The sequence below is a fragment of the Poecilia mexicana genome, unplaced genomic scaffold (genome assembly GCF_051168715.1).
Source record: "Poecilia mexicana isolate PSO_F unplaced genomic scaffold, ASM5116871v1 scaffold_11, whole genome shotgun sequence".
Classification (NCBI taxonomy): Eukaryota; Metazoa; Chordata; class Actinopteri; order Cyprinodontiformes; family Poeciliidae; genus Poecilia; species Poecilia mexicana.
This window is the reverse complement of record NW_028263380.1, coordinates 6,269,016-6,390,911: the sequence shown is the minus strand read 5'-3', so window position 1 is coordinate 6,390,911 and position 121,896 is coordinate 6,269,016. Positions and strand designations below refer to the sequence as shown.

At 40.0% G+C, this 121,896-nt stretch overlaps 3 protein-coding genes and 1 long non-coding RNA gene across 4 annotated transcripts; 2 read left to right on the top strand and 2 right to left on the bottom strand.

Moving 5' to 3' along the window:
* Window positions 1–202: 202 nt before the first annotated feature.
* nsun2 (NOP2/Sun RNA methyltransferase 2) lies at window positions 203–10,170 on the top strand. Its single transcript, XM_015011793.2, has 19 exons — window positions 203–452; window positions 940–1,097; window positions 1,190–1,294; window positions 1,826–1,931; window positions 2,035–2,106; window positions 2,217–2,301; window positions 2,398–2,590; window positions 3,880–3,954; window positions 4,080–4,210; window positions 4,310–4,383; window positions 4,486–4,616; window positions 5,504–5,600; window positions 5,742–5,926; window positions 6,638–6,730; window positions 6,812–6,947; window positions 7,924–8,004; window positions 9,048–9,186; window positions 9,430–9,469; window positions 9,573–10,170. Exons 1-19 carry the CDS (start codon window positions 387–389, stop codon window positions 9,856–9,858), a joined length of 2,253 nt encoding a protein of 750 aa, XP_014867279.2. The 5' UTR covers window positions 203–386; the 3' UTR covers window positions 9,859–10,170.
* Window positions 10,171–32,212: 22,042 nt separating this feature from the next.
* Window positions 32,213–48,615, bottom strand: ube2ql1 (ubiquitin conjugating enzyme E2 QL1). The gene is made up of 3 exons (XM_015011782.2): window positions 47,119–48,615; window positions 45,622–46,612; window positions 32,213–35,745 (listed from the first exon to the last, which is right to left on the bottom strand). The coding sequence occupies exons 2-3, from the start codon at window positions 46,345–46,347 to the stop codon at window positions 35,614–35,616; spliced, it is 858 nt and encodes a 285-aa protein (XP_014867268.1). The 5' UTR covers window positions 46,348–46,612; window positions 47,119–48,615; the 3' UTR covers window positions 32,213–35,613.
* A 1,562-nt stretch (window positions 48,616–50,177) lies between these two features.
* Window positions 50,178–53,005, top strand: med10 (mediator complex subunit 10). Its single transcript, XM_015011795.2, has 4 exons — window positions 50,178–50,437; window positions 50,526–50,609; window positions 50,955–51,057; window positions 52,298–53,005. The coding sequence occupies exons 1-4, from the start codon at window positions 50,316–50,318 to the stop codon at window positions 52,391–52,393; spliced, it is 405 nt and encodes a 134-aa protein (XP_014867281.1). The 5' UTR covers window positions 50,178–50,315; the 3' UTR covers window positions 52,394–53,005.
* Window positions 53,006–87,682: 34,677 nt separating this feature from the next.
* LOC106905269 (uncharacterized) lies at window positions 87,683–89,030 on the bottom strand. The gene is made up of 3 exons (XR_015764554.1): window positions 88,925–89,030; window positions 88,756–88,842; window positions 87,683–88,204 (listed from the first exon to the last, which is right to left on the bottom strand). It is a non-coding gene; the product is annotated as an uncharacterized LOC106905269 (long non-coding RNA).
* Between the last annotated feature and the right edge of the window lie 32,866 nt (window positions 89,031–121,896).

Sequence of the window (121,896 nt, the reverse complement as noted above, 5' to 3'; positions counted from 1 at the left end):
TATTATTATTATTATTATTATTATTATTATTTTATTATTATTATTATTATTATTATTTCATTATTATTAAGCTTCACCTAAAACTCGGGACACACCGGCTTACTTATAAATATAAACAAATTTTTTTAGGCATATAAACGGCCCCAGTGCCCTGGAGGGGTATCCTATTACTTCTGGCAAATATTATGGCTACCTCGAATGGGTCCTGATTCACGTGCGTCACACAGGCAACACGTTCCGGTGGTGATACCCAGCAGAGCAACACATCTCTTTCCAAAGGCTGCTGGTTGAAGATTTGTTTTGCCGAGTTTCAAGCCTCCTTTCCGTGCGCCCTGACTTCCACGTCGTTGCGTAGACTTTTCTCCAGAGTTCACTGCTGGTCCAGCATGGGGAAAAGAAGCCGACAGAGGCAGAAAAACCAGAATGCTAGCAGAGACGACAGAGACAACGCTGTAAGAGAGTCGCACTTCTGCTGTAGCAAATCCCGCTAATGTGTTTGGCTCAGTCAGGAACGATTTAACGGCGTTTAAAGTAAAACTACGCCGCTTCTATGAACAGTAGAGATGTTTGTGGCTTGGAGGGTTAGCTAAACTTGCTGCAAGCACTGAGCAGCAAAAGTGGAAAGTTTGCTTTATAGCTGCCATGTGTGTGGACAGTTTGTCACTCTGTAAACGTGGTTTCCTTCTTTAATTTAAGGCCTACAGTTAAAACTTCTTCTTTTTAATATCTACACGAGACATTGTAGACAATAATTTAGTCTTTAAAGACTTGCCAATCAGTTTAAAGGTTTAAAGTAGGCTTGAAAGACAAATCTGACACGTCAAACTTCATACATGTCATTGACATTTTTTAAGCAGTTGCATTTAAAAACCCTGCAGGGTTTCATGCACTATTCAGAGGTTTCCCCTCAGCTCTTAAACAGGCGTCCGTGTTTTCCAGGGCTGGGGAGCAGGCTATGCGGACATCATCAAGGAGAACAAGCTGTTTGAGGACTACTACAAGGAACAAGGCCTGATCCCAGAGGGAGAGTTTGACCAGTTCATGGAGGCCATGAGGGAGCCGCTGCCCGCAACCATCCGCATCACTGGATACAAGAGGTGAGCAGCATGGAGCTGAGGTCAACTTAAGGTCAACCTCCTGCAAAAGTAACAAAAATTATTTTCTTTTTCTTTTTCCTACCATGTTGCAGTCATGCTAAGGAGATCCTCCACTGTCTGAAGGAAAAGTACTTCAAAGATATTCAGGAGCTGGAAATCGACAGCCAGAAGATTGAAGCCCCACAGCCTCTCAGCTGGTAAGTCTTTAAAAGGAAAAAAAAAACTGTAAAAGCTGTGAATTAGATTTTACAGATTAAATTTGTATTTATTACAGATTTATTAAGTCTGTAAATCAGATTTTACACATTTAGCCTGTAAAATTTTTAATTAGCTTATGTTTAAATACAGGTTGGACCTGTATTTATTGCAGATTTAACCTGTAACACATACAGGGAAAATCTGTAAAATCTGCATGTTTTTACAGATTTGTTAAATCTGTACATCAGATTTTTGCATATTTAACTTGTAAAATCTGTAATTAACAGATTTTACAAGTTAAATCTGGATTAATTAATTAATTGATTGATTACAGGTAAAATTAGTATTTACCTGTGAAATCTATATTTATTATCTTTATCACCTGTATAGTCTGTTTTTATTACAGATTTTACAGATTTAACCTATAAAATCTGCAGTAAATAAAGATTTTACAGATTAAACCTGTTTTTTTTTTTTGTTTCTTTGTTTTACAGATTTAACCTGTGATAAACCTAAGCTCTTCTCTCCAGGTATCCAGATGAGCAGGCCTGGCACACCAACATGAGCAGGAAGCTCATTAGGAAGTCTCCCCTGCTGGAGAAGTTTCATCAGTTCCTGGTCAGCGAGACTGAATCTGTATGTTTTATTTTTTTTCCTTCCCCCTGTTAATTAAAAACATTTCATTAAAGTCTGCATCACTTGAACACCCCTCAGAACTTTGCTTAATGTTTCTTTGCAGGGTAACATCAGCAGACAGGAAGCTGTCAGCATGATCCCTCCTCTGCTCCTGAAAATCGAGTCCCACCACAAGGTAAACAAATATTCATTTCTGATATTGAATAGAGAGAAAAAGTTGTTTTCCTCCTGTTTTCATCCACGTTGAAGTTATTCAGCTGTATTTCTAAACACTTCCCTGTGCAGATCCTGGACATGTGCGCCGCTCCCGGTTCAAAGACGGCTCAGCTGATTGAGATGCTTCACTCCGATATGGACGTGCCGTTTCCAGGTGAACGCAGTTGTTAAAAAAAAAAATAATAATTTGAAAAATCTGTTCCCACCACATGTCCTAACTAGCGTTTGAACCTCCGTCTCGGCCGGTCAGAGGGCTTTGTGATTGCCAACGACGTGGACAACAAGCGCTGCTACCTGCTGGTGCACCAGGCCAAGCGCCTCAACAGTCCGTGCATTATGGTGGTGAACCACGACGCCTCCTGCATCCCCATGCTGCAGATCGACTCCGACGGCGGGAAGGACATCCTGTTCTACGATCGAGTCCTGTGCGACGTTCCCTGCAGGTCAGAGGACGCACCGGGCTGGAGTTTTAGGTGTTTTACGATAAGCTGTAAACTGTGGACAAGAGAGGGGGTTTTGTACAAACACGGGAGACACAACAAGATAAGAAAATAAGAGAAAAAAAAAAGGTTTGCTCACATTCAGCACCCACGTTTGCATCAGTGCTTTGTATCCTGACTTTACTTGAGCGATCTGCCGTAGCGTTGTGTTCAGCTTTGGGTTATTTGTTCTCTTAAAGCCAAGATTCCAAATGTGTTAAATCCAAAAAGTCACCATCTTGGAGAATAATTTGGTCATTCAATAACAACCTACTTATCCCTTTTCCTTCTAGCTAAAACAGGAAAAGGAACCCGTTTTCCTTTTCCTGGAAAACTTAATTCCCCCTCAGAGGATCTTTTGAGTTAAAGTAAGAGTGCTCACTCTTTTTCTTTTTTTGCATGTGTGTGTTACCGCGCACATCCATTCCACTTAATCCCACAAGAATGGTCCGTCATTTGGTAAAGAATTTAAAAAAAAAAAATCATGAATTGAGCTTCAGTTAACCATATAATTGCGCAAATTGGAATTACGGAAATAAATTTGCTAATTTTGAAAAATCTCATATTCACTAAAAGGTTGTCTTTGATTTATTTATTTTTTTTGGCTGTATTGCGATGGAAACGCCATTTACGCATCATGTGAGTCACACGGTCAGCAGCCAGATGTTGCTAGAAGAAGATGGTTTTTAATGACTTCTTTCTCGAAAAAACGTATTCATGTGTGATTTTTAATCGTGATGAAACGGCACCATCGTGAAATCATATTTTTTTTATTTCGGCGGAATATCGACGGCGTTCTGCGCACGTTTGTAATGCAAGTGTTTTTCGCTAGGTGTTGAGCTCAGAAAAGTGATTAAAAATGACTCATCTGTTCCAGAAAACAAAAGAAAGGCAGCGTCACAATGAAGTTTACTCTTCAGGAAAAATAAATAGATAATATTTGTGTTAATGGAGACGAGGCTCGTTCTCCATTCAGGTATTTCCAAAGTGATTTTTCTTTTTTTTCTTTTTCTTTTTTTTTTTTTTTTTTTTTAAGATATGTCAGATCCTTTAGCCAAAACCAAACTGCAGTAGTTTGCAGAGCTGTCTGAGTTTGGTCGGCTCCAGAGCGGAGCCAAGAGGGACGCTGCCAAACTCAACAGGGGCAGGAACGAAACCAGACACAAACTCATCAGTCTGCCGAAACCCGAACTGTCTGGAGGTTTTGGTTCCACAGGTCGATGTGTTGACGGGTTCTGCCCTGTGTTCCGCAGCGGAGACGGAACCATGAGGAAGAACATAGACGTGTGGAAGAAATGGACGACCAGCAACAGCCTGCACCTCCACGGGTGAGTCGGACGTTTCCTCAAGGAAGACGAAGCTGAAGTAGAAGAGGAAAGACCCGTTGGTGTGGCACTGATTTATAAAGTTGGCACCAGTGCGTTACCTGTGTGTGTGTGTGTGTGTGTTGTAGGCTGCAGCTGCGCATTGCGGTGCGTGGCGTTGAGCAGCTGGCTGTAGGGGGGAGGATGGTGTACTCCACCTGTTCGCTCAACCCCATAGAGGACGAAGCCGTCATAGCGGCACTGCTGGAGAAGAGTGAAGGTAACAGACACTTTTCACATGTTTAGAGAAGGTTTTGTAATTTTTATATCCCTAAAAAAACCAAAAGACAATCAAACCTGAAACTTCTCGTCACGGCAGGAGCGCTGGAGCTGGCGGACGCATCCGCCGACCTGCCAGGACTCAAGTGGATGCCCGGGGTTACTTCCTGGAAGGTACTGCGAAGTGTATCTGAATTATTATTATTATTTTTTTATTTATTTAAGACTTCAGCATTCAAAGTTAAGAACGAACTCTATCTTGTTTTTGTTCTGTAGCTGATGACCAAGGAGGGCCAGTGGTTCTCCGATTGGTCCGAGGTTCCGAGCAGCCGCCACACTCAGATCCGTCCCACCATGTTCCCACCCAAAGACCCGGAGAAGCTGGCCGGGTTGCACCTGGAGCGATGGTACCAGTTCACACGCTTACGTACGGTTCACTGGAACAAAACCAGAAGGAGTCTGCTCTGTGTTTTTTCAGCAGCCTGTTGCAAAGCGTTAGCCTTCTGCTACATGGTGCCGAACACTTTAAAATGCAATTTTATTTAAAAAAAACCGCTAAAACTTAAGATTCTTTAATTAGATGCCAAGTTTTCTCTGGCTGTAATTGAGCAAAGTTATTCCCCCCAAATGGTGGGTTGCCATGTTGAACATGAGGCTTACAAAAGGTGCAAAAAGATTGATTCAGTGATGGTTTCATAAAAACATGGACAATCATGGTGTGGTAATAAAATAGAGGTGGGCAATATGGAGTTAGTTACATTGTAACGACAATAAACATAAGAACTATTTATTACTGCCTTTTTGGGTAACGGCACACAGGAACTGCTTTTAGTGATATTTTCAAATTTATTGACTTTCTCACTGAACAAACAGTGGATAAAATTACAAAAACAAGGTCAGGCTGTCTGAGCAAAAAAAAAAACAAAAAAAACCCCTCCAAAGTGGTGTGAACATGTTTTATTCTCAAATATGGAGACAGCCTTATTCTAACAGTGTAACCTCTTGTTTCAGAATATCATGAAATCAATTTAATTTCAGGTTGGAAAACTTACCTAACTTGCTTGTTTTGTGTGTTTTTTTGTTGTTTTTTTTGTACGACTTTAATCCCTTTTAGCAAATGAAAGTAATTGTGTTGCTTGAAGACTTATCAGATTTAGACCATTAGAAGGAGCTGTTGCCTCACAATTTCAAAGCTTCTTTTGTCTGACCAGTTTAACGACGTCGTGGCTTTCTAACAGCAGGTGGCGCTCTAACAGTCACAGCTGAGATTGATGTTTCTGTGTTTTACTGTCAGCATGAGGATTCTGCCTCATCACCAGAACACCGGAGGCTTCTTTGTGGCCGTGCTGGTGAAGAAAGCCCCCATGCCGTGGAACAAAAGACACCCCAAGGTGCTTCAGACAAACATCCGTTGATCCTAAGCAAAACCCCACAAATACACATACACACACACGACAACTACATAACGCGCCCGCTAACCTCAGCCAGGTTTCCTTTCTGTTCATTTTTATTTTTTCTTGCCTCGCCTGCAGCTGAGGAAGAGCGCTCCGACCCAAACCGGAGGCTCGCTGGCAGCAGACGTCCCCCGTCTTCTCCCCGAAGGCTCGGCGGAGGAGACAGAGGACGGCGGCCCAGGAGGGAGAGGAGACGGGGAGACAGAAAACGCAGGAACTCCTCTGGCTCAGGAGGCTGCTGGTAAACAAGATGCTGTGTGTGGGTGAGTCCCGTTTAGCCAATAACCAAGAGAGAGGTGTCCACTCATAAAATGACAAACCCAAATCTAATTGAGATTTTTTTTTTTTTTTTTTTTTTTAATGAGCAATTACAAACTCTGTATGTATAATCATGGTGTCAAAATAAAGCTAAAACCCGGGAGGATATGTCAGAAGTGTAAGCATCACAGCAGCTGCTTTAGTTTTAGAGAAAATGGATGGAATGTAAAATTACTTCTTTTTTTGTGTCTTTTTGTCATTATACAGTATATAAATCTCTTAGAACTATTCTAAATATGACTACACACTTTTGGAAACCATAGATCCACACCATCTCTGCAAAGATTGATACAGCTAATGTAAAATGAATGTAAAAAAACAACAACAACAAAAAAAACCTTGGCATTTTGCCCTCGGCACAGATTCGCAACATCTACAAAACTGGGGATTTTCTTTTGTTTTTACTTACTAAACTAAAATGGCCTGCTTTTGATTTTTTTTCATTGCCCACATTTATGTTCATCCAGTTTTAAGACAACAATAAAAAATTGTTAAAATATATAAATTTTTTGGCTCTACCAGAGCTCCCTACAATGTCTTTTTGATTCTGGTCACTGATGTCTGTCCCGCAGCTTCTCCAGCTGTTGGTTGATTAACAAGCTTTATTAATTTTATATCTGAGGAACTATTAGAACGATCGCCTTTGTGTCTCTCAGACCTCCACCATGTAAAAAGCAGAAGCTGTTTGGCTATAAAGAAGACCCGTTTGTGTTCCTGACTGAAGACGACCCAGTCTTCACCTCCATACAGTGAGCGACTCTTTGGATTCTGGGTAGAAATGGTGTTAGCATGTCGGTAAAACATGCTAACCACCCTCTCGTCTTCCTCAGATCGTTCTACGATCTGTCTCCTGACTTTCCCAAGCTCAACGTTCTCACCAGGACCCACGAGGGCAAGAAGAGACACCTGTACATGGTGTCCAAAGAGCTGCGCAACGTTCTGCTCAACAACAGTGAGCGCATGAAGGTTTGTGTTTTCTCTTTCTCTCTCTCTGCTCCCTCTTCCAGCCATCTGTGTCTTTAGCTTTTTTTTTTTTTTGTCTGTATAAGTTGAGTTATATTATGATGAGGGAGACATTAAAAGCCTGATGCATAAGCAGCTCATTCTGGGAGAAAAAATATATCTGGTATTGATCCGCTCTGTTGTGCATTAAGCTGTTTTATCGCAGCGATGCGTCACTTTGGCCTTTTGCTCAGTGCGTGCGCGTGTGTGTGTGTGTGTCGTTGTGACTAAAGCAGCGCAAACAGATGGGACCCTCTTCTGTCCCAAATCCCTCTGGTTCTCTACCCTGTAACACCTGCTCAGGTTGGTGTGTGTTTTGCAGATGAATACAGATTCAGAGAGAGAGAGAACTCCTCACTATTCATATCATGACGTGACTTTTTTCCCCTGAACATCCTAAATACTTGTTAGAGCTCTGAGGTTGGTTTGTATGTAGCAGAAAAAAGGTTGTTTTTTCAATTAATCTGTGTCTTTGTCTTTCTGCTCATCTTTCATTTTCTCTTTCTTTTTGTTCATTTTTCCGATCCGTTCTTGTCTGTCTTCCTGTCTTCTTGATCCATTGAAATTGACATCTGCATAAATCCTGCTGTTAGTTTGCACGATCAGAGTATGTCCACCGTTATCAATGCTCTCATCGCCGCCACAACAACACACACCCATCTACTTGTGGTTCTGATCTCTTGTAGAACCCAACGTGACCAGTGAAGAGTTGTCCCACCTATCTGCCCTCTGTTAAAATCGGGTGGTGGAGGATTTTTGAGATGTATCATTTAAGATTGGAGTTCATTACAAAATAAAGATTTTTTTTTTTCTGGACTTTTCCCATAGTAGCTTAATGTAATGAAATAAACAACTTGTCTTATTATGTAATCCTTGTGTGCAACATGTCTGTGGTGGTTTCGTGTTGCCTCACTCGGCTCTGTTTTGCTTTTCTTCTCAGGTCATTAACACCGGGGTGAAGGTGTGGTCTCGCAACAGCGATGGAGAGGAGTTTGGCTGTGCCTTCAGGCTGGCTCAGGAGGTAAACACACACACACACACACACACACACACACACACACACACACACACACACACACACACACACACACACACACACAGAGTGCTTTTTATAGAGGCCAGTTGTTTGCAAGTTACAATTACCCTTGTCAAATTTCCACAGTGACCCACCAGAGTTTTCATGGAACTTTCAACTTTTTCCGGAGTGAAAATGATGCATTGATCTGGAAATAACAAGCTTTCCAGAAAACTGAACCCACATTCATTTATGTTTTGTCGAAACACAGTTTACAAGGCTTGTAAGGGTGCTTGAAATGTTGAAAAAGCTTCAACTTCACTGAGGTCTTTTTAAGGTTTGGAAAGTGCTTAATTTCTTTATCAAGTCCTGGAAACTGTACAGTTTTGCAATAAAGTACAACATATGCTTTGCACTGTGCTTCCCTACCAAGATGGCGCTATGTAAACTATGGATAACGGTAATAACTGATGTCATATAGTAGTGAACTGAAACACGCAATGTCTTAATGAAAAGTTAGAACTGCAGTTCTGGTTGTTTCAAAGAATTAACTTCCAATTTTTCCACATTTGAAGCATAAAAACCTATCATAGTGTTTTCTATTGATCTCTTACTCTGAATATTGAGCTAAATTCTCAGACTTCTCTTTTGATTTAGTGTTAAATACCGATTAGGTCATATATTGAGATATTTTAGCATTCATTTAGATTTGGAACTTGACCTTGAATGCCGTCTTGGAACCAAACGACTTTACCAAAATGTTCAAACCGTCTCATTCCTGTCGTTCGTCTTTAGATCCTGTGCTAAAATTTGAACAGCTGAATGAATTTCTTCACAACCTCTGCTTGTGAGACTGTTTTTTTTTGTTTTTTTTTCTCTTCAGTTTAAATGTGTGTGTGTGTGTGTGTGTGTGTGAGACTTTTCAAAACATGACATTTAGTTCCAAGTTTGAAAATGTACCTCAAAAAGTGCTTGAATTTTACTTTGGTGAAAAGTGTCTGAGCTCTGACTGACTTCACTATCCACCGTCTCATCTTTGACCTTCTCAGGGCATCTACACCCTTCAGCCTTACATTCGCTCCAGGATAATCAGAGTGAGCGTGGAGGACATCAAAGTGCTGCTGACGCAGGAGAACCCCTTCCTCAGCAAGCTGGAGGACGACGCGCACGCTCAGGCCAAGCAAATGGGTACGCCCTGCCAAGTTCACGCTGTACCTACTAGCTGCTCTTAAAGTACAACGTGTTCATCTTCCGTCCTCACAAAAAAAAAAAAACGCTGACGCGGCATAAGTTATTCATCTGCTCCTCGGGTTCTAATTAAAAGTAGCGAGCCTGGTTAGAACTCCTCATGCAGGTATAGAAATAGACTGAAATGATCCTCTATCGCTTTGTAGTCATTAATCATCGTTACGTAACCGTCTTTCTCCGCAGGAATGGGCAGCATAGTGTTGAAGTACATCCCAAACCCCAAGTAAGCCGCCTAAATCTTCGTCTTTGCAAAACGTATTTTCAAAGTGAAGTCGCGGTTTGTGGCGCTCATACCCCGTCCGACCCTGTCCTTTTCTGTTCGACAGCAACCCCTCTGAGCCTCAGTGTCCCATCCAGCTGTGCGGCTGGAGGGGAAAGACGTCCATCCGAGCCTTCGTCCCCCGCAACGAGCGCTTCCACTACCTGCGACTGCTGGGCGTGGAGGTGTTCAGAGACAAGCAGGGCCTGGGGCAGAAGAGCAGGGACGGAGCCAAGGAGGAGGCAGCGGCAGCGACGAAGGCGGAACAAGAGGGAGAGTTGGAGAACGGTGATGAAAACGGATCACTGGAACCAAAGATCGAGGGTGGGAACAAGGAGAGCAGCAGCAGCTGAAAGACACGAAGGCCGCCGTGACAGACTGATGACTGATTGGAGCTCTACGTGTCCAAAAGAGCATAATGTGCCTCTGGTCAACCACAAGACCAGCTTCATCTCAGTTATGAACTCCTTTGGGAGGTTTCATTTCAGCTCCCCTTCAGGAGTTATATTTTTAGTTCAATGATTTGTATTATTATTAATTTCTGTTCTTTTACCAAACATAATTCGCTGATAAAGTGGCTGTTTTTTTTCCTTCGTTCTGTTTTAGATACCCACAAACTAATGTAATCATAAGTTCAAAGTTGATTAAAAATGTTGATATGGTTATATTTATTTATTTTTCATTTGCACATTGAAAACTGGCATTTGCACAATCTCTAATCCTACCAGCCTAATAAAGGTGAATTTCCAGCTGTAGGCCATATGTTTAGTCTCTGGAAGAAACCGATCTAGTAACGCTGCCAACGCCATGGCTTTCAACCAGAAAAAGATTTAGGCCAAGACTGACCCTCAACGCAGAGGCATTGATGCATCATGACGTCTGCTCCAGTCTGTTGTGGTAAAGAAAGTCCCAAGCTCTAAATCTATGTTCTGACCCTCATGTCAGCAGGTGTCGCCTGTATCTGTCGTTCCAATGGCCCCAGTGTGTTGAGCCCATCATTCCAAGGTCTTCCCAGACTAGATAGGCTTCCAGTCTTTCCACATAGTGGGACGTCCATGTAAAACCTCCAAAGGGAGAGGCCCAGGAGGAGTCCTGATCAGATTTGTGACCTAACTTAACTGAATTGATTCGATGCAGAGAAACACCAACTCTTATTTAACCTTCCTCTAAAGAACGACAGTCCTTACCACATCTCTAAGGCTGAATCCAGCCACCCTCACTTCAGCAACTTGTGTCTGGGGTCTCATTCTTCTAGGTACGATACATAGGTCATAACCACAGAAATGTGCAAATTGAAATTATGAAAATAAATTTGCTTAATGGAAGCAAGAAAATTTACGAAAAACTATTTTTTTCCCCAAATAAACAATGTATTTTATTGAAAAACCATTTCCAGCCATATCGAAACACTTTTGTTCCACATCACACAAATTACATGATCAACAGTCGGATGTTACTGCTGGCGAAGAGGATGACCAGAAGTAGTTGGAGGATAATTGGGTTTTATTTTTTAATTTTTTGGAGGTGGGGGGACAACGAGGAACTTGCCTCAGTACGGCGCCCTCCAGGGGACATGGGGAATTTCTTTTCTTTTGTGTTCCTTCGCAAAACTTTTGAGAAATGCAGAGTAACACACAGTGACTTGGATATGTGACTTTAATCTGACTATTGGATTGTAAATAGTAGCGCTTTAGATTACTTGTTTCTGAAACAAGGGGTCAGATTAGAGTAACGAGTTACAAAGTAACATGTTGATGATCCCATTGCTTATGACATTTCTACTCAAGCTCTTTGTGAATCTGCCAGATTTCTGATATGTGTCCTCCCTAATGATGAACTCGTTCCTACGGCCTTAAAAACACATAAATAGTATAACAGAACATAATTGTTTAAAGGTTTTTACCTGCTGCTGTTGCATTGTGGGCACCATTTTCCTGGCACAGATTACATTGTGGGGACTCACTGCTCCCAAAGAAGCTGTTTTTGGGTTAGGGATAAGATTTAGGACCAAGGTGTGAACTGAGTTTAGGTTGGGGTTAGGCTGTAGAAATGAATGGAAGTGGATGGGAAGCCTCCGCAAAGAGGAGGCTTCCTCCTCGCTCTTTGTGACAGCGAGACAAACATAGGTTGTATGCAACCTATAGAGGTTCATTATAACTATTTTCACCAAAAAATGGAGGTCTTTTGTGGAACATGAGGACATTTTCCTGATCTTGACATTTTTCAAAGTATAATGTGCTCAAATAAGGATTATTTGTTCATTAACACTGTGGTATGCCTTTAAATTGTCTCCAGTTGCCATGGCTACCTGCCATTATCTTGCTATTTTAACTTTAGCTAGCATTCTGTCAAATATGCATTTAAACTGTCACTGGTTGCCAGAATTTTAGCTAGCTATTCACTAGCTAACATCCTGACAGCGTATTATTACTGTTTATCACAGTTTATAAACTGTAATAAAATACGTTATGCTACATCAGTGAATGGGATACGTCTTTATGACCCATATGTGTTACATGCAAGTGATAAGGACCAAAAAAACACGAACATTACTTGGAATGTTAAAGCAATTTTGAGAAAAATGTTTTTATTTTTATTTATTTTGTATGCATGTAATTTCACCCAAAATAATAATAAAATGTATTTATAGTTAGATTTTTAATTGATACAAATGTTCAGAGCCACCTAGTGGTATGATGACATAATGCATGCAACGGGTCCTTCAGGCGCTCTCTCGGCTTCCCCCACCAGAATTCTGATGGACGCTGGTGGAGGTAGGTGGAAGTGAGGCAGCTCTTCACTTCCATTTTTTTTATGTCATATTTTTCTACTTCAACACATCCATGAAATATTGTCAGAGCATATACCATCAGCTGATATAATTTGTAGTTTTCCCGTGGTTGGGCTGGAAAAATATGACTTGAGTGGGAGCTGCACCGGTTGGTGTTCATGGCTGACCAATAAATCATGATGCTAACTGTGCTTTCTTTTGTTTTTCTGTCTTGAACAGGCTCTTGCATGAGGCTGTCATTCGCACACTCAAAAAATAACTGTTCTTATGCCAGGCAGGTTCAGGGTATAAATGAATGTAGATGTATAGAATAGTGTTTTGTAGATGTTGTGACTGGCATGGTAGTTGACTGTTGCAGCTGCTACAGCAGTTGGCTGTTAACTTTTGTGCCAGACGTAACCCGATGTTGGCTAAGTGGAAGACAGCTGATGGATAGATGAACAATAGTCATCACAAGGCACTCTGCAATATACACATGTGAAGATGTCTCCAATTCTATACAGTTTGGACACTTCTAAAGTGTCCACGCTTTGGCCTGACCCCTCCTGTTTAATCGTCTCAAGGTTGTTCAATTTCCTTAGAGTGCAGATAAAGGGGAACAAATTTCAAGGAAAAATAAAAATTTTCAGCATCTCATATCTTTGCCACATCCTGTCAGCGGTTTCCACGGCATTGCTGGCTGGCTGGATGGATGGATGGATGGATGGATGGATGGCTGGCTGGCTGGATGGATGGATGGATGGATGGATGGATGGATGGATGGCAGTGTCTTGCTCTTGTTTATTAGCTCGTCCTACTGCCATGACAACAGCTGTCATGACAACCGGCCCCCTCAACCTCTGCGGTGATGGGAGAGAACACGGGAGGACAGAAAGACCACAGAGAGCATCCTGTACTCTTTCATGCTCTCTTTCTTTCTGCATTTATCTGCTTTTTGTGTGGTCGGTCTGGTGTTTGTTTTGTTGGTTGGATGTGTGAAAGTGTGGCTCTGGTGATTCAGGAGAGCAGCTGTCATGTCGAGTACCTTTGGCTTCGACAGATCTGTCTTGAGAAGCAGAGTTCTGAGAACAGAAGAGTCTTTACCCAGTGATAAACGTCAGAATTGAGCAGCAAGGTAACTGTGACCTTATGACCAATTCTTACAAAGAAATGCAAAATAAACTGCATATTTTGTCACACTACATCTACTTTACTGTTTTGCATGATTTACCTTAAACGATACCCAACTGTCTCAGTACTCCCAGGATACTGAACTTGACCTCATAACTTGGGATTGTTCTTGCTTGACAGTTTGAACAGTAGCATGTGAAAAGTTACAATTTTGGAACATTGTTATATAACCCAAGTCTTATATCTCCACAACTTTATTCCTGACCTGTTTGTTGTTTAAATCTGGAAGTGAATACTTTGAGGAACCTTACTGCAGTCAAAGCTGTGAGTCTTTTGGGGTATGTTTGAACGAGTTTTTGCAAAACAGCCTAAGCTCATTTAGATTAGTTTTCAAATCTTACCACAGATTCTCAATTGGACATAGGTCTTTACTTTGACTGGGCCATCCTAACACTCAAATATGCCGTCATCAGAACCGGGAGCTTTTAAAATGTGGTGGAGCTAAAACTGCATATGTTGCCCCAACACCACGAGTTGTTCAAAAGGCTCAGCTCGTTATGCTAACACAGAAATGCTAAAAAAAAAAAAAAAAAATTACAAAAAAGGACTTAGTGGTAAAATGAATAACCTGAATGTCAAGCATCTCGCCGCTTTCATTGAGGTTTGGGATATAAAACACAAACCGCTCCTCTCCGTTATTCAGCGCCAGCACCTTTATAACAGCGCCCCCGGTGGCTGGTTGAATCAACTTTATTGGCATGATGAAGTTGGCTAAATGCTGCAGTTTTATTTTATTTTATTTTTTCTTTGTGTCGTGTGGAAAGGCCCTGATCTAAACAGTTTTACTGCAGCGTTCCGTTGGGGGTATGTTTTAGGATCTTTCTCCTGCCGGAAGATGAAACTCCAACTCATGTCTTTTGTGGCCTCTAACATGCTTTCTTCAAGAATTACCCTGTACTTAGCTTTGTTCTTTCCAAAGAAAAAAAACCCCCAAAAACAATCCATCTTGCCACCGATACCATGTTCCAATGTGTTAAGGCTGATGTGCAGTGTTTGGTTTCCTGCCGCACTTTTGCATGTTGGCCAAAAGGTTTAATTTTGATCTCATCTGACAGGCCAGATGTTGAAAGGTAAAACATCTGCCACAGTCTCAGGTCTTCAGGGATCTTCCCATCAACCTTTACTAGCCTCTCTGTTCCTGCTGCAGCAAAGCGTCCCCCACAGCGTCATGCCTTTTAGGGTGATGAACGCTGATGGTTTCCCACCACACACAGCGTTTTGCATGCAAGCCAGGTCCTGTTTCACTCTTTATCAAACACCGATGTTTGTGGTTGCAACACACACGACAGCTGTGTTTCCATTGGCTGTATAATTCAGCAATTTGACATTTCGGGAATTAACTCGCTTAACGGGAACGTGCCAATTTCGAAAAACTCATTTTTTGGTAAAAAGTTTTGAATGAGGTGGGAGGGTTTTTTTTTTTTTTTGGCCGTATCAAAATTGGTTTATTTAGCAAAACTGCAACAGAAACACTTATCCCTCTTCACACGAGTCACATGATCAACAATGGGATGTTGTCACTGGCGCAAATCATGAAGAAGACGACAGGAAGTAGTTGGAGAATCACAGGGCAGCTTTTTTTTCTTCTTTCTTTTAGAACTTATTGCTTAGACAAACTTATACCTGTTTGATTTCAAACTGTGTTTCTTATTTAAGAGAAATGCTGCAGTTGCGAAATTTAGGTTTTTCAGCAATGCATAAAATGTAGTTGATTAAAATGAAAGGAAGTCAAAGTCCTCAGTTGGACAGGACAAGTATTTGTGTGTGTATATCTGAGTTATTACAGCTCGGCCAATCTTTGTGTGGTCCTTGTGTGAGTGTGTGTGTGTGTGTGCGTGTGTGTGCGTGTGTGTGTGTGTGTGTGTGTGTGTGTGTGTGTGTGAGAGTAATGACCTCTGCCTTTTCACCTCAGCCTTAAAAGGCATTAAACATTATCAATGGCCTCATCTAGCCAGGACTTTCTTTTTTTCCTCTTTGCCGTCGACTGAACCTCTCCACTTTCTCTACCGTTTTATCCTTTATTTTACCCTTTGAAGCTCCTCTCCTCCTTTCCTGTTTTTAATCTCTGTTCAGATAAATCAGTCTGCTCTGCTGTCTAATTATTTTTCTCCAGGAAAAGCTTTTTGAGAGCACTCCAGTACTGAAAAAAAAAAATGTTTTTTTTCCCCTCCCCAGCTTTTAATCTCAACTTAAGATGCGGCTTTTTTATTTTCTCCTCAATAGACGCGTTTTCATCGAAAAGATGCTGTCCTTCTCCTCGCCGCTTCTGTGGAGGCAGGCAGACGTACACTTCTTTTAATTGAAACAGCAGCTTCCTCGGAAAAACATTTGGTTTTCTTAGAATTGGAAAATAAAAAGGTCATTGTGATCTACTAGCTTTCTGCTTAAATGAGTGAACCTGCACCATTTCTTTTAAATATTTTTATATAAATTTGTGGTTGCGATGCAGTTTGGACCTTTTCCATGAGTAGAAGATTCCTAAATCTGAGTTAGTCGTCGGTCATTAGAAGGTGCGCTGGTACTTTCTCTCAATCTCTAAGGAAGATTTGCAGTGTTACTTTTCTTAATTGTAATCTGTTTTAGTCAGATATTGTGTGATAAATGGATAGCTTGGAATGATAAAAATATGTGTGTGTGATTGGATTGAAATGTATTATTGCGATAAGCGATAATATTGTTTTGAGACCATTTCTTGTAATATAACGATAATGGCTTAATAAATCAAGAACATACTCTGAGATCAATTAAATTCTAATGAACATTTAACACTGGAACTGGACGACATTTTAAATATCCAAAACAAAAAAAGACAAAATGACAGAAGCAACAAATAAAATCAATTATGAAGTCTTTGTAAACAAAATTATATTTTTAAAAAAGAGTCAGCTGAGACCAAAGCACCAGACCGAAAACTTTTATCATCCAGTTTTTAGTAGAAAGAGAGAAAAGAGAATAACGATAAATCATGTAAATTAAAATCATTGAGCTCGTTTGAATTTATGATGCTATTAATTGATTTATTGCGACAGGCCTTTGGACGCCTTAATGACAAAGTAAGAACTCCAATTTGTCAAGAGCACCACTCAACACCTTTCATTGCTTTTTACTCTCAGGTCAATTAGCTACGGTTCCTTCACATGATTAACTTGACGTATTTCACATGTTTTCATGTCATTTCCAGTAGTGTTTTCTATCGACCACCAGGTTTCTTATTCTGAATCTTTAGCTAAATTGTCAGACTTCTCTTCTGATTTATTGTTAAATAGTGATTAGGTCACATAGTGAGACGCGTTGGCATTCATTTCAGTATGGAAATGGACCTGGAAAGCTATTTGAAAATCTAATAACTTGACCCAAATGTTCACAGAGCTACTCATTGTTGTCTTCGTACGCCAGATCTTGTGCAAAAGAGTTTGGAAAAACAGATGCATTTCTTCACAGCCCTGTCTTGTCAGATCTTTTTAAATCCATTTTTAACATCTTTTTAAATGTGAAAACTGATTTCAGTACAGTAAATATTAATCAGATAATGCTGGATAAGTTTTTAAACGAATGAAAGAAATCTCAATTTCAAATATATAAGTGGTTGACATGGCAAACAAACATAATATAAAACCATCCTATTAACTGATGGAAGGAGACAAATATTAAATCTCCATTATTCAGATCAAATATATATGTAAAGTGTGAATATATAAGATCTAATTGTCGAGGTGTCAATTAACTTGCGTCTAATTACCGGAGGGAAAACCTTCTGGCAGGATTTGTCCTGAGTCATTATTTATTTATGAGGCAGTCGATCTAATTCCTGTCAGAAGCAGATCAAAGTAGTTTTTGAGATAAGTGCACATCAAAAAAAAAAAAAAAAAGTGGTTTCAAGGCATCTGACAGCCATCCACTTCAAGGACCGGTTTCCACGGCTACGTCGAAGCTTCACATGTACAGACGGAGGCGTGCCACGCGTTTACCTTCTAAAGACAACATCGGCGCTCCGTGAAGATGATGTGGCTTGTTGACGTTTTCACAGAGTTTTACTTGAAGGACAACAACATGGACAGCAGGACGTTCAGACTGAGTAGATTTTGTCCACACAACCCGTGGAAGATGACCGACACCATCGTCTTCTTCAAACAGTGTAACATCAAAATGTAGAAGGAAATATGGGATTTTACTCCATATCTCCATGGCAATGGCACTTAAAGTACCACATTGTAGCTCTTTTATCTTTGTTTTTCCTTACCTTCTTCTTTCTTCCATCTTCATCATCATCACCCCCCCTCCACTCTCCACTCCGGTTTGATGCTCTTGCATAGTTTATCCCCTGTAGCACTCGGCCTTGTGGAGACGCATATATATCTGGGATTATATAATCAGGCGCTTACGCAACGCTAAAAGAGACTGCAGGAGGCAAATTGACATACACACACTTGGAGAGATACAGAGTGCAGTGGCGGCGGTGGCGGTGTTGTGTGTATGTTGGGAGAGAGTGTGTGTGTGTGTGTGTGTGCGTGTGTGTGTGTGTTTATCTGGTGTTTCATGTTTGGATTAAACCAAATCCCACTCCGTTCTCTCTACACACAACTGTTGGCCCTTTTAAAATCCTCTGGTAAATCTCTGGTTATGGGCTTTGCCTCTGTTGTGCGAAGCCAGAGTGTGTGTGTGCGTGTGTGTGTGTGTGTGTGTGTGTGTGTGTGTGTGTGTGTGTGTGTAACCGTGTGTGTGTGTGTGCACGTGTCCAGTTCTTACATGTCAGACCTTTAGCTTCGTTCGGGTTGAGGTTGCTTGGTGTAGAACAACCTTTGTGTCCTTATTGTCTGCCAGTCCGATGCCAGTTGTTTTTGTTTGTTTGTTTTGTTTTGTCCAGACACACTTCTAATGTGAGAATATTATACATTTAATGTGCATTTTCTTAACCAGGTACCAGAAGTTTCTACCACCTAACATATAGTGTATCAATCATTTACTTTAATTTAGTACATAAACTTTAATGGGGCCAAAATCTTTCACTTGCAAGTTCTCATTGGTCACAAAACTAAGATTTGTTTAATTTTTTTTATATAAAATGTAACATTACATTTTATGGGTATTTTTTATTTGTAGTTACGATTTAACAATATATTGTATTTAATGATACGATATATTTCAAAATAATGCATAAAGTTGTCTGATCATTGGTGAAAATCAATATGAATTTTTGCAGATCTGATTTAAAAAAATAATAGTTTTGTATGTTTGTCTTATTAAGAGGAAGGCAAACTGTTTTTCCTCACCCTAAATTTTCCAGATTGATTTTCTATTTTGTTAGGTTGTAAAACATTTTCAGACTTTTCTCAACAATAACAATGAGATACGGCTTTGATAATTTGGCCAAATTGAACTAGAGGCCTGCTTTGGGGCATAAAGACCCAGGACGTTTGTTTTGTGTTTTACCATGAAATTAAACTAAAACAAAGAAATCAATCATTGACTGTTTCAGTGGAAAACTTCACCAAAGATTTCTAAAATTAAAATTAGAAAAAAGTCTCCAATGGCATCAGTCGTCCGTGCTGGGAAAAAATGCAATTTTGAATTAGAATTTTTAGTGTGGATATGTGTATTTGGCCAACTAAACTGAGTAAAATTAGATACAGTGTGAAGATCACACTTAGTCACAACAGGGTTTTTGCTTCTTCCACCAACTCAAAATTAAGACTTTTTAAGACCTCTATGGATATAATTTAAGACCTGATTCATGACAGAAATATTTTTTTAAAAATTGCATATTTTGTATAGTAGCCCAAAGTATTTTTTGCACAGAATGCAGGTAACATCGTCTGGGTTGGCAACAGAAATGAGCCAGTGGCAAAATCGAACGTCATCCAGTCAACTGGCGATAATTCACTCTTACCAATGATGTATGCAAAACGCTAGCTAGCAGTTGCCTCAACTTCTTCTTGTTACAGAATGTTAAGATGTCTGTGTGCGACTCAAACTTTTACCTGACAGAAAAGTCCCAGGAAAGAAACAATCTACACTATACGAGACCAAACAGTCCTGCTACAACAAAATTTAAGACCTGCGACTAACTTATTTAAGACCAACTTACATCTTTTCCAATGAATTTAAGACAATCTAAGGTCTTAATTTTGCATACATGAATTTCAGACTTTTTAAGGATGCATGGACACCGCCCACAAGCATAACCACCTCTGGTTGAAAAGGATTAAGTTGTTTAAAAGCATGGAAGCTTCATTAATCAATCAAACTTCCAAATAGCACAAGGCCACTACACAGCTGTACTCTGCTGCTCCTTGTCAGGTTGACTGATTTTCTGTAAGAGTTGAAGGTAATCCTTTTTAGCAGCAGAGACAGAAAAAAGGTGGGATAGTGTGTCAGAGTGACATTTTGGGATTAGTTTTTCCTGCCAGTGCTTCAGACTGTGGTGTCTTTATCTCCTTCCCATCGCTGTATATTTGTCTCGGTCTCCTGGAGCCATCCCCATCTCTGCAGACAAACCCCACCAAAGTGAAGTAATATCCTGTAAAATTCAGCCTGGCTCAGGCTATCCTCGTGACCTGTGTGTTAATGTGGCGCACTCATGGGATTTGGTACATTCACCTTGGCAACAGCATCTGTATCCAAAATGAACTTGCTCGGTAGATGTAAAAGCCCGAGGAGCGACTTCAGGAAAGAACAGAGTAACCTTCATTTGTCCACCAACGGGGAATTAGCTTAGATACCCAGTTAATACCGACCCAGTCAGTAAATGTGCCAACAAGGGTAATGACAGCGATTAGCACAGCTTTTATAAGACTGCGTGAAAAATACTGAAGGGTGCTGCTGTTGTACTGGTGGTGCTTTATTGGTCATCAGCAGAATCCTCCCTACACAAATTAAAATTTATTTTCTTTATTACAACGAGAATTCATTTATCAAGGAAACAAATAGTTTGAACCAAACTGACCTTGTTGCCGTCAATGACAAATGATGTTGTCGTGAAAACTTTATGCTATTCACGCCGCTTGAAATGTTCAAAATTTTATCCCTTTAAAATTTTGAAATGCAGACTTTACTGTATTTCAATGGGGTTTTATGTGACATAAGTACAGAAATATACAAAGTACTGCATAATTGTAAAGTGGAAAAATAAGGCTACAGTTGGCCGGCATATATCCATGGTTTAGTATTTACAAATTTGCTTATTTGTAGATTTTTTTTTTTTTTAAGGAAAATAACTAAAAAAATTTTGTGGGAAACCTGCAAAAAAAATTTTTTATAGAGATTATTTAAAATATTTGAAAAAAATTTGGTTTGGAAAGTTGAAATACCTAGCTGCAATGCTACTTACCATGCTGTAGCCAAGCCACGTTTATAAAACAGAAATTGCAATGTGGTAATTTAAGTAATTACATAAAATCAGTTCTGTCATTGTCCAAACGGCTCATGATCAACAATTTTGTTTGGAGACGAAGTTTTGTCGCGTCACGGCCCAATGTTAATGGTTTGCTAAAGCTGCAAACAGGTGATTATAATGTGTTTTTTCTATTATTTGACCCATTTAGTCATTTCACACACCCTAAATGGGGTTCTGTTTATAGTTTAAACAAGACTACTCCATGGTGGCCCCGACTTTGTCCCACATCCACTCAGTAAACAAATATTCTCATAAAAACCACAAGGCCAGTAGAGAAGCTCTGGAAAATCAAATTTGTCTAATTTACTTACAGCCCACAAAGGCCATATGGCAACTTGGGTTTGGTTGTAAATCTGATTCTATCCTCTGCCCTCCATAAACTGTACCTTCATTTTCTGACTTGCAGGAGAGAGTGTTAGCCGTAGAGAACAAAAACTTCAAATTTAAATTTAAATCTGGTCCTTTAAGAAGACCTTCTCGTACAGCGAGAAAATGATGAACCAGGAAGAGGACAGGAAAAAAGGCCTGTGATCGGGATGCAATCAGTGATGAAATGAGGCGGCGAAGGGGTGGCCGAGTGTGAAGGGATGAAGGAGAGATGGATGACGTGATGAGTAGGGGAGATGGAGACAGAGGCTGAGCTGGTTGGAGGGGGGGTTGGAAGTACGAGGGGTTGGGTGAATAGAGGGTACAAGGCTTTATTTAGTGCATGCCTGCAGGTGTTGCCTAGTAACAGAAAGGAAACAGATCGAGGGTAGAAAGCTGGAGAGCACATCCTCCTTTATCTTTTCGCTCGCTCTCTTTCTGTTCTTGGCCTTAACCCTCAGCCAGAATCGCAGTACAGGCAGTACACACACAAACACACCCCGTTTCTCTGTTTCCACCCACCACCACCACCGGCTTACGCTCAGCAAAGGCCCCGTCCCTCATTAGCAGTCAGGTTGGCTGCTGTCCTCCTGTCAGAAAGACGCCGAGAAAAGGAGGGCAAGGGGAAGGAAGCGACAGATTAGGCAGGAAAAGTCGACAGAGGGGAGAAAACGAAACGCAAAAAAAAATAATCACAGCCATCAAGGTTGTTTTTATAGCATTCGTTGCCTCGTTACGTGTTATCTTTAAGCACACATCCATCACAACGCATCCAACCTTCTCTTAATGGAACTGATTCGTCTTCCGTGTCTTGCTGGAGAGCAGAGAAAATGAGAAATGAGGTACGCCTCCTGATTCGTCAATCCGGATGAGAGACTCTGGAACAGAGGAACAAGTTAGCTGTAGGCGTGTTGCAGAATAGTGTTTTCTGGATGATGGAGGGAGATATGTGGTTACACTATGTTCTTCCAGCCCAGATGTTATAGGGTCAGAATGTTCTAGAACAGTAAGAACAAGACCAAAGTGCACTTTTATCATCTTAGAGCAGCTCCTTTCTCAAAATGTCAGCGGGTTATCTAAAAGCTGTGAAGCACTGATTGGTCTTTAGCCTTCGAATACTTCAGAGTTGCTTCTCACATATGAACCACCTATGGGTGGGTTATATGGACTTAAAAATTTTATCACGATATTTTTGTGGTACTATTGTGATATGCATACAAGCGACGATGAGAACTGTTCATTATTTTTTAGGTAACTGTGTGGCTGTGACTGTCTGACATACCAATCCCCACAAACGCAAATGCTGCTTTTGAAGGACGTCCCTATTTATAATGCACGTCTTTGGGACACCGGTCACATATATGTGTATCGTTAAACTGCACTCAGTAACTGCATTTAATCATACTTTCAAATTTATTGATACTCTCATTGAACAAACTGGGAAAGAAAAAACTGTAAAACTGATAATCCTGACAATACGGACAGTTTTGAGGCACTTAAATATCATCAATTGGGATTTATTGTGACGATTCATCGAAACTTTTCTCATAAGAAATTTACCGCGATAAATGATAAACGATACGATAAATACCCACCCGTAGAATCCTCTATATCCCTAAAAACGAGGGAAGTCTTTGTATCAATACCATCTCAATAAATGAAGGGCTAGTACCGTCAATACCGATACTTGTACTTTAAAAAGAAAAATCATTATTATTCAATTATTTGGTGAAAACCTTTAGCAGAAATCCACTTCAGTGATCCTGACCTGTCTATTCAGACTTGAACCAGGTCTAGAGATGCCACTGCTGATTTTATTTTCTACTCCATTTTACATTCATGAACTCATAATATCCATCTCTGATTGTCTGTCTGCTGTCCTGTTGCTTTTGCTCATCAGAGCATGTCTTTGGGGCCGAGAGAAGGTCGTGTTTTGCATCTTAACACCCCCTACCAGATTGGAAAAAAGAAAAAAACAAACTCCTGGTTCTCCTTCACAGCCCCTGTCTTATTCTGTTAGCTTCTCCATCTATCTAGCTCTCCTCTGGGACAGAGAGATCACCTTTTGTTACGTCCCAAACCGTTCAGGAGCAGGGCCTGACTCTCAAACTTTATCGACTTAAGAACTCACCCGCACCCTAAAGGAAATGATTGGGAATCAATGCTGTAGCTGTTGCCAGTGGGACGTAGTCAGATCTGATCCAAATGATCAACCTTGATCCCAGTGCGTTCATTAGGACAGTCAAATTAAGCCACACACACACAAAAAAAAACTGAATTCACACGAATCCGCTTTCTTCTGAATGCTGCTTGTGAAAGAGTCTAAAAATATATATTTTTCCCAACTGCACTGTGCTATATGAAATATTTATAGCCAGCTCCGAATGGTCTGCTAAGAATGATAAAGATGCTACAGCGTGTGAGAGACGGAGAGGCTGGACGTGGCTGCCAAAGCTCACTGTACTTCCTATCCCAGCCAGAGCTTGCATAAGAAGAGCCAGTTGCGGTTTGATAGGGACAAGTAGAAGGTTTACTCTATCTGGGTTTAACACATACGTGAGAGAAATACAAAGAAAAGCACTTCTTTCTACAGGATCCTATATTTATCAACCTCATTCTTCGGTGCCCTACAACTTGCTATGATGTGATTTTCCAAAGCTTGGAGAAGCACCAAAAATAAGGAAAATTAGACATTTTAAAGACAAATTGACTTCTAGTAAAGGAAATATTAATTGCCCACTTATAGATTTCAAATTTTAACATTAGGTATTAAAGGTATTCATCTGGCCTCTGCCTCTCTAAGTTAATCTTCAAACTCAAAGAAGATCGGAGGCAACAGTTTGCTGCTGGGATCTGGTTTCAACACATGCTTTTCAAAACTGTCGCTAATGTTGAAAAAAACATAATTTCGCAATTGTGGTGTTTCTGTTATGAAACACGATTAAAATCACATGTGAATAAGTTTGTTTGCTCAATAAATCATTAAAAACATGATCCTCCTACCACTTCCTGTCGTCTTCTTTGTCGTTTTCGCCAGCAGTAACATCTGGTTGTTGATCACATAACTTGCGTGATATGGAAAAAAAGAAAATGCTTCCACTGCAGTTTTGCAAAATCCACCCAATTTTGAGACAGCTGAAAACCCAACTCATCCTAGTGCAAAAAAAGTTATCAAAAAACATGATTTTTTTAAATTTTGTCATTGAGCAACTTTATTTTCGTAATTCCAATTTGCGCAATTATATGGTCAATGGAAACATGATACTGATGTTTAAGCTAATTATTATCTAATAGTGGTAACTAGGGACAAGTCTTTATTTGAAATGACATTGAACATGGTGAACTAGTCACAGTTCAGTTGCTTTTGTTACACAGAGACGCATTCATCAAATAATCGTTTTTCATTCAATATATATCTTTCTAAAGATGGTTTCTCTGTTTTATGCCACAATGAAAACCGTAAATGAAAGTCAACACATACCAAGTTAGTTTCATTTAGCAAATTCTGTCATATTTAAAATGCTGGGATTTAAGCAGTTAAAATGGAAATACGTTGAAATTCTTAAAAAGTAGCCTGCCATCAATTTAGATATGCCAAGAAGAATATTATTAAAAATCAAGCAAATAGTTCAGAGTTTACAAATAGTTGTGACACCGCTTTCATTTTTCAACATGTTTCTCGTGTTTTTCTTTCAATTTATTTGCTAGAGTTTTTTTTTTCTTCGTCTATTGCTTGTTTAACACACACAAACCCAATGCAGCTTCTTGCTGCGTGTGTGACACCGAAAACAAATTTCAGATTGAGCACCACATTTCCCTGGGAGATGCTTCTGAATCGGTCACGGAAGAATAATTCATATTCTGCTGCATGGAAGAAAATTGCATCTCTGCACAGGGAAGCTTTAACTCATCCTGCACCGGAGATGCAGCATCGCTTAGCTTACGCACACAGTTTTTGCTACCATTTCTCAGTCTCTTCCAGCTGGCGAGAAAAATTATTATTAAATTATGAGAAAATGACTTTTTTTCCCTTCACTACATCACTATTTATCATCGTCATGGAAGGGAGCAATCTTACTAGATTAAGTATAATTTCTGACCCATGTGTGATTGTAAAGGCAGTAAAAGTAGATTACATTATCACTTTTTGGGGTTTTTTTCTGGCCCTTTCCAAACCTTTCCTCTCGACTCTGTGGCCGCTGGGAAAACATTGATGCATGATGTTTGTAAGTTTAATGAAGTGTGTGGGGAGCAGAGGAAATGGAAAAGTTCCAAATAAATTTTTTTCTAACCAAGTGTAAATGATTCAGATAGAGCTGAAACTGTCTCACTACTTAAAAACGGACTTTCACTCTGTCCATCTTATTCCTGATGGTGTTGCGGTAGAAATGGTTACGTGTGCAACTTGAAGTTGCAGGAAAGTTAGCTGTTTTTTTTTTTTTTGGAAGCTTGTAGCAAGCTGTATTTTGAAGCAACTGTTTGTTGTTAAGCTAATCTTCGTGTGTTTTAATAATCACACAGTCAGGGACGAGTCTCGGTTAAAGTTCGGACATGTCAGAACACGAGAATCTGTTTCACACCATTCACCGGTGCACCTATACATACCGTAGTTCCCCACCAGTCTGAACCAGACGTGATCCGCGCCATCTTGGTAGGCAAGCGCAGCGCAAGGCACAGATGTCTGTGGCTTCCAGACCGACAAGAAAGAACATTAATATTTTTGATCAACGTGCAAGAGAAATAGGAATCAACAAAATCGCTGTTGACCTGTTTAAGACAGAAAATGGAAACATGTCAGAAGATGTGGACAAGCTGCCTCCAAACCTGTGACATAGTTTACTGTGGAGATGAAGAGGAGCTTCACGGCCTGAAATCCAATGCAATTGTTTAAATGGATTTGTAAAGGATGTTCAAACTCTTTGCATGATTAACAAGGTTCTGGTGTCTGGCAGAGTAAATATAGTAACAGACAAGAAGGCTACACGTTCACCCTAGCTAGCAGATAAAAGCTATGCTAGCTAAGCTAATTTAGCTAGTTCAGTAGTTAGTACTACTGTAAATATCACTGATATTTATCTTAGTATTACATAGAAGTGGGTAGAAGACTCAAAAAATACAACTGATTAATAGTTGTAATGTACTTACTGTTTATAAGTTAGCTAGGAACAAGACGAGAGCTAATTTTGACTTGTTTATTGTTGTCATAGCAACTCATGACAGTTATTTACAGTGCCTACCAAGATGGCTGTCAGCTGTTTAGTTCCCGGAAGGGTGACGTCACCCGAGAACTACTTATAATTAAATAAAGCCTAGTGCATGTTTTCAACAGGCGTTAGTTGAACATGGACCCAAAGTGAGATATTTACTGTCAGTCACCAACTGGCAAGGAATCAAGATGGCCAAACCTTGTACATGTTCATTTTATAAGCATTAACCACCAGAGACGTCTTGTGGTTTCATCTTCTGAAACACGTTGACAGCCCTACTAAAGACCAAATCATGAAAAACCTAGAATGTAGTGGCTTCATTCTAGGCTCGCTTCTATTTATTTTTTGCATGAAAACTCGATCTTCACAGCTTCATCACTTTGTCTTGCGATCCCCCAGAATGATGATGAAGAGTTTAGCTGGAGAGAAGTCACATCCCGTACACCCCGCTTCTACATTCATAATCCTGCATAAAATACATGCAACAAAATCTCATATCCTGGAAAATCTCAGAGTGTTTTCCAGGAGCCATACGCATGCAGCCCATTCATTGTTGTGTTGTTCGTCATGCTGCATGATCCTTTTACTAATCACAGTTTTCTTCGCCAGGGTTTTGGGAGAGGGAGGTGTTTGTGTGTGTGTGTGTGTGTGTGTGTGTGTGTCTGGGGAAGGTTTGTGATTCTTTAAATATAAAAGCAATAACCTGACTACACAAGAACAGTCACGGTCACCTTCTTTCAGCTCCATTTTGTGTCTCCGAGCCTGGCTGAGACTGTTTCGGAGAATTTCCGTGTCAAAGTAACCTTGAGGGGATTAGGTATTATCTCACGTCTGAATAATATTAACCCCCCCGCTCTGCCCGCTGTGACGCACACACAAACACACAGTTAGCTTTTCTGTATGCTCGCGGTGTTAACTAATAAGAAAATTAAGCTCATTTGCTTGCATCGGCGTCCTCGGAGCACTCGGCATAAGCTCGGTGTCATCACATCTCGCTGGCTCGCTGTGATCCACTGTTCGGTCTCTCTCTCTCCCCCCTAATGAGGAGTGGGTAAATATCAACTAGACAAAACCAAAAGTGCTCTGGGATCAATTAACAGAGACGTGCCCGCAATGATAACAGCAGAGAGCCGGCATTAAGTACCTTCTTAAAAAAAAAAAGTACACAAACCATTTCACGAGTTTCTGCTAATACCTGGCAAATTAACGTGAAAACCTGTTAACATAATGAGTTTATGCATAGGCTCTTCTCACATTATCTCTCATAAAATCATGATTACTAACACTTCTTTCTCTTTTTTTTTATCTTGCATGATTCCAACAAAAAAGCAATGGGATTGGTTTCCCAGACATGGATTAAGATTAGAGTAAGCTTTTATTTTACTTGGGCTGTTTAATTAAAATTAGCTTTTATCCCAAGACGAGGGTTAATCCACGTCTAGCGATTCTGTTCGATAAAGCGTAAGTTAATGGGATTTAGTGGTGCAAGTAGACAGACAGAGATATCTTTAGACAAAGACATGGGAGCTTCTTTCAGATTGCCTTGTGTAAACTAAGCTAAGCTATGCTAAGCTAAGCTAGCTGCTAAACAATTTACCAGGAGCAGTAAGTGACATTAACATGGCTTTCATATGATCCTTACAGATGAAAAAAATAGCATAAAAAGCCAAATAAACAGACTGTTAAAAACTTGGGAATACACTACCTTAACGTTATGAATGCTAAGCTAATGCACGAAGATGCTAATTCTACATCAGGTCCATGTTTAGCCAATAAATAAAGATACAAACGTATTTGTGTTTTCAACTTTGACATGTTGCAACTACAAACTTCAATGTCTCAAATTGGGGTTTTGATGTGCTAGACCAACACAAAGTAGTGTATGATTGTGTAAACTGTAAGAAAACTGTGAAATCTTTACAAAGAAAAAAACCTCAAAAGTGTGAAGTATATTGTTCAGCCAGTTTTACGTTGACGTTCTTAAAATCCAAAGCAACCAAATGATTTAAAACGAGGAAAAGGGTTAATATTGTCTTCATATAACATAGTAATTTTCCATATTTTCTATTTCAGATAAGTTGAAATGTATTTCAGATTTTAAAAAATTGAAAATGATTTATTATATTTGATCAGATTAGAAATAAATGTGTACTTTTGCCATTTTCTTCTTCACCAAGTTTGTATCTGCAGGTGCAAAATGATTCAATTCACAAATTTAGTTTTATTTAAAATGTGTCTGTTAAAATGAATCAATGACTCTAGTAACCACAATTACTCTCTGAAATTCTGCTCAGGTAAATGAATAAAATACATTTTGTACATTTGTTTCCATTTATTTCTTTAACTCTGCTGAGTGCGGGATCTTTTCCCGGCAGAGTAGTTAGTCTGACTCGGGTCAGGACACTTTGCTCCAGAAAGCCTTGACAATCATCACCTTTCATCTCCCCCCACCCCCCAACACATTTTCAGAACACGTTGTTCCAGGCACAGCAAGACAGCGTCTTTTCAAAGCCTCCGTACGAAACAATCTAACACAAAAGCTGGCATGCCCACAGAAAACAAGATTACACTAATTTTTGCTGTTTTCAGGCTCACTGACATGAAAGAAAAATCTATAAATTGAATATGACGATGCAGTTTTATGACGAAGGACTGCTGCGTGACATTAAATAGGAGGCTGGATTCGCAGTAGAGCTTCACAGGTGGTCAGTATAAGGTTTTGAACCTGAAGGTAATGTTTTTTTTTTGGTTTCCACTCCTTTCTTTCTTACAGAAGTTGTCATTTTACCCATTACAAAACCATTTGGCTGACATTATTTTACAACAGAAATGCAGTGCTTAAAGTTGAAGTAGCTGGATTGAGAAGTAGTTGAAGAAAGAGCATGGTGAAGTTTCTGCTTTGTGCCTTTTTAAGCATAATACATTAATTTTAGTAAGTTTAAAAAAAGTAAATAAAAATAAATAAAAATAGCAGCAGGGTATTATTTGCATTAGTGGACTAACACTAATAGGAATCTATGAAACACTAACAGTTTCATAGATTCCTATTACAGTAATAGGTAGTTGGCCCTTCTCACTGATGGCATTTTATGCTGTAATTGCTGGAAAAGCAACAGAGCTGCTAGCAGTCTCAGTTAGACTCCTTCAGTTAATGCAAAACAACAAAAAAATGTTATATGTATTGGATAGCTACTAATGGCAGAGAGACGACCGAAGGGCACATTAACCAGCAGCAGTGAAATAAGCTGAGTAATGATTCTTGTTCACTCTAATAAACACAAATTTTATTCATAACGTTTTCTTTTTTTTTTTACACCTCTGTAAGTCATTCTTTGTCAGAAGTTTATTTAAAAAAGTGAAAAGAGTGTCTCCTGAACAAAAAGCTCCTAGTCAAAAACATCGATCCTTAGATTCTCACTTATCGCAATAAGAAAATATCGCAATATTTTCATGTGGGACTGGAGGCCCAAATTTCATGGATGATTTTTATCATTTGTCCCCCTGAAAAGTTGGCAGGAAGCTGGTTGATAGTCGCCTTTTGATTCGTTGTGTTGGAGTGAAGAGCTCACTGAGCGACTCCACGTTTTAATTGCTCTCCTGGTGCAAATGTGCGAAAGACCTGAAAAATATCTTTTGTTGCATAACATCACACCAAAAAACTTTGGGGAAATTTTAACCACAACAAAATAATTCCATGTTGAGAAATAAATGTTTTATTTTACTCAGTATTAGGCGGCAAACTTTCTGACACACCTAATTGGATGATTCGGGTCTCTTTCTCTCAAAATGTTTGCTATAGTTAGCCGTTTAATAAATTAAATAAAAGCTGATTTGGTTGCAACAAAGTTGTCTTTTCAGTATATACATAAAAATAAAAATAAAAAAATGCCTTGTTTGACCAATACCAGTAACCCAGTAGATATAAAAAGCCTTTTTTCCTGACTGGCCCCTAAGCAACTGGTGGGAATGTAGATGGTGTTTAATGACTGTCATGGATGCTTGATGACCCAAACATGCCACTCTTTGCTTCACCTCTAGAAATCTGAACTCTGTCGATATCTACATCCCTTAATACCATTCAGCTCACATGATGGCGAGATAAATTTGGGTTCTCATCCAGCCTCATTCCAGATGTTTTTTTGTTTGTTTTGAACTATGGCACTGACTGCAGATATTTAGATGTTCATGCAAGTAGCCGCTTTTTGTAGACGGCCCCTAAATCTACAAAATTTCATTAACCCTCACGGTTAAGGAAGGTCAACACATATGCCATCATTAACATGGAATTGCACAAATTGAAATTCCAAAAATATATTTGATTAACAAAGATGCGCCATTTTAAAAAAACTCATGGTTTTTGATAAAAAAGTTTTTCTGTGCTGGGATGAGGTGGTTTTTTGGCTGTGTGGAGGAAGATGTAGTTTGCAATGGGAGCACTTTTTTTCACACCACACGAGTGATCAACAGCTGGCTGTTACTACTGCCAAAAACAACAAAGTCAGCAGGAAGTAGCAGGATGATGATGGTTTGGTGTTTTTTTTTGTTTGTTTTTTCAGACAATGTTCAGTTGGCTCCACCAGAGCTCTCGCAGCATGGCACAGTTCATACAAATTTTCATCATTCAAACCTGTTGAAGCCATAGCTCTTATATAAAATCATCGACTAGAATTTGCCCAAAATGTAGCCGGTCCCAAGTATAAAGGGTTTGTTGCTAAAACCCTGTATTTTATGTTCACCTATTAACCCTATTCTCTGTTAACCCTATTCCTCTGATGACTGATAGATGATGAGTGCCATGACTGAATTAGGAATATAATCTCATGTAACTGTGTACATGCATCATTGCCATGATTTTTCATGGCTTACTGCATGAACAAAGTTATTCACCTGTGATTTCATTTCATTTCCTATTCAATGGAAACGCCGCAATTGGGAAATTGTGTTTTTTCCAACATTGGCAGAATACATACAAAGATTTACGCACATTTGTACTAGAAATGCACCTTAATTTCTGAAGAGTGGCTAGGAGAAAATAGCCTTTGTTTTATGTCACAAGTAGACCTTATGGAAACAGGAAGTTGTGGATTACTGATTACCAGACAATCTGATCAACTTAAAAAATGAAGCAGAAATTCAGGGTTTGAATTCAGAGATTAACTTTATGTATTTTGGAGAATTATTTGGGGTTATTTATTTGCAAGATGAATAAATACACTAGAGTTAAAAGTTAGATTATAAAAATTTCTCAATGACAGATTCATGCAGTTTCAATATCAATACCCAATTATCCTTGTAGGGTCATGAAAGGCAAGTGTCTATTTCCAGCATTTGTTAGTCAATCCTAGGGTACACCCTATAGAGATCGACTAACCTAACCGGTTTATTTTACTGGAGAGCCACGGGGTGAACATCAAAACCCTATACAGGCAGACTCCAGGGTTGGTTTGACCCCAATGACCTCTTTCCTGCAACCTAAGAATGCTTCCAACTGCATTACTTTTTAACCCTCCCGCAGTTTTAGCGCGACACTCGGGAAGAAGCATGGCAAATGTCACGATCGGACAGCGGTTAAGCTAGGGGGCAGGTTGTCCTGTCAGACTGTCAGTTCCCGAAACCACAACACACACACAAAAAAAAACTCATAAAAGCATTTTGATCTCCCTGGACTGAGCACAGAGTAAAAAACAAACAAATGTCCTCAACTCTTAAGACCGCAGGAGGATTAAAGATGAATTAAGGATTCCGGGATTTTACAAATACTTGATTATCATACTCAAAAATGAAAAACACAAAACTGCCATTTTTATTGTTTTTTTTTTTTAACAACAATCAACTGTCAACAAGACAGACACTTTGATACTTTGTTGTTCTTTTAGCACACACCATTCATCATTTTCTTTGGTGTTCCAATCCAGTGTAGTTTCGAATACGATCGTTGCAATTCACATAATTCACACTGTTCCTGAATTATACATTCAGTCCAAAAAACGTCTCCCCATCACTTGTGCAAACAAGACTTTTTGCCCCCCCCCCCAACCACTAAAATGGACTGGTATGGTAAGACAGCTGCTCTGTTCGCACAGAAGGAACAGCAAATCTCCATCAGGCTGAACAAAGCGGCTCATAAAAGCACAGAGGGCTGGTACTTCCAGCCCTTTTCTAGACCAACGGGGGTTTTTAAGCTTTGCCCCCACCCACCACAAAAGTGGGACAATGCAGGGGAGGCCGGGCAGAGGACACAGCAACCTGAAGTGGGTCATTAAAATGCATGAAAGTGTAGCTCGGGACTCCAAATAAGAAACAAAACCACCAGATCAGTCGGGTTTCAGTAAGATGTCATTTTTATTGCACATTCCTGTTTGGTCTTGCAACGACCTTTCACCTTTTGAACTTTTTAAGACCTCGGTCTCTGACCAAACGCTTTCAAGGTAGGAGTGGGACACAAAAAAAAAAAAGAAAAAAAAAGTTGCTTGCAAGTAAGTGGATCACGGGTCAGATTCTCTGGAGAAGTTACTGATCCTAGATCTGTTGCTAAGGGTCGCCCGCGTCCAGGCTGTGTTGACTGCATCACACTCGAGCCAAATCAGTGTGTCGATTAGGACCAATGGGGAAGGGGCAGTGGTGACGTTACAGAGGGGAACAGGAAAGAGCGAGTGAATGTGTTGCACTCCCATAATCTTTTTTTCACCCCCCGACGAAAACACACCTTCCCCCTATCGCACAAATACATAAGCTATCTTTTTTTTTCTTTTTTTGTTTGTTTCTTCTCATTTTCCAGTGACAATTCCTGCAACATGCTTCAAATCATCATTTTGGCAAACCACAAATAAATTAAAACACAAACATTCATGTAACACAATGTGACTTTTTTTTCAGGACATTTAGAAAGAAATAGAAAGTCCGTACAGTACAGGACTCAAAAAAAGAACAAAAAAAATATTAATATAAATAAATAAAAAAAGAAAGAAGCATTTGCATTTTTGTTTTCTCTGTTTTTCTTGCTTTTTCTTGAAAAACGATATACAGTAGCTAGCTACCAATCACGTAACACATGCAGATATATTACAAATAGTCAGTTCACCCAGTTAGTTTCTGCAAACTACCAGTCTAAACTATGTCACAAAAAAGGTTTCTCTTGGAACCAGCAAACACTCAGCTTTTGAGATATTTTGTTGTAACAATTATTCAGATTACAGTTTTGTCTGAAATGACAAGCCGAACTCGTAAAAAAACAAACAAAACAAAACACTAGCACGCTTTCGAACATGATCACATACCAGATGGTGTATCGCTGTTTCTGTCTCCGTTGACGGTTTTTTTTTTTTTTGCTCACGGATGTTTGCTATCGCCGCGAACCACGATTCGGCCCGTCCGAACTTATCATTTAGCTACATCTGACCACGAACTAGCCGCTTCCTCGCTTCGAAAGCGAAATGAAAGAAAAGCGACGATATGTCAGTGCCAAGCGCGAAGCTTGACGTCCTCCGTCCTCCTGCTGCTCTTTTCTAATGACGGTCTGCGGAAATGTCAGACCAATTAGCGGCCTTTCCTCTGACATTTACCTGAAACGTAGCAAAACAAACCGGACCGTACGGAGGGACGGACGCTCTGCCCAGAAGGCCCATGACTGATACTGTGGCTGTACGCTTGATTTCCGACGCCTAGAAACTCCTTTCAAAAGGAGGAGAACTTAACAGGTAGAGCAAATAATACCCATCGCTCAGCCGCTTTGCAAAGCCACCTGACATTTTCCCAAGAGCAGCCGGCAGTGATCAAAGAGCGCTCAGTTCCCCTTCGCTCCCTCCGTTCTTCTTCTTCTTTCCTTCCCCGTCCTCCTTGTCTCCCCGCCGCATCAATCAGGAGTTCTCTGATGCATCGGTTCACTTAAAGCGCCGCTCCACTCCCGGCAGCTTCCGCTTCGGCGTCGGCGCCGCCGTCAACGTTGCGGTGAGGTCAAACGCCTGTGTGGAGCTAAAAGGTTTTTCCTTTCTTTTGTTTTCTGCTAACATTTTCTTCTTTACATGAAGGGTCGACAGAGCTCGTCTACGGTTAAAACTCCACTCATGTTTAACGTAATGACATAGTGGGACAAGACGGCTAGTGGTTTAGCTAAAGAAATTAGCTCCCTTCAAGTCGTAGCCACGTGTTTCACCGTTTAAAGGGTTGTCTCTTCGTAAACACACACACACTGAGGCCCGGCCTTCAGCTGTTCCATCTGGTATCTAAATCATGGGAATTATATCCTCCTTCCACTCCTAAAGACAAGCTAACATGAACGCAGAAAGAGAAAGAAAGAAGGTGACTGACTGTCATTCTGTTTATCATACAAGGTCTCTGCATAAAGCAACGTGTGACTTTTTTTAATATCCATCTATGCAACACAGCTCTAAGTTTAGCCACAAGAGAAGGAAAGAGAAAGAGAAACAAAGCAAGTTAAAGAAGAAAGAGTAAGAGCACAGCTCCATGTAAATTACAATCGTTATGTTGCATTGAACCGTGAGCAACCGCACAGTCGAAAGCAAAAGGGGGGAAAAAACGAATGAGGGAACAAGTGGGTATAAATGCCAGTGCACTGCCCGTCTATTAAACATTAACAGCTTAATTTGTATGTAAATGACCCGAGAGCTACACGAATGGTTGGTTGTAGCCAGTTCAGTGCTAAAGAGACGACTGGTGAGAAAGATGAGTCTCCTTTATTCAGTAGTCTTTCACATGGGTGGAACAAAAAGTTCGCATATCCGATTTGTCCGGCTGCACGTACATAAGTGTGTGCTGTGGGAGGAGGGGAGAAAAGAAGACGTAAAAAAACAAAAAAAAACAACAAGTAAATAAATCCGATGGAAGTGACGCACATTCCCAGCTGATTTCTTTTAAAGTGAAACATTCATACACGAACACGCTCCTTGCTCTTCAGCCTCTTTCTGAGCTAGCAGAAAGATTCCCTGGACAAGACGGTGAAGAACAAAACAAAACGCTTCTGTAGTAGAGTGCGGTGACAATAATAATGAAAAAAAAGTTACCAAAAAAAAAAAAAAAACGTTGAGTGAAACAGCCAAAAGTGAAGATGAGTCATTTTTGAGTTAGCATGGTGTGTTGTTTTGCGCGTCGAGGCTAGCTTGTTTTTTTTTCTTCTTCTTCTCTCCGGCTAGCACGGGCGGGTGGAGGAATGGCGGCCGGACACTCAGCCGTCGGAAATGGGCGGGGACACCCAGCCGTACTTCTCGTGGGTCTTCACCAGGGACTTGAATGTGGCCTCGGCCTCTTTACGACTAAAAGCTTTCTTGGACTTTCCTGATTTCCTGCAAATACGGCCCTGCAAGACACAGAAAGAGGGGAAGAGGTAGTTAGTAAAGTGCAGTGCAGGATATTAGTATCACAGTCTAGACACACACACTTTATATTTCCTGAACTTGAGCTTCCTTTAGTTGTATTCAGTGGTAAGGATGAATAAAATGGCTACTGATGTCAAAAAAATACCTTTGGGAATCAAATTCAAGGATGTTCCACCTACGAGTTCAGAAACTGAAAGCATTTCCTAACTCTTCAGGTAAGTGACCTGTCTTTTTTTCTACAGTCTGTGTTTTTCAAAGACAGTACTATGCATTCATTCATGTAGTAGTGCATGTATGCCAGTCAGCCATCTTGGATTATGAGATCAGAGTTGGTGTGCAACTATTGACTTACTGGCATTAAAATGACAACTTCTGGCGACTTTTCTGTGAAATTTTAACAAATGTATTTTGGAAGTTTCGGCTTTGGACTAAAAAGGACATTTTTAGTCAATCAAGCAGCATCAATGGAGGTTAATTAATATTTTTGGTTTGTTTAGCTTTTTTTATTCAAGAAACCAAAATTTATCAGTTTTAAAATGTCAGAATGGGTCGTTGATACTGTGGTGGCACTTGAAGATAAAAACTGTTCTAATTTAATCACATTTGGCAACATGTTCCTTAACTTCTGGTTAAAAGCTAAAAATAATTATAGTGTAGCTTATAATATACAAGAAGCCTTCATTTCAATTACAGATGATTAGCTGCTGTTGAGATCACATAAAAAAGTAAAATACCTCTTTCTTCAACATAATTGTAGTTTTATTTTCGTAAAGGTTATACTCCCCGCTGTCTGGAAATGCAATAGCAAACCCATTAAGGTGCTTGTGTTGCCCCCTGATGGCCTGACACCCTGATGGGAGAGCCAAAAATTAAATTAGACCCTCCAATACTGCTAATCAATAAGAAATTCTCAATTAATAATCATCTGAAAAAAAGCAGACCTAGACTAGGATTTTGCCTGATTTAAAGAAAAGACTTGCCCACGTGTGATTTACGTTTTACTCCGTTTCGTTCATTTAAAAAAAATGAACCAGGACAGGTTTTCTCCTGAGACCTGCTGCTGCTCCAAGGCCACAAAATCAATGCCGTTTTAGATCTAAAGCTGCTGCCGGGAGATCTTAACGCCGTGCTTAATAATTATTGTCATTATTGATTACCAGGCCAAACATTTTAATTTAAAATAGAATAGCTGTTTACCTTAGCATGTCGGAAACCGTTAAAATAATCATGATCTATCAGGGAGGTTTTCATTCATTCTGCAGTGGTTCAAAGAGCAAAAGTATGCTGGCTATATTTACACAAAAACGAGGCAACGAGTTAATTGCACACAGAAAACTCGATCACTCAAGTTTTAAAGAAAAAAAGTGAATTTCATCAGAATTTGCTCCCAAGTGAACTTTCTATAAAATCTAGTTTCATCCTTGAAATAATTATAAAGAGGCGAATTTTACACCAATATCAAACCAGTTCATAAACATTGATTAAATTGGTATCTCTTATTTTCATCAATGACGGAGAAATTGGTCAAATTTCACACTTTAACTCTACTCTAAAGAAATGATATTGATACAAATTGATCGATATGAAACATCCCATAACGGACGTTCAGCTACGAAAAGATCAAAATGGCTACACTACAAAAATGGCGACATGAAGAAATGACCCGTATCCTTCTCATTCCATCTAAAAATAGATTTCAGATATCAGTGCCTCTTTCCAATTACTGCTAATTAACACCACTTTACAGAAACAGACAATTTAATGGGAAGCAGAAACTCAGCTTTAAACAGATAAAAAGAAATGATTTGTTCAAACTTCAAAGAGCAGCTCATGTCAAAACATTAGCATTTGATATCTTGTACGCCGTCAGTCGAAAAGAAATATGGCTCCTTTATTTAGCAGTGTTGTCATGCTCCCTCCTGCTGGCAACACTGGCCAGATCTACAAAGCTAAAAATGAAAAAAAAAAAAAAAAACAGCCCACACAACGCACATTGATGAAGTTAATGGCGAATACGCTGCCGCAGGGGGAGAGATGTTGACAGAACGAGCAGCCTGAACACGGGGCTGACCGGCGCCGGATCAATGTTTAAAAGGCAGGGAACGAGCTTTTAAGACGTCAGCTTCAATCAGAAGCCAAAACCAGAAGCGGCAGCTGCAATAAATGATGGAAAAGCTGTACACGTGTGCACAAAGTAAGTCTTCCCCCCTCAGTGCAAAAAGCGTTGCAGCGTCTGACTGATGCATTTTCACCTACCGAACTGTAAACCCGGGACTAAGAGTATATGTGGGGGAAACATAAATTCAGCAGAATGATGAGAGCTGCTTCTTTTGCTGTTATCGGCGGCGTTAAAGTCTTCCCTGAAGAAGCCTGCGTAGGCGGGCCAACAGAAAAGGAGACAACTTGTTTCCGTGCTGCTAGGAGACATCTATGGCCATGACAACAACGCTCTGATTCATACCAGCAGCCAAAGTTTTGCATGTATTAAAAATCACCTCTGCGCTTTCGAGTTTCTTTAAGCTCAACAGCATTTATATGATTAAAAAAATACAAATAATACTGCGTTACAGTAAGTCTTTGTTCTATTGGATTTGTTTGTAGGAGTACAGGAACGCTGCATCATTTCTTCTCGCCATGCATGTTTTTTCTTCTTGGCAGAGGAAAGTGGCATTGAGTCTTTGCGCCGAAACCGATACTAATGAAATTTCCTCAGAGGTTAGGTCCTCTGCATGCTGCAGTGCGGTGCGGCGCAGAGCAGCAGCAACCCCGTATCATCACACATCACCGCGCACTCCTGCTCTGCCACGCTCAGGAGCCAGGGAAGGAGGCGTCACTCTAAAGCCGCACAGAAAGGTCATAAACTACTAATGAAGCGTTTCATTTTTCTGTTAGTTGTTAAAGAAACGTGTCTCTTGTGCTCAATTATATAAAAATACAGATTTGGTTTGAATATTTGTCTTTAAAGTGTATAAATCTGAACATCTATGAAGCAGAGCTAAAACTGCCAACAGATAGAGAAAGCATGTGCAGATCCTTTGTGCAGGATTCTGATGACCCATTTTTTTATTTGCAGTAGGGAAAACAGTTCGAATGACGTATTCGGCTTTTCTAGTGATTTTGTGTTTGAATTTAAGCTGTGATTCTACAATAAATAAAAAAAAGTATGCCAGGTGTCAAAGATCACCTGAGGATGTGTTTAGGTCAAATCAAAACTGGTAACTTTGCCACACAATCTGAAGCCTGAACCCTAAACCATGACGCTTACTCTTGACCTTCAAAATAAACTACATTCATGAGTTTCTAAAGTGCATTTTTATGTTCTTTTAAATGGTAGAAAAACATTGGATGAGGTGAAACTGTTAATTGGCTCTCTAAATACCTTCCAAGTGTTTAAAGTATTAAAAAATGAAGAAAAGCTATCCTTCTGGAAAAAACAGAATAGTAAGCAGGTCAGTAAGTAAGGGCAGTAGTAGCACCTTTTATTTTGAAATATGAGCCGTATTTATGCATAAACTTTTTATTTCACACCTTTTATGAAACATTGTTTAAAGTGAACTTTAAATTATGTTAGTTGCTGTTGTGAACTCAAAGGATCTCATTTGGAAAGGTTTTCCTTCACACACAATTCATGCATTCCTGAACTAAGTTGGGCCCATTTACACTGGGGTTGGGTATTAGATCTGGTGAAACTTATTTGAGCAAAATTGAGCTAAATCAGACAATTGTAATTTGCCTGAAAAATCCAATATTTACTCCACATGCTCTGGGCTAGGTGGTGTTTTAGTAGAAAACAATGCACCACCCACTGAACATTTAGGAGCATATTGTTTCATGCAGATGTTCATAAAACTATTATTTTGAAGAGATTCTACACTAATACCCTAAAAACAGTCATACAGTCATAGACATTGTATTTAGCATCTTCCCTAAATGCCACAAAATGAACGTTAAAGTAGTACATTCTATGCCCTTAAAAGTTTACACATTTAAAATTTTAAACACACCGTTTCTCTCCCTGCTGCAACTGTTCACATTTTCAGGCCAATTTCCAAAACATAAATTTGTGTCAAATTACCTCATAAGCAGTAGTCCTGGAAATCTGACACATAGTTTGTGGATGCGTGGAAATTAAGTAAACGAAGATCCGGTAAAGCAAGAATGATGAGATTGTGGAGAGAACGTACCTAATATCCATGTTCCCTATGCTTCCTATGGCCTTGTATATTCCTATGGCCTTGTATATTCCTATGGCCTTGTATATTCAACAAAGCAGTTGAATAAAGTTGGAGATAATTTTAAAAATTAAATATGTTTTCAATGCTTTCTTTCAAAGAACTGCCATTCTTTTGGCAGTCTTGTATGTTCTTTTGGTGTCTTTGTTTTACTAACAGGCGTTATGGTGTAATTTACAGTCTAGCTAGCTAACCAATGATAGATAGATAGATGGATAGATGGATAGATAGATAGATAGATAGATAGACCTAACCGGAGAGTGAAAATCTGTTAATTAAAATTTGATTTTAGGACTTTATTACCATGCTGCAGTGAGACACTTCATGGAATATTCTATTGCCATCTGATGGAATACCAGTGTGCCCTAATATGTCCCTGCTTGGCTATTTTGGGCCAAAAGCTACGCAGCGGATAAAAGGGGATGAGGTGCTAACAGAATGATCTGGAGATTAGGGCTGCAGTTTCCATTCTTGTAGCAACGGTGGCCTCGTTTCACCGCAGGGCTTAGAGACGCTCACATACATCCCGGCCAACGCGTCTCAGCAGCGCCGAACGTGGCCTATTAATTCTCCGGTTAGATAGTCCATCAGGGCGATTCAATTCATTTTAATGTGGAGTTTTGAATCATTAAATGAAGCCAGGTTAATGCACAGATGGGTGAGTAGTGTCACTGTGGACAGTAAGATGATGTCTGAAGCCTATTAGCGCCACAATGACAAACAGTAGGAGTTTTGTTGTTTTGGAAAAATAAATGCATGACTCACTGGGTGACTCATTCAGACAGACATTATATTGCAGTGGTGCTTGGGGACTTGCTTTGTGGTCCTCCTTTTCATAAAGCCACATTAAATGACATCTTCATTTTATCAAATGCCCCTAAACAACATGGGGCCACCTGTGTTTAAAACCTGCTTAGCCTCAAGTTGAGGCTGAAAAATGTTGATTTAAATGTTCAATGCAAGCGAATCGTAAGCCTCAAAATGACAGCCTGCTGCCTCCTATTATCATTATTCTGACGTCTTACTATTGAAGAATTAGAACACCAGTGAAGCTGATAAAGGATTCCAGTTGATAGGCTTTGATTTGTCCAATTTACGAAAAAGCCAAGCATCTGTTTCTGCATCCTAAACAAAATCCACCATAATTAGCCAGAGTTTGAAAGAGATGGTAGGTGGAATACAAGGTGTGTGTGTGTGTGTGTGTGTGTGTGTGTGTGTGTGTGTGGGTGTGTGCGTGTGTGTGTGTGTGTTTTCCCGCGCCAGTGTGTGTTGTGATTCAGCGAACGCCACAGGCGGACGCTGTGCCATGCCAGTGTTTATCCTGCTCAGCTAAGCGCTCGCTCATTGAGAGGGACACACTCTAGTGTAGAGTGGCTGTTGGGTAATCGTGTGAATGGAGATCAGTCAATGGGCTGGGCAGAGCAGGGAAGGCCCCAATGCATGTTGGGAGGTAGCTCTTGGGGTCGGGTTGCATAATGCGGACATGTGCTCCCGAGGTCGGGATACACAGCTAGGGGGATCGATGCCATCACGAGTTCAGTAGCCCCATGATACTGTCGGATGCTCATTCAGTGGTAAACAGCTGTTTTCTTTGAAATTGCATGAAAAGCGAAACAGTTGAAAAGGGAATCAAAAACACGTCTAAAGAGTGCCATTTTTTTCAACTTCTATTTCCACATCATCAATTGGATATGTTCTTCTGAAAACAGTTCTTCTAGCTCAAGGTGTCCTCCAAATTTTAAAAACAAGATAAACCCTTTTGATATTGACTCTGCCACGCAGAATAATCATTTAAAACAACGCTATGAAATCCTGAATGTCTGTGGATGTCTTTCAAAGCAAGGTTGGTCAAAACTGGACTTTTTAAGTTATGTTAAAAGTCAGACTTGGTTGTCCAGTCTGACTGAACCATCTGCCACCTCCAAACCGCATTTAAACGTGGATGTCGTATTCACATTTCACTTTTCAGTCAACTTTAAATGTTATTTAGATGGAAGGCAATGTCATCTTTTCTGCAACATGTCAACACAATTTTGTTTGGAGAGGAAAAGTCCTCTAGGAAAACCAGAGTTTTATTGAAAGATACCATCTGTAGCTTCCTGATTAGGCACTCTTATTTATCTCTTCCCAATCCAGTTTAGTCAAGACAGTAGCAGTAAAACTGGCAGAAAATGCCCTAAATTTAGCCTGATCAGACACTCTAGTCACACTATTATCTCTTGAGGGTTATTGCCACCAGTGTCCATTTATCCAGAAGTTACATTTTTAGTATTTTGAAGTGTGTTTAGTGCAATATACTTGAAAAAGAAAACCAACTACATTCAACCCATCAGTATCACCTTTCTATGAATTTGATACTGCAGCACATGCATTTTGATCAGCGGTATGGAGTTTAATATGTGCTACTTAACTACCACAAATGTTTGTAACTTACCAAAATAAATTATGGGATGTCATGTTCACCGCACATAAGTGTCACTGCCACATAATTTACAAACTGTCACTTCTTAAAGTGTTATACTTTATCTCATGCCAAACCATGCAAATGCTCAGTCTGTACCAATGAAGATTTATGAACTGAGCTCATTCTGAATTGTTTGAACAATAATTATTTGGGCACTTGAGGTCACTCGCTCTATTTAAGGAGCACTGAGCTTCCATCATACGAAGATAGCATACCCTGTCTGGATGCAGAACGAGGAATGTTATCCTCTTCCTACCAATACAAACTCACTATCCAAAATTGCAGCACATTCAAATTGACATGTACTTAAATATGCCAACATATGCGGCAGTCAAAAAAAAAAAAAAAAAACCCTGACAGCTGACTTAATTTAATTTCCATAGAAATCGTTCATCCAAGCACCAAGCCGTCTTTACGCCTGTGTGACATTTCTCGAGTCAGCGGTATGGAGTTTAATATGTGCTACTTAAAAACTCTATTAGGATCTGTCTGCAGTAAAGAGTGACGAGAGTGGAGCCGGTTGCACCGTATCAAATTAACTGTTGCACAACTCCATACACAGGTGTATCGTTAAACACTTGTGCACTCACAACAACGCAGCAGCACAGATCGGATTACCAAATTGGATTGTGTTACAAAGACACCTCGGCTGTGTTTGTGCTCCCCAGACTGGAGGTTTCTACCTGCTGCACACCATTGGGGAGGTGGTTGTTTACCCAGACACAGGAAACATAATTGGGTTCCTAACCGGAAGTTAGATACCTGTCCACAGACATCAACACGTGGAACCATGCGTGCGTCTGCTTGCGAAGAGACTGTGTTGACTCTCGACTCGGCGCTGTGTCACCGCATGTATCCTCTCACACTAAAAATAGGCAGTAACTTTCTAAACGGGTGGCATCACTATTGTCACATGGAGCCTGTGGCCAAGGACAGATAAATATATCCTGTGTGTCCAGGTATATATAGAGCTCTGTGTGCTTGGTCGGACATGATGCATGGGAGTCGAAAGCATCGCCTGGGTAATCAGGACGCAGCACATCCCAAGTGCTGATGTAGACACGTCAACAAAGAGATAAAGCAATGCACACACACACACACACACACACACACAGGAATAATTAATCAATATTGTTTCCATTAGCAAAGCAGAGAAGAAGGAAGACGCCGTACCATAATTAGTGAACGCTGCAGAGCTGCTTGCTCATCTCCTCAAGCAGCAAGTCAAGATCAACGCATACAAACACTCGCGCACACATTTTTTCTCGCTCTCTCTGAAGTGGCCACAGCTTCTGCATGACCTCTCTTGAGCACACGTGCTTTATGACCACAGATGACTCTGGAATAATGCTGCGTTATGTCACCAAAGCTCTGTGGGATGGTGGTGGGGGCGGAGGATGGGAGAGTCTCCATGACACTTTCTGTAAGATCTAACACCAAAGCACTCAGAGCAAAGCAAGGGAGAAAATAAAAAAAGAGCGGTCTCTTGGCTTAAAATTATGTGAATGCTTTGCAAAAAACATGTCCGTTTTGAAAAGTCGTAGCGTTTGAGCACGTAAGTCCTTGCTGCCATTTCCACCGGAACTGCGGAGCTGCTGCTGTGCGCCGCTGCCAGCGCTCAGGGGATATGAAAAACAGATTTGGCAAGATTACATAATCCAGTCAGCCTAAATCACCGAGGACAACCGTAGGCTACATAGCTGCTGTCTGTACACCTCCATCTGTCTCTCCGTCCATCGTCACGTGTTGAATAAATCGCTTTATTTTAGCGCAATGCTAAGTGCGAATGCTCATGAGAAGCGCGGTGGAAAACCGCAGGCGGATGTTTCTGTGTCATGGCGGCGGGTCTTTGTAGTCAAACCCTGCTGATTTATGGAGGTGATGAGAGGAGAGCCAGCATGGATGCACTGCATGAAATGGCTGCCATAAAGTCACATAAATTTAATATGTACTACAGTTTTGGCTTTTGCTTGCAGGAGAAACAAGATCTGAGTAGTGTGTAGCAACCTAGAGTTAATAAACTGAGCTATGAAAGATACACAAAGTGTCTTAGAAGCAAACCTGTTTAATTTATTTTATAGTGTAACGGTGAAATCATACTCGTGATGATATTCTGAGTTTTTAAGACAAATTTGTCTCGGAGGAAAGCTGTCAGAAATAAGGTTGACTCCTCATTTCAAGCTGGTTGCTTATTTTTGAGTTACAGATTGATAAATAAATACTTTGGTGAATAAATCATTCGGTTTAGTTAGGATTCTATTCAGGGGTGCCTCAAGGTGGCCAGCTGGGGCCCCTGATAATCTGAGTGGCACACCAGAGTGAAAAGCTACATCAGAACTTTCTGTGATCATGTAGTGTCATCACATGGTGAAGGTCAGGTAGGAAGTTTATCAGTTACTAGCCACCATGCTGATTTTTCATTTTGAAAGCTTTTGCGTTGAGGTCATTTCAGAACCACCGTCAATGGAAACTGTTTTTAGTAATTGTAATTTATTCAATCATGTGCTCTCTAAACTTAAATGTATGTCAATACGCCATACTTATAAGACTGTCTAGGTGGAGGGTTTGCATTGGCCATTGACGTCCACCTTGCCCTGCCTCGATGGCCCGCTTGATTATATTGTGTCTGAAAATAGCTTGATGCCTAATTTGTGAAAGAATTCCAACCTGAACTCATCAAGCTTAAATGCTCAAGCTCCAATAAAGCAACATCTCTAAAATCAAACCAAGAAAATCTGCTGATATTACATTTTGGGTTTTGTTGTACCTCCGCAAGATTGTTAATGGCCCTCTTGTGGCCAACCCTTAAAACCTCTAACTAAAGTTGGCTTTGTATTTATTGGTGATACCAAAATTAAACGACCAGATGGGGGGCAATATAACAGTAAATAAAGGGGCAGTCTCTGAAAGATACACAAAACAAACATGAAAACAAAGTTATCAAAATACGTACTCGCCCACCTTAAAATCATATTAAAACATAATGCACACTGGCTGACAAGTAAATCCCCAGGGTTTGCTCTTGCCCTGTGTAGTCTTAAAAACAAAATACATTCAAAGTATTGAATGAATTCCTGACCGAACTGCCCCCATCCTGCTCTAGAGATCATTAATGTGTCTGATGGGCCGCTGAAGCGCTCCGAGCACCGACCCCGGCTCACCTGTCCTTTTACAAGGCTGGCAGCGAACTGCCTCATCACCGCCTCCACCGTGTAGGCGCTGGACCACCCGCGGGGGGTCAGCAGCTCCATGCAGATGGCCCCGCCGTCCAGGACGTAGCCGTTCTCCAGGCGCGGCGTGAGGACCCGCATGAACGGCGGCGAGAAGGGGAAGTTGTCGGGGAAGGTGACGTTGAGCAGGATGAACTCGGTGCTGGTCTCCTTCATGTCCTGCCACAGCGCCGAGTCCTTGTCCACCTGGTGCAGCTTTACGTTCCAGTCGAACAGGTTGTCCTCCACCAGCTCCACCGTGATGAAGTTGTCCCCTAACCTCCGGATCTCCTGCAGCTCCTTCATCAGCCGCCGCGTCCGCACCTGGGTGCAGTGCTGCCGGTGAGGCGCCAGCGGCGGCACGGAGGAGGCGCTGGAGGCTTTGCTCCCGCCGCCGCCACCTCCTCCTCCTCCGCCGCCACCTCCGCCTCCACCCACCGTCTGCTGCTTCTCCTTCGCATCCTTGCCCTGCTTGTCCTTGCCGTGCTGGTCCAGCTTCCTCGCCTTGATCTCCGGGGTGCTCAGCAGGTTGGTCTCGTTGGCGGTCTGACAGTGTTTGTTGGCGTTGTTCTTCTGGTTCCCCTTGGTCCCCTTCAGCGAGCCCTGGTGGTGCTTCGGGTCCTCCGTGTCTCGGTCGTGCAGACGGATCAGACCGATCTTCCGCAGTAGGGTGGCCATCGTTTGGATAGACTTCTACCTCTCCGCTGATCCGCCCCCTGTTCCAGGGGCGAGACTCGCTCCTTTTTGAGTCAGGCACAACCTTTATGGAGCAGAAACCTCTTGGGTTTTTTTCTTCCCCTCTCTCTTTTCTTCCGCAGTCCACCCCTCTCTGTCTCTCTCTCTCTCTCTCTCTCTCTCTCCGTTAGCTGCAGCCTCTGGATGAGCGCACAACCGGAGAGCCTGGGCCGTTTGCGTCTCAGCGCATCGTCTCGACGCGGTTCATCTGTAGGCAGAAAAAAATACCATCAAGACAATTAAATCCACTAGTAACACCAAGCAGAACATCCGATCTAACCCGCCTTCCTCCTTCACATAAACCGATCGACATTATGACTGCAGTTGTGTCACGATAGGACGATGCGTTCCGCAGAAGCAATTAGGTGATAATCCATTTCTACAGGACGGTGTACGCTTCATCATCAGCGCGTACAAAAGGAAAAAAAAAAATCAAAGGAAGATGATGTCATGGTTACAGGAAGGCAAAGGAACATAACTAACGAATGTCTACTAAAAAATGCCAATAGTCAGTTTAAATCGATCATGGTTTAAAAAAAATAATTAAAAATCAACGCCTGTACCTTTGACAAATCCACATAAGGCCTATCATCTAATCAGTTCAATTGCCTATTATCAAGTTGTCCGCTCTTCTTTTCTGTGTCGCTCCGCCTCAAACACAACCAGCACTTTAAAAGCAGCAGTCCGGCAGATGGAGAGGGAGTCTGAGGTTACCGAGGTCCGATGAAATCCGGAGAATGCGTGGAGTCCCCCGCGCGTCCCGAACTACAGCCCGGACAGCGATCCCGCGGTCCTGCGTGAGTGTGTCGGTCTGTCGGTCTCTCTCTCTCTCTCTCTCTCTCAATCTCGCTCTGTGTGTGTGTTTGTGTGTATATATGATGAAGGGAGGAAAAGGAGGGCTCCACCATCCAGTGGACCTGCCGTCGGCGAGAGCTGCAGTGATGAAGAAGAGGAGGAGGTAGAACGAGAGAGAGGAGGAGGAGGAGGAAGTTCGATGCGTGTGTGCAGCTGCAGCAGCTCCTGCTTTAATGCAACCGTGGATGAAACACACACACACACACACACACACACACACACACACACACACAGACAGTAAATCCTTCTCTTCTCCTTAGCAGCGTCTGTGCTCACCGGTGGGAGTACTGCTTTTCAAAATAAAAGCCTCTGGGTTCCTTTAGAGCCTGGAAAAGGCTGGAAGTTAATTCAAGGGTTTCCAGGCAGGGTTGTCCCCAAGTATTTTTGGGGCAGTGAGCAGATTTTAACCCCCCCTGTCCCCCTCCGCCCATACCAAATGTCAACAGGAGATGACATTTTGGTTTGACTAGTTACTATCGATTAAAACCTTGCAGGAGTAGCAAAGATGCTCAATTAATTAGACAAATGCTTAGTTTACAGTAAATAAGTTAGCAGGTTTAATGGTTTTTGTTTTTAAAATTTGGAACAGATGTGTAGAATGTGGAAAATGTGCCAACTAACGCTACAAAATAAAATGATGTTCTTGGGAGCCCCCTGGTGGTGTTGGAGGTGGGGAACGCGCTAAGCAGCTGCTTACATCGCACATGTCTTAGGCCGGCTCTGTTTGAGACTGGATAAGTGTGGGAAAAGAAAATAGAGAAGTACATTTCCACACTTTCTAAAATTAGCTAACTATAAATTAGCATTTTATTATACAATCACATTTCATAAATTTCAATATTTGTTCAAATGAGGTTCGTTTGTCAGAAAAGTACCTTTTTTTGATTGCTTTGATGTAACTTTCAAATTTTAAATGACATGGTTTCATTACCTGTAAGTAGAAAATGACTGTAATCAGCAGGAGTAAAGACTTTCAAAAACTCATATAAGTGTTTGAGGTGAAATAAATGGGTTTTCAGTAAAATTCTGATTTATTGAATGGGTTTCTAATTTGTCACTGGACTAAAATCGCTCATGGAATTTGGACATCTAAGGCTCCCAAATATCTAAATCTAGCAGCACGATCTTTCCTTAGTTTGATTTCAAAGGACAGCTGGCGTCCTGTTCAGCTCAGCTTATCTGTGGTGTTTCTTTGAAACTGTGTTTTTGGCAGGAAGGGAACTATCAAAGCAAAACCGAGCAAAGTCAACTTCACAAATGTTCACTTTGAGCCTTTTGGTTTTGTTCCCAGCTCAGTGGATCCCAGTGCACTTCAGAATAGAAAATAACGATGCAGCAAGGGGTCAGAGTTATTCTGGAGCTTAGCAAAGAGCAGGAAGGAGTATAAAGACAGTTTCACCAAACAATTTGAATAAAATCAAAATAGTACTTCCTATTTAGTTTTTTAACCAGCTCAACCTGAACTCACTTTTTATGTCAAATCGGTCGATGTTTACTTCTGTCTTTTGGTTTTACTTTATGGGTTATGTGCAGGAAAAATGTCTGTAATCGATATCCATCCATCCATCCATCCATTTTCTATACACCCTTGTCCCTTAGTGGGGTCAGGAGGGGTTCTGGTGCCTATCTCCAGCTAACGTTCCGGGCGAGAGGTGGGGTCACCCTGGACAGGTTGCCAGTCTGTCACAGGGCAACACAGAGACAGACAACCATGCACACACACTCACCTAGGGAGGATTTAGAGAGGCCAATTAACCTGACAGTCATGTTTTTGGACTGTGGGTGGAAGCCAGAGTACCCGGAGAAAACCCATGCATGCACAGGGAGAACATGCAAACTCCATACAAAAAGACCCCAGGCTGGGAATCGAACCCAGAACCTTCTTGCTGCAAGCCAACAGCTCTACCAACTGTGCCACTGTGCTGTAATCAACATTTAGTTTTGTATTTCAAATTAAAAATTTGAAATTGAAATATGAAACGTAGAGTTAAATTAGAAAATCTGATTTTGTAATAGAGAAAACGTTTGGCTTTTTTTTGACTTATGTATCTTTTTTTTTAGAAACCTTTTGTTCATGGCAGGGCCTGGCTGACCCCTGATCACTAGATGACTGTAAATACTTTATGTACATGGCCTCCAAACTAATCAGCATTGTTTATAGTGGCCAAAAATTTACTGGAAATTTCTGTAGAAAATAATCAACTTGACAATTTAGCTGACAGTGCAATATTCTGTTTTGTTGTTGTCGTTTGTCTCATATATTCAATCATGAAGTGTATTCAAAATTCATCAGAAATAAATAATTAAATAAATAAATAAAGTCAAAATATTAGATTGGAAATTCATTAAGGGAAATGTGAATCATGTTTTCTAACAGTAATCATAATTGTCTATGATTATTAAATTTACAAAGGATTTTTCATTAAATAAAAAAAAAGGACAATCCTGAGTGTCCTCTTCGTGCGACTCTTATACAATGTGAGTATCTTCAGTCAGAGGCTTCTTCATATGCCCTGTAATACTGACTGCTACAGGCAATCCTTCCAGCTCACAGCCATGAGCAACGATATTTAATTTCCCTCTGGAGTTAATCATATTAATTAATTATTAATTTAATTAGTAATATTAAATGTGTTTAATAAAATGTCAATTCTGAATTTAATTGAAACACCACCGAATATTTCATAAACCCTGTAAACGTCATTTCTTTTTGAATTTAACGTTGTAATATAAACTGGGGTACTATTTTTAAAGCATAATAATTTCAAATGTGTTAAATCTAAACTTCACCCGTCTCATTAACAAAGAGCAGCCCTTCTCTCAAGCGGCGCGACACTTTGCGACACAACACGACAACCTTTTACCACTTGTTTCCGAGGTAACACAATTGCGTAGACAGCAGGCTCTCACCAGCGATTGGCTGGCTGCAGACCGTAAAGCGTAGCGGCGTTCTGCTTGTCCTAGCGTAGGTGGCTAAACAGTAAACACCGATAATTTAGTGGCGGCGTTTCTGACACGTCGCTGTTGGAGCCGGTTTATTTGTTAAAAGCATCAAAATGGCTGAAAAGTTCGACAATCTCGAGGAGCACCTGGAGAAATTCATCGAGAACATTCGGCAGCTGGGAATCATCGTCAGCGACTTCCAGCCGAGCAGCCAGGCGGTTCTGAACCAGAAACTGTGAGTTAGCTTCATACTAGCTTCATTTAAAGACAGTCTTACGGTAGAAAGCTTCATGTTGAGCCCCTACATTCACCACTCCCTCCAGGAACTTCATGATATCCGGGCTACAAGACATCGATAAGTGCCAAAAGCAGCTTCATGACATCAACGTCCCTCTGGAGGTGTTCGAGTGAGTCATGTAGATTGTTCTGTTGCACATTGTTACAATTCAGCTTCCTTTTTATACAAATAGGAGAGAAAAACTCCCCTTTCTTACTGCGACGCAGTTAAAACCTGTGATGCTGTGTAAAACCACGCCGAACTCCATAACAAAATTAGCCAATTTAAGATCATAATCACTTTCTGGTGTTTCTTTACATCCAAATGAAACATAAATTTACTATTCATCTTTCATACCAGTAAAAAAAACATTCGGCCTGCGGATGTACACAAAACATTTACTAAAATCATTAAGTTTGTGCTTTATCTGTGCCAGGTCTTATCATGATTTCATGTAAACCCTGTGTTTCCAAAGGTACATCGACCAAGGCCGAAACCCACAGCTGTACACCAAGGAATGTCTGGAGAGAGCCTTGGCAAGGAATGAGCAGGTCAAAGGAAAGATAGACACCATGACGGTAAGAGATTATAGCGAGGACACAGACGTTACAGTGGGAAAAAACCTGCAAAAGTCTGGGATTTGATGTCAGTGTTTCCAGAACTGGTTAAGTATTGAGAAAGATAGGGCAAGGAAAGTATTTGTATTGAATTTATTCTCTAAAAGTCATCTGTCTATACATCTGTTCATCCTACAGAGATGTCATTTTTTTCGAGTCAGACTATTAATATAATGGTTAGAAATTGACTAAACAAGCGCAAAAATGTGTAAAATGTCCCGTAAAAAAATTTATCAACATATTACTGTTCCTATTTATTTCAGGTTTTATTTTATTATTTATTTATTTATTTATTTCTATGCATTCTCGGTATTTTTGGATGGCTAAAATAAGAACTTGAGTGAATTTTACAAACAAGAATTGGGCACAAAATTTAAAAAAAAAGTTACAACATATAGTTGTATTTTTTTAAAAACTCTTCTTTGCCATAGGATTAGATCACACATTCAAACCTGATCCTATATTTACTGATATCTTGTTAACTGTCTCACGCCTTCAACTTAGCTGTTTTGTAGCCATTAAAAGATCCAAATACTGAAATAATTGAGTCTTTACTTGACTTTTATTTGCAAAAATGTAGAGTTCTTAGAAGCTGGTTAGCTTAAAAATATACTAGCTGGTGCCAATTCCTCACCACAACTTCTCCTAACATTATTCTCGTCATTGTAGCCAATGAAAGCAGGCTGCTGGCATTGCCTTCCCAAAGTAATTTATCTGATTCTGGCTCCAAATGGTCACAAAAACAATGCAATCTTCAAGACAAAGCTTGTTTTATACTTTCTTTTTGGCACATTCCACTTTGTAAGTATGTTGTAATTTCTCCCGACGGTGGAGCTCACATACTTTATGCTTTCTGCTCAAATTAAAATGGCAGAAAGAGGAGAGGAGGGTTGGAGAAACTGTCAATCAAAACCACAAAGATAGAAAAAGCTGAAGAGGTGAAATGACCGTCACCCATGGCGACGGCAACAGAAAAAGAGCAAATTAAAATTACATTAATTTCTTTTGTTTTGACTCAAAAACTCTGGTATTTCACAAAATCTATAAAATCCTAAAACGAATCTGACATTCCTGATTATGTTGAGAGAAGATCATCTTCTCACCAGAACCGTCACTGTCTTCATTCTAAAATCACCAGGATTTTTAGATCACCATTACTTTGTCTTCTATTGTTTTTTTTTTTGTTTTTTTTCCGCTGTAGAAATTCAAGAGCCTCCTTATTTCCGAGCTCAGCAAAGTTTTTCCTGAGGAAATGGCCAAATACAAGGATATACGTGGAGAAGATGGGCCTTCCTAGTGTCTGCCGCTCACGACCCTCTCCCCGACCTTCACCCTGTGACCCGTCCTGTCTGGAAGGTCTGAATGAAGATCCAGAATGCTTCTCATTTCTGCTACACATCGTGCGGCTGCTGACGGTGATGAAGGTCATAGGTCAGAGCAGAACCCCGGCCCCGTCAGCCATTACCTTCTTGTAGATTGAAACTTATTTAAAACCTTTTTTTTTTTTTTTTTTTTTTTTTTTTTGGAGAAACGTCACTTTAACGCCTTGGATGTGTTGTGAGAGTGTGAACTCATTTTCTTCATTCAGCTTTAAGTTTTACAGAGAGAAACGTTCCACAGCTCATTTCTAAGTATTAGGGAAGAGACTCCGTCGGATTCACAAACTGTATATTTATACCTGTATTTTTTATAACGCTTCTTTATCATTGTGCAAACTCATGAGATTTTGTATCAAGCTCAGGATACTAAAGGCCATGGTGATTGAATGGAGATGTTTTTTGACTAACTTTGTGCCTCAGCGTACAATCTTTGTCACGTGTTTATATTGTAATGTTTATTAAATCCATTTTTTGTATGCTGAAATGGTAGCATTTGTAAAGTACGAGGAAATAAATTCTTTGAAGATAAATTGGATCTTTTCTTTGACAGAAACATGTTCATTAACTTTACTATATATTCTGTAGCTCTGTAATGAGCTTTAAATGATGTGAACCTTGTCTTTAATCAAACGTTTAAAAAAAATGTAGATAACGTAACTATTGAAATTTTAAAAGCAATAGAAATAGCATTTGTGTTTGCACAAAAATGTTAGTACATATTTTTTACTGAAAATAATCATACTTTGAGAATATTGGCTCATGCCTACATGAAAGTGTAACTTTTTTACATTTCCAATTAAAAATTTTTTTTTATTAAAAATATATAAATTTAAAAGACAGGGTTTATAGCTGTGCAGATCATTTGAGAAATATACAAGATGTTATTTAAAAGTTTAAGAAAAAGAGGCAATGTACCCTCCACAGATCTGCCTTTGACGTTGTTAGGATTGTTCGGCTCAGGTTGCACCTTGTGTGAAACTATATCTGGCCTGTAAAAGTCTGCAGCGCTGAAACAGAGAGATGGACGCACAGAGATAGACGAGGCTGCGTCATCCTGTTGCTAACAGCGCAGTGTGCCTCCACCTTAAGGGATTAACCACAGCGTCAGCTTCACCTGACCCCTGAGGCCTGATACTCTGAGACAGGAGGAGGAGGAAAATGAGCCCTGTTATTGCCTGGTGACGTACAAAGCCCTGTTTCACGTTCCAACCTCAAACCTCTTTGTATTCTATTGGGATTTAGTGTGAAAGACCAACAAAAAGTTGTTCTGGAGGAGAAAGTGTTGATGTTTCTCAACATTTTTTCAAAACAAAAACTGACATTTATATATATGAATAATGTATCCTTTACTTGGAGACTAGAGTTGGGTAGTGTAAACGACTGCCTTTGTAGGTCACCTCATAATCTGCCTAAACTGATGGGTTGAGCAATGAGAGGATTAATGAAAGAAGAAGCTAAGAAGCCTATGTTCACTCTGGGTGAGCTGCGAAGATTTACCGCTTAGGTGCGAGGATCTATGAACACAAGAGTTACTATCCACTCACTACACAAGGAAAAGTGGTTGAAAGAAAGCCAAAAGATGGATGCAGTTCACCAAAAGCCTTGAAAGAAAGCTTAATTGGTGTTTCTGTCACTACATTATGACAGACCGTTACAGCATCCTCATCACTGCAGATGCTGCACCAAACCGCCTATCCATCTCCTGCACTACTTTTCCCTCATTCGTGAACAAGTCTCTGAGATACTTAAACTCCTCAGCTTGAGGAAGGACTTCTTCCTCAACCTGGAGAAGGCACTCTACCCTTTTCCTTTTCATTATCTCAGATTTGGACGCACCAATTCTTATCCTGGTTGCTTCAAACTTTACTGCAAACCGCTCCAGGGAAAGCTGTAGATCTCAACCTGATGAAGCCAAAGGGCAGAAACATGATCCAGAGGCCACCAAAATGGATTTCCTCAACACTTTGGCTGCACCTAGAAGTTCTGTCCATAAAAGCTATAAATAGAATCGGTGACAAAGGGCAACCTTGACATCCAGCTGCCACCGAAAACAAGCGTTACTGCCAGCAATGCGGACCAAGTTTTGACACAGATCATACAGGGACCTGGTACCTCTTAGTCCCAGAGTACCACCCGTGGGATTCCTCTAGGGACATGATTGAACACCTTCTCCAAGTTTACAAATCACATGTAGACTGGTAGCTGGGATCTGGTCCAGTGTTCCATGACTAGAACGAAAACCAGGATAGAAACCATGTATCATTTTAATTCTGCTTCATGGTAATCCGCTATCTGTTGCTCTAACTCGAGAAGTAAACTTTCTACAATCACCTCGTGTACTCGCTCTTCAGAGGTGATGTAAACAGTTCCAGTTTTAAGCCAAAGCACGATCATTGATCGTCCTGCATTTCTCTGTTATTCACTTTGTTCTTAGTTTTGCCTCACCCTTTGGCCTTCCTTTCAGATTGTGGATGAAAGCATTCCGACCGGAGCTGCAGCAGTCAAGGGCGCCCTTTTCACTCCAATAATAAGCCAATTCGGGTAGATCGGAAACATTTTAAATTAAATAGCTTTTCTTTTTTTCTTTTTCTTTAAACCCATTTTGTGTTTGTGCTGGAGAACCACCGACTTTTCTTTCACAGGGTGACTCTGCGTGGGCGTCCATTACGTCGTGATGCTTCGCTAAGCAGTGAGGAGCAAAAGGAAGAGGCAGTGAGTATTGTACTGTAACGATGCCTTTGTATGCAGCGCCGAGGTGCGCTGGATGACTCACTCGAGGAATCTTTCACCTCATCTGTCCTTCCCTGCACTCTCACAAACACACCTCTTCATCCCAAAGACTGCTTCTCCCCGTCCTTCAAGGATGTGAGTGGGGTTAATTGAAATGATTCGTAAGAGGGAGGGTCCTTGTCCCCTTACCGTTAGCCCTGATTCTCTCTGAATTTTATTGGTCCTTTGATAAGGGGAGTTCATAAACCATGCCGATGGAGGTAAAAACTGGCAGAACGCGCAATGTTTCATTTCTCTCTGCAAGAGGAGCCCATTCTTCTCCAATTTCATGATGTAAGGAGGGCGCTGAGCAAACAGCTTTCCTCAAACAAAGGCAGGTATCACCCTGGAAGGGAGCGTTTGGTGGGGTGTCAGGTGGCGTGATGCTCCGCAGGCTCTAAATACTTAATTTACTGAAAACACGGAAAAAGGTCAAGGAGAGAAACGCGACAATAAGATACAGCTGATGGAAGGGGTGGGGGGAATACACGTTGCTTCCATTTCTTGCTTTGGCTCTTTGCTGTATTTTCTTACAAAATAACTCACATCCCTCTACATTTTTCATGTTTTGTTGCATTAAACCACAAACTTCAATGTATTTTGTGGAGATTTAGCACTGTAAAATTTATAGACTTCACTGTGAATTTATGTCTATATATGTACATAATTCTGCATTAATTTGTATTTGCTTATTCCTAATAAAATTAGCTGAGTTTGCCGTTCCAACGCGTCAAGATGAAATAGACATATCAATATTTCAGTAAGGCAGTATTGGCTTTATTTTCTATTTAATATAATTTTAAAAGGTGGATTTGCTAAACCTGACAGAAACTAGCTTCAGAATGGAAACACCAACATCATGAGACGCATCATTCCTAATTTATTTAACAATACTGTTAAATAAAGGTAACTCGTTTATTCCATCAAGTGAGTTATGTTTTTGGATGCTTATATGACAATTTACTAATCTTTGCACTCATGTCAGTGTGTGAAATGTAAGTATTTCAATGGATTTGAACCAGCATGTGGTCAAATGGCTCTATATCGCCTCCTAAAGGTAACCAATATTAAACTGAAATGTAGAAGTTTGGTACACAGATCTCTTCAAGACAAGGGGAGGGGAGGTAAAAGGATTGGTAAGTACTAAAACCAACAGGAAGTGGGTCATTTTGGGTCAAAGAGTCATTTCTAAGATTTCCATCACAGTTGGGTCGGTAAGCGGTACCCCATCACCCTCTTGCAGACATCTGTCTTTTTGTTTTTTGGCCAACTCAACCTACTCACTGTCCCCTACTACTTAAGATTGATGCTAACTTTTCCTGACTGTGAATTGGGGATAAAATCAGGCAAAAAGTCATCCAGTGTGTCACCACATTTATCTGTCCAGACCACACAGTTCCAGTTAAAGTCCAGATATTACATTTATATTTGTGGTGGTAGGACATACAAACATTTTTCTTGGCTCGCTTCCCAAAAGACTCCAGGCGTGACGATTACACGTGATTGTTTGCTGACGTAAAGAATGCACATATTGAAGCCACATTTCTAACTGTAAGCTGTGGAGAGGATTTACCTCACTGAGGTGGCCAGTTAAATATGAATCCCCCGTCTAGTCGCGAAGCAGAAACAGGCGTCTTATCTAAATCCGAGGGTAATGGGAAGTTATGACTTACTAATTAAAAGTTCCCAGAAACTCTGATAATTTTTTTAAGGTATAAATTTAGAACTGCACCAGTTAGCTATTTTAAATTATTTTTGTGAGTGGGATTATACCACACCAACAGAAGATGAAGACTTTTACCAGTGGTACATAACAGTTTCAAAGGTTCACACAGTAAAAGTTTTTTTTAAAATAAAAACGAGTGACGCAGCCGTGACGGGGAGGACTCAAAGGCTTTTCATGAAGGAAACGGGTCCGGGACCATTTCATTCTTCCACGCACTCTGCGTATTTCAGACTGGTGCGGCAGTTGAAATGTAAAAAAAAAAATCCCATGGTGCCCTTGGGTTTGGTGCAGGAAACACAAATGCAGGGGGGTGGGGGGGAACTGCTGCTTTTGATGAAATTAGCATAATGTCTTTCTAATGCTAATGTGAAGTGCCTCCGACTGACCGCGGCGGCTCGCGCGGCCCACAGCCGTGACGGGGCTGACATGGCGGCGGCTGCTGCTGCTGCTGCCTCCACTCTCCTGTCCGCGCCATTGTGTCTGCTGCCTGTTCTCCTTCGGCTCGGTGACACTCATTCACCTTCTCAATGAGGGTCAGGAGGCAGACCCCCTATTCCTTCTGTCGCCGGGGTCGCCATGGAAACACCACTCCCATTGGCGTCACCCTCACTGCATCAATAGCTTTTTGCTGTGTGTGTGTGTGTGTGTTAAGAGAGTGCTGTGTGGCTAATGTTATAAGTGTGTGCTGTGGTAATGAGCCCAGCTGAAAAGTATTAAAAGTCTGCCGTGGCTCCCTTCACATACATGATATGCGCAACACGTCACGGCCGCGGCAGCTGTCTTACATAATGATCTGTGGCTGGCGGACACATCAGAATTTGATGGAATTAGCAAAAAGTCAGCGAGTCCTTAAAGGGATAGTTCAGGGTATTTTGAAATTAGGTTCTGTTGAACATTTTTAAACGGATATCTTTCAGCTCACCTTCTTATTGGACATCTGATTTGGAACTTGGAAAATCCGGTTTCAGAATAAAATGTTACATTTGGAGCTAACAAGTGTATTTGAAAGGAGATTTAAAAAAAAACAGTGGAAAACGCAAAAGAGTTAAATGAGAGCGCTATTTCATTAACCTTTACCTATTATTCAACACCTTAGTACTGGGCCATTATTTACAGAGAAATCATTGAATACTTATAGAGGAAATTAAGGAAAGAGGCAGTGCACCATTTAACATACTGAAAATGGGACATGTAAAACATTTCCTATCAAAGTGAACAGTTGGATGAAAAGTAAAGTTAAAAAATATACACTGACAACAAAATCATACAAAAATCATCAATGGAAATCAAATTTATTAACCAATGGAGGCCTGGATTTGGAGCCACACACAAAATTAAAGTGAAATGTTCCCTTTATTTTTTTGAGCAGTATATATTGTCGCTGTTTCTGTGCATTCAGTGGTTACTCCCATGGGAAATGCTTTATCTGCTTTCAGTATGTGTTTCACAGAGGAAGATTATTCCAGATTATACCAGAACCACCAAAAGAACGACCAAAGGACAACATGAGAATGGATCAGGTTGGTTATAGTGATGGGACTTGATTAAAAATTTGAATCAAGCTAATTGCATATTAATTGAAGACTATATAGCAACAAAAACAAGCAAAAACATTTTCAATTAAATTTTATTCTGTTATTTAGGTTATTCAACCATCAGAGGTCACATACTCATGTCAAATTACTTCTTAAGAAATGTGGACTGTGGATGCTGATGTTAGCATGGGGACGTCTTTGCTAGCTGCTACACATTTAGCCTTGAAATGCTACATTAGGCTTGAAAACTCCGCTGACAAGCTAACTCCTTTTAGCACGACTTGAGCACAACAATAGTATTTTTTAGCGTCCCGTCAGATCAGTTTTGTTTTAAGCATGTACCGCTGTTGTCATATTTACAGGTTCACCAGAAATGCATGAATACCAGAATCTTTTATTTATCCATTTTTTAGATTTTTTTTTAGGATATAGATGTTCTTTCAAGCTTTGGTGCCTATCCTCCAGGACCAATGTTGCGCTCTCTTTGTGTGAAGTTGTTGGATATTCTGAGTTTACAATGCAGTGACAAACATGGCTGCCATGCACACAAAACTGGAGCTGTTTCAAGATGATAGTAGTTTGTTTCATCCTTTGCCCCTCTTGGATTAACCATTAGCTCCAGCCTCTGGAAACTGCTAATCTGAATTTACACTATATTAAAACACAAAGCGAACAATCTCATGTCTGCATTGGAGATACTAACCACTTATAATCTTTTAAAAGAACCTTACTTTAATCAGGCACAAGCAAAAAAAAACAAAAACCAAACACATATCTTACAAAGCGTACCGATATCCCGTCTTCCTGATTTGATATCTCCCAGTAATTGGATGATAAAGACATTAAATGAAAGCCATAAATTAGCTCAATCACGCCTGCTGCACGACTCAGAGCAGCTAACAGCAGCGGCTGAATCACTGCCCTCTGAACAAGAGACACAGATGGCACTTAATGGATGGAAAACAGTATTTGCATCTGTGCTTTGTGACCCCCACTGCTGGCATGTGAGCTTTGCTCCTTTCCTCTCACTTTCTCTTTTGTCAATTTCGCTCAAATCCCAGCCTTTGTGTGTGTGCGTGTGTGTGTGTGTGTGTGTGTTTGCTCACAGGCGGCGAGACTAGAGGGAGGATGAAGGCGGCAGGAAAAGAAGAGAGAACAGCGACGACAACGACGACAGGGGGTTTAATTATCTGAGACAGGCTCGCTCTTTTAGCTTTGGTCGTTAAATGTTAACAGTAAAAATGACAATGAGGATGATATATCTCAGTGTGGGTGTGTGCGTCCTAAAGGGAGGCACAACAAAGAGAAGGCACAGCGGCAGCGCCGAGTCTGAGAAGCATGAGCAGAGGAAGTCACTTTGTTCACTTGTTGGCAGCGTCTCATTTTAAAAAATCTGTGCAGGATCAAATTCATAACTATGAAGTGTAAATGTGAATGTAAGCAGCTCCTCCTAGACGTAAACCGGGCGATTAGGGTGTCTGATGAGTTCCTGGGTGCACAATCCATGGGAAGTCGACCAGGAGAGATTCCCGTGTTTTTCCAGCCGGCGGCTGTTTGTTGCCTGAGGCTGGGCTGGGATTTTTTTTAAAACATTTTTTTGTATCTCTATTTGTACAAAATACACAAAACTTAAAAGCTGTTATGAAACAGACACTGACTTTTTTATTTTGGGCCAATTTATTGGTTTGTTGTTGGAAAAAATGACTTTAACATTCACTCTGTAAAGTTAAACCGACCTGCATAAGACAGACACTCGTATGTGTGTGTTTTCTTCCTGGACATACAGTATGACTCAAAAGTTTTGAGTCATACTGTACGCCACACAATTCAAACAACAAATATTTTATTTGGCACTGATGCCAATTTAGGCATGAATGCATAAATGCCTAGGCAAATTAATAACAGTAAAATACGACATAACAGTGACTGAAGAGATGTTTTAAAATTTACAGGGGAGGTGCCATTTTGACAGGAGCTTGTGAGTTTGAGAGACTTGGTCCCAAATGGTGGCATGAAATGTTAATTTGCTTGTTGACTATTTTCTCCCATAGTCAGCTGCTGCTCATAAGCCCTGTTGTCCTCAGGGTGCCTCTTTTATCCCCGAGGACACACACACACACACGCACACACGCACGCACGCACGCACACACACACACACACACACACACACACACACACACACATGCACACAACAGCCTCCATAAAACCCACTACCACGCCCCGGCTTTGTTTTGCCATTTGGCATCAACTTCTGTCCTCTGATTTGAACCCTACAGAGGTCACGGCATAAATGCCAATCAGGCCTCCCCTATTTACTCCCCGACTCGATACGACATAAAACAGCTAATGCAAGGTGACCCGGCCACATTCACATCACACAAAATACCGCCCCCAAACATCTGACCGTGTAGCAGACATACAGATCAAAAAGTTACTGCCAGTGATTAAACTACTGAGTGGACCGGGTAAAAAAAACTTTTTGGACTATGCATTTAGGCTAATTTTAGCATTTTATTTATAAAATATAGCTATCCAAAATAAGCGTGTGAAGAGAGTGCATTCATAAGCGGCAATAAGACCTTTAAATTTGAAGAAGCTTTTTTTTACATGATGAACCTGAAGTGAGCGTAACTCTATTCTGGGTTAAGAACCTCAGCTTGCTAGCAAGTTTGAATTTAGCGCTGTTGCTAGCTAAAACTGGGAACAAACTTAAATTCTTACTCTAACATCAAAACTTCAAAACTGAACCAGTTGTTTAAAAGTTCTTGACAAAGTTTATTATAAATACAACTCATAAACATAGACACTTCACACAGTGAGTTATTAAGAAGCCTTAAGGAGACGAATTAAATTTGAATCAAAAGGTTTAAGTAGCATTTACTAACATGATAAAACAACTTATGTTACAATCTCAACATTATTGAACGTAACACGCACAAACTAATTCTTGATTAAATTATTTTTACAGTTTTTAATGGGTAATATTATTTATATTCTCTTAAAATGTATTGTTATTGTAGTCTACAGGGTTATGAAGTAGCTTGCCAGTAAGTCTGTCTTTACCATTGTCGCTCCTGCTAAACTAGCTATAGCTAACTTAAGCTCTTTCTTCAACTCGGTAATGCTCACAGCTATAAGGATTAAGATAGTAGAAAAGTCGCAATAAAGTCATAAACTAAATCTGAAATTATTTGGTATTAACAGAAACTTATAAACACAGGGAGATATTTGATAAAAAAAAACCCCCTGCAAATTGGGTGATAATTTTTTAAGGCTTTACTGCGAGGGCCGAGGTTACAGTGTGTTAGCGTGCGTGAGTTGGACTTATAGGAGGATGCCTACAGTCTAATGAGAGAACCAGCATGTGTGTGTCTGTGTGTGTGTGTGTGTGTCTGCTTACGTGTGTGTTTACTGCGTCTGGCCACTGACTGTGCAATGGTAGGCTATGCTGTGTTTGATTTGTGCTGAGGTCCCCATAGCTGCAGCTGTGGTGTTACGCAGCAACAACAAAGGTTCATTAATCAACGTCGGGGGCGCTAGCTAACACGCCTGCTCTGCAGAGCTGTTTTGCATGTATGCATTTTTTTTTTTATAGACAAATGTGTGCATCTGTGTGGTGTTTGCAGTCTTCACAACTGTCTCAAAGAAAGTCTTGGGGCACTTTTTGTGAGACTTGAAATTAGCAAATGTTAAAACTTTTCTACGGCGCCAGTCGTGTCCAAACTGGTGTATAACGGCGCCTTCAAGTTGTTCCCGAGGACGAACCAGACTTATGCAGCTGCACAGTTCTCTTCCTGATATCCTGGGGAGTCAAACAAGAAAGCAGTATGTTCCAGGTGTGATTCCAATTCACTCAAATATGTCAGTTAACCTATCAGAGGTTTCCAAAGCCATGACATCATCATCTGGGCTTTCCCTTCACTGTTTAAAGAGACAGTAATCATCCTGTATGTACATTTCTGGTTTTGTAGACATAACGAAATAAATCTCTGGCTGATTATTTCTCTTATGGTGGAATTGACAAAATATGAATAATTTTGGTCATCATAGTTGACTTAAAATGAGAAGTTGGCTCTGAGATAAAAAAAAACAACAAACTCATATATCTTTTTATTCAGTGTATATAAACCTCTGGTTTCAGTTGTATTTGCGATATATCGCGTATGCTTTTGAATAATGCTAGAAAATATTTAAGTATTTCTAAAAAGATCCTAAAAAGAAATGTAAATGAAGTGGCTACAATATAATACATGATGTGAATTTGATGAATTTTGCTAGCTACATTCTGTTAGCTTTTTGACAAACTGCTAGCTTTTTATCAGTGATTACAGTGTAACACAATCTCTGGATACTCATCAGTCGTTGGTGGTTAAAAAAGTCTCAGGTTCTGTTTCACTCCGACAGTTTTCAGCTCTATTAAAACTCAAACTATGGTGACTTTGCGCCCTGCGTTGTTCAGTCTCTCCACCTTGCAGAGCTTAAGCCTGATGGCTCTCAAACGGTTACATAATGTCCTCTTGATTCCAGGCTGGACAACCAGTTCTGCTGCATCTGAAGTCGTAACACAAACGTTAATGCCGGCGTACGAGTTAATCTGCTATTAAGATTTGTTGTTTGTCCCCCCCCACCCCCCTCCTCCTACACATACGTTTATTTTCTCTCTATCTCTCGTTTCGACTTTGAATAACCACTGAATTCAATTAGACATGAGAGAAAAAGCCACTCGGAGGGGGAGCATAAATTTTTTAGGATCATCATGTAACTTTTACTATCCCCCCCAACTCCTCCAAACACTTTTTCACTCTGCTTTATGAATAAGTCACACTTGCGCAGGTTTGCGGATTCAAAAATGGTTAAAGGGACATAAATTTTTTTCTTGATTCCTGAATGTAGGACTGTGAAAGTGTCTCCTCGAGTTCGGGCGGGGGGTAGAGGGGACGATGACTCTGAATTAGGGAAAGTAGAAGCACCTGCTCTGAAAAAAAAAAGAAAATCATTTCAGACACGGCTGAAAGTAGGCTTATGTGCCTCTTCGGCCTGCGGCGTAACAGCCACGCCAATTATAAACTATAAGAACGCGCGCGCACACACGCACACGCACACACACACATAAAAGCGCGAGCGGAAGCATCTGCGGTCATACTGTTTTTTTTTTTTTTTTTAATGGCTTTCGCCGCTTCGAGTGATGAAATTACAGGGGAGGGAAATTTGTAATTGTCTTGTACGCCTCGCTCCGATCCCCGGCGTGTTTCAGCAGGTGGAGGTGGAGGTGCGTGGGTGCGTGTCGTTATTTTTAAACGGGCAGTTGCGGGTCGGCTAAATTTAGATTGGCAGCCAACTGCTGACTTTTCCTACAGCATCAGCGCTTTGTTTGCTCACCGCAGAGACGCCGAGGTAAAACGAGAAGCCCCGGAAGTGAGGTCCAGGTAGGTTTACACTAAACACAGCGGGTTAGACACCAAAACCGAGCTAAAGGAGAAATACAGTGTAAAAGTACATATCTAGTGACGTCATCGAGAGTTATTTGGCGTTGGAGCAGCGGAAGATGAGCTGCAATGTTGCTAATTTTACAGATGTTAGTAGTGACTCCGGCACTTTTTGGAGAAAAAAAAAATCGAGAGAGAAACAACTTTACTTTTATTTTTTAGTTGTGAGATAAAATTTTTGGAGTGACCTTGAGTCTCGCTTTTTAACTCACATCACTTGTTTTCTGTGAAACTGAAACGTCTGACTGAATCCCTCAATTTGACTTAGGGTAACATGTTTCTTTCTTTTCACAAAATATGCTTTCCTGAAACATCTGGTTTTCAATTTAGTCACTGATTCAATTTTTTGTGTGTGTTTTTTCTTCTTTCTACACTCATTTATTTTCTGCTATTACTAACGTTTCCATAAAGGCATCTCTATTTACCTTGCTTAATTTTATCCTTCAGTTGTCTCACAATGTGTCATTTACGCCTTGATATCTTGTCTTTTCTATTTATTTATTGTTCTTTAATGCAAAACCTGAATGCTTCATACTTTTGTTTCCCCATAAATATAAAAGAGCACAGCAGAAGAGAAACGGTGGAGGAGTTTAAAGCAGGCTTAGGTCATAAAATAATTCAGTTTGAGTGAAAATATTAGTAAAATGTTCTCTACATTACAAATTTCAGTTCCAACCTGTTTCATCGGTGCAGTTGAATCAAAGCGTTTGACCCTCTGACCTGTGACCCTCCTGGTTCATGACTGCTGACTGCAGTGTTGCTCTCCATGGTGCTGAAAGCTCCACCTTCTGAACTTATGATGCAAATTATTTTACCTCTGAATGGAGTTTGGGTTAATTTGGGACAGAAAATGTAAATACTGTATTATTTTGTTTTCATGTGCGTTAAAAATGTCAAACTACTAATTTGTCATTAGCTGTGTTTCCACTGACCATGTAATTGTGCAATATGACATTCTAAAATAGATTTGCTTAATGGAAACACCAATTTTTTTATTTATTTTTTTTAAAATACTTGTTTTTTGATAAGAGCATTTGGGGCTGGGATGATTTCTTTGATTTAATTTTTTTGCTAACCATGTAGAAACTTGTAAAACTGAAACCAGGAAGTGACGACATACTGATTGTAAGCACGCTGTCAGTTTCTACTACAACAGCTTGCAAGGGGATTTACATGAGAATGAATGTATGTGACCAAATCAGGCGCAGAAATCATGTTAACTGTAAACTGCCTGTAAAAAATGAAAATTAAAATGAACACAAAAGCATAAAAACACGCAGCAGTACAGTGCAGAACAGGCTTCCTGCGTGTGCGTTAGCTAGCCGGCGTCGTATCGACGATAAACACTTGCACAATGTGCATGTTGTGACTTTTGTGTTTGGATCCATAAACGCCTATAATAACGCTCCAGATATCCTCGACTTAAACTGCATTAATATTCATCTGTGAATGTGCAAAGACTCGAGACTAATCCTCCCTTCAAAGACCCGGCAGCTTTGCATTTCATTTTTCAGCTCTTCCCTTCCTCTTAACCTACTTTACACCCCCCCACCCTCCGCCCATTCCTCTGCACAATAAAATTCACCAGGCGGTGTCATGGTTGGGATGTTTCTGGCTTTTCTTTTCTATGCTCATATAAGCTCATTTAAGGCAATTAATCCCCCTGAGTTTGCAGGCTTTAATGCCTCTGGTAAACTACAAAGCAGTCAGGACCTTGTGTTAACCCAAAGTCATTTTCTGGAGCTGTTCTCTTTGTTTTCCATCTGTTATACCCATTACATTTGGTAATCTATCTTCTTTTTCTTTTAAAGCGGGTACGTGTTAATCCTGGGGTTTTTTTTTTTTTTATATTATTTTGTACATGCAAAATCTTTGGGCAAATGTGTCATTAACAGAGTTTTAATGGTTGAAAAATGTGTTCAAAGCTGGAGTTGTTTGATTAAAAGCGATTCCTTCATCTGAGATCGTGCTCTGACCCGAAGTAAGAAGTCAAAATCCCGAGGATCAGACGCGTCAAAACGCAGATGTATGAGGAAAAATAATTGTTGTAGATAATTAAATTAGACTTGAGTCAGTTTTTCACATTACGTACAACTAAAGAGCTACAGCGCTTCACATTTTATGTTACTGTCTTATTCCAAATGACATTAAATTAATCGATTTCCTCAAAATCCTACATGTAAATACACCATTATGACAATGTGGACAGTATTTGTTTTTGGCTGTTTTGGAAATCTATTAACTGGGAAACCAAAAAAAAAAAAAATCACATTTGCATCTATTAATCAATCAAATTTTATTTGTATAGCACATTTCAGCAGCAAGGCATTTCAAAGTGTTTTACATCATTAAACACAAAAGCATAGAGTCATGCAACATTGAATCAACAATCATAATAATATTAAGCAAAAGATGCAAGTATTCACATGTTTTGCTCAAAACATTTTTGATTCATCTTCAGAAAAATAGTAAATGTTACTTATAGAGCTCCTTTCATAGGTCAAATCACACTGCATTACGAAGAAATAATGAAAAAATGGGCTAGGTTGGGTTGCACTGGTTTCCACGGAGATTAAAAGATTTCTCAAACATGCATGGAAGAATCAAGGCAACACTCACACCATGACTTTGATTTGAGAACAACATTACAACATGATGTAAAGGCTCAAAAAAGTCAGTTTTAAAAATCTCTGTTGTCTCAATAGACAATCTGTGTGTAGAATTTTGAGGAAATAGATTCATTTCATACAATGTGGAAAAAGTGAAGCACTGTGAATACTTTCCAGATGCGCTGCATTTATTTAGGTCAATACTATCACAGTTTTAATATTTTTATGTATAAAAATGAAGAAAACCCTGATGTTTCTCTACTACAGTATGTGTAACTTTATGTTCTCCTACTGAAACAGATAAAGCCTGTGGAGTGCAGCGTAATAACTCTTAAAGGTTTTTGGGTCTTTTTTTTTGCCAGATCCTGTAAGTGGGTGTCGTGTCTCTCTTCATGGAAACCTCTCCAAGGTTCCTGTGTCTGTATTTAGACGGTTGGGTCAGTGAGGCTTGCTGACTGCATGCAGGTGACGTAACGTGGATGCAAACGGATTAGACGGTGATGTCATGCATTCGTAGGCTCAGAAAAGCATCTGATGTTGGAGCTTCCTGGAATAATAAAGCTGAGTTTCTCCTGCCGGACGGTGACGTGTTCTGGGATTTTGTGTCGTGCTATTCAGAGAAAATGGCTCTAATCTGCTTTGTCCTATCTGGGCGGTGTAACAGGTAGAGCATTAAAAGATTGACATGAACATTTAAAGGGAGAATTTCATTTTCAAACAGCTGTCCTTACAATCCCACTAGAATATAACAAAATGTTTCAGTTCGTGTCCAGACACATATAATCCAGATCAATTAAATTCATAGCACACAAAGTTAGGTTTTAAAGATAGGTTTGTGTGGGCCAGGTCAGTTCAGTGCAGCAGGCTTTTACTTTGATATATTCCTTTGTTCTTTGAAACTGTTGTTTTCCGCAGCAGAAGAAATCAACAATTTACTTTTAAAAGGTAGAAACCTCCAGAAGAGTCGGGCTCCCCTCGACAGGAAACACCGGAATCACCGGGTCAGGTGAACTTTATAGGGAAAAGGAAAAAAGTGAAGAGAGAAGACAACAGCTGCATTTACATTGACCATAAAATTGCACAAATTAGAACAATGAAAATACATTTTCGTAATGGAAATGTGCTGACTTTGAAAAAAAAAAAAAACTCACATTTTTGTGTTAGAACGGAGTAGATTTTTGGCCATATTGAAATTAATGTATTTCGTAAAGCTGCAATGGAAACCCTTTTTCTCATCATATGAGTCAATGACTGGATCTTACTATCGACAGAAACCATGAAGAAGACAATGACAGGAAGTGGTAGAAGGTGTTATTTTTTTATGTGAGCAAATGTATTCATGTGTGATTTTAATCGCGTGTCTTATTTAAAACAAGTGGTGTTAATTTAAAGGAAATGCCACAATTGCGAAATTGTTTTTTTTGACGTTAGCGGAATATCAACAACATTTGAAACGTAGCTTCTGACACTCTTCCAATTGCTTTAGCCGTATGTCGAGCTCTCAACTGTCTCAACTTACTGTCGTATTTAGTTGTCTCTGAGGATCCAACAGCAGGAGGTAGGCAGGTGATTCAAAAGAACAACATAAGAAGGTAGGACTGAGAAAGAGGAGATTACAGGAGGAGTGAGCAGTCATGATGGGTTGACAACTGAATAAACTAGAAACCAGAGAATAAGAGCAGAGGACTGAACAATGAGGAGACACGACTACTGGGGTGGAAACCAGGTTCTGATCCACTGAATGATTTACAGTTGATTAATTGATGTTTGTATATCATTAGCTTTGCTATTTTCTCCCATTCAAGTGAATTCCTACGGTAGAATATCGAATGGGCCAATCAGAGAACAGACAGCGAAGTCGTGAACAATGACGTTGATTTTCTGCGCTGTTTTAGAATTATAGTTTTCCTGTAGTCAATGGCAACGGAGGAAGTGAATGTACACGTTAGCCACGCTAGCGACCTCTTTTGGCTCCGAAGTTCTCTCTTTGCAGTGGAGGATGGCTCAGCCAACTTCCTGTAGCATAGCATCAAATTGGCGCATTATATACGTCATGAACAAATATTAGCAATTGGGTAAAATGTAAAACTTCAACAGAGTCCTGAGATGCCTGACTCTGAACAAACTCCTAAACATAAATCGTTGTGTACTGATTGAATTGACGAGTTTTCTCTGTGTGTTCATGTTCTCACAAAGTTTGCCCCTTATCCAGACAAACACACATCATTTAAATAAATCTCTGCTAATAAGTGTGTGAACAGGGTATCACAGGAAGCGGTGGGACGGTGTGTATGGGCGGTGACGGGCTCGTTTGTGCACGCCTGCTATATGTGCTAATTAATCCACGCTAGCAAGTCACTTTCCGCGCCTCCGCCTGTGCACAAGCGCCGTTTTCCGTCATTTCTCAGCTAACGATTCCGTCCACTTGCGTGTCCGAGAGCCCAAAAGTATGTGTGTGTGTGTGTGTGTGTATGTGTGTGTGTGTGACATGTGATGCATTCGGAGTTCATAATGCGAGTGTGTTCTGGCCCCGTGTTCTGTTTAAATGTCATTACATGAGGTCGGGCTGACTCTTCCCACACAAACATGCACACATAACTCTGCTGTTGTGTCTGCTCACAGCAGTTCAGCTCCTTAAGCTTATATAAGCGCTACAATCAACAGACGCAGGAATAGACCTTGTAAGTGGCTTAAACTCAGTCACGGAAACAAACACAAAGATTTCTAGATCAATGAATGAGTCTTGTTTTGTTTTTTTTGCTTTGGGACATGAGAGAGAGTTTGGCTAATCATCCCACTTCCCTTCCTTTAAACAGCAGCAGGAAAACCTTTTGAACAGAGTTTAATTCGATTAGTCTTACATAATAGCGAGCAACAATTCAATCAGATAAATAATTTCTTAATTTAGCTAGCAGGGAAATGCTAGTGACCTGTCTCGGTCCTGCCAAGGGCAGCTCTTATGTAAAGGGTTTTTGCACAGTCTGATGAGTTGGTAGTAATTCCCTCTTTCCTTATTTGGCAAGTGGCTGAGGATGACACAGCACAAAACTGCTGTGTCGTTCCGGAGCTATTTTGAGACGGTGCTCGTACTCGGTTGCTCGAATGCTGTTTGTTTGTGATTCATGTTGCCCACTCCTGGGCTGTCTTCTCAATTCGAAAAGCATTTTAATGTGGACAGCTTGGCGGACCCAAGAGACTAACAGGTTGCAAATTGAACTGGAGTTTAATAAATGACGAAATGTTGTCTGAGCTATATTTGGGACGTGGGAGATAGGATGAGCATGAAGGCAAAACAGTTCTATTAATCATGCTGTGTTGTTATTTTGTAGTCTGGGGGATTATAAACTGGAATGAAAGTGTTGTGCAGACATGATGAACACAAATACAGCTTTAGCAAACCGGACTGGGGGATCAGTTCGTGCATGTATTGGTCTCTTGTTCACTAATTATAATAGGATGGAGCAGAACATGAACTAAGAGTTATAATAGTTTTGGGCTTTTCATTATAATTTAGTTTTATCTCATTGTGACTTTTTGTCTAATTATGTTAGTTTTTACTGGTTTTTGCTAGTTTTTATTAGTTAAATTTAGCTTAGTTTTAGTTTTTTCATACATTGGTTGTTTAGATGCAGAATTCAAAAAGGTCAAAGTATTGTACTGTGATTATGTACATTGATTGGGTAATAGATATTTGACAGAATACATCATTTTCAGAAAATGTTTTCAATTATTGTCGAACGACGAACTGACTGACATTTTCTCAACTTTTGCGGCCATTTTGCGTCCTAGCATAAGTGCTACCGGGAAAAGTATGTAGCACCTTTATTTGTCGACAACTGATGGAAATTTTTTTTATTTCGCATCAGTTTGAAGGGCTAATAAATATATTCATGATCACAAAAATTCCTTAATTTTTGTCCTTTTGTAAGTTTTATAAACACACGGCATAGTTCCTTCCAGTTAGTCATAGTTTTCCAACATTAATTACCATTTTTATTTATTTCAGTTCACGAAATAAAATAAAATAACGAAACTGGAACCAGTTTCGTTATTTTATTAGACTGGGACTTTGTTAAAGACTCTCACTGTGGTTTGCTTTCATCCCGAAGGCAAAAAAAAATATTTTTAAGTATTTTATAGACTTTAATAGGGTTTCTTTCAGTACATTTAGCTCCTCGTTTTTAGCTTGTTTCCATCTTACCCTCTCCCTGCTGCTGCCACCTTCCTCGTAGTTTGTGGTGCCGAAAAATGTATTCTTTTGCAAGGCACTGGAGCTACAAGGTCAATTAAAACAATGATTATCAAGAAGCACTACATACATTTTCACATAGAAGCAATGTTTCAATGTATGGAGGGATGGGCCGACGGCCTGTCAGGGTAAACCCCATCTCCCACTCCCCAGGGAGCAGTCTAGACCAAATTGACTACACAACAGCCGAGAAGCAGGGCCATGATAATGATATGATAATTAGGAATAAAACACGGTTGAAACCAAACGTGGGCCTGGATGCATAATCACCAAGGAGTCTGGGGCCTGTTTCATCTGATGTATGCTAATTCCAGGCATGTGAAGCATGGTAATGTGATATCATTTTGTATTCAGGAGAGTGATCCCCTGGTTTCCACATGAAGCTCCGCCCCCTCCATGCCCCAGTATCTGAACCCTTTTCTGCATACCTCAGCACTGTCAAGATATCGGGAACATTAGTTCATTCAGGGCTGCGTATGAAAGTGAAAACAGCATCCTCTCATCTTCAAAAAAAAAAAGAGGGTACTAAATAATGATTTAGGTGGAATTTTTTTTTAAGAGAAATTGTACATTATTTTTACTCTGCTGATAATTAGCGACAAGGTTGACCATCTGTAGCAGAACAGTGAATATGTTGCTGTTGAGATTTTGTTCTGATGAATTTGAATCTAAATGAAAGCTTAATTTCAACCTCATTGGATATATTAATTCTTCAGCAACGTTTTAATCTATTTTATACTCCATTACCTTTTGAAGGGGCGGTATATATACACTGCTCAAAAAAATAAAGGGAACACTCAAATAACACATCCTAGATCTGAATGAATGAAATATTCTCATTGAATGCTTTGTTCTGTACAAAGTTGAATGTGCTGACAACAAAATCACACAAAAATCATCAATGGAAATCAAATTTATTAACCAATGGAGGCCTGGATTTGGAGCCACACACAAAATTAAAGTGAAATGTTCCCTTTATTTTTTGAGCAGTATATTTTCTGGCATAGAGTACAATTTTTATAGCATAATTTAGTAACTTTAACTTCAGTTGTTAAAAAATGTCAATTTGACTTAAAAGAAATGTGATTTTGTAATTAGATTCTGTCTCTTTAAGAAACTCCCACTCTTTCTGAAACTCTGCCTTCAGGAAGTCATCACAACATGGCTCCTTTATTAACCCTTTAACAACGTTTTTAACCCAGAGGATAGAGAGTGCTAACTGCTGCCGGCTAGTCTGAAGGAGTTTTGTGGAGGAGCTGAAGGGGAAGTTTTCTCTGTGAGGCGGAATATCAGAATTTTGGAAAAGGCTTCATGGCAGAGCTACGTCTTGAAGGCGGTGCTAGGTCCAACCAGGCTTAATGGTTACCATGGAGATCAAATGACTTATCAAACATGCATGAAAGGATTGAAGCTACCCTCCAGGTATGTTTTTGATGAGGGAATAACATTATAACACTGTAGACATATATGAAAAAGTTCATGAGTTATGAGTACTGTTGCAAGGCAATGTATTACATTCATGCACACATCTTTACCTAATGCATGCTAATATATTTTCACACAAAGGATGACGGTCATTTTCAAACATTTCAACCAGCCTTTTGGTTAAAAGGAGTAAAAATAAACCTATGCTAGGTAAGTATGTCAAACTTTAAAGGGACAATAAATGTCTAAATCTAAGCTAATTTTCACCTTCAGGTTACAAAAATAAACAATACAACAATGTTGCTAAGGAATAATGTAAAAATTATCAAAGTTTTGACCAGATTTCCACAGAGCCATTTGTTCTAATGAAACGTCTCCTTAGCGTTGTGAATTAATGCAGCTCTGGCGCACGAGCTCAGAAATAAGCCGTCGGGGCGACGTGTTGCATGTTTCGTTGACTCACACAATCCACCGAGCTCGTCAAAAGTAGGCCGTGGCACGGCCGCCTGCCGCTCTGCGCAGTGTAATATAAGTGAACAAAGAGCGTCTGAAAGCACGCCCATGGAGGAGAAGAAAAGAATGGTTTAATAAAAGCACAGACGGGGAGGAAATGAGAGGAAGGTGGGAGCAGCCTTCCTAGGAGACCGTGATTAACATTTGATTGGCTGTCACAGTTAACTCCAGCCACGCTCTCCGTGTCCTTGGAGGAAACGCAGCGGCCGATTGTTTAGGAAAGAATGGAACGAGCTAGAAAAATCTAAAACTACGCAAGAGTGTCGTAGGAAAGAGCAGGGCGTGAGAGGGGGGATGGGAGGATGTGAGGAGAGAGCGAGAAGGAGAGTGTTAATTAGAAGAAGAAAAAAATCAGCTCAAGTCTTTCGTCTGAGTGTCAGCTGTATGGATTCTGCTCCACTCGACCATTTCTGACCTACAATAATTAACAGCACACTGTATGCAAGAACTGGTTGTTTAATTAAAAGCCAACTGGCCAAAAGTGGGCATTTCCTGAGGCTGTGTAATCAGTTTTATTAAAAGAAATGTTAGGCCCCGCCCACACGGAGATAAACAATTAAAATCTTTGTTAGTGATTAAGAAAAAAAAAAAAAGGCGACAAGATGCAGTACCAAATAACGCTCCAGCAGGCATGCCGGACCAGTCGGTTTAACACCGCAGAACGACGCAAAAAACAACAAACACTGAACGGCGCCATGTAAACTGACATGTTTACATTAAGCAAATTTCATAATTCCCATTTGAGCAGTTTTATGGCCAATGCAGACGCAGTTACTGTCTCAAAAAGGACACAGCTCACATCCACACACTGAAACACGAAACCGGCTTTTTGAAATTTCCCCTCTCTGGAACCCGTTTTCAAAAGTTCTGGTCTCCCAAAATGTCACATTCATGTGGACACCTCAGCCTAAACAACAAAAAAGCAAAAAACGTAGTCTAGTCTCTGTGTGGGCGGGACTTTATATGAGGTTATGGCACCTTGTTGGTTGTCTCTGTGTGTTTTAGTGGGAAAGACCAAGATTTGGAATCAAACCTTCGTTGTTACTTAGTTAAGAAGTTACAGTCCCAGGTCGGCTCCTTTTCATTCCACTTCACAATTGTTCCATATCATATAAAATCCCTCCTGGGATCCATTAAACTGTAGCGTAATTGTGAGAAAATTCAAGGGGTATAAATTTCTCAGTGCTTCTTAGACCATTAAAATGCCTTTGCTGCTCATGCCTAGTCTATTTTTAAAATAAATTTTAACTAACCATATAAGCGTAGCACTTAAAACAAGCAAAAGAAAAAAGAAAGAAAAGTCAACACTACAACTAGATAAGTCAGTGAAAAGTTTTAATTAAAAAATAGCAAAGGAGAGGGAAGTAGCTCAGTTATGCTAGCTTGACTATGACAACCTTAACATGTAGATGTCCTGTGGAATCCAATGTGTTTTGGTACATTTACAATAAAAACACTAATTCTGTCAGATAATCAGTAGAGCAGATGTTTAAATTAGCTAGTCTACCACCGCAGACTGTCGCCTACTAATAATTGCAAAGTCTGAGAACATAAAGCTGTAACGGACTGAATGTTCTTTTCTTTGTGTGAGAAATGTTTGCGTGTGTTTGGTGTTGAATCTTGATGCAGTAGTGGACCTGCTGACAGAGAGAGCAAGAAAAAAAGAATACGAGTGGTTCTGAGTTATTCCTCAATGGCTTTTGTTTGTTATTTTCCCTTTCTGTGGTGCACTGGGCTAAATTAATAATGGTTACATCTCCAGATTTCATTTTGTTAACAGAATTGTTTGACTGTGGCAGTGGATGGCCGGTCTTTTTGCCCTTCAGGTATTTATAGGTATTCTGTTTCACGTCCATCAAATTGGGACAGTCTGGTTTTTTTTGTTTTTTTAAATAAAAGGTAATTTCAAAGAAACATGTTTATTTCCATGTGAGTTTGCACAAATTAGCATTCAGATCAAGACAATTGTCCAATATAGTGCGTCTTGGTGTCCTCCCCCTTTTTTTTGCCTGCCCCTGAAATGTTTGTGCGCGCCTCTGCTCATGTCCGTAGAAAGTACAGGAAGCAGTTTTTTTCTTCACACTACTGTGACAACTAAATAACTGCTCGTCAAAAGTTGTGGAACAAGGGTTGAGCGAGAAGTAAGTAATGAAAGATACATTATTCATTCGACACGAGGTTAATATTTCATGACCAGCGGGGAGAAAATGATGCCTCGAGATTCTCCCTCAGTCTGAACCAGGGCTCAGTGGAAATCAGCAAAGTCTGAGGCAGCAGATCACATCTGTGTGTGTTCTCCGTCTTTCAGACAGCTGTTCCTGGGGAATCTCCTCGGCAGCCCCTGAACTCTTCGTAGATGTGCTGGATTCACACTACGTTGGCATTTTATGATGTTGTTTTGATGCCTGAGCTTGTGTCGCCCGTGGTAACGGTGCACCAGAAAGCAGAAGGATTGCTGGAGAAAGATGCACTGCAGCAACTTGCTTCAGCAGCATGATTCATAGTTTCTGTTTGCCCACTCGAAGGCCATCCAAGTCCGACAGAACAAGCTGTGCTCCCTTTCATTAGGCCGCTAATGCCGTCACAATATTCTGGTGGAATCAATTAAACGCCAAGAGAGCTAAATCGTGTTTCTGTTCCAGAACCGTTTTGGGGTTTTGGACAGACCAAACACGACATCACAACCCTTCCTGATATTCTTTGAGGGAAAGATGTATTTAAATGTTAACAAAAATTGTGTTTTCACTTCCTCCATAAAACTGACATCACACAGCAGACCTGAAAAGAAACTGAAAATGTTTCAGTATAAAATGCCTTTTTTTTTTTCTGCAGAGAACCAGTATTTTATTTTCTTGGCTTAGAAAATAAATTGCTTCGACTGAACTGAAGATGATAAAAGATTGATTTATCTCTTAAGGCTGAACTTGTCTGCCATTTCTCCAGCTTGGTTCTGTATCTGTGTGTGTGCGTGTGTAGGGGTGTGTGTGTGTGTAGGGGTGTGCGTGTGTGTCTGTGTTTACTTGCTGTCCTGGTAACAGTCTGCTGAAAAGTACAGTATTTGCATCATATCAAATAAGCAGGGGAAGTCAATCTTGGAAAATCATCATTATTACAAATATACATAAATAATAAAATAAAATGAAAACATATTTTCTTTGCAACTGTATCAATGTTTGATATAGCTCTATCAACTGTTTGATAGAGCTATAACTCAACACTGTATGTTATCTATCTAGCTAACTAGATAACTATCTAGCTATCTAGCTAGTTATCTAGCTAGCTAGTGAGGTCTGTGCATCTCAGATTAATAATTTTGTTCTTAATCTGAGATACACAGACCTCACTAGCTGTACCCAATGTACCTTTTTCACATGTTGTAACATTAACTGTATTAAACACTAAAAATATTCATTTTTCCTCAACACTAGCTAGTTATCTAGCTAGCTAACTAGCTAGCTAGATAATTAGCTAGCTAGTTGACATACAGTGTTGAGTTATAGTTCTAACAACTGCTTGATAGAGCTATAATTAAACACTGTATGTTAGCTAGCTAGCTAGATAACTAGCTAGTTAGCCAGCGCAGTGTTACCACTTGAACTGTCTGCTAGCTAACTAGATAGCTAGATTTTTTAGATAGATAGTCTCACTAACCTTTAAATTAATTTATTGGAGCTTATAAAACAATTCTTTGCCTATTTTCTTTCTTTTAGATTTTCTCACATTAAAAGAAAACGTGTTAAGAGGCTTTTTTTCACTTTCTATGGACATGGTCAGTAGAAAGTCAGTCTAAATAAATCTGTCTAAAGCAATAAAAACATGAAAGAAAGCAATCGGCGGGAGAGGCTGATGGTAAAGGAAAAGTCACGTACTAGGTGGATCTGTCTGGCTCAACGGTTGTTATTGTCTACTTTCTGGACCGATAGATCTGCGTTTGCTGAACGGGCCATCGGCGTGGTCCGCTGATGCCGTCCACAGGCCACACTCTCCTGGGTGGGTGGGTCTTATCGCAACAAAAGGATGTAGAGCACAATCAATCGCCCTTCCTGTCGTTCTGAGTCAGACCTGCTAAGACATCAGACAGAGTGTGTGCTGTGTGTTTACACAACCTTAAATAAGCATCGATTCGTTGAACTGTGTGCTGCGACTATAGCAGCTTTCACTAGAGGACGACCGACTGATACAAAAAGGGAGAGAGCAACCATTGTGGCGGTAAAATAAAGGTTGCTAAGCGACACGTTATCTGTGAAAATCTGAGCTATGTGTTTCTTAAAAAAAAAAAACAACCACAAAAAAATGGGACAAATTTACCATCGTATTCATGGTACGCCTTTAGTAGTGTATTATTTTAAAAACGGTGCTACATTACTTCATGTTCTTGTAAGTAGCTTGTTGACACAAAATGTTATCAGCATGGATTTTTCTGAATGTCACCGTGTGTATAAAAATGCTGACGTTCAGATATACCATGAATTAATTTTCATAATATATCAGGGCTGGGTGATATGGCTGAAAATATATGATGATATAGGCGTTTTATAGTCACTCAATATTGATCATTATTGATTAAAGTTTTGTTATAAATATCTGAAAACTTCCAAACTGGTGGCATGACCTTTCCCATCTTGTCCACAGTTTTCACTAAACACCGTCGTTTTGTATTTTTAAGCAGTGTTGATGCTTGGTGGCGAAACCTTAAACGACTCCTTTGCAAGTTACTCAACAGGTTGTTGCTAAGTAACCAAACAGCGAGCGAGTAGGTTGATGCCACCAACCTTGCTTAGCTAGCTGTGACAAGTGAAGCTGCTATATAGCTAAGCAATGGTGCTTGGCTAGCGGCTAATTGAGCGACAAGTTAAGTTAATTGCTTAGCTAACTAGATTAGCTAGGTTGCTCAGCTAACCTTGCAGCTGACTAAACAAGGTTGTTTAGTAGCCGCTTAACTGCTAGCTATTTGGGATAGCAACTGTTTGAGCTAGCATTCTGGGGAATGCTCTGGGAATCTATTGAAACTGATCACGTGTCTTATCGTAATAGTTAATTATAATCACAGATAATAATCTGGATGTACAATATTTATAGTGTTGTTTTTGCTTGAAAAAGGTAAATAGTCAAAAGTAGATCTAGCTAGAGGTAATAGATGAACTGCATCAGAAAATAGATAAAAATAGATGGCAGTTGAATTTACCAGTTTTCCCAAAATCGTTTAGTATTATTATAACCATCATTTGGCTCTCAGGTTTCACCTTCCCCCTTCTTATCTGGGAAACCTCCATCCCTGTGGGGGTGCATGAACATTAACCCAGTATGAGAGGAACTCTCTTCTCATCTCACCCCACATCCTCCCCATGCAGCGGGTGCCATATGCTGCAAACACACTCAGACTCCCAGACTCAAATGCACAGACTGAAGACTATGGCTTCAGTTCTTAGCGCTGTTGTCGGGTTTTTATTTTATTTTATTTTATTTGTTTTATTCTTCTCTGCATCAAGAAGGTTTTTCTCTTGGTGTTGCTATGACGATACATTGCAGCAACCGGGGAGCACGGAGATGAGTAATGAGGTGTCACGACAGCACCATGGGTTACTAGTGACCCCTCACGCTGGAGGGTGCCGAGAACACAGGTAGTGAGGAAAACAAGGGTGCACACTAATCTTCCCTTAAAAGCTAATCTCACGCCTGGCTGTTTACAGGCCTCTAACTGTATCTGGGAATAAAAACAGGAGTTAGCGGCGCCGGAGAGCGGTCAGGAACAGAGACAAGAACAGGATAGAACACAAGTGATCATACACAGTCCATTGCTTGCATTAATAAGATAGCTTAAAGACATTTTCTGTGTCGGAAAATGGAAAAACAAAACTGGTTGTTAAATTCCACTGGACTGATTAGGAAGTACGAACGGGTATGAAATGCCTTTCAATAGCATTTCTCTGTCTCTGAGCGCTATACTTTTTAACACGGTTGGATGACGTACAGCAGGGGACCCAACAGCACACCAGCTCTGCAGCAACTCGATAACGACGCTTTGGTTTAAATCCAGAGGTTGAGTGGAATTATTCAGCTAAACTGCAAAAAAGCCCCAAAATCTTACCAAGGACTTTTTGGTTTAGTTTCAAATATTTTAGTACATTGGAAATGAGACAAAACTAACTCAAAAGTAACATTTCAGCAAGATATACAAGCTTGTTTTAAGTCAATAATTCTTCAATATACATTGTTTAAAAAGTACTACTTCCACTGGCAGATTCTTTTGGAAATGCATCAGAAGTTTAATCGTTTTATGAGACGAGAGCACATTGACCATCCATCCACCCATCCAAATTTTGATATCAGATAAAGTAGCTTTCAAATGAAAACATCCTCTAAGGATAAACAGCAATCTAACAAACTAACGTGATGCTATAGGAAGAAGATTTTCCTTCCTAGTTAAGTCATTCATCAACTGTGATCGACTTCATGCTGGACTGATCCAAAGCAGAACAACAAGTCCACAAGTCCAGTTTTGCAAATTGAAATTACCAAAACAAATTTACTCAATGGGAGCGTGCCAATTTTGTAAAAACTTTGTAAAAAGAGTATATTTCAATGGAAACACTTCTTTTCGCATCATTCAAGTCATGTGATCAACAACCGGATGTTGCTACTGGCAAAAACGACAAAAAAGACAACAGGAAGTGGTAGGAAAATAATGGTGCCACATGTTTTTTAATGATTTATCGCGTGAACAAACTTACTATATTTCTTATTTAATGGAAACACCCCAATTGTGAAATTATTTTTCGACATTTGCGAAATATCAAAAATGTTTTGCTCACATTTGTAAAGTGAACTCGGCTACTGCCGGTCATCACAAACACCTAGTTGGCACAAGCAGCTTTTAGGTTTACTGGGCAATTACTTTCTTTTTGTTGCTGAAAACGCAACAATTGTTCCCTTATGGGCTGGATTTTGCATTTACTCATTGAGATTTATTCGAAGATCTGATACCTTTAAGTGTGGAAAAACAGGCAAAAAGACAAAATCTTTACGGGGATCAAAACCCATTGAATAAATAATTATTTAATCTGTTTCATGTGTCTTTCTGGGATTCTGTTCAGCACTTTTTCCATGCTAAATTGTCTCACCTTTGATCTCTTTTCATATCCTGTCCTCACTGTTCCCCCTTCCCTTTGTAGCTGTGCATCCTAGTGAATCATCTGCCTAAGATGAAGCTTGCTTTCTTTCTCTCTCCATCTCTCAGTGCATTATTGATCTGAGCAACGCGAGCAGCCACAAAAGCTCTGCAGTTTGCGTAAGAGTGTGAACTGAATCAACCTCCATTCCATCCAGATTTAATTTCTCTCAGATAGGACCGTTAATTTAACCAAGAGTGACTGAGGGAAGCAGGTGTGAAAAGGTTTTCCTCCTTTGTGTCGAGTGCAACAACGACACATCACGTTTTATGCCGGAAAGTGTGAGAGTGGCTCTTCACTCCAGCGCAGTTTGATACGGTCACGGCTGTATTAAGGGTGCAACAGGAGATGGCTTTTTAAGCAATTTCCTAACAGCAGGTGCAGCACAGCCAGCAACTCCGCCACGAATCGCCCAATTTTCTGGCCCGAAAAAGGCAACTTTAAAAACAGATTTCTTCTCCGTTTTGCTTTCCTGCCACTCATAAATGTTTACGGTCATCAACTTCAAAATACAAAACTTAGTTTTCAAGTGATAGTACCTAAACCAACCTATGTAAAATAGGTAATCACCTGGCTTGATTCTAAAGCGTTGCTTTTAAAGGGGCAGCATTATTTGTTTTCCAGTAACTGTGTTAACTTTAGTTGTAAAAATGCTACACGTGTCAAATATGACTTAAAATAAATTTAACTTCATAATTCAGTGCCTTTAAATTGGGCCTCTGTCTCTTAAAAAACTCCTGCTCTTTCTGAAACTCCGCCTCCAGGAAGTCACCACATCTCCCAGGAGGAGCTTTGCCCTTGAAGGCGGGGCTAGGTCCAACAAGGCGTTTTGCACAGATGAAAAGTTGCCATGGTAGATCAAAGGGTTTCTCAAAGATTAAAGAATCAAAGCAACACTTCAGGTTTGTTTTTGATGAGAGAATAATAATATAACATGAATTAATCCCCAAAAAAGAAGTTGATTTCTTGTACTACTGCTCCTTTAAGTTGGTTAAAACCAAAATCATAGTAGTCTATAACATGAGTTTTAGTCTAAAAAAGGAAAAGAAATAGCCTGAAGGCTTATAGTTGCCCACCTTATCTAGAACTTCTTAAAAATCAATATTAAGGAATTGTTTACTTAAAACAAGCTTCTATAACTGGCTGAAAAGTTACTTGTAAGTTAATTTTGTCTTATTTCAAGCACACTAAGATATTCGAACCAAAAATACATTTTTCCTTGACATCGAGAACGTCTGGTGTCTTATTTGAACTTTTACCACCCATCCAGTTAATTAGATCGTACTCCTCACTGCTTAGCTATCACAACATGTTGCCAAAAGTTGAGGATTGCAAGTTTAAATCAGGAAGTTCGCTCAAGTACATAAACAGCATTTCATCAGCGGCAATGATGAAATACTGTTTCTGCCACTGTAATGGTTGTAAATCTAGAAATCTTCACAATAAGCACTTTTGCAAGGAGAACATTTAGCACCCTTTTCTTTTCTCAGGTTTTCCATCAACACTTCTGAATCGCTAAACGCTACAGTGGTGTGCTAAGATGAAGACAGTATCAGAAAAGTTGCAATTAGAAATGTATTTTTTGATACAAGCAATGTGAAAATTGCAGTACGATTTTAAATACTCCTGGATTTGTGCAGAAAAATTTATTTTTAATTCATTACAAAATATAGAAATACTCTTAAACGAATCACCAGTAATTTTCTAAATCAGCGACTAACATGTATAACTGGACTGGTTTGTGCACCTGCACACATCTATCTAGATGGCAATTAGTGTTTCAGAGAATCCCTAATTGATCCAAACAGGTCATTGCGTAAGCGTTGGCGCTTGCAGAGCGAACCCACTGAGACTTCAAATTGCTTTAATAAAGGAAGACTTTTCCCCGAGCAGTAGGAGGCGGTTGGCTTCTGAGACGATGCAGATGCCATTCTATGATTAATCACTACAAATCAAAAAGACCCCCAGTCACACATACGAGCTCCACAAATCATAAACATGCTAATAACAGAGCATCTTGATTGGAATTTTGCTTTACGGCTCATCATTTTGTGAGCCAGATTTCACTGAAATGCTTTCGCTTCGAAGCAGTCCGGTGAGCTGCGCTATTGTTGTATTTCATTAGGGTGAAACGCTGGCAGGAGGCTGTAAACGCATCAAATAAAGTCAAATTTATCTGTAGGAAAGATATTACTTTTGTTTCGTTTTACATGAACATTATGAGATTCCACTGAACCTCTGAAGGACAGCTGATCATATCGCCAAAAGGTTTTGGGTAATGACTCAGAGTGTCTGTAAAAACGCTCTGCTAAGTCTCACTCTGCCTGGTTCGGTTTTAGCCAAATTGGGTACATGCTTGGATACATGGTTGTGCCATTTGTAAAGCCACACAGTAAAAAAAATTAACAGCAATAATGGGCTCTTTGCACTTACAGCGCTGATGTCATGACCAGTGCGGCTTTCTTGTTTCCGCTTTGAGTTACCATGACAGCTAGAAAAGACAAAGTTGTATTTCAGACGCAAATAAAGCAATGCCATGAACATTGTTGTCTTCCTAATATAATGGGCTTTTAAGTTTTCATGGATTTCCAAGCGAAAAACAGCTACACACAGTTAAGGAAATATTTTGTAATCCTTTGTCTTTTTTGAATCACATACCAGGGTTTCCCCCAGAAAACTTGCTAAGCCCGGCGGTCGGGGCGCCGAGGTGGTCCACCGGTGGTCCACCATGTTTTTGTATTAAAGATGCTAATTAGACAGAAAAAGTAAAAAATATTACTGGGTAATTATATGTTACGGGAAAACGGTGTCAGTGAGATACTATTTAAATCCACAACTAGTCTTAAAAACAACTAATCAAAAAATACAATTAAAATGAATATCAATTATTTGCACTTTTGTTTAATCCAAAATAAGTCAGTGGTTCCATGAGGCCCCCAGGCCTTCAAGGGCCCCATAAATGCTGATATTTTAACACAGACCACAGATATATAAATGTAGCATTTGTTTACTGAGATTATCAATGCTGCTAAATTTGATTTAATGGTTTCAGCATACATAAATTGTAAGTAAGTAGGTAAACTTTATTTATATAGCACCTTTCACAGACATGAAAATAACAAAGTGCTTTACAAAAATGGAAACACATCAATAATAAAAGAGTCTAAAATCAGTGAACAAAATTAACCAAAAGCCAGTCTGTAGAAATAAGTCTTGAGACTTTTTTTGAATTAATCAGTTGCCTCGGAGCAGCGCATTGATGGAGGTAGAGCGTTCCAAAGCCTCGGGGCCACCACCTGAAATGCTCTATCGCCACAGGTTTTAAAATGAGTTCTTGGTTCCGTCAGCAGCATCTGATTAGAAGATCTGAGAGTGCTAGAAGAACTAGAAGACCTTTTGGAGAGGCTTCAAAAGGTCCAATATATATTTGGGGGCCTCATTATGGAGTCCCTTAAATGTTAAAACCAAACTTTTAAAATGAAATTGTTTAACATTTAAATGTAAGATTTTAAGGAGCTTTCAAGTTTACTTTGTAAAAGTTCACAGAACAATATTCATAGTTAGAATGGTTTGTTACCATAGCAACAATCTGATTCTGTGAGTTTAATCTTTGAGTTTGAGCTCTGTTTGTTTACAAGTACAAATTAGTAAACTGCAATTATAACTGTTTTTAGGTTGGCCAATTAAACTACTCCCCCTCTCCCAGATTTTACTAAATCTAACCCAGATGCTGTTAAAGGTGCTGATGTTTTAGCAGCAAGACTGGCTTTTAAGTCAAATTCTGCTCAAGGCCCCATACAGCCTTGGACCGGCCCTGCATGAGTTAAATCCGCTGCACTGCGCAGAGATGCTCAACAAACAAGAGATTGAATTCTATGGTGCTAATGTGGCTTTAGTACAGTGGTTCCCAAACTTTTTCTTCTGCGCCCCCCCAGTGGTTTCCAAACATTTTCTGCGCCCCCCCCCCCCACTTGGATTACAAATGGCTGTCTGGTTGAAATGACGCATGTGAAGGGAGGGGGTTGTTGGGGGGGGGGGGGGCATCGACTTTTTTGGGGGCAAAATGAATGTACGTAGCTGAAAATAGACACCAACATCGGTAGCCTACAAGGTACTTGTTAAGCTTAAGGTTCTGTATTGATATTAGCTAGTCATCTTTTAGCTAACATTACCTGCATCCAACAGCTTTACTCAACTCAGTCGGTTAGTTTGGAGGGAAAAACTGTGAAAAGTTCTTTGCGTTTTGCTGGTTTGCTGCCGTGATTCTAACACAAACCTACGTAGCTCCGCACAGCAGCAGCAGGTCTCCTTCACAGGTGTAAACCCAGCGCGAGCGTCGTAGCGCTCATGTTGCGTTTAAAGCCGGCTCGGAAAAACAGGTTACAACATGTTAACAACGGATTAAACAGTTTTAACTGCTGATAAAAGTGACAGAGGACACAAATATGGGAAGTGTGGAAGCCTCTACTGTATCAAATTGACATAGGAATAACAGAGTTGGCCATTCTAAGGTAAAAACCCAGCGCATACAGTGTTCATGTTTTGTTTTGTATTTTTCATCCAGACGGCTTCCCGCGCCCCCCCCCTTGGGGGCGCGCCCCACAGTTTGGGAACTTCTGCTTTAGTAGCTCTTCCATTTCGTGTCTGTTGAGTTTTTAATAAAAATCACAGAAACTGTTGTGGTTGTTCAAGTTTGAGGGACGAGTTTCTCCGATCTCTCCGCGCAGCCGCGCGCAATAACGCTGGCAAAGTAGACAAAACGTTTGATATGGTTTGGTGCACCGTTTAACTGGAAAAATAATACTAAAATTAGGAGCAGCAAAACACCACCTTGGAGAAGCAAAAAAGCGCCTTGGAGCAGCAAAATACCGCCTTGGAGCATGTAAATACTGACCTGCAGCTTGAATTGGAACGGCTGAACCAAAGGCTGAGGGACAGAGAGCAGCAGCAGAACCAGCAGCCATCTGAAGAGGAAACCCACGAAGACAGCCAGTCGGTTTCAGACCAGCCACAGGAGCAGCCATCTATATTCAGACATTTTGTCCCTATTCTCAAGAATCACTGAAATAAATAGAGACATTCTATTGGGTGTAGAACAATAGGTGCCTGCCATGCATTACATGGAAGGCAATGAAGGCAGTCTGGACTGTTATCACTAAGTTGTGGAAATTAGCAGAAAAAGACGAAATGGTGATTTGAGTCTTGTTTAATTCTCAATGTCTTCCAACAAAACCAAAAATCAAATGATTAACAACCGTTGGTCTCTTCACACCTCACCTTCTCCCCTTCACAATAAAAGCATACATTCTGGTGTGAAATATATACATTGTATCCGGCACAATATATATATTGTATCTGCCACACAGGCCCCCCCTGAACACACAGAATGTCACAAACACAAAAAACCATAACATGCGAAACAACATCACAAATATATAAAGAAAACAGACACACAACGGAAAAACTAAACAGCAGTGACAAACAAAACAATTGAACTACCTAACGGTAACGGTTAGGGAGCTTAATAGACCCTTTTCACAGTGACGTCAGACAATGGCCGCCATAACTCAAACCTGGGTATCTTTACTTCCGGTGTGATTTTGCCTTAGGAACCAAGCTGAAAAATTCCCGCATTCTCATAATCTTAAGGATATAATAAAAGGTAAGTTTAATAACAGCATTTAAGTGTTAGATAGCTGTTATTAATCATTGTAAAACCACCATTCTCTAACTGTGTATAAAATAAACAGCCTCCGATCGGAGAGTAAACTACCTAGCAGCAGCTTTAGCCACATTTAGGAAAAAATATACTCTCTGTCAGCGCTGTAACGTTTAGAGGTTCACTTTCTGTATTTTATAAAGCAGTGTTTACATGTTAGATAACCGTTATTAGTCATTGTCAATTTACCATTCTCCAACTGTATTCAAAGGAACCAGCCTCTGATCATGACCAGCTAGCAGCAGCTTTAGCCACAGTTAGGAAACATATACACCGCCGCCTGTCAGTGATGTAACGTTTAGAGGTTCATTTTCTGTATTAATGGAAAATAAAGGACATAAAAATAACTTTAATCTGATTACTGGATTTGAAATACGAGCTCGTTAGATTATTCGTTACCGGAAAAAGTGGTCCGATTAGAGGAAGGCATTACAAAGCAGCGGCGGCACCAGACATCTCTGCTTATAACAAACAAACCCCTAGTTTATGGGATGAGTGGCAACTCCAGTCTATAATTTAAGAATCTGATCAAGATTAGAGCCTAAAACGTTATAGTTCAAAAACAGTAAAAAGTTCTGGTTAAGGAACAGTTATGTCACGTAGTTAGCTAGCTAACAAAATTCACTAATGCTAAGCTAACGGTTACGCAAAACAAAAATACCTATCTTCATTGTCAAACAGGTATTGTTCGGTGAAGAATTTCTAGCCTTTGTCTAATTTAAATTTTGTTGTCAGAGAAAATTGGTTTGCAAATCGTGATACATCTTCAAATCTTATTTTAGGCAAATGTTTTAGAGACTGTGTAAACTCCATGCTCCGGTGTTCTGTCTGATCAACATATGCTGTCAGAGATATATATATATATATATATCTAAATCTCTTTCTATATATATGTCTCTATATAGATATATATGTGTCCATTTTACATATATATATATGAAATAGACAACTTTATCGTTACTATGTACACCGGAACTAAGGATACACAGCTTCGAGCCAAAACGGAGGTTGTGTGACGTCATGTGAAAAGGGTCTATAAGTCGGCCACCACGGCTTCTCTTCACAGGAACAGGGGTTGAAAGTGAAATAGACTCTCCAGATCGACTGCTACTGAGCTGTCCACCTGAGGGGGACAAACTAGCTGTAAGGGAAGGTCCCGCGCGCGCGAGTGAAAGGTGGGGAGGGGAGGAGGAGGGGGGAGTAACAGAAACACAGTTGCTTGGATTTTAATCAGTGCGTTTTGCATCCACTGAAAACAAAGATGTTAACAAATAAAGTGGACAGTATGCTCATGCTGTACGTTTAGTGATATTTTCACAGTTGCGGTCTCGACTGGTCTTGAAATAAAATGCTGAGTCCTCAGAGCCCAAGACCGAGACCAAATGTGGTCGAGACCGAGACCATCAAAAAATGGTCTTAAGACCAGTATCGAGACCAAGACCAACTTCAAGTACCACAACACTGGCCGACAGCTTTTAACCAGGCCACAGTTCGTACACTAACCTTCATTCACTTACATACATTGTCCTCCTCCCCGTGTTTTTCCTGACCGTTGGTCACGGTCTGCTTGGAATAACTGAAGACCGTTGATCTGGAAGGCTAAAGTCTGGCATGTTGCTGTTAAGCCAGGTGTCCGTTAGGGAAAAACAGCACAGTTCTTCATCTCTGCAGAAACTCTTAACCTCAGATCTAACAAATCCACTTTCTTACCCAGTGAGCGGACATTGGCCAGAAAGAGAGTCGGAATTGGTGGCTTCCTAGGCATCAGCTGGGTCAACACGCCCACCCGTTTCCCCTTCTTCTGTTTTCGGGAACGTTTCCTTTTGACAGTTGGTCCTCGCACCCAGTGGCGCAAAAAGTGGGTATGCAGCGCATGCAATGCATAGGGGCGCAGCACCATAGGGGGCGCCAAAACCCCGTCTGGAGGGTGCCGATTATGTTTTCCCATTCACTTCAGTGCGCCTTACGCTCCTTCACCTCACGCACATAATGAGGTAAGTATAACGCTTTTATTAAATGCGCAGGTCTGACTGCAAGGTTTAGTGTTAACCACTTTGTAAAATCAGAAGTAGGTACGGCATGGAGTCATGATTGGGTGGATAATTGATGCAACTGATGCAAAAAGCTTTGTTTATATTGCTATTTATTGCAGTGGAAATAATGATAATGACAATAATAATAATAATAACAGCAAAAACTAAACAAAAATAAATTGTTCAAAAGAACCAAGGAGGGGGGAAAAAAACAACCCAACAAAGAAATAATAATCAATAATACTTCAAAACCAAATGTAGTTCAAAAGAAGTCCAAGAGCAACGGGAGAATTATTCTTTTCCTTTGGATACTCCCTTAAAGTTTATTTTGTTTCCTGTATGGAAAGTATTGTTTGGTTTTCCTGTGTGAAAAGTGTCGTTTGGTTTTCCTGTGTGGAGAGTGTCTTTCTTTTTCCTACCACCAGGTGGTGTGTGGGTAGCCCGCCATCCTCCGTCATCAAGCAAGTCGATGAAGGGGGAGAAAAAAAAACCTGACCTAAAAGGCCAGAAAACATACATTAAGTTCATATATAAATGTTATATTTATATAAGCTAAATGGGAAAAAAAAAACAAATACATACTGCTATGTATTGACAACCACTTCATATTTTATAAGAAAAAAAAGTCCTTTTAAAAAGAAAAGTGCACTTCATAATTCAAGTTCAAAATTTCTCAAAGTAATTAGCAGTCGCTACAAACAGCTAATAATAAATCAAAATCAATCAACTTTAAGAATGTGATTGATCAAAGTAGCTACAAACAAAATCATATTAGGTACCAGACTTCATTGATGCACCAGCATGGACTACAACAATAACCAAAGAAATCATGAAAAATAATCAAATCTAAAGTTGAAAGGGAAGCCTTTAAATATTAAAGGTGTGGCCTTTGATTCGGCTTTAACAGTGTGACTTTTTATTAAGTAAGTAATTAGTAAGTGGACTGAACTGATGTGGCAACTGATTGTCGAGTTGGTAGCTAATGCTAACTGGCGGCGCACTGCGGAAATAACGCCCCATCATATATGTGAATGAATATTTACTCACCGTCGAGTAACAGATTGTCTGAGGAGGTGGATGCAATGTTAACTTGTTCTCATCAGAATGGTATATCAGGCGTCAACAAAGCCCAGCCTGGTGAGAATTGCAGCGGATATATTAGCGGCGCTAGTATTGCAGGTACAACATCAAGTTCAGATGGTACTTAACAACTCACCGCAGATCCTCGAGTTTTAGAGATGAATTTGTTCAGTGATGAGTCGAATTGGAGATTTCTGATTGTTTTATTAACAACCGACGCCACAACCAACAGTGAGCAGCAGCACAGTGGAAAACCCGGAAATACACGAGGGTCCCAGAAGTTAAAGGGACGACTTAAAGGGCAGATGGGTGGGCCATGGCGGTCACGTGGGTTACATAAGTCTAGCGCGAGTTTCACCTTTAACGTATCCTCGCCTCGGGCGGGGGGAAGCGTATGTTTTCTACGCTGACGTTCCTTCCTTTTTTGGGGGGTTGGGGGGCGCGCCGATTTATGTTTTTGCATCCACCTGATTAATGTGCAGTTGCACCCTGCTGTCCAGTCCATTGTCCTCAAGAGCCGCTGTCTCCCAAGTGTGGATTTCAGTTGAACTGTCTCTTATGGCCATCAGCTAAGCAGAGCTGCATTCAGTCATAAAGTTTGTTTTTATTCAAACTTCAGCAGTTTTCTAGTTGTTCTGCTGAGGTAGTGACATCACGCGAATTGATGTCACAAAGAGAATTGATGTCACTCTTATGGAGCAAGAGTGACATCACAAAGCTACACAGTCATAACCATTGCAGAAGTTGGAGAGCAAGAACAAGGATTGTCACCAATTTCTAACAAAAGGATCAACAATGAGTGAGAGCAGTATGGCTAGAGAGACAGAGAGACTCCATGGCATCCTGAAAGAAGTCAGCAGGATGTCAACTGAGAGACAGACTCTGATTAAATTAAATGAAGAGTTGAAGATGAAAAAGGAACAGACTAGATTTGAAAAAGACAAGCTGCTTCGGGAAAAAGATGAAGAATTAAAAAAACTATTAAAAGTAAACACAACTTTAAATGAGGACATCACCACCCTGGAGCAGAGAAACACAGCCCTGGAGAAGGAAAACACTGCTCTGGAGCAGAGAAACACCGCTCTGGAGCAGAGAAACACCGCCCTGGAGCAAACAAACACCGCCCAGGAGCAAATAGACGACACTCTGGAGGAGATAAACACCACCCTGAAGCAGATTAACAACACCCTGGAGCACAAAAACAACACTCTGGAAGAGAGAAACAAGACCCTGGTGTGGAAAAAGATCAATCTGGCGCATAAAAACAACATGCTGGGTCATAAAAACAACGACCTGGAGCAGAGAATCACCGCAGTGGAACAGAAATACAAGGCCCTGGAGAAGGAAAAGATCGCCCTGGAGCAGAGAAACACCGCCCTGGAGCAGACAAACATCGCCCAGGAGCAGATAGGCAACACTCTGGGGGAGGTAAACTCCAACCTGGTGCAGACAAACAACGCTCTGGAGCAGAGACTCACCGAAGTAGAGCAGAAATACACGGCCCTCGAGCAGAGAAACACCACCGTGGGACAAAGCAATGTCAACCTGTGGCAGAGAAACGCTACCCTGGTGCAGAGAAACGCCGTCCTGCAGAAGAGATACGTTGCCCTGAAGCAGAGAAACGCCATCCTGGAGCAGAGAAATGCCACCCTGGAGCAGACAAACACCGTCCTGGAGCAGATCAACGCTGCCCTGGAGAAGGAAAAGACCGAACTGGAGCAGAATTACACTGAACTGGAGGAGGATTACAACGATCAGCTGGAGAAAACCAACGAGCTGCTGGAGAAACACGAAATCCTCAGACAGGAAAACAACATCCTGGAGGAGGAAAATGACGCGCTGAAGGTGAATCGCATCGTCCTCCAGCAGAGAAGCCTCGCCTTGCAGCAGAAAAACACCACTTTGGAGCAGCAAAATACCGCCTTGGAGCGTGAAAGGACCGAACTGCAGCTTGAAATGGAGCAGCTGAACAATAGGCTGAGGGACAGAGAGCAGCAGCAGAACCAGCAGGCTTCTGAAGAAACCCAGGAAGACAGCCAGTCGGTTACAGACCAGCCACAGGAGCAGCCATCTGTATTAAGACGAGTGGTCGGAAGCCTCACCAATACACTTGTCAAAATGTATAAAACAGACACTCTGAGGTACTGGGTTCAACCGTGGTACTTCTAAATAAAAAGTGTCATGAGGTCTCCAAGCTTCAGGCTTGATTGTCGGTGGCAGAAAAGCTTGAGGAGAGCAGGACTGCGGTGTCAGCGGAGCTTGACACTTGGGGACTGATGGTGGAAGAGCGAATCACTTGAAAGATGTTGGCAGGAGAGTTTGAGGCCCGCAGGACTGCGGTGCTATGAGAACTTCACACCATCGAACTCAGGTCATTGTGATGATTGAATGAATTATGTTTATGTCCACTGGGTGGCGAGCATGAGTTTATGTAAATGCATAAATGTAAAGAATAGAACAACAGAAGAAGACAGTCACATTTTTTGATATTGAAAAATCAAAAAATGATTTTTCAATCATTTCAATCATGCTTCCAAAGCATGGAAGGCCTCCTTCCATGCTTTGGAAGGAGGCCTTCCTTCAAGGCCTCCTTGAAGGAAGGCCTCCAAACCTTCCATGCTTTGTAAGGCCTCCTTCCAAACCATGGAAGCATTTTAATTAAGATGGATAAAATGGGAATAAAAGGGAAAATGCTTAATTGGATTAAGGGTTTTTTAAAGAATAGAACGATAGAAGTTGGGGTAAATTGTTCAAATGTTTATGCTATACAAAATGGAATTCCACAAGGTAGTGTATGTAGTCCATTGCTTTTTAATATAATGATTAATGATATTTTTGATAATTTAGATTTTAGAATTAGTAAAGCATTATATGCAGATGATGGGGCATTATGGGAGAGAGGAGGCAATATTAGTATTTAAAAAAAAATAAAATGCAATCAGCAATTAATAAGGTTGAATTATGGTCACATGAATGGGGGTTTCATTTGTCTGTTGAGAAGACACAAGTAATATGTTTTTCAAAGGAAAGGGTTAATCCTACAGTAGATCTTAGGTTATATGGGCGAAATTTAAAACAAATAAATATTATAAGGTAAGGTTTGATGAAAAACTTTCATTTAAGATGCATATACAGAAGATTATTGATAAATGTAAAAAAGGTATTAATATATTGAGATGTTTGTCAGGGAATGATTGGGGGGTGTCAAGTACATCTTTAAAGAGAATGTATGATGTTTTAATTCGCCCTGTGTTGGACTATGGATGTATTGTTTACAAGTCAGCTGCAAATTCATTGTTAGTGGATTTAGATAGAATACAAGCTAAAACGCTCAGAATATGTTGTGGGGCTTTTAGAACGTCTCCTATTCCTGCTCTTCAGGTGATTACTGGAGAAATGCCACTGGACTTAAGGCGGATGAAAATGTCAGCAAATTGTTGGTTAAATTTACAAGGGTGTGAGGAAAGTCACCCTAGTAAACAGGTATTTAGAGAATGTTGGGAGTATGGTCATAACATAAGGAGTTTTGGATGGGATGGAAATATTTATGCAAATCATTTGGGGATAAATAATATAGTATGCTGTAAAACTGTAAGTAAATCTAAAATTGCTCCATGGATATTTGAAATACCAATAGTAAATTTAGAAACCAAAAAAATACAACAGTCTTGTGGAGGTTTGTATCAAATTATTCAGCAGTATTTAGAAATAATGTATGAAAGTATGACACAAATATAGATGCATCTAAAGAGGAAAATGGTAAAATATTCCTAAACAAAAAGTTTTTATAAAAAGAAGAACAGATAATTTATCAATTTTTTCAGCAGAAATGTTGGCAATTATTTTGGCATTGCAATGGGTGGTGGTTGTAAAGCCCATAAAGGTAGTTATCTGTTCAGATTCAATGTCTTTCCTAAGTAGTATTATTAGTGGAAAATCTGAAAGCTGTCAAGATCTTTTAGATGATATATGGTATAAAGCAACAAAATATAAGTATTCAATTCACATGGGTTCCAGCACATAAAGGAATCGTAGGTAATGAAAAAGTAGATAGGGCTGCACAGTGGCGCAGTTGGTAGAGCTGTTGCCTTGCAGCAAGAAGGTTCTGGGTTTGATTCCCGGCCACGGTCTTTCTGCATGGAGTTTGCATGTTCTCCCTGTGCATGCATGGGTTTTCTCTGGGTACTCCAGTTTCCTCCCACAGTCCAAAAACATGACTGTCAGGTTAATTGGTCTGTCTAAATCAGGGGTGTCAAACTCCAGTCCTCAAGGGCAGATGTCCTGCAACTTTTAGATGTGCCTCTGCTGCACCATACCTGAATAGAATAATTAGGTCATTAGCAAGACTCAGGAGAACATATCTACACAAAGAGGAGGTAATTAAGTTGCTTCATTCCAGTGTTTTATACCTGTGGCATATCTAAACACTGCAGGACATCGGCCCTTGAGGACTGGAGTTTGACACCTGTGGTCCAAATTCTCCCTAGCTGTGAGTGTGTGTGTGCATGGTTGTTTGTCCTGTGTGTCTCTGTGTTGCCCTGCGACAGACTGGTGACCTGTCCAGGGTGTATCCTGGAACGTTAGCTGGAGATAGGCACCAGCGACCCCACTAAGAAAATGGATGGATGGCTGACGCTATTGTGCCCTCTACTGAGCACCTTGCACCACCTGCAGTGCAATTATATTAGCTTGTTCCAATTTATTTAATAAATGATTTAGTAATATCAATACATATTTATATAAATATACAAACACAAATAAATAATTAATAATGACACAGATTAATAATGATTAATACCGAATAATACATATTAGATACATGTTTATATGTATAAACATAAACATGTAAAGCCTAATATATATTTTCTGTCGGCTGTTTTCCAGCCGACGAGTTCTAGCTTCAGAGTGATTCAGCAGCTGAGATTGAGTCCAAAATCTGATGCGAGATTCATCCGTGCTGCAGTGAATCCGTCTCTCTTTAAAAATATCTCCATTTTAAGTTTTATAATATCTGTTACACTGTCACATTTCTAATGTAGGCTCTTGTGTCAGATAATCTAAGCCAATGTTGGAGAATAATACATTTTTTAGATTTACGGAATCTCAGTTTGCCTTCATAGCAGGGCTGAAACCCAGTATTACACCAAGCACTGTAGCTAATATTAGCTGGTATCTCACCAGTAGACATAAATACAGTAAAGTAATATTCTAATCACAATATATACATAATAATATCTCCATCTTACTAGTGAAATGTCGTCTGTCGAGCCGTCACATCAATAGTCCATCGATCCGAACAACAATGTCCCTCAGTGCTGAGGCATCTTCTGCTGCTTTGGTTGAGCAAAGTAGGAGGGATTACCCTTCCAAGATGGCCGCCGTATTTCCTCCGCCGGAGCAGCCAATGCGAGGTCTACTCTTATATTATGTCTATGGTTCTGACATGCTGCTCAGGTCTCTCTTTTAACTGAGTCTTGGCCATAGATAGAACTACAGTTATAGCATGTTTGTAGTCCTAAGCAGCAGCTCTGCCTTTATCTGTGTTCTGTTGCTATAGTGATTAGTCCTCTAACTGTCATGTGTGAGACAGGAAGGTGGAGAAAGATTTCTATCTTTATGAGACACTCCATCAGTTTTGATGAAAAAAGCAGTCTGAACAACTGCTTCCCATTCACGATCTGTAAGGCCGATCCAAAAATCGTTTGAAGCGTATGAGAGGGCTATTTGTCTTCTCCGATAGTACTGCGATTCATATCTGTAGCTCATTCACAGTAATAGCAGCAATGAGAGAAAGATGGTGTGCGCTGAGCTCTGGAATTTTTCAGAAAAGTCTTAAAATGAATGGCTGGGAGCCTGTGGTTACCCTGTCACATGATTTCGCTCTGAAGCACCTTGACAGAAAACCGTTAACCCTTTTTCTAGGCATGAAGGTTATTTCAAAATTGTTCTGGGGGTCAAAAATCCACTAATTTTCTCACTCTAAAAAAGTGTCAGTTGGTGTCAGTTACACTGTAAGGATCGGCAGTTGGAAATTTCGCTCGTTTTTAACTTTTTATGTCGCCATTTTTACTCAAAACCCCAATAAAAATAATAGCCCGGATGCCGAGATCAAGCCACACGTTTTGATACCTTTTTTATGGGCGGGCATGCAGCAATACGAAAGATTAATAAATCAGTGATTCTTGAGAATAGGGACAAAACAGGTCCTATGGATAAAGCACAAAATTTGAATAAAATATAATATTTTCAAATATCTGACTAAACTAACCTGGGTCATGTGAGCACAACAATGTATATTTTTCTGGTGTTTGCTGAATATTTTTTGATTTTAAACATTGTAGTAGGTGGATGGTGTTTGTAAAATCCCTTGTCCTGGAGCAGAACGCAATACATTATAATAGTTTAAAACAATTAAAGGAATACTAAGATAATATATTATGACTATTAAGTATAAGTATTCATATACATAATTATAAAAGTATCAATAAATTGAATTAAAAATCATTTTTATATATTTTCCAGCTCCATTGAAATTTGCCCCTAATTTTTGTGAACAACATCAGACATAAAAAGAATGTAAAAAAAATCAGGAATTATTGGGGGGCACCAGAACTTCTGAGGACCCCATGACCTCTTCCTTTCTCTTCCTTTGCACTGATTAAACTTTAGCTTTAATAACATAAAGTTACCTAATTTTTAAAGTTTAATCAGTAATACTTTTATAGCAAATTTATATCAATAATGATTTATTGGTTAATGTAAAGTTGTCATAACAAAGACATTTTGAATAATGTCAACTTTGTATTAAAAGTGTCATGATTTACAGAATGACACTTTATAACAGTAATAAATATTCCTGAAGGCTTATTCATGTTCATGACAGGTGTTATGTAATGTTTATGAAAGTGTCATGACAGTTTTATTCACACCCCTTCAAATAAAGTGTTACCGAATAAATATATATCCGACATAAGACATAATAAGAAATAAAAGAATAACTATATAAACAAAAGAATACATATCTGACATAAGAAATAAAATAATATATAAATAAAATAATAAATATATATAAAAATAATAAAATAAAATAAAATGATATTAATGGGGCGTTTAGGTGCAGTCGCTTGGTGCCATCTTTCCAGGCCACAGACCAAAACAAACTTCATCTCGGTTCAGTGGTTTTGTTGTGTTACCGACTGCAGTGAAGTTAGTTTTGATTTGGATATTGGATTTTCCAATATCTGCCTAGCAAGCAGCGTTTAGCTCAAGGTTGATTTGATTTATGAACGCAAATTTCGGCCAGCCGTTCTCTAGCTCCCTCCTCAAGCGCTCGGAGGTTCGGTAACCAGTGGTGGGAAGTACTTAAGTACAATTTTCATGTATCTGTACTTTACTTAAGTAGATTTAATAATGGGTACTTTCTACTTTTACTCCACTACATTTTACAGTAAGTATCTGTACTTTCTACTTCACTACATTTCTACAAAATCGTCGCGTTACTCGTTACATCCAAGTCGCGTTGCTCTTTTTTCCGTTAAAATATGAAGTTCAGGGACTTAAGGTGGCGCCGTAAAATCCAACCAATAACGTGACTTAGTGTCTGTTGTCACACATCGCCTCCACCTTTACTCGCACGCGGAGCTCCAGACAGCTTACAATAAAGCTGTTAACTTTCCTGTAAGTAAACGTGTAAGTTAACGGTTCTGTAAATTCACTTTGGCAGTGAAGGAGACACTGACGGTTGGAGCTCTTAACGGATGTTGATATTCGAGTGGAAGCGCCAGTCCTCCGGAGATGTTGGAAAATCGGTCTGACACGGTAATATTTACTGTTGTTTTACTGATCTAACTCAAAAATTAAGATGTGCTGTTAGCGAACTGCCTTAAAGCTCAGCTGGCGTAAAAAAAAAAAACAGACATAAAAGTAATTGTAAGATGTTAGTCATGTTAGCGCTTTCGAGTGGAACTCACGTTGAGTGGCATTTCGGAGTTTTGATCAAGTAAAATGTATGTGGTTGTTTTTAACGGCGCATTTCTAAATTAATTGAAATATTAAGATGGGCTGTTCGCGGACGTCCTTAAATTGAACTGCGGTAAAACTCCGGTAGCGAAAATCAACAACAAAAAAACCAACAAAAAACAACAACAACGCAGAAGTAATTGGAACGTTACTTTCTAACTAATCATAACTTCCATGGTAACATTCCATAAAAAGTGTTTAGCATGAGGTACGTGTGTACTGATGCAGCCGTGCTGAAAATGTTACATTAAATAGAACCGCAACACTACGATATTTAGTACATTCATTAAACATGACCTAGTAAGTATTGTTTTTTTGTTGACACTTTGTAATTTATTTTTTTGTAAATGTGGATTTGTACATTTACTGTGTATCACAGCAATAAGAAGACGTTTTTAATGTTTTGGTTTTTGTTCACTTTCAGAGGAGGCTTGTTACAGAATACTCGTGGTACTAACACACCTTCTGCTCCCTATTAGTGGAAGACAATGTAGCATCAAGGATACAATAACACACCTTCTAGATTTTTTGCCGGTAGGTGTTTATCCTTTGACAAATATTATTTTAAACAGAAATTACATTGAATTCCTGATTATTTCACCAACAAATGTGTTTTGTTTTATTTCTTTTTTTTTTGTTTCTAAGACTGGAACAAGAATAGCATCCCTTTGGAATGATTCCTGTACTTCATCAACAAACCATCAGCCCCAGTTCATCTGCATCGGTAATCTGCGGTCGTCAAAGCAGTATGTCATCATTGCGAAAAATGACAAAGTCACCATCCCCCCAGACGATGGACTCACATGTGCTGTGGACAAGCTTTTAAAGCTGTACTGGGTGTTTAACTTGTCTTATCCATCCCAACTTGGACCTGTCTTTACATTTTTTGAGTACATCTATGATCTTCCATTTTCCACACAAAGAAAAGCAAGGGTGATTGAATTGATTGGACAACTTAAAACTTGTAAATGAAATGTATTGTTGTCCAAAATGTAAGAACCTGTATTTGGTGAAGTTGTTCATTTTCTGGCACATAATGACTCCATTTTTATCTTTGTTCAAATACTAAATGTAATATACTTTGATGATAAGAAATAAAAGCATACTTTTATTTCTTATCAAAATATTTATGCTTTTAATTCTTATCAAAATATATATTGATTATTTTATTTATTTATTCTGTTATTTCTTATTATGTCCTATGTCGGATATATATTTATTCTTTTATTTATATATTTATTCTTTTATTTCTTATTATGTCAGTTTGGTCCTCCATAGTTTACATGTTTTCCTCCCTGCCTGTGTAGGTTCTCTCCTGGTACTCCAGCTTCCTCCCAAAGTCCAAAAGCATGACTGTTAGGTTAATTGTTTTCTGTAAACCCATTCTTCAGTATGGATGTGTGCATCCATGGTTGTTTTGTCCTGTCTGTCTCTGTGTTGCCGGCGACCTGTCCAGGATGTACCCCGCCTCTTGGCAGAGATAGGCACCAGCACCTCTCCTGACCCCACTAGGGACAATGGTGTAAGAAAATGGATCGATGGATCGTCCCAGGTCTTTTGTCAAGCTCACAACCCCTCCAGTGTTTGTTAGTCATTAGTTGCCGGTTCGTCTCGTCACTTTTCTCGTTTCTTCCTGGTTTCCTTGTGATCTTTCCGTGTTGTCTCCAGTTTGTCTTTGTTTTGCATTTTTTTGTTCCCTGGATTTTTTTTTTTTTTTCATTTTTGTAAGTTTGATTATTCGTTTTTTCATTAAGTATTCTTAAATTAACTATGTCTCTCACCTGGTGCACTTGGGTCCATTTATGATAGGAAATGTTTATGTCCATATCACACAATAATAACATATACAAAACAAAAAATAACCACACTATTTTTCCATCCATCAACTTACCTTTACTCAAAAGTAGACTTTGCTTTGATACATATTTTTACTTACTTTGTTAAAAGCAGGAAGCGTTTTCTTTCTTGTTCCTGGAAAATACATAATACTGCCTCTTTAATACTGATTAAAAAGTACTAGTTCCTCTGGCAGATTATTTTACCAATAGTGAGTGAAATGATCTGCTTGTGGAACTCATAATTTTCCATCAATATCAAGTAATTATTGACTTAAAAGCTCCTATATCTTGCTGAGAAGTTACTTGTAAGTTTGTTTTGTTTTATTTCAAGTGTGCTAAGAATTTCCGTCTAGAAACTAGACAGAAATTACTTTGTAAGATTTTGGGTTTTGTAGTGTTGGACTTCAACATCCAGGAAACAAGAGGGAAAGCCCTTTCCTCATGTCTTCAGCTCCACTGGGCTGAAAATAGAACAAAAAAAAAAAAAAAGAGAGACACAATTCAGAACCACTCTGCCGTTTGAAAGTGTGATGTGTTCATGAACGGGCTGTAAACGATGAGGGAAGTGAGTACTTTTCCTCAACTAGCTGTCCAGTCAAAGAGAAAAAAAAAAGGCAGCAGTCCCAGTGTAACCTTTATTTGCCCCAACATTAGGAGTGTGGATTGCAGATGGAGGGATTTGGCACGCTTCATGAGCACACAATTTACACCCACACACACTGAAGGATTTCTCTCAGGAGGGAAGCTGTTGGTCACAGGCATCCAGCTGAGGAAGTCACCCCGTCACCATATGTCAGCTCCGTCCGCGCAAGTCAGCCCATCTTTTCTGTTCCTTACCAGTCACCTTCCGTTTGTCAAACTGTTTTGCAGGTATTTCTCTTCCTTTGTGGAGGAACCGTGCCCTGTCGCTGCCGTGGTAACATCATCTCTGTGCAATCAGACACTCTACGGAGGCAAGACTGCTAATGTGTGCGCAGAAGTAACCGGAGAAGCCGACGTTCTACAACACTGACTCCAGGAGCAACAGTGGAGCTTTGTCTCAAATGCCAATTTACTAGGTGGGAAAACCACAGATATGTTTGTCTGATCCAAGTTTTCCAAATGTAAACCTTCGATACCCCTGTCACACTACTGCTTATTGGACTCCTGTTTCTATGGAAAATGACACATTTGAATACATACTTAGAGCCAGTTAATCATTTTTTGCTGTAGATGTTTTTTGGACATGTCCAAGGGATTCTCTATGGGTGTTGCAACTTATCTCCAGGATACTCTGCAACTTTAAAAATCCTACAAGACTTGACTCCTCTCCTCCAGCGGGCAGAAGTGGCTAACTTGGGGCTTTTCTCTCTCGCGACACGTTGCCCGGTCTGTCAAGGTTCTCATTTTCACTCAAGCTTTCATCGTATTATATTTTGAACACTATTCTGCTTCTGTTCTCCTTCTTCCCAGAAAATATGCCAGGAGGCTCTCTCAAGGTTTCCCTCCAGTGTATCATAAGCCTGGTGGGCTGCCAGGCTTTACTTCTGGGAGGTAAAGCTGCAGCACATGGAGGACAAGATGGACTCCATGTGCTACAAGGCACATGGAGTCCATGGAGGTTTGGATTCAAACCTTTTTGCTGCAAGGCAACAGTGCTACCAACTGCGTCACTGTGCAGCCCTGAACCTACAGTCATCAGCTATTAATGTACTGTAATTAGCATTAGCATTAGCCATATTCTTTAGTGAGTCATTTCCTGCCCACAACCTTTTAAATCCAGCCCTGAATATTATTCAGTAGAGGTGGAATTACAACAAACGGCTTAAAATTAAAAGTTTTTGTTACCAAAGCCAGCAACAGCATCAGCAACACAAAAACCGGATCCATCTGAAGAAAAGCTGGCAGTTTGCTGATTTTAAAAGCAGCAACTCATTCTCGGGCCTGCAGATGTCTGAGTTCAGGACGAAAACAACAACAGCTGCATTTAACGGCGTCATCCTCCTCGAGGTGTCCCAGCTGCGGGCTGACGTCATCAGGAGCACGTTCCGCACTCTGTCCAGCCTGACTGGCGGCGCTGACGTGAAAACGTCTGGAAGAAGCGTCCAGAGTGCCGCTGGAGAGCCGGTGCTTCCTTTTTTCCATCTCTCTCTCGTCCAATTTGTGTCCAATAATCTGCTCCGGCATCGCTATGGAAACTGAGTGGCCGCAATCAAGCGAGCGGCCGTAAAAGTGGTGCCTGAGCAAAAATAAAGGGATAATAATAATGGAAGGTAAAAGGAGGGGCGCGAAAACACTGTTAACTCTGGAGGGGAGATGAGGAGAACGAAATGCAAGTGATTATTGTTTTTTTCTTCTTTTTTTTGGCATTGTTCGAAATGAAAGACTGGAACAATTAAGTATTGAATTTAAGTGCAATTTAGGATACTCGACAATTTGAGAGTTATTATTTCTGAGACAATAAATGTGAAGCAATCAGTCATCTCTAATAAGGTTTTGATTGGGAGCACTTCAGAGAATAAAGGCTAAATCAGCTTAAATGTCTTTTCATTGGCCGGGATCATTTCAGCCGGCCGGGTGTTGCTTTGTGTCGGGCTTTTACAGCCTCCTCAGAGCTAACACACCTTTCAAACACCTTCTCACACCTCTTAAGAAGAATTACTCCTACTGTGTCATAATGAGACCTGAGGAGGAATGTGTTTTTTTGACCCAACCTCCTCCCCTTCTCCCCCAAATTTCACTTTCTGAGCTTTTTGTGCATGTTTTATTTTATTTCATAATTTTTTTTTATGCATTGACAAAGAGCAACGGCCACACCCAAACTGTCAACGAAAGGTTCCAGCATCCCGGGATGCCAGATCACCATAACTTCACCCTCTCAGACGAACGGGCAGGGCGATCAAATCTGGAGCGACACCTCCCTCGCCACGGTGAGCAGATCGGTGCCGCAGCGGGACAGACTGATGTCCAATGCGCCCCAGAGGGGGGGGTGTGCTTGTGTGTGTGTGCGTGTGTGTGTGTGTGTGCAGGAGAGACAGACTGGCAGCTTTCTGCACCCAGCTGAGAAGCAAGGAAGAAGAAAGAGACTGGGGGTGAGTAGATGGGGGGGAAACGGGGTGATAAAGGTGCAGAGAAGCAAAAGGCAATATATTATGAAAGAATGATGACAGAAGATGGAAGAGAAAAGAAAAGAGGGGGAAGAATCGGGTGGGATGAATAAAAAGGTGATGGTCCACCTTAGAAGGCCCATATCTCCGTATTTATCTGGGAACAGAACCAACATTCTGGTCACTTTAATTTGGATTCAAAGTGTTTTGATCTCTTCTAGCTGTAACTCGCTCCGTCAGCCTCAAACTAAACAGAACCTATTGCTCCGATCTCATTGTGGAATTGCTCTGCAGTGTCTTCCAGTTTGTCTTCTGTTCATAACATACTAAAAACACGAACTTTTAAACATGCAGTATCTTAATCTGAAGATAAAATAAGTTCAATAATTGTAGGAAAAGTTTGAGAGAATCATTACTGTTTAGACAAAAGCTAAAACAGTTTTGCACGGTTGTCTATCGAAAGAAATTTAACTGTAATTTGACGCAATGAAATTGGGACTCTGTCTCTTTACAAAAAAACCCCAGGTCTTTCTGAAACTCCGCCTTCAGAAAGTCATCACAACATGGCTCCTCCATTAACCCTTTAGCAGAGTTTTTGCCACCTTTTGATTGAGAAGTGACTTCTATAATGAGTTCAGCAGATGTGTAGTTCCATCAGGTGTTTGCCAATTGCTCCTGGCTAGTCTGAAGGAGCTGAGTCACGGTGGAGAACTTCTCTGTGAGGCCAAAGCTCAGAAGCTTGGAAGCTGCAGCTCTGAGGAGGAGCTTCGTCCTCGAAGGCGGAGCTATGTCCAACCAGCTGTTTTGCACAACCGTATGGTTGCCATGGAGATTAAAGGATTTTTCAAAGGATTTTGATGTAAAGATCAAACAAGTCATTTTTTCATAATGCAGTCCCTTTAGAGAATTACTTACTTTAAACAAGTTCATTTTGCTGAAAAGTCTCTCATAAGTTTGTCTTATTTCCAATACTAAGATATTTGCACTTGAAACTAGACGAGCTTTTGTGTTCAGAATGATTCTACTGGATCTGCTGTGTGTAACAGGACGGCTTAGAACAGAATTTTTACACAAACTTGACAAGATTACTCACCAAACGATGCACTTCAGCTCTCACGCTTTGATCTCTGTGTCACTCTGTCCTTTAGTCTTTATTGTATTTTTTTTTTTTTTGCGTCCTCCTGTTATTATGACACAGAGGCAGTCGGCGGGCCAGATGGATCAGGATCTCTCATCTCTATTTGGTGTGTTTTTTTTCCCTCCCCTGCTACCCTCACATGTGGGTGGAGGAGATTGTGTGCGCTTTCATATCCACGGGCGGGCATGTGAGTAATCCCAGGATGCAAACATACACGTGTGTGTGTGTGTGTGCATGTGTGTGTGTGGACGCTGATGCGCTAATGTGACCATTTTTAGGAGGAGTGTGAGTCATTAATCTGAATTGTGTGAGGGAAATGATGCCGGCGGCTTTCGCTCGGGTTCAGGTCCGATGAGACGCGTGTTGAGAAAATGACCAGATTGCCGCAGCCCAGTGAAGAGCTGAAGAATCAACTTTTAGCAAATCCATGTGAACAAATCATATATTTTACTCATCTTAATGTGGCATTGGATTAATATTACGTGTAGATACACATCTAACCTTTAATAAAACGCAACATCCTAGAATTTACATTGAATAGATTTTTTTTTTTAATTGCATGTATAGATGCTGACAGGTTCAAACAACATGCTCTGTTATAAGTGACTTGACCCGTAAGCGAAATTAGTTAATATCACTACATGTCCGCAGAATGATTGATTTTCTTCACAGACAGTTAATATTTGGTCCCTTCCGGCTTTTATGGCTGACTGAGCCGTCGTTGGAGCAGAATCTCAGCATGAGATGTAGAAGATCAACAGAAGGATGTCAGTGACATGAACGCACCGATGGGACAGCGCGGCGTTGAACATGGATTTCTGTTGTTTCAGCTACTAGTAGGTCTGTTGAATCAAACGATTGTTAAAGGATCCGTAGCCAGGGAAATCGACTTTTTTGAGCTTTACCTCATAATAACGTTATTCCCTCGTCAAAAACACACCTGGAGTGTTGCCTTGATTCTTCCATAAATGTCTGAGAAATCCTTTAATCTCCCGTGGCAACCATTCAGCTGTGCAAAACGTCCAGATGGACATAGCTCTGCCTTCAAGGACAAAGCTCCTCCTCAGAGTTGCACAAAACAGCCCTCCCACACTCAGCCCCTTCAGACTAGCCGGCAGCAATTAGCAAAAACCTGGTGGAACTGCTGAGCTCATCATATGAGCTACTTGTCAGAGCAACGCTGGAGAAAACGTTGTTAAAGGGTTAATAGAGGAGCCATGTTGTGATGACTTCCTGAAGGCAGAGTTTCAGAAACGGCAGGAGTTTCTTAAAGAGACAGAGGCGTTAAATTACAAAGTAAAATTCCTTTTAACTCACATTGAGCATTTTTATAACAACTGAATGTAACGTAATTACTTTATTGTGTTATAAAATGGCACTATGTCCCTGGAAAGCAAATACTGCTGTCTCTTTAAAATAATTTCAATGTACTTGTTGATGAAAACGTTGGCGGACACAATAGGGAAGCTCTGCTTGCAGCATTTTCTGTTGAAACCAGAAGTTTATGTGTGTATATATATAAACATAAATCTCAGTCTTTCTCTCATTGTTCTGGCTCTTAAGAAATAGAAATAGTTTTGGTGATTCTAGCCGACCTAAAACAAGAGAAGTTTGATCTGATTTGCCCATAAGGCAGGGAGAAAATAAAAGGTGTTTTTTCATTTGGTGTATGGAAGCTTCTGGTTTCAACCGTAGGTGTGAAGCATGCCTCCAAAAACATGTCAGCATTATTCATGTTGGAGAGATGTGTGAATGAGTAAAAAAGATGAAAATGATTCATCTGTTTTCTGCTTCCCTCCCCTCTCTTCTCTTTTCTGAACATTCAAAGGGAATCCTGAGATTCATCCGAGGTTCTTTTCTCTCTTTTTAAATTTTTTTTTATCTGTCTTCCTTTTTCTCACTCACACATGCAAAGACACAAGTTCAAACATGTCCAAATATCCACCGAAACACCAAAGGTGCATCAGTCACACAACTTCCTGTCAGAAAGCAAACAGTTCCATGCATAATTCATAGAGAACAGACTCTACATTATTCATATTTTGATGTATGGTTATGTAAGCCTCCGAGTTATCCTCCTCAACACACACACACACACACGCGCACACACACACAAAGCTATTTGTGTGCAAATGTTTTCTTTATTTCTACCTATCTGCATTTGTCAGACCGTGCGTCCTGGTAAATCGCTCATTTCATGTCTTCTGGTTTTAAAAATAGATTAAAGCTAGTGGTTTGTTGTGGTTACAGTTGGTTGCTAAGCAGGACATCATGAGTCGTTTCAAAGAAATCCCCCCAAAAAACGCAAACAGCGTTTCAGCGTAAAGAGCTGCGGTAGCCGCTAGTTCCCATCTGGGACGGAGGATTAGGGCGATGCTAAGAAGGTAAAAACAATAAAGTTACGAGAACAAAGTCATAACATTACTGGGATAAAGTTGTATAAGAATAAAGTCGAAATAATAAGAGAATAAAGTTGTGGTATTGTTTTTTTTTTTGTTTTGTTTTTTTTTTACTTTATTCTCATGTTATTTCAAATGTATTCTTGCAATTTTTACAACTTTATTCTTGTAATTTTACTCCTTTATTTTTCATTTGTTTCTTGGTATGGCTCAAATACTCCATCTATGACAGAATTCATAGAAATGATTTTTTTTAGCTGACAGGCTCATTATTTAGATGCATATCAGTTTCCATAAGCCATCAATCTTCCTTTATTCTCATATATTGTTTTTTTTTAATGTTTTTATTCATTGTTGCTTTGTGGTTCAGTCTAAAGGACCTTGTTTGTTCATGTCCAAAATGAGAAATGTAAATATATATATATATGTTCTGTTTAGAGTTAGTTTTAGTAAATTCCTCCAACAAACTCACATCTTCAGTGTTTCATCAAATTCCAAACTGCTCTGCAGAGTCTGAGTTGCTTCCCTCAGTTTATTATTATTATTATTTATTATGGCTGTAGATTATTTCAGCACTGTATTGACTGAGGAGAACCTGCCATAAGTATTGAGTTATAATATGTGTGTTTTTTGATTGGTATCACAAGAAACAAATAAAACACTTCCTTCTGTTTATCTCCCTTTACCTCCCCGGCTACAAACGCACGTGCGTTTGCTCGTCTGCAGCTTCATTAAACAGGAAGCCGGCTTCATTATTAATTTCCTGTCTTAATGTCAGCAAGATGGATGAGAGCGATTAGGTGTTACAGAGACAAACACAACAAAACAGATCAAGGTTGGTTTTTTTTGTCCCCCCCTCTCCCCCCTCTCTGCAGCGTTGCCTCGAATTGATTCATCGCTGCCTGGGACTCTGGATGTCTGCGGCTGATAAAAAGGTCATTTTCTGTACAGATGGCGTTGGTGAGCAGAAAGATGACGAGAACCAACAGGGCTATGAAATCACACACCCAGTGAAATATGTGCAAGGTTATGATCTGCCAAAACGACGGCTGAATTACTGTTGTTGCACAACATGCCACAAATGGTGATGCATGAATTATTTGGCAACATATGTGTTTGTGAAAATATAAACGCCAACATGTGTTTAACAAAACTCGTAAAATAACATGTTATTTGAATATGTATTTCTGAAGTCAGGATTATCCCCTTTTTTATGGTGCAGGATCAAGTCCCTCTGCAAAGCTGCAGCTGTGAATGAAGTTCACTCTTCATTCACGTATTTTGCGGAAAGCCATCTCAACTTTTCCACGAATCTGAACCAATCGCCTCGTCTTTTTCTGTATTTCCTCCGTTTCTGACTCAACTGAATTTTGACCAATCTGCTTGGTTAATTTCTAATTTAACTTCCTGTTTCACGACGTGACTTGCTACATGTTCAAAGCTTGTGTCACGCTAAACTCTAACATTTGCCTTTTTTTTTTTTTTTACTTTTTACCAAAACAGTTTTAAGATGTTAATGTAGGATTTGCTTATCCTGTAAATAGTTCATGAAATTCTTCATTTGCACTTTGACCTCTCTTCAGGACATGCATTTAATTTTATACAGGTGTTATTTCAAAAGGTGATCAAAAACATTATTAGTGCTTTAGATACTGACTACCTTAAGGCTTTGTCTTTTTCAGGAAGGATACTATGAGCAGCATCTTCAATGATTTTGTAAGTTATGCTATTTCAGAAATGAAGCTTTAAAAAAATGTTGCAACTTTTTGAAAATGATGCCACAGAATCATTCATTTTAGGTCGTTTTGACCTAAAATGAATGATTTTGTGATTGTTTTAATCACAATACCCCTCCCTCCCAAAAAAAACATAGCAACATCATGGAGGGACTGATTATTCATCTTCAGATTTCAGAACATGGGCTAAAACTGTCAGGTCAAAGGTTTTTGCAGCCAAAAAAAACACAATAAAAATTGGCTTTGAATCCAATTATTATGGGACCAACTGAACAAGAAATAAAAAAAATATGCTTATTCTAAGCAATAAGAAAAAGTTTCAAAGTCTCCATCTGCATCAATCACTTGTGCTGAACAAAATTTGTGTCATTTAATTGTAGTTGCGGGTCACAAAATCAGACGAAATGTATGACTTAATGTAATGTAAAGTGCTTTGGAGCCCTCTGGCCTGGATGAAGCAATGTGTAAGTAAAGCTCATTTTAGGGTACGTTCAAGAAAACTACATAAAAAATGTCAACCTGACCTGATGATTCGTAGAAACGTGTGTGGAAGCTTCATGTCAGTAGAGGTTGTGCTTTGTCCATTACCTCATTGTAATAAATCACAACACATTTAAACTGATAACATTTTTGCAGTGTGAACTGACTGGAAAACACACACAACCTGCGGACAGTTCTAACATCCAGAGGACACAGAGGCTGCAAAGTCATTACCAAGCACAGCATCCCTCCTGTTTGTCTTCACCCGCCTCCTCCATGCTGGTGCACATAGAGCGATGCAGATCTGTCAGGTGCTTGAACAAAACTGCAGATGCTCCCATGTTGCCTTTTCCTCTTTTAGTTTTGTCCATTTATCTTCCCATGTCAAACAGAGCTAAGCCAATCGTTCAGCTTTCAACTGCAGGCATACCATATTTAGCTCAGGGCTTGCACTCTGTTTTTTTTTTCTTTTTTTGTTTAACTATTGATTTGTGCCCAATTCATGAATGTTTTCTTTTGTTGCCTCCTTTATTTGTTAGCTCATGCTATAACTTTGCAGGCATCTCTAAGGTTACAGGTAGTATGAGGACAACACATTTTAATGCCAACATAAAAGGTTCTAAGAAGAATAGAATAAATTGCAGCTGACAGTTAGGTGCATCCAGCTATTTTCAAAGTCATGGTAATAAAGTAAGTCTTGAGATTGTTGTTAGTGTCTAAAAAGATTGTGTGAGAGAAAAAAGAGGTAAACTAATATAAATTCCAGTCAAACATAGTCTGAGTTTATTTTAAAATGCTGTTTTCATATGATAGATTGGCTTAAGAAGGTGAATTAGTTGTTCAACCTGGCTATATGTGAAAAATGATTTTGATATATGACAACTCTTCCTCCAAAAAGCAGGAAACGGACTACAGCGCACGGCATTCTGGGTAAATGCAACCGAAACAAACGCGCGATTCTTAGCGCTAGCGTGATAAATTGCTAGTGGTCTTCTATCAAAGACAAAATAGAAGTTTCACAACCACTAAAATCCCGCAGTACTCCATTTTTGTTTACATTTCGTGACGAAGGAAGTTTCGCTCAGTGTCTTTTTTTAGAGGGCTTCATGTCTTCTTCTTCTTGTTTTGTTTTCATGGCGGCAGGAGGACCAACTGTGGTGGTGCATTACCGCCACCTACTGAACTGGAGTGTGGACAGAAGATAAACTGGGAAAAAGAAACAGTTAAATCAACCTAACCAAAAATCAACCAAAAATAATTATTGTATTTTTCAGAAATAATTATTTTTCAGAAATAATTATTTCTGAAAAATAATTATTTTTCAGAAATAATTATTTCTGAAAAATACAAACTTAATATTTTTTTTTACTTTATTTACATCACAACCAAAACTGTTATCAATTGTAAATTTAACATTCATTTTGTCTGTTTTATTTTGGAACTGCCTTCTTTCTGATTCATGAGCTGAACAAACGATAACATGCTGAACCTTTTCAGGTAAATTAAACTTCTCACAAAGTTTACAATTTACTTTTAGAGATACATCAAGGCCTGCATGTCCTATTCTGATATGTAAATATTGATTCTACTTTTCTTGTATCTTCTAAATTTTGCTGAACATGGTTCTTGGTATAGCTCCCCCACAGGCGAGGAGGGGAACAGATTTTATAAAGGGTTTGGTTGGTTTGGCACAGTGCAGTTTGAAAGTGAACCACTCCAGCTGAAAATGTAGCAAATGTTTTAATTTTGGTCCCCAGTCAAGCCGAATCTACCAGACTGTCAGGTGTGAAAACACTCTGGAAGATCTTAAACAACATATTGCTGCTATCCCTGCTCTACATTTGTGAAGGTTGTGAAAAAAGAAGAGGAGGGTTCATGATCCATCTCCTGACATCCTGACGTCAAATCAATACTCAGTGAACCAGAGCAAAGCCCTCCTATTATTCTAAACCTCCTTTTTCTTTCCTTACACCTGACTTGGTATTATGATCAATCTTGCTTCTTAATCTCCTCTCTTTATCCTCGTTTGCTTTGACCTTCCATCCACCGTTTTGTTCCTGTGAACGGGCCGATATCCGTCATTTTCTGATGGTTTTTGACAGGACACACTCATGTTAGTAATCGGACAGCAGATCTGATTCTGGTTTTCTGCTGTTTTTTTCTTTTTAAACGCAAACCTTCAAGCGTAATGTTAAGTAGATTTTCAACCACTGGTTTCCGTATATATTAAAAATGATGTCTCAGAAACACTTTTAATTACCAGTAAATTCACTTTGAAAAAAAAAAGTAGTCAGTTCTATTCATTTCAAAGCATTTGTCCTTTTCAGTGGCATGAAATTACTTTAATGAACCTTTGGAGCCTCACTTTAATGTTTAATATGATTTTTTTTATATCTAATTTATAGTTTCTGTCTCTTTCGTCTTTTGTGTGATTTTAATCCGTGGTTAAATTGACCAAATTCCCAGATCTCATATGAGCTTCAGCTTTGTTCGTCCACCTCAGTGTGTTGGTGCTTGATGAGGCTCAAAAAAAAGAGGAACATATTATTCAGCACACCAAGTTCTTTCATGTTCTTCTCTTTTGAAATAGTCTGTGTTTCGGACAAAAGCTGCTAAATCCAATGTTCTATTCGCTCCGGCTGTCACAGTTTCTCTTCATTTTTTCCCGTACAGGTACATCTCAAAAGATTTTACTATCGTAAAAAAAGAGGGAAAAACAAGTTGAATATTTTTCAGAAAGTGAAACTCATATAATGTATGCATCACAGATAGATGGAAATGTTGCGAGCCTTTATATGTTGTAATTTTGATGATAGTTTTCCTACAGATAGTAAAACCCCCAACATCAAAATTAATATTTTTTTTTTACATTACATAAAATTAATTAAACATTTTTTATCCATAGATTCCTTAATCTATACAACTTGGAATACTGCGGCCTCACTGCTCCCTCCACAAAAGGTCATTGTTAAAGAAGCGTACGTTTCACAGAGTGCCATATTCAAGCTTATCAATGGAAAGTTGAGTGGAAGGAAAAAGTGTGATTTAAAAAAGTGCTAGAACAAAAGGAATACTGCAGCCTAGAAATGCTTTAAGGAAGCTAGACTAGGTGTGGATTGAGTTTGGAGAAGTGGTGAGCCATATAGTTTCATTTATTGAGAAAAATTTCCTATCATGATAAGAACTTTGATTAATCGTTGTATTGATGAATTTTAATTACTAATACAAAGCAATAACCCAAAATTGACAGTAAATGTTGTCTTTACTATTTTCTCCACTGTTTGTTCCACAATCAGTAAATACGTTTGAAAATATAATTAAACGCAGTCACTATGTACAGTTTAAGTTCAACTTCAAGAAAGTGTCATCCTGAAGAAGCAAACCTATTTCAAGTAAAATGTTTTTCAAGAGCAGCGTTTACATTTGAATGCTGCAGCATGCCGTCGCAGTCACACCGTTATCTACAAAGAAATAAATTGTTTTCATCGGCACTTTCATTGTTATCTCAACAACACCACAACTTGTGATTAAATTCCACATCTGTGGGCAGACGGATCCTACAGCGTTACATTCCTCACGATGCCGAGACAAAAGTCAGAAACATCTTAACTGGGCTACGGAGGACAAACAGCTGGACTGTTGCTGACTGGTCCAAAGTTTTAATTTTGTTTGGAAATCAAGGTCCCAGAGTTTGGAGGAAGAGTGGAGAAGCAAAGAATCAGTGTTGCTTAAAGTTGGATCGTTTGGGTTGCCATGTCTGTTCCTGGTGTCGGTCTACGGGGTTTACTGAAGTCCAGTCAACTCAACCATCTACCAGATCATTTTAGAGAACTTCATGCTTCCTTCTGACGACAAACTTTACAGAGATGCTTATTTCATTTCCCATCAGGCCTTGACATTTGCCTACTCTGCTAAAAATACCAAAAAAATAAAATAGAATAAAAGGTTCAACGACCATCGTTTTCCTGCTCTTGATTGGCCAACAAACCTTTAAACTGTAGATGGAAAAACCATTTTACAAATGCAACATACAAGAACAGTTGACCACAGAAAAACTAGGAGTTTACCAGAGGAAGCAAATCTCTTTACTCCACCTGACTCAAATAAACGTCCTCTACGTCACAGTGGTCCCCAACCTTTTTATTACCGCCGACCGGTCAAGACTTGGACCAGTCTGCAGTCCGTGGTTTTTCTTCATAGTGACAAAAACCACTGACTGTGGCCCCAATAACTTATAATGAATTAAATTAAACGACTCCTTGTTTAATTTAATTCATTAAATTAAACAAGTGCCACTCTTATGGCACTCTTTATTTCCTCAGGATAAACTGCCGGCTCCTCTGTTTAGACTATAAATGGATTCAACATTTGATTCTCTTTAGTTTTCTCTGTTCTGTATGTAATGGAGGCTGAAATTAAACGCGCCATTTCTACCAAAGCTTTTGAATGGGCTTCCTAACCAGACGCTCCAAAGCGTCCGGTCCATAACTCTTCAACACGCCGCCAGCTCCCGGTCAGAAAGACGCATTTAGTTCAGTGTCCATGAGATGATATTCACAAAGGATTCTTCTACTGATTGAATTTAGTTGCCTCAGCGATGAACTCTTTGCGTAAAGTCTATCATGTCCTCACATGAGGGTGTTAATTATAACCTGTCAAATGACCGAGCTTTAAATGTTCCTGTCTTTTAAAGAAATAACCGGTCACACCCCCCCACCCCCCACGCCACCAATAGAAAGTCATGAAACAAATCAGAACAGCGGAGAGGACTTTACAGAATGTCGCCAGTGAATGTCCCGTGAACTCTGACCCCAAACTCCTAGAGGAGCTGAAGCAGAAACTGAATGGATGCAGAGAAAGGAGGGAAAGTTTAAACCATTTTTTTCATCGATCATAACGGGCAAGGATCATTTCCCCAACTCCAACATCTCTCTGCTCATCTTTCTAAACATACACCCAGATTTAAAAAGGAACAGCAAAAGCAAAGTAGGCGGATTAGCAGAGCTGCTAACGTCTGACTGGGTCATCCAGGAGAATTGTAGAATATCGGCTCTACTGCCTGGATATTGGGCTGGTAGCATGAGACGACAGTTATGAGACGGACACAGAAGCAGTCTTCAGTCAGAGGCTTCTTCAGTTCGCTGGTATACTGACCACTACTGGAGATCTTTCCTGCTCACAGCATCACCATCCACAACTACTCTTTAATATGAGTTATGATGATATTTAATTCCTCTATAGCAGTGGTCCCCACTGGGGGGGTTGCACCGCCAGATAAGGCTTCTGCATGTTGGTGTTGCTAAAGCCTGATATGCCCGATTCGGGTTTTCTTGGTCCTTTTATCGCAGCCTGTGGGGTTTTCCCTGATTGGGGAAGAGAACACAACCTGTTTAATGTGACAGGTAGCCAATCAGAAACGCGGTGACATAAGAACATAGGGGAATCCCAAACAGCTGACATAACGCGCAACTGAGAGTCCAGTGGATATCAGAGATGATATGTGGAAATGTTTATTATTATATGTAAAGGTCATAATTATATATCTTTATCATGTTTATTAAGTTAAAAATGTTAACTATGAAATATCATAACTCACCTCCAAATCATAGTGCAGCAAATAGAGCGGCTACTCCCGTCGTCTTTTATCCACCGCCTTGTATTTTTGTTTCTTTTATCTCTTAAAATGACTCCACAAACTATCACTATTGCTTCTACATCGTCATCCGTGTTTGGTTATTCTAAATTCCCGTATGCTATGTTGGGGGTTTTACTGGATTATCCTCTGGAATCGGGATGTTCGTGAGTGAAATCGATTCGTGTGGTTTGTTGCTCCTGCCTTGTGGCTGGACACAAACCGATCGAACCTGTTGTACTTTTATCAGCTCTGTGGTCACAGAGGTTTGGAGAATCGGCCGACAATTCTTAAATCATGCCGTCTAAACCAGACTTAAGACACACAAGCTCTACTCATCTCCTCTCGACCACTGCCCAAACGCTCTCTGACTCTGGTCGCTATGGTAACGTTTATATATCCCTTCAAAATAAGATACAGATGCACAACAAAAACGAAAATTTTACTTTCATGAAAATTTTAACTCACGATAACAACTAACAGGAGCCCTGAGCTTGTTTCTCTGCAACGAGACGGTCCCATCTGGGAGTGATGGGAGACAATAACACCCGAAGTATTGCTTAATATCCACAGCCTGCTTTTCTCTACATAACATGGCGAAGCAGTTTGAAGATCGCCGCATGTTACACAGAGCGGCTTGTAATGTTTGACTCACCTACCGGTCCGGGATAAATCCATCCTCCTGTCTCTTCTCTGGGCCTTTTCCCCTTTGCAAAGAAACTTTCCAAATACATCTGATCTGTTTCTTACTCATTTTGCTGCTTGTGGGCTCAGTGTTGGTGCGTAAGTAACCGAGAGAATCCGGTTAACAGATTTTCAAAATAAAAGATCCTCCAGACTCAAATAATACATAAAACGGAAATATTTAATTATTTCTTGTGTGGCCCGGTACCAATTGGTCCACGGACCGGTACCAGTCCACGGCTCAGGGGTTGGGGACCACTGCTCTACGTGAATCCAATATTTACGACTGTTACAGTATGCTAACACCAGTTGAACTTGTTGGTTGGTTTTACTACTCTGTTGCTGAATGCAGCTGGTCTGTATGCATGTCTGCCCTGTAATCCATCATGGCGCCCTTTCAGAATCATAAACGTTGCATTAGAGCCTCAGACCCTGCCCTGGTACGTTATTGCATGAGCCAGCAGATGCACCATCAAATTCAATTACACCCTAACCCCGCTGAAGCATCCCGCTTTACCCTGACAGAAATGACATGAGAGAAAATGAAAGGCCTTTTTTTTGTCCATGGAAATCCCTCTAATGTCTTTGGTCGTCCCAAACTGTCAAAAGCTTCTGCTCTCTGCCAGTCATGGGACAGATTACTGCCGTAATGGACTGGCAAAAATGGATTACGAAGCCCAGTAGTAACGGATCATTCAATTTCTAGTGACAACGCTCCTCGAGAAAACGCGATTATTTCAAATACGCAAGAGGCACCCCACAAAACTTGCTAACCTAATGAAAGTTAATCAGTTAATAATCAGAAGCTCGGAAATTGTACCTGAGAGGGCAGATCTGATTTATGTCCCATCAAGAAAACAGAAATCGATGGGAGCTCCCCATGGGGAGAACCCGCAGCACTTTGTGCTTGTTTAGGACCCCCCCTAGGCGTCACAGGGGATTTGGAGGTACTAGTGTCTATAAAGTCCAAATTACATGTCATCGACAATAAATTTCCTTTATTTTACATGTACATACATTAGAAAGTTTATTGACAATGAAACTGGGTAACTAATTAATATAGTAAACAATATAGTATATGTCAGGAAAATCGTTACAAACACACACAAACACACACACACACACACACACACACACACACACACACATATATATATATATATATATATATATATATATATATATATATATATATATATATATATATATATATATATATATATATATCCATGAAAAACTATGTAATATACTAGACCATAGATTACTAAATTCTGATGTGCCCTCTGCACTGACAAAGCTTTTGGTATGAACAAAGAAACAATTAAGTCAGTGACACCATAAATCACACATACACAGTTCACTTCAATAAACACACAACATGTATAGTTGCAGTGCATCATGATTCTCTGTAGATTTCAAATGACCTCAATACCTTCTTTTTTGTTTGTTTGTTTTTGATAGACCAACAGATGTGATAAGATCCAGTTTGACAACAGCTTCAGTGGCAGGTGGAGAAAAACGCAGCTCTGCTTGAGCACAGAGAGATGAACTCAGTGACAGGAGAGGACCAGGGGTCAACATGAAAGTGTCAACACAAACCCCCCACACATTGTCTGAGGAGTCCTGGGCAGGAGGGGTGTGTGTGGATCTGTCATAGGTTGGACAAAGCAAAAGTCACTGAAGATAGCATGAAATGTTTATTGGCTTCCTCCCACAGTCCAGACACATAAACAGCTGTGTTTCTGTTGACCATAAAATTGTGCAATTTGGCATTTTGAAAATAAATTTGCTTAAAGGAAATGAGCCAATTAAAAAGAAAATAATAATAATTTTTTGGTAAAAGGCTTTAGCGCTAAGAAGAAGTGGGTGTTTTCTTGGCCATATCAAAATTGGTTTATTTTGCAAAATTGCGACGTAAACAGTTTTTTCGCATCACACGAGTCTTTAGTTTCTCATCACATGGACACAAAAGCTAAATGTTACAGGAACACTGAGGACTGCGACTCTCAGCCAGAGTCACTGGAGACTCAGTTGATCTCCATTCCACTCACTGTGAGACCATTACCACCAGCTGACTGGACCTCTGTCGAGTTAGGTCAGTCACGAGTGGAGTCACTTGGTTTGTGTTACTTTTTAAAAAAAATGGTAATGTCATAAAACCAGTTTTACTTGAATAGATTTTTTTTTCAAATTTGGTTGACCATGATTGATTTGTGGAAAGCAATAAAAGGGCAAAACATCAAAGGGTGTGAATAATTTTTGTTGTTATGCTTTAAATTCAGCAAAGGAACATCACGTAGCAGAGACTCTGAATTTGTCTACAAATGACTGAACTGACCCCGGTTGGATACTTGAAGCTACATTACCACTTCCCCAGATCAAAGTCTTGAAACTAATAAATGAATATGGTAAAATGCTCATTTTTCCACATTATGTATGTTATGGTTCAACTTAATCAACATGTAAATCTGGTTTTTGAGTCACTGATGCGTAAGCGAGCATTTAATTCACAAAAAGGAGTTGGCTTGTGGCGCTAGCTTAGCTTTCTCAATCACCTCGGTCTTCAGCTCACATTTCACTTGACCACGACTCATTATCTCGTTTATGCACGCCCATGCACGCCTCCTGCTTCCATTTTGGTGAATAATGGATGAGACGCCTGCTTGTCTTTGCCTCTGACAGATGCTCTCCTCTTGTCACTCATCCAGGACGCCCCGCACACCCCTCCCCTCTTATTCTGCCGTTCTCCGGCACACTCACGTCCTGTTCAGAGGTCGCACAAGGGTATGTTGGGAACGGTATGGCTGCTTGGGCAAAACACAAACACTGCGCCATTCAGGCCAAAAGAATTGTCATGGGAACTCTCATTCACGTCGAAGGGTCCAGAGTAAAGCGCTCTGAAGAGGGTGCTGTTAACTCGCAGCTGAGTCTATTTCCAACCCGTTTCTCCTTTAATGTCTGCGCCGGTGGATGAAAGCTCTGGAAATCACGACGAGAGGCCTTGAGAAATAAGAAACATGTTGGCAGTGAATGCAGCTATGTAATTCTCCTCCCTCCTGGCTCTCACAGGCTCTTTCTATCACCACCATTGATCTAGCGAGTCGTAGGGGATCTCTGTCTCGAGTTCGTCTGGGAAGAGAAACCAAAGGAGGAGCAGAACGGGGCTGGGAGGGGCAGCCCAAGAAACAGGAGCGAGGAGACGGCGGCGAACATAAGATGAAAGGTGGCGGTGGTAGAAAAGCAGACTTAAAGAGAAATAGTAGTAGAGTGAAGGCGGGAGAACACCTTCCACACAACACTGGGAATAAGAACTTCTCCTGCTGTTTATAGTTCAAACCCGAGTGTTTTCCCTACAGCTAGTTCCAAAGAAAGGTTTTCTTTTTTGCCTGGTTTGAGAAGTCTACATTTGTTCAGACGGCAGGGCCAGAGTTTGGCATAAACAACATGAAAGCAGAAACCAACCTCACCTTGCATCAATGGTTCCAGTAGATGGAGGTTTAATGATGCAGGACACATTTGTTGGTGCACACTGGGTCCTTCAGTACAGATGGTTTATCATTCAGAAGCCACAGTGACCATATCCGTCCCTTTACGACCACATGGAACCCATCGACAGTGTCACAAAACTCAAACCATCTCAGAGTTCACCTCACTCCAACGGCACTTTGTCTCAGTCCTATAGAGCACTTTCGTTTCATTTTGTTTTTGTTGTGTGACAGTGCAGCTGGCTCCACCAGAGCTCTCGCAGCATCACAGTTCATAAAAAGGTCAAACGTGTTGAATCCATAGATGTTCTGTAAAGCGTCCGACTACAATTTCCCCAAAATGCATCCATATCTTTAGTAAGCCTTATTCCCAGTATTAGGGGCTTGTCACTCCAACACCATTTTGGATCTATAGCAGCAGCTCTGAAGGCAAAACAGAGTTCAACCTGGAACGAAGAAGATGTGCCTTGCAAAGTAACCAATAAGTATAGTTAGCTAAACATGCAGAAGAAGCACATATATATATAGCTTAACTCCATGATGAGACAAATCGTTGCTCCAATCCTCCACTGGATGTTGCAGAATGAGACCATGAGCTCACTGTGCACCGTTCCTCCATTCTTTAGAAACCTCCCAACTGTGGCCCTACAAAAGGAAACCAAGGCAATTTTCACAGCTAGGAATGACGTCTGGGGAGATAATTACAGGAGTGCATGTTATATTCATGTTACTCTGAACCATGCCAGCTGCTTTAAAATACCTAATCAATGGCTTCAATTAAATGCAGTCACTCTGGCACAGTGTGGTGTCCATCAGTGTTAGCGGCACTTCTTTCTGCTGATTTTTAGGCATCCTTAAATCAGTGGGACAGAACGGGGTCACCAAAGTTCATTTGATCAGCGTTATGTAACCCATGATTATGATCTAAACAGATACAGAGCTGACAACCAAACCTAAAATTTCTCTTCAAGTATTCCTGAATGACACCAACAAAAACAGGTCAACTGTTTTTCTGGACCATTGTCCTACAACATTTAGTTAAATTCTTTTTACACATAAAAAAAGTGGTTATTCATAAATCTGACAGCATGTTAGAATAACATGGGAAGCTGTTTGTAAAGTTACACAGTCAACAATTGACAGCCATAATTTGGGTTATTTAGCTAGTCGTAAGAGAAAGAAAATGGAGGTTATTTTTTTCAGTCATATTTCCACCATGTTACTCATTCAGCTATAAATGTCAGAATTTAGAACTAAATATCTTAGCTACGTAAAGCTAAATATTTAGCTTCAAACTATATATTTAGCTACGAAGCTAAATATTTAGCTTCCTATCTAAATAGCTAAATGCAAATAGCTTCCTATTTTGCTATTTATTTTCCTAGCTAAATATGAAACTATTTCCTAGCTAAATAGCTTAATATTTAGCTAGGAAGCTAAATACTCTTAGCTAAATATTTAGCTTCAACCAAGTATTTGGCTTGCTAGCTAGCTCCAAATTAAATATTTTACTTTTTTAGCTAAATATTTATCTTCAAATTAAATATTTAGTTTGGACCAAATTATTTAGCTTTCTAACTAAATAGTTAGCTTGGAGCTAAATATTTCATTCGCTAAATATTTAGCTTGAAACTGTTACATTTATGAGTAACATGGCGAAAATATGACTTTTAAAACTTAACCTCCATATTTTTTTTGCTGTATAAGTCAAGTCGTTGCTGGTGATTTTTGACTGTGTAGCATTTCCAATGGGGGCCCATAAAGTGCCGTGTCAGCTGTATTGATTCTGTTGCGGCAGGGCATATGTGTTGTGCAGATAGCATGTGAGCCCTGCAATACTCAAGGAACATCTATGAAGGAAAAGTGTGTTCGATGCCTGTCAGGACAAAGACTTCTGTACAATGGCTCCATCAGTCTGTTGAATATTTGGGTTAGCAGAAAGGATTTATTTTTGTAATTTTCATGACTGGCCTGTTCAAACCTTATATCTCTTGTCTTGTTTGTCATTGGTCGTCATAATTGACAAGGAAACATTAGAACTATGCAGAAATACTTTTTGTCATTCTGATTCAGAATATTTTGTTTGATTGGGGTATTCAGTGTACAATCAAATCTGCAAAAGCAAACAAAAAAACAAAACAAAACAAAAACTAATTACAGTGATTTCCCCCAAACTCAAGTTACTTGCAGAAATATGAGTCCTACTGACTGGAACCTTCAAAATGAGTCTCTGCTCCAGTTTAGCAGCAAATTCGACAGCACATGTGCTCATACCAAACCTCCTGCTTTACAGAAAGAGTCGATTTTCACAGCAGAGTTCTTTCTGACTTACGTCCAAGAAGCAGAACAGCTGCTTGAGCCTGAAAATGTTCCAGGCGAAGACTTGTGTGAGAAAGTTTTCTTTGCCTAATCAATCTGGAGGACCATGCAGTCAAAATGCCAGGATCTTAAACACTTCTTCAAAGCTACCTTTAGTAGAACAGTTGCATTTGTGACAAACCAGTTATTGTTCAATGTTTTTCTCCTTTGGACTGAAGAAACCCGACATATTCTCCTCTACAGCGACACTGTCCACCTCCACCTGGGAAATCTCCAGGTGTTCTCTGAATATTTAATCCTTCTAATGAGTTCTGGTCATTCACCCGTCCGAATCACCTCCACTGACATCGGATCAATCCAAAATAACAAAAGTATCAAAACCAAGTGGAAGTCAGCATCGGATCGGCACTATTGTGGTAAGATCGATGCTTCAGTTTCAGATTCCCTCATGAAATTTCAACTAAACTTTACCTCAAAGAATATTTTGTTTTGATTTGCTCTAACATGATATATGTTTGTTTATTTAGAAAAAAAATTCACACCAATTTGCTTTCTTATTCTGTTTGTCACGTTAACGTGTCATTACAGTATTTTGTAGACGCCTATAAACTTTGTAGAAATTCTGTCCAAAATAATTCTCAGAGAAAATTACAAAAACTCAAATGTCAGAAGTTTGATCATTAAACGTGAATGAAAAGTATCAGTGTAGGTATTGATATTGGTGATACAGGCCCTGTGTTTACTTGGTTTCACATCGATACCAAAACATGACTTATCACACTGCATTAGCGACATTTCCTGTCCTGATGCAGCAGAACATCGTGAATTCCACACTATTGATCCCAACATACAGACACCGTTCAGAACCAAAACACATTAAACTGGACAGACATGACAAATCACTAAATCTCCTTCTTTTCCTCAAATTAAGATCTGAGAACAGAGTTTCCAATAAGCAGGCATACATAGTCAAGAAAGCAAACGGTGTGTGCCAGCAGTTCAAACATTAAACTGACTGTGTAAGACTTGTACTGAACCGCTTCCCCCAGATTGACACTTCTAGATGTGCTGAACTTCCCCAATCAGAGATGTCACAGCGGGTGTTCTGCCCTTGACAGCTGATGGAAAGCTCCCGCATGTACCGCTGATTGGGAGGTGGCGAAAAGCGCAACATGTTTTCTAATCCACAAAAACTCCAGTGGAGGTTTTTTTTTTTTTTTTTTCCCTTTCTCCATCTGAATAAAGTACTGAATTTAGGTCTGAGGAAACGGACGGTTTACTTCACTCCTGAAGCCCTCGAGGTCACAATTCGAGTTGTGTGTGTGTGTGGAGGGGTGGGGATGAAGGGATTTGCAGTATTTACAGGCTGCGAGATGAGACAAGGGAGGAAGAGAGGGCGAGTGCGTGTTCGGAGAGTAAAGCATGGAAATAGATAAGATGCGGGAGGCGGGGAGGAGGCGCGTGGCGTGAGAGAGGAGGGGAGGCAGGCCGATGCCCTGTTGCATTTTTATTAGGTCTGGGTTTGAGGCACCATGGGAACGTAGACGGAGTTCGCCACGCAAGGACGACGTGTCACCTTATCACGCCGTCTTGTCCTTGTCTGCTCTCCCCGTTTCTCTTCTGTGTCTCTTTATTTCACCTTTTTTTTTGTCTTTTAATCTTTCACGCCGACTTGTGTTTTTTTTTTTTTTTCAGCCAACTTGGAATCGCTCCAGTCTCACAGACACATTTATTTTCTTCTGGTTACACAAAGCATTTTATGGAGCACTCAGGCGAGGTATTTGTTATTGTCGCAGATGTTAACAAAACAAAAATGCCTGAATGTTTTTCTGCTTGAAAGCAAGCAGCACTGTGAGTTCTCAGCCTGAATTCCTCTTAATCAATACCTCTGTCGTGTTCATCCAAACCCTTCTACAAAAGAAAAAGAAAAAATCTCGAGTCCTTCTGTGGCCTTGAAAACAGAGCACGAGAGTCTAGATGGAGCTTTGTCGCCCCCTGGTGATCACTCTAAGCAGCTCGGTTGAAAAATCCGTTCTTGCTGGAGCTTTCTGCTCGGTTTTATCAATCCGTATCGAAAAGGATTAGGGCCACTGAAAGACAATTACGACGCTTTTCAGAATTCTGATTTTCGATCTCAGAAGATTAAAGTCAGAAATCTGAGGGGGAAAAATAATTCCCCCTCAGAATTTAGCAAAAAAAAAAGAAGAAAAAAAGTCAGAATTCTGAGAAAAGGAGAATTTTGAGATTAAAAGTTAAAATTCTGAACAAAATGTCAGAATTAAGAAAAAAGAA

Bases quoted from the DNA above. Each gene is read 5' to 3' on its own strand.
- ube2ql1 (XM_015011782.2), bottom strand. From the start codon at position 46,347: ATGGCCACCCTACTGCGGAAGATCGGTCTGATCCGTCTGCACGACCGA. The intron at 35,746-45,621 runs GTGAGCCGGGGT...TGTGTCTTGCAG, and splicing joins CCAGCCTTGTAAAAGGACAG to GGCCGTATTTGCAGGAAATC.
- nsun2 (XM_015011793.2), top strand. From the start codon at position 387: ATGGGGAAAAGAAGCCGACAGAGGCAGAAAAACCAGAATGCTAGCAGA. The intron at 2,591-3,879 runs GTCAGAGGACGC...TGTGTTCCGCAG, and splicing joins CTGTGCGACGTTCCCTGCAG to CGGAGACGGAACCATGAGGA. The intron at 4,617-5,503 runs GTACCAGTTCAC...TTTTACTGTCAG, and splicing joins GGGTTGCACCTGGAGCGATG to CATGAGGATTCTGCCTCATC.
- med10 (XM_015011795.2), top strand. From the start codon at position 50,316: ATGGCTGAAAAGTTCGACAATCTCGAGGAGCACCTGGAGAAATTCATC. The intron at 50,438-50,525 runs GTGAGTTAGCTT...CACTCCCTCCAG, and splicing joins GCGGTTCTGAACCAGAAACT to GAACTTCATGATATCCGGGC. The intron at 50,610-50,954 runs GTGAGTCATGTA...GTGTTTCCAAAG, and splicing joins GTCCCTCTGGAGGTGTTCGA to GTACATCGACCAAGGCCGAA.